At 40.9% G+C, this 144,179-nt stretch overlaps 1 protein-coding gene across 1 annotated transcript; it reads right to left on the bottom strand.

Moving 5' to 3' along the window:
- Positions 1-30,317: 30,317 nt before the first annotated feature.
- Marchf11 (membrane associated ring-CH-type finger 11) lies at positions 30,318-143,800 on the bottom strand. The gene is made up of 4 exons (XM_027936317.2): positions 143,264-143,800; positions 141,936-142,091; positions 53,395-53,587; positions 30,318-30,726 (listed from the first exon to the last, which is right to left on the bottom strand). Exons 1-4 carry the CDS (start codon positions 143,798-143,800, stop codon positions 30,404-30,406), a joined length of 1,209 nt encoding a protein of 402 aa, XP_027792118.2. The 3' UTR covers positions 30,318-30,403.
- Positions 143,801-144,179: the final 379 nt, after the last annotated feature.

Here is a 144,179-nt window from a genome sequence, read left to right as displayed (position 1 = left end):
GGACTATAGATGATCTGCGATGGCACAGCTTCCCTCTGTGCCAGCCTCCCCCATCTTACCTCGGGCAGCTCCATCTTTCCCACACCAGGGCAGTGCATTGGACTGTCTTCTTAAATCAGCCAGGACATTCTGGGAAGAATCACAGCTACTTGCAGATAGAGGGAAAGCAGAGCATTCTCATCTGTATCAATTTATAGATTCGGTTTGGAAGGATTCGGAGCTTCAAATCATCCAAAAGTAACACACAAACCTAAAAGAGCCCTCATTCCTCCCAAAGCTATTGTCCTTTTGCAGATATAAATCAATACTGTGTTTTCAAAATGGCTCATTTCTTTTATGAATGCCTTGGCTTCTCCTGGTTAAGAAATTTAGAGTCCAGAGTAAAATAAAACAACCCAGGACATTATGTATCAGCATCTATTCATAGAGACATAATCAGTGCAATCATTGAACACGTTGTTTCTTACACTGGGTAATGTATGCAAATATGCAACTCCTTCCTTCAGACCAAACTGCAAATGTATCCTTTTCCAGTAGGCCCAGGGGTTAAAGGAGATCGTGCTCAAAGCCCTATGTCTTTGCAGTGTCGTGTCAACCACAACAACACCAGAAATTCCACAGAGATCTAATAGTGTATTGCTGCCAATAGCTGGATCTTTTTATTGCTAAATGTTCTCTTTCTCCTTTGTTTGTGGCATAGTTTTAAAATCACGTAGTGCAGTTTATGTTTAGGGGGAAACAGATGATATCTCTATATCCTGAAGTCAGACCCCAACAGCCCATCAGTTAGCACTCAACTGCCATGGGCTATGTGTGTTATGGTTTTAAGGACTTCATTAGTCTGGGGTCGTGTTCCCTGGAGCTTCCAGTTAGCAAAGATCATTATGAGTGCCGTCCAAATGCTCAGTTGTTTTAAATCATTTTTATTAAATATAGGCTGCCTATATAAGGAAGAGAATCCTAGGATTTTAAATGGTACCTCTCAATCCTTCCAGTCAGTCCAGGGATGGCAAATAGGTCTCCCTCTGACTGTTAATTCTTATCAATTGGTGGTGGCTACCTAAACCATGATGTTGAAAAATATGCCAAGGTCAAGCATGGACTTAATAAGAAACAATACCAAGGTCAATGTTGACCTCTGATGAAAGCACAGATTGGAAAGGAGTAATAAGACATGCTGGGGACTTTCCAGCTCTAAATCCATCTCTTTCTACTTAAAAGTGAGGAAATTGAACTCCCAACACATTAAATGATATTCACAGGACACATGCATCAGGACTCTCCTTTCTACCACACCAGTGAAAATAATAGTTATACTGTGCACATGCACAAATATGTAACAACAAATCCCAGTACTGTGTGCAATTATAATGCACCAATAAAAATATGGGAAAAAAAGAGAAAAGATCCTCGCAGCATGAATCACATTTACTTCTGCCTTCAAAGTGTCCACACTGGTCTTCATTCTCAAATGAAATACAATCCAGAAAGTGGCCCTAAAAGCCTATTCTCCCTAAGACAAAAGTGCCCATCTTACTCTAGAGGATGGACTCACTTTCTATCTACTTAGACACATTTTCTGCTGAGACCCTTTTTATGTTAGAAATTCTAAGAAAAGTGTTGTTTCTGGTCACCATCTCATCTGTATATCAGGCAGAGAAATAACCAGCCCAAATTCTGCACATTGAATTTAAGTCTCTAGAGGTCTTTGAGTCCTTTGGAATAATAATTTAATGAAACATAAGTTTATTCATTCAGTAACATTCCAAATATAGATAAGAAAACATTACATGTAAACAAAGAATATTCTGCACTTACATTGGGCAAACTATAGGGGGAAATAAAGTAAAAGTGACACTGAATCCTTTTGAAGGGATAAGAGCAAGGAATTAAATTTTAATTCCTTGTAGCAATTATTTTCCCCCTTGGGGAAGGACATTAAGAATTTTGTGCCTCAATGCTGGGCATTTTTTATTGCACCCAAGAACAAGTACATCTTTCCAAACTGCCACTCTTCATCGCTTTTAAATAAGAATAGATGAGTTTGAAAAGATAAAAAGATTCATTAGTCATAGCTCTAAATATTGCAGGTGAGATTATTTTCACCTACTGCAATCTACTGTGGACTAGGGGAATAGTCAAATGATACCCTTGAAAAATACATTTCCAAAGAATTTGTCCTTGTTTTGATAAATGCAGAGGAAGCAACTCACAGGCTCTCTGTTCACTAACAAGTTGTCATGCATCCTATCAGACTACAAAGAACATTTGTTCTCCATGGGAAGGGTCATTTCTATGCATTGAGAATATCCCAAGAGCGTGGGAGGGGAGTTTACTGTAATATTTTAGATGAAGTTCCATAGTCAGTAGAAAAGTATTATTAAGATCCACTTTCTTCCAATCCCATTAACCTCCAAAGGAAAACTGAGGCAGTGTCTGCTCTTTGGGAAAAGCAGGCAAGAGGAGCCATGAATTCTACTAAAGAATTGATTGGCAATTGATGCTTATTACCATACAAATTGTCACAGCATTCCAAAAAGGTAGGTATTATGATCTATATTTTACAAATGGGAATATAGAGACACGCGGGCTTATGTGGATTTGTAGTTCTGAGCACTTGAAAGAGAAACAGGAGCTAAGCCATTCTTTGCCCTGCTTTCTACTGGGCCAGCCCAAAGGTTGCTCTGGGTGACCAAGTCATACCTCAGCATCCTAAATCCTCCCCAGAGTCTTCCTTCAAACAACCAGTCGCCACTCTAGCATTGCCGTCTGGTTTAACTCCTCATCCCACACCTAGCCCCCAGATGAAAATATTTAACTCTCCCAAACACAGAAAGGGCAAGTCCTATGTGCTTTCCTGATGTGGCTTTTGGAGTTTACTTTTAGGCAAACACAGAGATCAAGACATGAGGGGGAAGGATTTGCATGCCTCCTTTATGACATTCATTTCACCCTGCACTCTGCATTTCCCTAGACTTTGTTACTTCAATGACCAAGAGCAAAATCTATGCACCCTGAAAATTATGCACCCTGAAACCACCGCAGCATCTAGCCGGGTGCCTTGCCCGTAGTAGCTACCCAATCCATGTTAGCAGAGTGACTTACTGATGGATGAAGTGCCTCAGTTGTCAACCTGCTCCTCTCTTTTTATTCACCTTCTGCCACTTGAGTAACTTTGCAGACAGAAGTGCACCCTGATTCCCCTACAGCTCACCTGACATGCCCTCTGCTATGTCACCCTCTTCTGACTTACCCCAATGTAATGAGGCCCAAGGACAATGACTCAGCTCAGCATTATATCTAGATTTTCCATGATCTTTTCTCCTTCATCATTTGCCTCTTTGCCAGTCTGAGTGACTCAGCTCCTAGCTTAATGGAAGCAGTGTTTATAGAGTATATAATGCTCCTTATACAAAATAATTTTCCAAAACTCCCTCATGCCACTCTCTCATTTCATTGACATAGATCATTCTGGGACCAGCAAGATGCACCTCATGACTCTTACGTCAACGGTATGAAAAGGAGAGAAAAAGGTGACTTGACCAAGGTCGCATAGCAAGCACACTAGTTGGTGGCAGGTACGCATCCCATGCTCTTTCCATAGCACCATGATGTCCTCTTCAATTGTAGTTGACCCTGTCTCCTCAGGGCAGAGGCTTGACCCCAGGGACTCAGCTCCAGCTTAGTCCAACGGGTGTTGATTAGCTAAACCAAAGCTTCTAAAAGTGCACTGTGGTGATTTTAGTTCACAAGGTTAAAAATACTTGTGGAAGCATATTTTTTGTCATAAATATAAGAATTATCTGAAAAAATTCATATTTTAAAAATGGATTCTCAATGAACTCTCATCAAAAATTAACATTCCCCATTCATTCATTTGGCAGGATTTGAGGGGAATGGAGGTAGCCTACAAAGCAAGTAATGTAGGAACTTCTGGGGGTCTTCTGTCCCAGTGAGGGTCTGGGAAACAATCCCAGAAGTCAGTGTGGGTGGCGCACCCAGATGCATAAACAGCTCATGGACAAGGGGCTCTGACTTGTGAGAGGAGGAAGTCTGTCCAGGAGCAACTGATGGGCAAATGAATTCTTAGAGGGAAATAAAAAGGACAGGTGCTTCAGAGACACGGGCCAAGGGATATTGAATTTCTGGGTCCAGGGAACTAGATTAATATAAGCAACTGTGAAGACCATGTGGATCACAGAAATATGCATTCATGCCTGGTTTTTAAATTTAATTTATTTTATAGGTGTTTGAAAATTATTTTCTCCTGATCCATCTGTGTATCAGGGAGTTAAACTAGGCCAAACTTCCCACTTTATAGCCATGTGGTGCTGGGAACTTTTCTCTCTTCCTCATCTTTCTGATTTTGTGCACTAGAGGCCTATTCACCTGACATATGGGATTGTTGTGAGGATAAATGGGATGATTTCCGTAGGGCATCTAGGACATTGCCTGGCCCCAAGGAGTTGCTCAGGAATTCATTTTCTGAATAGATTTTCATGAGTTTGTGGCCCTTATACCAAATGTACACTTCGAACAATGCCTTGATCCCCAAAGTCCAGATCTCTTGGAGACAATTGTGCCGTCATTTCTTCAGTCTGAAGGCAATAATACATTAATTAGATAAACAGACAAAGAGCAGAGAGATACACGTGTACGTATACAGATGAAGGTAAGGTGGGTAGAAAGACAGATGCAGAGGAGAATTGAAGCATTTTTCCTGATCCACCCACACCTCTATGAGACATCACCACTAAATCTTGCTGAAACCGAAGCCTGAACAATTGCAAAGGATGCTTGGACTTAGGAGGTTCACTGCAGGTCCTAGTTATTTATATTTCTTTCTTGTTACTGAGTAATGAGACATCATAGGAAAATGGAAGCAATGGATAAGAAAAACAAATCCAAACCTACACAGATACTAAAAGTGGAATCAACAAAATTGGAGAGCAAAGAACATAGGTTTTCATTACCTTAACAGAACATTTTCAACCTCCCCCTAACTCTGTCATGACTTTAATAAAGGGCCCCTCTCCCCACACCTCCTCTCTCTTCTGCCCAAAGTACCTGTGATCACAGCTTTTACAGTAGCTCAGTTAAGTAAAATTATTATTTATGTGGAACCCAGGAACTCTAAGAGTTAAATTGAGTGTGCAGGCTCAGTGGGCAGGGTTCCTGGGAGACAGAGTACGAGAGGGAAGAAGCATCAAGACTGGAGGTCCAGCAGGGCGCCATGGTATACGCCCCTAATCCCAGGGCCTCAGGAGGCTGAGGCAGGAGGATCGTGAGTTCAAAGCCAGCCTCAGCAGTAAGCAAGGCTCTAAGCAATTCAGTGAGACCCTGTCTCTAAATAAAATACAAAATTGGCCTGGGGATGTGGATCAGTGGTCAAGTGACCCTGAGTTCAATCCTTGATACCCCCTCCCCAAATAAAAGACTGGAGATCCTGGAGTGACCTGCCTGCTCTCTGTACATTGGTAATGACCTTGACCTTCAGGGGTCATTACCAGTGTACAGAGAGCAGCCTGTAAGAAGTGAACATGACAAGTTTGAACAGAGTAGTCCCACGCGTTACTTGGGACCAGTGATGGCAGCTCATAGGATTCATGTCTGTTGATGGAACCAACAGTTCCCTCAGTTGGTTCTTCCCAGACAGGCCTCTACAAGAGGTTTTATTCCCTAAATTTTTCATGTTCTGAACTTATTTTTAATTACAAAATATTTGATACTTCCCCCACTTGATTATAATGGTTGCTAACATTTTCAGAAAACCTTTCATGTGCCTAGTCCCTGGTAGGTACTTTCTGGTGTGTTGATATCATTACTCGTGCCATCTGTGTACGTAAATGACATCAGGCCATTTCACAGATCAGAAACCAAAGGTACAGGGAAGTTAGAGTAACTTACCCAAAGTCACCTAGCCATGGGGAGAGTCTAGGTGTGGACCAGGCAGGCAAAGCCACAGCCCCCGCCCCTGCCCCCGCCCCCGCCCCCGCCCCCGCCCCTGGCCCTGAACAGGTATGCAGAGCTTCCTCCTGATCCTAGGTGAGCTTCCTCTAAAGAACAAATCACACAAGAACAACGGGATTCCATACATTCAGGAAGTCTTCTATGTTAGTTTCACACATATGAAAACATGCGGCCTGCTGGCTTAGTATCCCCCACAAACAGTGCTCAGCAGCCCAGGGTGTATCAACTCACAGTGGCCTCCCTTACCCTGGTAATGTATGACCAGACTCCACCTGTTCTGCAGCCACGGTTCACAGGGCTCAGAGGGCCTTCTCATATTCTCCTGGACATAGACTGCCTATGCTGTGTTCCCAGAGTCTTCATTATTATAATCCATGCCCCCATCAAGTCTTGCCCCTAAGTATTTGGTAAATATTTTTGGAATGAGTGAATTCATAGTTCTGTATCTAGAGATGCAGAACTACCAAGGGTATTCCCAAGGACAGGTGATGTAGGAACACTTGCTTAGACTTTGGAATAAGTGATAATACTAGGAATTTTGAGAGAGGGACACTGACAGACTAGGGCTGGGAGTGAGCTCCTGCTACAGAAAGACCAGTACAAAAACCAAAGCACAAGTTTAGTTCCAGAAGCCCTTCTTGCAATGCGAGGCTGGGGTCGGGGGGTGGGGGGGGTGGCGGGTAAGCATCAGCAGACACTTGCATTGAGGATGACAGGGTTTGGGTCTAGTCTAAGGCTGTCGCAGGTCATGACTTCCATGTGGAACCTGAGAAGAAGTAAGAAGCACATTCCTCCAGTCTGTGAGGACCACGTGGGCCACCGGTAAGATGAACTGGGGCTGGGGCAACTTGCCTGGGCTGCTGATCCCAAATGGCTGTTTTAGGGGTTTGCTCCTTCAGGTGGTATTCTGGACAAACCATGGGGAAACTTTCCCTTCCAGTGTTTTCCAAGGGCATGACCCTAAAAGGTACTCACTCAGTGCTGAATAGAGACACTGAGACATTTCAAGGTTGGCATTGTGCATATGAATCTGGGCATTCTTGAGTGACAGGAGCCCAGGGTATCAGTTACTTTGGGAGTCCTGTGTTGCCTACTGTCCATGGCTCTTGGGTCTATCCCAGGGAGAGTTTGGGTGGTTATAGGCAGTGCCCTCTCACTGTGAAGGAGCAGCTAGCAAATCCCAGAGGCCTATCCTGAGCCCAGAATAGACTCAATTAGAGTTCACACAAGGGTTCAGGGACTGTCTTACATCATTTGAAAGTGACCCATAGGAATTTCAGAGTAAATATTTTTAAAGAGCTTTTGGTCCTAAATTGTTTTACCTGTGGTTAGTTGTTTCTTCTTCTTCATAAAAGTCCTCATGGCTCAATTACAGGGTCAACCACTAAGGTGGGAACAGAGAAGAAGGAAACAGAATACTCCCAAGCAGCTTGCCATTAAGGTCAGCTTCTATGAGAGAGGACTGTGCTCAATTCCTTGCTCAGAAAGACCATTCTGAGGTGACAACTTGGAAAACTGACAACGGGCTTGTCCTACCACCAGTGACATTGTAGACTTTTCTTTACAGAATGAAATGATGCCCGCTCCATACACTGGGCACAGCAGCTAAACAAGAGCAAATCAACCACGGCAAATAAAACCTTAAGCACCTCAAAACTGAGAAATGTACAAAAAGAGTGAGGTAGGTATGGGTCAGAGATGCACACAGTCAATGTTTTGCTAGCTGGACTGAAGGAAATCAAAAGCACACCTCTTGACTATAGCCAGGAAGTGTCAGGGACAGTGAAATAATAGCAGATGGCTCAGTCTAAAGTGCACAGAAAACCCAATTGAAGGTTGGCTGCCCTCAAAATGGGACTGGATTCACTTATTGCTCATTAGGATGAATAAAAAGAGACACTGAGAGATGTGAAGCCTGGGATTAGGGAACCACTTGATGGGGTGGGGGTGATGCGCTTTCCTGGTGCTTTGGAAAATCACTTATGCAACCTCTGGTCCATTGTGTATGCCCTGAAATTCGCACCTAGTAAAAACTAAGGATATTAGTGGTAAAACCACACTGCAGGAAACAGTCCGAGGGAACCTCACTGTCCAAGCTGGGAAGACTGCTTGGCTCCTATAAAGAATGCCTCTTTTGGACTGGCCTGTATGGAAAGACTTTTTTTTTCCTTTAGCCTGAGAGATAAAGTGCACAGACCTGAGCAAAGCTCTGGACTGTTAGCTGAGGTTGTTGGGATACCCAGAGCACCCTCTTGATAATCCACCATTTGATTTGTACCTCCTTGTGCTAACTGCTCTTCCTTGGGGTGAACTTGCTATTCCTTTACTGAGTTTAGAGAATAAATGAACTACTAGGCTCATGCAAGACAGGAACAGCATCAGGGAGCTGGGAGATAGAAGGAAGAGAGAAAGATGTAATGCATAACAAATAGGATTCTTCTGTGGGGATTCTTAATGTTGGAACTTCCTTTTTTCTCAACTTTCTGGCCCAGAGTGAGATTGGAGAGTTATTTTAATCTTTACTCTATTTAGAGGACCAGAGTGTTCCAAAGAGAAGAGTTCTGCTGAGCATTTTAAACAATTGATTCCAGATGGAGTCTCTCTGTATCATTTTTGGAATTGTTTTCTCTCAATGTGTTCTAAAGATAGAATGTACATATTCACTGAAGATTGAAGGATGCTAAAATATTAAGCAACTAGGAAAGCAAATCCTGCCACATGCAGGTCTCACTTGGGAAAATGGCTTTAATATTCTCTCTCTCTCTCTCTCTCTCTCTCTCTCTCTCTCTCTCTCTCTCTCTCTCTCTCTCGTTTCCATGAAGCATCTGAGACATTAACCTTGCCAGGATAGGAACCACAAGATGAATGTGCAGGGTATATTGTTCACACCTATTCTCAGGCACAATTTTGAGATTATTTTGCAATAATATTAGATGACTCTTATTTTAAATTAATTTTAGGAGTGATTGGAAGAAGAAGTATAATGTGTGTGTGACTTCGTGTGAGTGTGAGTGTGTAAGGGGTGGAGGGAGAGCAAGGGAGAGAGCTCTATGGGAGAAGCCAAGATTAAAAACCAGAAGTGATCGGCATCAATACCCTACTGCACAAGGCTCCCTTCTTCTAAGTGGTTGACATCCAACATTTGGAGGTGATTGTCAAGACAATTGGAGGGGCCCCAGCATTCATCAGAGGAAATGAATGGTGGCAGGGACTGTGGCCATGTGTCAAGGTGTCAGCCCTACCACACCTGTGGCCAGGGTGGAAGTGATGTGCTATCTTGCTCTGTGTCATTAAACATGGATACTCTAGCCACAACTGATGAACCAGAGATGTGCTTCCCAACTGAGAGCGCATGATGTGTATGGCAGCCCAGGAGCTTACAAGGTGGCTGAGTGCCACATAGATGTGTTCCTTCTTAGTTTTCATTCATTCATTAATTTATCTATTTATTTTGTGGTACTGGGGATCAAACCCAGGGCCTCAAGCAAGTGCTCTACCACTGAGCTACATCCCCAGCAGCCCGCTTTTTTGAAACAGTGTATTGCTAAATTATCCAGACTGGCCTCAAGCTTGACATGCACCTGCCTCAGCCTCTTGAGCAGCTGAGATTATAGGCATGGGCCAAAGCACCTGGTTATTGTACCCCTTTTTCTGAATGAAGAACAACCAAACCAAGGAGCACCACTCCCTGCAGGAGTTGAATGAGCAATACAAGAAACAGAAGGAAGAGACAGAGGGGAAGCTGTGACAGAGAGAATCTAAGAACACAGAGAGAAACAGCTAAATTTATTGAGCATTGAGAATGGTACAGTAGGTCCCTATTGGTGCCACTGTCAAGGAGGACAAGATGGTGCTTGAGTTCCTAAGGGTCTTCAATGACAGTTCAGTTCTTTGTGACTCCTAACTGTGGGGGAGTTGATGGGCAGCCCTGACCCTCCTGACTTCCCCAAGTGTTTACTGTTAAATCCCCATCACCGGAGGCATCCCAAACCTGTCTCTCCTCTATACACAAAATAGTAACTACAAAAATAAAATGTTTAGTGTGTTCTAAGTGTATTAAGTAGATTTTTAGTTAGTTATTTCAGAAACCTTTGCTGTAGATGTTTCACTTTTGCTTTCCATCTTACAGAAACAGTAGAAAAGGGGACTTGAGTGCAATGGAAACTTCTAGAACACTGTCGGGATCCATCACCAGTCAACTGAAAGTGCCAGTTGAAAGAAAGAATTGTAAAACTGTTTCATGCATATGTTAAACATTTTATTTTCTTACAAACATGAACTTACACCAGTTTGGCAAGGTCTTTACTTTCAGTAGAGGGTCTGTAGTTGAAATTCAGCGCTCTTTTTCTGGCAGAAACCACACACATAACATGTGCTCCATGTTTGCCGGTTTCTGTTGCTTTGATGAGGTGAACCTGGAGACAAATGTGAAACACTGTGGTGCGGAATTGTCCTAGGTTTCTATTTTACTGTTCTCTAATATTTTATAGCTATTTTTCTAATATCCGGTTTTCACGGTTTGTTGATATTCTCTCCTTTCAAAGAATTCAGCCTCGTTTTTACAGGGTGACGCAAAATTTTATGCCATCAGATTTGGTTATTGTATTTAACTATCTGTGTGATGACAACTGCTATTGAGACATCTGAGATCTAATTCTTTTCACTTTTTCAGTCGTATATGGACACAATGTCTTTATTTGTTTTTAGGTGGTACTGAGGATCGACCCCAGAACCTCACACATGCTAGGCAAGTGCTCTACCACTGAGCTCCAACCCCAGCCCCTGAGATCTAATTCTTAAACACCTTTCCTAATAAGAGCAGAAATGTGTGGGTCTACCCCAGATTCTATGTCTAAGTGGCTGTAACTCTGTGTCATCTCACATGCTCGAAGCTTTGTGCACTCCCTTGAATCTGAAGGGGCCTTGGTGACTACTTTAACAGATTATGGTGAAATGATGCTACATGATTTTCAAGCTGAAGTCATAAAACTGCATTTCTGCCTTGTTCTTTTGCAAAACTGCCTCTTGGTAAGCAGCTGCAGGCTGGGAGGAACCCAACATAGAGGCTCCCACAGGGAGAGGGCTCAGGGCTCCTTGCCTAGAGTCTTGGCAGAGACCCCAGCTGGCAGGAGCACCAACTTACCAGCCAGGTAAATGAACTAACTTGAAAGTAGCACCTCCAGTCAAGCTGCCTTACCTTACATCTCACAGAGTGGAGAAGAACCAACCTTCCCAATTACAACTTGGAGGAAAAAAAAAATAAGTGGTTTTACTGATTGATTGATTGATTGATTGAGGTGCTGGGGATTGAACCCACGGTCTTGTGCATGTGAGGCAAGCACTCTACCAACTATGCTTTATCCTCAGCCCTTAAGTAGTTTTATTTTGAGCCACTAAGTTGGATGGTTTGTTATGTTGCAGGAGATAACAGGAATGAGTGCTTTGGGTATCACTGGATGTGTCTCATAGAGAGAATAAAGAGCAGATATCAATCGGTTATTCTATTGAGTAAACCTCTATCATAACTCCTCTAAGATTATGCAAATATTAAGAGAGAAAGCCAAGTTTTGAATCCAGAGATCTGGCAGAATTATATTATTATACGCCTGGAAAATTTTTGAAAGCCCTACTGAGACATACACAGAAGTAGATGAAATATAATCATTTGGTTTGATTTCTTAACTCCGTACTTATAAACAAGCTCCTGATATTTAAAAGGGCCAAGGCAAGAGTACAAATTTAAACAAGATGTCTAATAGTTAAGAGTTAAACACTGTTAAATAAAATAAGCTTTATGTTCTTTTTTTCAAATGCTTTCATGAAACTGGAATGGCCAGGTTTGAGTTGGAATTCTTGTACTCCATGTTTATATCCTTTGTCTTTCTACCCCAGGATCCTTTTCTCATTACTGAGGGTTTTGTGTCCAAAGCTCATGTGTCCAACCTTCATTTACACATTCAGTTTACCCCTGAAAAGCCTCCATACTAGGGATGGCCATACTAGGGGATAAGTGGCCCCAGGAGATTGAAACCAGAGAATAGGCCCATGCAGGCTCAGGAAGCAAACTTGAAGCCACTTGGGTAGAAAATTATGGGGTACATTGCCTGGGACATTATCTGGAAGATGAGATGGGCTCTCACAGGACTCTGGGTGGCCATGTATCCTTGGCCCCTGTCTGCTATCATGGAGAGACTGCAGCTGGAAGGACAAGAACAGCCCTCTCAAAGCAAGACACTCATGACAGGGAATCTTCTTCTCATCTCCAAGGACAGAACTTCCTTAGTCTCTAGTTAGTGCTTCCCTCCAAATCCTCTCCAAACATTTCTGCAGGGTCTGGTATGATTGAGAATCAATAAATATTTTCCCTGTAAAGTAGTCTAGTTCCCAAAATTATGAACATAAATTAATACTGCCAATATAGAAAATGGTGTAAAGAGTCCTTGAAAAACTAAAATTAGAACTTTGATATGATCCAGTAACCCCACTACTGGGTATATATTCAGATGGACTGAAATAAATTCATCAAAGAAAAGCTTGCATTCCCATGAGGATTGCAGGACTACTCACCATAGCCAAGAAATGGAATCAACAGAGGTGTCCTCAATGGATGAATGGATAAAGAAATATGGTATGTGCATACTGTAGAATATTACTGAGCCTTAAGAAAGAATGAAATACCGAAATTTGTGACAACATGGATAAGACTGGAGAACAACTTTTTAAGTGAAATAAGCCAAGCACAGAAAAACAAATACTGCACATTCTTACTTAGATGTAGAAGCTAAAAAAGTTGATTTCATTGAAGCCAATGGAAGAATAGGGGTCACTAGAAATTAGAAAAAGTAGTGGCATAGAAATTAGAAATAGTAGTGGCATATCAAGTTGAATGATGAGTACCAAAATACATTTAAACAGGAAAGATACATTCTTTATGGTCTGCAGCACAGTGGAGTGACTATAATTGACAACATTTTTTTATACATTTTATAAAGAATTAGAAGAGAGGAGTTTGAAATTTCCCAACAGAAAGAAATTATAAATGTTTAAGGAGTTAGAAATGCTAATTACCCTATTTGATCATTACCCATTACATACATGTATCAAATTATCACACCATATCCCATAAATGTGTACAATTATTATTATCTGTCAAATAAAACTGATGATGATGATGATGATGATGATGATGATGATGAAGTTTTCCATTTTCAGTCTTGGGTGCTGCTGGAGTTGAAGACTGTCAGCCCTGAGTGAGGTCATGAAGCTAGAATAGGAGCCAGACCTCCAGCTCACCTCAGACCACAGCTAGAATTGACTCTAAGTGGCTCTAAAGAGCAAGAATGGTGGATGACAATTAGATTTGGCTCAGTGACCAGAGGCAAAGTAAACACCAGACATTTGAGAATGAAACCTTGAGCACTGTCCCAACCTTTTAACCCGATGATGACATTTCTACTGGCATGCACAGCTGCAATCTCTCTCCTACCCATGCCACCTCCCTGCCCAAGTACCTATATTCTTCTTGCAATGACAGCCAAGTAAAGTGGAAATGATTGGAGCTAACAGTTGCTTTGCTGTTCTGCAGAATATTGCAAATATGTATTTAGGAAATGCATTAAAAAAGAACTACCCATCTTATGTATGCATTCAGTGCTGCCCCTGGGAAGCCACAGAAACTCCCATGCCCAATACTAGTTATGGTAGCAGTGTAGACCCTTCAAACATGTGCACATTGCAAACACAGTTTACTTAGTTTTAATGCTATATGTTCAAGAATATTCTCTGATATGTCAGGAAATTATTACCCTTGAAGCAGTTGATTATTACCCATGAAAGCAAGGTAACTGGAGCTGGGCATTTTAGTATTATTTTAGTCCAAATTTTACAGAATTGAGTCATAAAGTCCTATTAAAATATTTATCTGTCATTTTGATTAAACTTAGTTCTACCAGCAGCAGAAAAAGACTAATCTAGGTTATATTACAAAGTGTTTTGAGTAAAAGTGAAAAAAGTAATAGTCATATCATTCTTTTGTCAATAAATTTAACTTACTTTACTTAGAAGTGAGTTAATGTAAATCCTTCATAAACATGGATAGGTGCATGAACAAATTAATTCACATTATTAGGTACAATTATTATGCACCGATCGAAATATGGAAAATAAAACAAGCAAAAAAAAATGGCTATGTCAAGATCTCCAATGGAACAAAGGTGTTTGAGGCATAACTCTTCCAGTGTGTAAAACAAAACTACAGTGAGAATTCTTTTTACTGAAGGCTATCAGATCCAGGAGAGCAACAAAGATCAAACCTGTGAGAAATGATTGACACACATCATCCTGGACATTCTTCTTCCATTTAAAACTCCCTTGGCTCAGAATAAGTCCATTTGTGCCTAAGCTTGTAACAGAGCACAGATATTGATTGATAAAGAATTATACAAGTTAATCTTTTAAATGGTATTTTTATCTTGAGAGATGTTTGTTGTAGGGACAAATGAGGTAAGGCACCAAAGACAGCAGGAAACAGTTTTATTTGGCTGCAGCCAGGTTCAGAGGGCACAGCTTTTGCTGTAATCAATTAATCCCCTGAACCCCGAGTTCAGGGAGTTTCAGAGTTTTATACCCAGCGTGTAAGGGGAGGGGCTCAGAAGTTCACAATCTGCAGAAGTTCACATAAAAGCAGCTTTTTCTTTCACTGTTCTGGGCAAGTTAACTCTTCAAGGACAACACCTGAGAAGGGGAGAGCTTCTTCTCCCCTCTCTTTCCTCCCCCTGCCAGCTGTTACCGTGGAACCCAATTGGTAACTTATCTTAAAAATGTAGACATCTCTGTGAAGCCCAGCTCAAGGCCAGAGGCCTTGTTTGCACAGTTTTACAAAGTACTATACTGGATATGTTTGTGAAAAACTAGTAAGGGGTTTCCAGCACCTGGAGTGCTGGTGTCTTCCCGGCCAGTGGCCAAGTAAAACAGGGCGACCTGAAAATAGGAAGTTTATCTACATTAGACTCGTTTGCAGAGACTCTTTTGCTGACAGTCCTAAAATCAGCCATGATGAAGAGGGTTTTTCTGTGGAGAAAGGGGGTGCCACTTCAATGTTAAGGAAGTTTTATGAGTTTGGGGGAGAGGAAGTAAAATGAGGAAGGGTAATTTATGAAACTATCTACTAATGACTATTGTCCCTTCTATTTCCATGGGAGACTAAAAAGCTACAAAAAAAATTTTCTCATTCCCAAAGCTGTGTTTGCATTTTTCTGTTGTGGACATTTTATTTTGTTTTATTTATTATTTTTCTATTATCATTTTATTTTCCCTAAGGAATCCTGAAAGGGATGGGAAGTGAGACATATAGTTAAGAGATAATGTGGTATGTAAAGAGTGCCAAGGGGTCAGAGATGACCATGACAGCAACAACAACAAAACCTATGAGCATGATGAGTCAATTTAGCAAGGGCCCAGGGTACAAAGTTAACACGGAAAAATCAACTTTTTTTTCTATTTATTAAAAATAAACCTGAAGAATAAGATAAGCAGGAGAATTACTGCTCACATATGTTCAAATTCCAGTCCCTGGAACCAGTGAATATGTAATCTTTTATGGAAAAGAAAATGGAGTTAAAAGCAACACAATCAGAGTGAAAAAAAAATCGGGACTCAACTATATGCTGTTTATAAGAAATTTAAATATAAAACCACAAACTATTTGTAAAGCAAAGGAACCAACAGAATGCACACTGTTAAAAGATAAACTTAGGCACAGAAAAATCTTAAGAATTTATTTAGACACTCAGTGATTAATATGAGATGAGGCAACATTAAATCAGGATAGAAATAGTTCAGGGTTCCACAGAGTGGGCACAGGGGAGAATCTCTATTAGGTATTTGTGAAAAACAGAGACAAAGAAAACATTGGGTTAAAGTGAAAAGTCCTTAGTTAAAGGTTAGTTGGTGGTTTCTGGTTGGTAGAGTCTCTAATTAGAGGTTCATTAGTTGCTTCTCATAGGGTAAGCTCAAGTTTTGCTTTAGTGCTTACATTGAATTGGGTTTCCACTTGCTTCTGTACAAACTCAAGGCCTTGGAGCCTTCTCAGCTGAATGGCACACCAATTAGTTATTGTAACAGTACTAGGAAGCTGGAAATATAGCTCAGTGACAGAGCAATATCAAGCAAGTGCCAGGCCTTGAGTTTGATCTCCACAAACAAAAACACTACTATTCCAAAAATAACTATAAAAACAAATATGGCAAAATTAATATCAACAGACTAAGTTTCCATATGAGGCACTCAATTTTTTTCATAATGAAAAAAATCCTCAATTTATCAAGAAGACATAATGATCCTATATGTATATGTACATAAATCTGAAAACATATGAAACAAAAATTTACAAGATAAAAAGAGAAATAGGCAAATCTACAATCATAGTGGATTAATTGAAAAAAAATGTAGATTTTACAAATTCTGCCAGAATATAAATTTGAACAATATTGAATAATTAGTGTTATTCGAATTTATAGAACAGCATACCCCACAAATGCAAGATCTTCTTTTCTTTCCAAGAATCCATGGACTTTCATGGATTCTTCACTAAACATGGCCACAATTGTCTCTCCCCCTGTCAAAAAGAAGAATCTATTTCCCCAGCTCTTTAAGCTCATCCTATGACTTGCTTTGGCCAGTAGAATGTGGCAGAATTGTAGTATAGTACTTATGATAAGACTTCAAGAGAAATGCCACTTTCCCCCCACTCTTTCAAAAAACTGCTGCCCCTTTGCAAAACTGAAATATCACATGGTGGAAGCCAATCTGCTCATGTCGCATCCCCAGCCAACCCTCCAAATGAGTGTGACCTCATGAGTGAGAGCAAGGGAGATGAGCAGAAGTATCTTCCAGGCCACCATCAAAATTATGAAAAATAATGGACTGTTGCTTTTCAGCCACTAAGTTTTGATTGTTATAAAGCAAGATTGTTGATGTGCTGAAAACACTTGACCAAAAACATCTCAATAAATTTCAATGGATATAAGTCATACAAAGTATCTTCTTTGACCACAATGAATTAAGTTATAAATGCTATAAATCATCAATAAAGATAAATCTAGGAAATGCACAAATGCTTTAAAATTAAACTACATAGATCAAAAGTGTTTACAAATTTAAGGAGAAACAACAAGGGAATTTATAAACTTTTTTTGAACAGAGTAATAAGGAAAACAATATATACATCAACTGTTGGATTAAAACATTACTTAGAGTAAAATTTATAATTTTCAGTGCTCATAAATTAGAAAATAATTAAGGTTTAAAATCCATGATCTAAGCTATACAAGAGTAAAAAGAAATAATTGTCTTTATTACAGATACAGATCCCATTATATTGTACATAAAGAGGGCCTAGGGGCAGAGATGACCATGATAGCAACAGCAAAACCTATGAGAATGATGAATTTAGCAAGGGCCCAGGATGCAAAGTTAACACAGAAAAATCATTTTTTTCTATTTACTAACAATAAACCAGAAAAATAAGATAAATATCATCTATAAAAATATAAAATTCTTAAGATAATTTTAACAAACATGAAAAGGATTTACACTTAAAACTAAAAATAAATGTTTGTATATTGAGAGATTCTATATTGTAGCAGAGTCTATTTGACCCAACTTTATGTCTACCTTCAAAACTTGCTGATATTTTAAAACAAAATTGAAAACCTGATTCTAAAATGTATATGGAATAATTTCAGAATAACTAAATCCATTTTGACAGGGAAAAATAAAAAGATGAAGTTGGAGGACTTAATTATACTAAAAGGTCGCATAACTTTTGTTTAAACTCTGACCAGCAGTTCTACCCACAGGTGTGTTTACCCAAGGGAAATATCTTAAAACATATGTTCATAAAAATACTTGTGCAAGAAAGTTCATAGCCATTTTCTCTGTAACAGCCCTAAACCGAAAATGGCTTAAATGCTCATCAAAGGATAATGGATAAGCAAATTTTGATATATTCTTGCAATAGAATACTACTCTCTAATATAAAAAATAGCTGATATGCACAATGATATGGATGGATCTCAAAAGCATTTTGAGAAGCAAAAGTTGTCAGATATAAATGCATATACAGTAGTAATAGTATATTCACCTTTTACTTATATGAAGTTCAAGAACAGCCAAAACTAATCTATCTCAATAGAAATTATAACAGAGATTTTCTGTGGTTTAGAAACTGAGAAGGGATAATAAAGCAATGACCCAGGGTGATGAATACATTCCACATCTTGATTGATATGCTTCTTTCACAGGTGTATACATCTGTCTCATCAACTTTATGTTTGATGTATGCATTTTGCAGTGTATCCAATAAAGCCCAATAAAATTAATTTATAAGAAAAATGTATTAGCACATTTGCTAAATGTTTTTAAGATCTGGGACAGGTAAGCTACATAAGGACAGAGAGCCCAAATCCTGGAACAGATTGCAACACTTGGTGAGACCCAGATGGTGAGTGTCCTAGTGAGAACCCAAATGGGAAGACACAGTGAAGAGTGGTGGCTGAACCTCCTTGGAGCAATCTTCTTGCAAAACCAGGTGACAGAGGAACAGAACCATGACTGATGTCCAAAGACCAGAGCCAACATGTCTGAAGAGGCAATTATCTACACCCCAGATGAAGGTGTTAGTATCAGGTTGTGGTGCCATTTTTTGAGGAAAGGAACAAATGAGACTTAGATGTGAGGGAAGAAGATGACAAGATGACAAGTTTAGCTTTTAACATGTTACTTCAAGATGCTCATGGGACATATAGGAGGATAGATTCAACTTATTTTGGGGTTTTACACCTTAGAATTCAGTAGAGTTTTGATGTGAAAACAAAGAAAATAAAGACATTCAAGAAAGACTAAACTTTGTCTAAAAATTCCATAATGCAATCGTTAGGAAATTGAGGAATCTGATGTTCACTGGGCAATAGGAATGCCTTTTCCACCCCCTCTAAAAGCAAAACAAAACAAAGCCAAAAAAAAAAAAAAAGATCCAACCTCATAAACAGAATTTTATTTTTCTTATGCAACAAGATACAAAGAGGTAAGCAGCTGCTGGCATCAGTTTAAATGTTGAGTGACATAAGAGCCAACATGTCTGAACTTTACTTGGCCTCATGACTTCAAGATTGCTGCTTCGAAGTGGAAGGAAAGGGGAATGTCAGCAGTCTGCTTCTGTTTATCAAGGAATCAAAACACTTCCCAGAGGCGATCTAACTGGATTCTCATTGCCCAGAACTGTGGCACTAGGCACCTCTCACCAAAGGACAACTGGAGGAATGAGTCCACCTGTGAAACTAAATAATGTTTCTTTTGCAAGAGGCAAGGTATGAGGTAGTAGGGGTGGCTATGGGGTTGGCCAAGCAACATGAGTGTTCAGAGTTAAAAGAAATGCATGTAAGTGTTGGTCAGCTGAAAGGTGGGTTGGGGGTCCACTGTGGTAATCGTGCAAGGTGTTAGCCACTGGACCTGACAGATCTTTAAATTCCTTTATTTTGCTATGTAGGGAAAAGGGGGTGGGAGTGAGTTATATCCAAGTTTCACCTTTAGGTGACTCTAAAACAATCAAGTGGAAGTAAAGGGCACTTCAATCAGATCGAAAGAGTCTGTGCTCTGCTCTGCCACTCACCAATGGGGCACCTTCCACATTTCTACCTTTCACTTGTGCCAGTTTCTCCATCCATATCATAGAAACAGCAGTCGTCCCAAACAGTGCCTATCACACGGGGAGGACTTGTCAATGTAAGCTGCTGTCTTCTCTAAATCAAACACTGAGGACTTCAAATGAGTCATTTTAAGTAATTATTACAATGGAAAATCACATTGAAGGAGGTACTCACCTGATTGAATTATAAAGGTATTACTTCTAGAAAGAATTCACATCCATAATTTCCAAATTATAGGATTAAAATAATTCTAAAGCTAAATATCAATAATAAATAAAAATAAAAGCAAGTGTAATCTGGAGAACACAATATTGCTTAGAATTCCTTATGACCCTATTTTGTCACAGTGGTTTTTCACTGGTTTCCTAATTCACGAAGGGGGTCCTAGGAGCTCTCTGCCATAAACAGATTAGTAAGAAACGGAAGCAGATTGCTCTGCCATAGGTCCTCACAGAGTGTGAGCAGGTCAGCGATTTTCAACTCTAGGAGGACTGCTGAGATCAGCAGTCTCAACACATTTTTTAAAAAATAAATTTTGCTATGTATATTGAAGGCATACAGCATGATGTCATAGAACACATACGTATAGCAAAATGGTGATTATGTGGATCAAATGGATATATTCATCATCGCACATAGTTTCCCATTCCCCTCACCTCCCAGAGGCAAGGGCAACTGCAATCTGCTTATTTTACAGAAATCCTGACTACAATACATTGCCATTAACTGTGGCCCTAGTGTTGCACATTAGATCTTCCAACTTATTCACTCTACATATTTGCATTTCACTTCAGCCCTGGTGCTTTAACTCTCTATGTATTTGACTTTTGATTTGTTTTGTTTTAAAGATTCCATTTACAAATGATATCATGCCATATTTTTCTTTTTGGACCTGGCTTATTTTACTTGGCACAATGACCTCGGGGGTAATCCATGTGTGGTGGCAAACTACTTAGTCTTCTTAGTTGAAGTGTCTGTCGGCTCTGAGTCATGGAAGTGAGGTCAGAGAAGTGTCCCCCACCATCTCTGCCTCGTCCCTGTTGCTCTAGTTGGTGGCCTAGACTCTTCATACAGCTGGGATTTAACCGTAAATTGATACTCAAATGCAATGAAGACATCTCTCAAAACATCTTGTTTGGCCCGGTGAGGTGGTGCACACCTGTAATCCCAGCAGTTTAGGAGGCTGAGACAGGAGGATCATGGGTTCAAAGCCAGCCTCAATAAAAGTAAGGTGCTAAGCAACTCAGTGAGAACCTATCTCCAAATAAAATACAAAATAGGGCTGGAGATGTGGCTCAGTGGCTGAACGGCCCTGAGTTCAATCCCCTGGTATCCCCTACCCCCCCCAAATTGGGCTTGTAAAGAGAATTATACAGAGTGGCACCCATACCTACCTGGGGCCCAAGCTTAGAAATGGCATCCTTAGCCAAAGTTCAGACACTCAGAATAATGTGCTGGACAACTTGTCTGTGGAAGGCAGGATCAGGGCCCTGCAGAGAGGTTCATGTCACCATCCCCAAGTCTACAAGTGTGTGGTGGTAGGAATGATTGGCAGCTGTGATTAAGTTAAGGGTCTTGGGTTGACAAGATTAGCCTGATGTCATCACAAGGGTCCTTAAAGGATGGGGACAGAAGAGTTGAAGTCAGAGAGGAGACATGCCAGGGAAGCAGAGGTGAAATGGTGTGCTTTGGAGATGTGGGAGGGGCCTGTGGGAGCTAGAAGACCTGCAGACTCAGTGTCCCCTAGAGCCTCTGGGACAGCCAGCCCTGTGGACCCCTGGGTCGTAGCCCCTTAGGATCTGTTTTGGACCTCTGGTCTCTATGCCTATACGGCAATGACTTTGTATTATCTTAAGAGACTAAGCATGTGTTAATTTGTTATAACAGAAATAGAAAACCAGTCTGAGTCATTATCTTCTGTTTGTTTCATGATCTATGTGTTGGCACCTTCCTCCTGGGAAGAACTCGGTCTCATTTGGAGGGGAGGCTGGGGGAAAGTATTTAATGGTAGCATGGAGCCAGGAACAACTTCTGGTTCCTTACCCAGACCACAGCCCTCTGTCCACCCCCCTCTCCACACAGACATACATGCACATGAGAACAGACACAAACACACACACACACACACACACACACACACCACAGTTCTCTTCTTTAAGCTCTGGGTCAAAGTAGTGGAGCACCTCCAGATGCAACTGGGGTACCAGAAGTAGAATCTTAGGGTCCTTCCTCTCCATCATTCAATTGAGCCCCAGGAAGTGATAGCTATTTTAACTGTAGCAAAATCCGACAGAGAGTGCTGCTGTGGAAATCCACCCGTGTTAATGAGATTCATTTGAGGTTTGGACTTGATAAGCTACACTTGCCAAATCCAAACTTCTGACTCATATGCATTATGAAAATAGGGAAAGGGTGTTATAACACTGTCTCTCATGTGCTTCTGGGCTGATACAGCAGACAGTCAGCAATGACTCCACACTGAGTAACTCTTAGGCAAATACCTTCAGTATTGAGTGCTTCCAGGTAGACACTGAACCGCTTAACCTGGCTCTTTCTAGACTCGTTCTTTCCTTAACTGGGAAACCCTTCATGGAATTTGATGTGACTCTGTTGATCCCCAGTATGCTACTGAAGGCATTTATATGTTGATTAGATAGGCATTTTTGTGGCTCAAAGAGGAAGCTCTAGGAAACTCATAGGATGAGAAATTGATTATTCAATAACCTAGGACAAATTCAAGACATGCAAAGATAAGATTAAATGTAGCCCAGTGCATTGAACCAGGAGCTGGCAGGCAGCTCATCTGAAGGTGCTCCTGAAAGTCTTTCATTCAGGGGACTTTACTCTTGGCACAAATCCCCTTAAGATATCGCAAGGGATTTTCCAAGTATCTCAGCTGCTATATAATAACTATTGGAAAGAAGAACAATTCAGGAAATATGAAACACTTTCTAAACTCCATATAAATTAGATTCCTTTATTGTTTCTGAAATGGTGGCAGCCAGGAAGAGGTGGGTTGTGAAGAAGGAATTGAAGTTCATTGAGGATGCCAGTAATGGTGTCTGGGGTGATGAAAAAGAAGAAAGGGAAGAGGCGAGGAGGAGGGGGAACTAGATGACAATTAGGATGAAGAGGGAGAAAAAGAAGAGGAGGGAGGAGGAGAAGAAGGAGCAGGACTGGCATGTGTTAGAGGTTATCTAATCTGATCAGCAGATGTGCTGCAGACTCCTAGCAGGTGGAGATGGTGATTTATTTTTTGCTTTAAACATTGTCACATGATTTTTTAAATGAAAAATATGTTAATGACATGCCCATGATAAGCAGGTCCTTTTTCTATATAATGTAACCTGCTTTTTGTAAGCCTTTATGCTTAATCCCAAGTGCAGAGACGCTCACAGGAGTGATGCTGCAAATTCCCAGCTACTGACATTGAAGCCAGAATTAGACAGGCAGACGGGAAGGGTCAGATCCAGAGAATGGAGGAATTGAAATGTTAATGCCTTCAGAGCCCTTCCTCTACCCTATCAAGATAACCTGCCCTGGCTCCAACCTGTAGCTAAAGTAACTGTCCCAGGAATTGCCTGTCCCTATAAAGTTGTTAATTAATGTGTCCTGGGCTTCTCCATCTGGCCCTTCCCCATCCATCTGCTTCTTACCTTTTGGCCATCCCACGGAGCATCATCATAAACAGGAAGGAGAGAGATAAGGGGAAGAGAGCAGGAGAACAAAGGAAGCCTAGGACATATAAAAAGGTCGAACACCTCCCTTCTTGGATACCAGGACACCAGCGATGGCCCCCTTCTCCCTCCCGCAGAAGTCTATGTTACCCTCTCTTTAAATAAACCCTGCTTTATATGCTTGCCTCGACCTGCTTCTCTAATGTTCAACTTCAACACGTGAGGACGCAGAACTCATTTCCAATAACCAGTGGTGGAGCAGAACTGTCACAGGTAACTGGCAGTATCAAAGTCACCTGTCACTTTAGTGTCCCAGGTAGCACTTTTCTTTCTCAGTCTCTTTTCTTTCCCATTTTTCTGCCACATTTCTTTTTAAACTTTCAACGAGCAATTCTCAGCCTAATATTTTCTCTCTTATTATTATAAAATTCATTTATTGATTTTTTAAAAATTTTTTTTCAGAACCCCGTCTATACCAGGCCTTTCTCTAGGGACTAGAGAATTAGCAGCGAACAAAATATGGTCCCAGCTTTCATGGAGCTTATGCTCTGGTGGAGGAAAAGAGGAATCAATAAATGTGCAAATATTGTGTCGGTGGTCAAAGACTCTACAAGGAAAGTAAAGCAGAGAGTGAGAGGAAGGTGCCCTTTCCCTGTGGTCTGGGAGGACCTCATAACAGGAAGAAAGCAAGGTGGGTCATGAGGGCGTGTGGGCAAGAGTGTTCTGGGTGGAGGGAGAAGCCAGAGCTCTGCAGCAGGGATGTGCTTCAAGGGTTTGAAACCCAGCATGATCCAGGCCGAGCAAGTGGAGAGAGTGGTGGGGCTGCCAGCAGAGGGGCAGCCAGCGGCAGGTCCCTAGGACCTCGTGGGACTTTGCAAGGACATTGGCTTCATTCTGGGTGAGATGGGACCTCATCAGAGGGTGTCTGAGTGGAAGAGTGGCAAGACCTGAATTTCATTGTGCAAGGGCACTGCTGCTGCTCTGCTGGGCTGGGATTAGGAGGAGAAAGCTCATTTCCTGGAGCCCCCATAACACAGTGCCAAAAGCTACGTGGTGTAAAACAACCCAAATTTAGTCTGTCATTCTTCCGGAGGCCAAAAGTCCAAAACTGAGGTGCCAGCAAAGCCATGTTCCCTCTGAAGCCCATGAACAGTATCCCTTCCACCTCTTCTTCACTTCTGATAGTCCCCTGGTGGCTGCCAATTGTCCTGGTGCCCTCTGCTTGCTGCTGTGTCACCCCAACCTTCTGCCTTCATCGTTACCTGGTGCCCTTCCTTATGTGCCTGTGTCTGGTGTAGTTTCTTATAGTGGCCTTAGTCATAGGGTTGAGGACCCATCTGCCCCCTCTTAACTAATTACATATGCGAAGCCCTATTCCCAACCAAGTTCACATAACTAGGTTCCAGGTGGTCATTAATTTGGGGGGCAGGGCACACAATTCAACTCAGTACAACTAGATTTAGGCAGCAATTGTGATAGTTCCCATGAGAGATTTATACCAGCAAGAAAGGTCATGTCCAGTAATTAGATTTGGGGGAAAATATTAAGGGATAAATTGATGGAATTCACTAGTGGATTGAGTGTGGGTACAAAGGAACGGAGATTTAGGGATGACACAAAATTCTAGCCTAGGCAACCAACTGTATGATGAGAAGGAGAAACGAAGAGCTCTATTTTGGATAAATTGGATTGGAGGCGTCTTCTTTCCTATTTCAAAGAGAACACAGAAACCACCAGGCAGAGGCACTCCAACCTCTTACACCAAGCTACATACTTACCTGACACCCTCCCCACACTTTCCTTCTTCCCCTCTGATTGAAACTGAAGGTCAAACACTGTACATGGCTCCGGATCCCAGACTCTCTGCCCTCCTCGGGGAGCATCCTTGAGGATCACTTAGTTGTTCACATTCTCAGTTTCTCAATTGAACCCCCAACTCACCCAGCTCCTTTCCAACACCATTTATACACGCTTAAGGAGCTCGTGTCTTGAAAAGAAGAAGAGAAAAACAAAAGGAATAAAAAGGGAAAAGGAGGAGGAGAAGAAACCTGCAAAGCCAGCCTCCTTTGCACTGACACTCACTATTAGATCATTGCTTCTCCTCCACCTGAAGCGCCCCTGGAGCTGCTTCTGCCCAGAGCACCAAGGGGTCTGGCTGCTAAAACCCTGGCTGCTTCCTGGCCCAGAGCTACCTTTAAGCAACATCTTCCTGCCTTTTGAAGCAGTCTTTCCCCTTGGCTTCTAAACATTTAACCCCCCTCATTTTCCTCCCCATTTTGACACACACTCAGTTACCCTCCCCCTCCCCCCCCCCAGGCTCTCAATGACCTCTTGACATGTCCATTTCCAGCAGACTATGCTCCTGACTTTTGGACTCACATCTACTGCTCATAGCTGCCTTGTGGGCACAGGAGTTTGTGGTTATGTGTCATCTGCTACCTCCTCCTGCTCTGAGCCACCCTCTCTTTCTTTCTTCCTCCTCCTCATATGTAAGGGTGTCCTGCTCCTCCCCCAATACCTGCTTCTCCTGCACACTCTGCCTCTCCCTCTTCAGTCAGTTCCTGCTTTTCAGGTGCTTGGTTTAGAGGTTAAATACTACAGAAAACTGTCCCTGACCCTCGGTGTCAATTGTCCTCTCCATGTGTTCTTAAATTCTCATGTGGGCAACAGGATGAGATTGTAGATGCCTGCTACCTTTTCTTCATCCTCCATGAGGCCATAGAGTTTGAAAATGAGCGTGTCTCCTCTCCTGTGTCCAGGCAGCCTTCCCTTGTTCCCTCCCAGGAAAACTGGGGCTACTCCACTTGCCTTGTCCCCTCCACCCATGCCACCTCCCTGGGGCAGCTTCCCCAACTGCCTTTGGGAGCTAATCCTCATTAATGTGCCAAACAGGGATAAGCAAGGAGCTTTGTTATGTGCCTGGATAACAGTTTCCACAATGGCATGAAAGGGGGTAATGCCACCTTGTTTGTCTAAGCCAGAATCAATGGGGACAAAGAGAAGTAAGAGTCCTGAGAGGGGCACTAACAAGGTTTTGATCAGTGTGGTCAGTTAGCACACTGCAAAGAGCACAACTAAAGAATGCTTCTAAAGCACAACTTTGGTTATTTTGCTAATAATTTTTAAAAAGAGCATATCACCAAAACTTCATAGATAATCACATATTATTTTCGTTCTCTCATTGGCTCCTCGTATCCTGAGTTTTCTAGGGGAAAATGCCTTATGACAATTTTAAACTCCTTGGTTAATTAGCAAGATAAATTCACAATGTGGAAAATGGTACCTGATGATGGTAATGAATTAGTCCCAGGTACCACTGTGGTCCAGAGCTCAGTGCTTCACTGTAAATGACAGCATTTGCTGCAGCTCTGCATGAGACACACAGGATGGGAACATTTTTTTCTGAATTAGAAAACTGGAACTAAGCTAATTTAAGTATCTTTTTAAGATCTTTAAGCGATTATTATTTAGTGCATGAGACATTCAGTTGTTTTATGAAAATAAATAACATAAAATTATACAATATAAATTACCTAACATTATAAAACACACCTTTTATATGGCATAATGTTATTATAATATTTATTATATAGGGAGAACAACATCAAACTTTACCATAACTTAGTTTGAGACAGGATGAACTTGGAAAGAAAAGTTTAATGGGTCAGGCTGCCGCTGCCCGGCTGGCTGGGCAAAATAAGGCATTTGTAAATTGCTGTCATTAAAATGTGAGTAAAGAAAATAAACTATACAGGAAAATATGGACAAAACATGACCTATGTTTAGTAGCTGGATGACAGCTTTTATATAACTTGGAGCAGCAAAGCATATTTTGCTATTTTACTCCAAAGAAAAGGGAGGAAGGAGCATTCACATATCAGCAAAAACAATAGTCCTTTCTAACATCACTAACCTACAGGGGAAAAATAGAAAAGAGACTCAGTCCTACCTGGGCTGAAGCAAAAGCAAGAGACAGAACTTGGTTAACTGGGCATGTTTTCAGTGGGATGTAGAGAATAAAAAATAAAAAGATTATATTGAAGCTAAATCAGATTTAAAAAAATTATTTACTCTGGAAAGTGGTGGATTTTTTAATGAAGAAACTACCCTCTGCTTCATAGGATCTTTGATGTGCTTTCCTACTTGGAATTATGGGTTTTGCTATCTCCTCAGGAGAAAGAAGGAAGGAAGTGTGTCCCATCTGATGCCTGATTTTCTACTGCATTTTTGAGTCTACAGCTGTTGATGGAGACAGAACATCCATCCCCCAGGAATGACACTGCCAAACCTTACCACAAGCTGCAGCACACCATTTTTCCATGGTTCCCTGTGGGATTCAGTCCCAGATACCTACCGACCCTATAGACTGGGATCCTATTCCCTCCTGTACCCAGGGCTTTCCCACTAAAGATCCTTCCATTGCTGGAATATGCCTCTCTTTCCCCCAGAATGTCCGTCACTCCTTTGCTGATTTGCAAATGTTTACTGACATCAGCCCCCCCAGTGACACCTTCCCCAGATGCCCCACAGGGACAATTCATTACCTCTCTGATCTGCCCCTTAGCTCACCAACATGTAGGAGGCACTGCAGGATGTCCCCACACACCAAGGCTCCTCTGCTATCCATCTGGCACATAGAAGGTGCTCCATAAATTTCTTAGATTGGAAATGAATGATTCAAAACAGACAGGCTGAGTGCATTTTCTAAATTTTTATAATATTGGAAAAGATTTGAAAATAATAATTTCCAACTCATTTCCTTATCATAAATGTTCTTGGCATTGAAGGCAGCTTGAGTTTGAATTATGACATTAACAGTTGAAAAGATAATAGTTTATATCATCATAAATCATATAGCATGTTATTAACATTTTTAATTATTTTATAGCAATGAGCTCAATTTTCTAAATGCACGTGCCCACACTTGAATTTCTATGCAATCTTTTCAGGAATGGTCCTTTTTTTTTAAGTGGAAATTCTGCTAGATTCTTCTTCCAGTATTGATTTGAATTGTGTGCTGGTATGCATGTGTTTGTGTTCTAGGAGGTAGGAGCCATGGAGACAGTGAGTGGGTGTACAGGTTACAGACAGAAGGTAAACCCAAAGGGCAAGGTCCTTGGATGGAAGGAGGCTTCCATTCAGTTGCCCTTTCTATTAGGAGCTCTCATATCCAGAGGTCTCCACCTTACACCCCATTCAATGCAGCAGAGAGGGATTCTCATCCTCTGCCCCTTCTTGTTTTCAAGTAAGTTGATGTGGATACAAAGGTGCACACTAATTCAAAGGCAGGATAGTAACATGCTGTAGCACTTGTGTCTAAAGTCTTAGTCCAGTGTTTTAATATTGTTTAATATTTATTTTATTCATTTATTTATATGTGGTGCTAAGAATTGAAGCCAGTGCCTCACATATGCGTGGCAAGTGCTCTATCACTGAGCCATAACCCCAACCTCTTAGACCTGCGTTTTTAAAACAATGCTCTATATTGTACTGTCAGTAGTAGCTAGAATTATTCTCCATTAGATGATGAGCTGTTATGACTTGCCTTAATGATTAAACCATCCAGGAAGCCACCAGGACTGTACTCATTTAACATCAGCTTAAAATAAGCAAAACCCTCACAGTTTGGCAACAGAATGCTCAACATTCTCACCCTCTAGATCTAGACGTGCCTCTAACTAATGTTGGAATTTCATTCTTTCATGACTTTGTGATTCATTCTTCACTTTTCTGCAAATTTTCATACCTTCTCATCTGTGACAAAGATTTTCAACTGGAAAAATATATTTTTAAGAAGTGGGAGAATTTGCTATCTGGGAATCACAATTCTACCTATTCTATTGTCAACCTAAATGGGACATAAAGCATTATGGTACATCACCTATATTTCATATATTTTAAAATCTAATTAATTGCTTCAAACAGCCAGAATGTTCAACTCATGTTTCTGAGGGAAGTATGCCCATCTGCCCTCTCATCTCTTGTCACTACCAATTAAAATGTGCCAGTTACCTCCAATAGGAGATCCAAAGGTGGAAAGTCCCAGGTACCACTAGTTAGCAACCTGTTCCTGGGGAGTCAATAGCTGCATTTATCTTTTCCTCTTTTTCATTTTAAAAAATACTGATTGAGTCATCTAGAGAAAGACTTCTCACAGCTGGCAAACATACTTTTTAGGACCTCATTAGACCAAGTAATAGGAATATATTTAAATGATTAGGAAGATACATACGGTTTTTCAAAAGGAAAAATCTAATTAAGATGGTGCTCAGATAATTCAAGACACTAATTAATGGAACTAACTGTGATGGGTCTATTAAAGGTCTGTGCCAATGCGAGGCAGCATTATCTTTGAGTTAGTATTATTATAACACGTATATGGTGCAATGTTCTGGGGAGCTTTGAGAATTGGAATTAGTCAGCCTTGCCATTTAATATGAACTGGAATAAAACCATATTATTTCGCTCCTATTTATTTTTTGAGATGCTCTCTGTGCCGTTCCTAGAACTTGCATTGCTGGCGACCAGTTGTTTTTCATCACATTAAAAAGCCGCACTGAATCCTGCCAACAGCAAGAGGCACAAGGAGCCCCAGCCCTGAGTGCCACAGCAGCGCCTGTTCTGTACCCTCGATGGGCACTTGGGAGTCTTCCCACAGCACTCTAAACCGCTTCCCCATTCGTACTGTGTCAGAAAAATTACACGTGCAGCAGGAAATTTGGTAAAAATATATTTAAAAGAAGCAAGAAAAAATAGTTTTGACTTAAGGATAACTTTCATCATTCTTTTAACCCAATAGAGTTAAATTATATGTATAATGATTTCAAGTACTAACTTATAAAAGATGTGACAAATCAGAAAACAAAGAACAAGAAGACTCTCTTTTTTTTTCAGAAAAATGTATTTGCAATTCAAATGTTCATATAAAAAGCATAAATTTTAAAAAGTTCATAGATGTGTGTTTTTTAGAAGTGCTATGGTTTCTCCATTCATTGCAATTACATTCCGAAATGTGCAGGGTGGTCTGCACTGCATCATCAAATGTGTTTGTCACACTGAAGTCACTCTCATCACAACCTCTCCCGAGCTGTTATCTTCTGACAAATCCTCCTGGGGCCTCATCCGGTTGAAGAGATGCAAGAGCACGTAGCCACACTGGAACCTTGGCGAGGTGAGCTGCGTTGGGTGGACCAAGTTTCTGCTCCGCAGAGCCGTCAGTGGCAACCATAAAGTCCTACTCGTGGAAGACTCTCCCCGGCTGCTCTCTTCAATGTCTGTGGCTTTGTCATAATTTAACACATCCCAGTGCAAATTCACAGCTCTCCAGCGTTTAAACACTCTGTAAACTGCAGCTCCTTCATGGACAATGAGACCTGAAATCCAAGGGGGAAAAATAAGACGTCCTGATCAAAAGTTGGGAATCTTACTTTGTATTAAAAAGAGGGATTCAAGAAATAGTCCATTCTGTGTTATTCATCCCCATCAAAATACAGTATTCTGACTATGCCAATATTATGACTCCTGACAAGCTACAACCCATATCAGAAAGAAATAATCAATATTCGAAAAGTAACTACCATGTAGAGTTAAGCAGCCCTGGGTATAATTTACTTGCTCCATTGAGGCAAGAGAACACACCTTGGGCACTTAACATTTCTTTAGAAGAATCATTAAATTTGTTTATTGATTCAACATTGTGTCCATTGTGTGCCAAGCAATATGTTAGGGGGCTTGCACCCAACTGACAAATTAGGAAAGAGACAGTTACGAAGGTCACTACCATCTCCCCAATGTCTAAAACAATGCCTCACACACAGTAGACACAGTATACCCTTTTTGTTATTTGTCCTTTCCTCAACAATGCAACAAAAGTTTATTGAACAGCTAGTTGAGCTTTATGTATATTATCCTATTTAGTTCTCACACAGCCTTGTGAAGGAAACACTAGCATTTCCCTCGCTTCACAAGCAAGGGAACCAAAGCCCAGGGATGCAGGGGGCCTTGCCCAAGCACACACAACCAGAAGTGTTGGAGCAGGGAGGCAAACACAGGCAAGCTGACTCCACAGTCCTGGGTCTTGGCTGCTGGGAAGTGAGACTGATGGCTACATGTTCCTGAGGCAGACTTTCAGGATAACGAACAAGGTCATAAGAGAATCTCAGGGACCACAAACCAGTGACCCATGAGTTCAATACTGCTCACTGTGTGTGGAACCATCCTACTGCCCTCTCTACACCCAGCACACAGCCTGACTTTTGCACATTTACTGTTCAGCATGTAGCCCCAAAGTTGTCAAGCTTGTGACTCCTCTTGAAAAAAAGGAGTACCTGGAACAAACGTCCGTCCCTTCAGATAGAGAAGTGGGGAAGGTCTCTTCTCTTTGAGGAAACTGAAATTCCACTGAAAGTCAGTCGAGAGGTCAACTAAGAGTCTGTTTTTAGGGGGAGTGTGGCCTGTGAGAGGAGCACCATCTTCCACCTAATGAGCACTGCAACCTCCTAGCATTCAGAGCCCTGGGTACCTGCCCCAGAGAAACTTCCATAAACGTGAATAAGGGAGCATGTGAATAAGGTGCACGCCTGTAATCCCAAGGGCTTGGGAGGCTGAGGCAGGAGGATCCAAGTTCAAAGCCAGCCTGAGCAACTTAGGGAGGTCCTAAGCAACTCAGCAAGACCCAGTTTCAAACTAAAATATAAAAAAGGGCTGGGTATGTGGCTCAGAGGTAAAGAATCCATGGGTTCAATCTCCAGTACCAAAAAAAAAAAAATTACTGCATGATTATCTGTATTTGAAGAAAACAATGGCAAGCAATTGCAGAACATGAATCCAATGAATGACAGCAATGACATAAAGGGTTCAGAGTTATACCCCAAAACATGGATGAGTCTCAAAACCATAATAAAAGTCATGATGAGAAAATGAAAGTTTCTGAAAGAAACGATTCTACTTTTTTCTGGAGACACACACACACACACACATGGTGAATGTATAAATGTACACATGAGAAAAACAAGCACTAAATTCATGATAATGGGAAGGAAGAGAAAGAAACAAGATTGAGAGCCGGCTTCAAGGAAGGCTTTCAACTGTATCCCAAATGTTGCAAATTTTTAATAAAGTGATTAGATACAGATGTTGCAAGTATTATTCTGTATATTTTTGTGCCAGTAGGATTCAAAAATTACAATTATTTCAAAAATCACAAATAATTAGGAAAATTAATCTGAAATGGATTGAGGAATTTGGGGAAACAAAGGAGGCTGTTGTATTATACATGAAGACTGGAGTAGCGGTAAGCAGAGTACAGAGGGACGAAGGAATTAACTCAGAGGAAAAATGGGTAGCAACTGTAATGGAGGAAGGAGGAAAAACTCAGTCCCATATCTCCAAGGCTAGAGGAATGGCTAATTGAAAGAAGGGTAGTGATCTTCCCATATATACAAGGAGCGTCTGAATTGTGTTTTTGTTTGAGAGAGCAAGTTTTGGTCAGCTAAAATAATGTCAGGGAGGTGATGGAGATAGCCACACCTTGAAATATCAGGATTTTACCTACCCAATCTCAGAATTCAAGTTTTACATTGCTCCTTTACCAGAAGATAATCTGATATATGTGACTTCAAAGCTTCCAAACATATTAACATAGGACTAAAAACTGTACACGATCTAATAAGCAAAAATCCATTCAGCCCAATTATTGAACACTGCCAGATGTAAACTGCTGTCAATCATAACAATTTTGGAAAACTGTTTTGACCAAATTCTTTTTCCAAAGAAATAGTCAATGTTGACCTAATTGACCAGAGGTTTTCAGGAAACATGAGTTAGGACTACTAGATTTTAGTTGGTGATTTTACTATTAGCTTTCTAAATTCTCCATGGCCATAATTTAACCTTGCTAGATCTCTTTTTCCCCTTTGAAAGCAACTGGAAATACCTAATTTTTACATTCAGCAGGAGAGTGTTAAGATAAATTGGAATTCATCAACTATAAAGCCCCCAGATTTCCTCTGAGATGGTACTATATAACTACAAGACACTATTATCAATTAAAAATCAATAGTGAATCTATGCAGCGAGGGATATTCATTCACACCAATCATGAGACATTTACAGACTGAGACAGGTTGATTGTGACTAATTGCAGTGAGAAGCGGGGTGGGGGTGGCTTCACCAGTAGAAACTACTCTTTCTCAGGATCCTCTTCCTTTTTTATTGATTTCTTTTGAAAGGCCAGGAATCAGGTGGTTTACTAGAGTTTAAACTCACTTACTGGGACTATATTTATTCCTGGTATTTCTTTTCTATATGCATAAATCCACCCAATGTGCAGACACAAGCCCCACAGTTCTTTCTAGAACATTCTGAACAGAATTTAACCAAGGAAAACTACTTGAAGTTCTCCTGAGGACACACACAGTCCTCTTGAATTTCCAACTCCACAGGCAGCTTCTTAATCGCATTAAGTTATGAGTGATGTTTACATTTCATTTTGCTCTCATGGGCACAGAGAATCACTCCTTGCCCTCTGCAAGCTTAGATTTCCCAGAAATATAACGAACTCTATCCACCCTCTACAGTGCATTTCACCCCTTTCTTCTTTGTGCTCTGGAGTTGTGGCAAATGCCTTTCATACTAGCAGTTACGAGAGGACATGATTACGATAAATCTAGGGGTAAGGCTTCATTCAAGTCTATTTCCCATGTTGAAAATCCAGCCTTTAGTTTTTATTTTATTTTTGACACTGGGTATTCAATCCCAGAGTGCCTAGAAAACCCAGCCTTTAAAAAACATACGAGTATGCTTTCTTACTGATAATCAAATGAATTTGTCACCTGGACATTTCAGATCATCTGAGAATAGGATTGGATTTGCTTTGTCATCTGAGTCACTAAGTCTGCAGGGAAAAGAAATGACAATTTCTGTAAAATGTAAAGGCAAAATATTTTAGATACTAGCTACACTAAATGGCACAGATGTCCACAAAGTGTGATTTATAGGAATTTGGGGTCTGGAGAGTCCTGGAGTATTTCTGTATCGCAAGAGGGGAGGGATTGGTGTTTAACTGAAACATATCCTGTTTGGTGTGCAAAGGAACATTTTTCTTAGGGAATAATCTTGAAAAACAAAGCAGGCCTAAATAGTTTCTGGTTTTAATAAAATTTTAAAAAGGTATAAGTGATTCCTAGTGGAGTTGGGAAGGGGAACATGGGAGGATTAGACAAACTCTAGATAGGGCAAAGGAGTGGGAGGGGAAGGGAGGGGGCAGGAGGATAAAAAAGATGGTATGATGAGATGGACATCATTCCCTAAGTACATTTATGAAGACACGAGTGGGGTGTGAATATACTTTGTATACAATCAGAGATATGAAAAATTGTGCTGTATATGTGTAATATGAATTGTAATGCATTCCCACTGTCATATATAACAAATTTTTTAAAAAAGACATAAGTGAAACATATTCAAAATTTTAAATGGTGTGTTTGTTTTGAAATTCTATCAATAGGTAAGAATTAATTACCCAAAGAAATGAGGTGAAGATCAAGGTACATAAGGTCACCTGCTCACACACCTGTAGGTATACACATGCACACACACACACGCGTGCACACACACACACAGGCACACATACACACACACACACACACCTGATTTGTCTGTCTACTTCAACATCTGAACAAAGGTTGAAAAATTTATGGTCAAATAAGTTTTATCTTATATTAACAATCAAACCACTAGTCAAACATTGCCATTCCTTGTGTCACCAGTCTCAGCCTTGGTTGGGATAGCTGTAATTATTTTTCAAAAATTATAAGCTAAATTTTCATCAGGGGTAAATTTGTTCCAAGAACTGTCCTAAGAGTTTTACATGCTTGATTTTCATTTAATCTAGACAGCAACTCTACAAATAGCTGCTATAACTATCAGGGAACAATTTGAGGAAACTGAGACCTAAAGAGATTTAACCATTTTTAGATCACAAAGGTGCTAAAATCAGACTCAAATTCGTCTCAGTATAAACCCTGAGTACCTCAGTCTTATCCATGGTAAACTTCCAGTGTATGGCGGTCTCTTCTAGTTGTAGAATGACCAACTAAGAGATCAATGTGGACTAACTATCTCAGTGTTCCCCTGGTATTCCCATGATGAAACCTTAATCCCCAATGTGACAGTATTTGGAGGTGGCCTTTGGGAAGTAAGCAGAGTTACGTGAGGTCATGAGGATGGGGTCATCATGGTGAGATAAATACCCTTACAAAAAGAAGAGGAGACATAAAAGAGGCCTCTCCCCCTCCCTTTCTGTGTGTGCACACACCAAGGCAACATGAAGGCACAATGAGAAGACAGGAGCTGACAGCAGGCAAAGACAAAGGCCCTCATCAGACACCAACTGTGCCAACACGGTGTATTTCCCAGCTCCCAGAACCACAAGAAAGAGAAATTGTTGCTTAAGCCACTCAGGCTATAGATTTTGTTAAAGCCACCTACACTGACCATAAGAGACCTTATAGATAACCCCCGCCCCATTCTCATTTAAAACATAAGTAGATTAAGTCCCGGAGGCTGTAGTTTGAGCCGAATTATACAATTAGTGCCATCTTCAATATCCTTGTGTGTCATTGACACTGTTAGATGCAGAAGATGCCAATGAAACAGCCCTCCCCGCCCCCCCCCCCCAAGGAAAGAATGGGCAGGGCGCTTTACCTGAGGGTAGCGCTGTGATGCCTGCCCAGAGTTCTGTCTGTCTGCTGGGTGAGTTACCCCCACCCTCAGCTTTCCCAGGAAATGCAGGCCCTCAGGACAAGGCAGAGGAACACAAAGGAACCCAGGTAAAGCCCTGTGCATGGCTCCGTGCTTCGGAAGGCTAAAGAACTCACAGCCCGCTCACAGCAGGTATCTGGCAGAAAAGGCTCTTGGTTATAAAATTGTCCAAGATTTCCGGCTTAATTTTACCTTTTCTCCTTTGCCAACATTCTTATCTCTCTGTCATATTCGAAGCCTGTAAATAAACCTTGTGTCCTCCTGGGAAGTGAGTGTGACCAGAACCATACTGGACACTTGGGTCCTGTTTGATCCCGAGAGCTAGAACAGCTCAGGGCTTATCTCAGCAACAGGCCCTACTTTTTTTTTTTTTTTTTAATATTTTTAATACAGAGTTAGTTGAATCCAAGATATGGAACCCACAGTTAGGGAGGGCCAACTGCATAGCATAAAAACAATCTATCCCATATTTTGTAAATACAGTATGGCAGGTCCAACTTTTAACTCCTAAATTTCTGTTCTTTGGTGAAGGCCATAGAATGGTGGCTTCAAAGGATTAAACAAACTAGTCTGTGGTCCATGGTACCCTCTGCTGGAATTTTTGCTACAATGTAATAAAACACACTAGCTCTACTAACATTATTTCCCAACATGTCACAAGTTTAAATATCTTGTTAATATGAATCTTGGAGAAGTAACCAGAAATCATAGTTATTTCTATATATACAGAATGTTCATTTTTTTTTCCTGATGGACTGAATCTGTACATCAATACATAAGAACACCCAAGAAAAAACTTAGATGAAGATAGACAGGTAATATATGTCATCACAAAAGTCACCAGGTTCACAAAACAAAGTTTTCATGAATTTCTATGCCTCTGGGAAGCACAATGTGCTAAAAATATACAGGGATTTTAATGGATACTATGTCCAATGTTGTTCATATAGAAGCAAATAATGTGAAGAAATAGTCCATATAAAATGCACTTTCAAGAAGTATTGATTTTTCTATTGGTCAGATGTATGAAAGATGATATGTCATGAGCTTTGTAATGTTTTGAACAACCAATAAAAAAATATAAATGATAAGACCTTGATTCCTCTCAGAATGGTCTAGAACAAAGTAAAAGTCATAGGACCAGGTTGAGAATCGAATGCTGATCATGAAATCTAACAGCTCAGGGGCTCAAACAGATTTATCATTACCACTGGCAGTCCACTCATGTGTGTGAGAAACCTGGTAAAGACAAGGAATTATTCAGAAGCTTCCTACAACACACACACACACACACACACACACCACCCTGATGCTAGAGACTGGCTAATATCCAAATACTGATGGTGCAAGCCATCCCACATAAGGCAGATAGCAGCACATGTGAAGGGAAGCCCCTTCAAAATAAGTGAAGGCCCTGAGGGTCACAGAGATTCTCTTGAGAGTGCACAAAAGAAACTTGGTGTCCTTTCTGTGAACTGCCTCTCTGCTCCACGAGGCCCACAGTCACCAGGCTGGACAGGCAGGGCATGTTTGCACTGGATCTGCAGCACTGATGACACGCTGCTGGATTCAGAATGAGACTGCAGGGCCCACTTGCATATGGAGCGTAGTCTTTTGCTCAGTAATTGATGATGAACAAGCTGGTGACACAGGTTGAATTGGCTCTGTCCTGCACTCCCTATTTCAGCAAATGACTCTACTCCAAGTCATCTGGATCAGAAAGCTGTCTCTTGCTCTAAATTCTGCCCATTCTGTCTTCTTAGCAAACCTGAGCTAAAACCATAAAACAGAGAAGATCCTGGAACTTCCATCCGGACATTTGTAGGATGAGCTATTAATCATGCGTCAAGATCCAGATTCTCGCACATGTTCTTCTCTGATACAAATAAAACCAACCATCTGCTCCTTCTCCCATCTACCACTGTGCACAGGATGCACTGTCCCTGTTTTACTTGACACCTGTACTGAAATAGTTGTACGCCCAGGATCCCTAACCAGCAGTGTGCTCCCTACAATGGAAGCTCACCCTTCTTGCCTGTGGATATCCATTCCCACTTCAGGGCCTGGTACATGCCAAGAACTCAATCTTTGCTAAATGAGAGGGAGAGATTAAAGGAGAGGGTACCCATCCCAGGAATCTAAGGGATGACAAGAATTGACTTAATCTAGCTGCACTAGTGCCACTGAAACAGAACAATGTGTCGTGTTGTTCTTTGAAACATTAAACTAATATTTTATGACACCAAAGACAGACTGAGACATGCATTTCAAATCTAGATTTGAAAAGGGTTTAGGAGTCAGTGCCCATATTTCATGAATCATGGGTTTTAGCCTCAAGGGAAAAAATACACACACACACACACACACACACACACATACAAGGAATGGCAGAAAGAAAAGAGTTAAAATTTCTTTATAAACAAAGTAAAAGTCATAGGACTTTTACTATGAATTGAAAATTCATTATAAATTGAAAATTCTTTATAAACGTTTGTGTTCTTCCCCAGCAAACTGTAGTCCTCTCCCCCAACTGTCTTTTTGGCTTGCATCAAGCAATTAGGAACCCAAATATTTATAAAATGACTATGCCCTGGCCTAAGAGGTAGCTGTGGATTCTTCTCTGCTATTTCCAGGCAAAACAGAGAGAAGAAGCTGTCCATTTATTTCACTATTTTTTTTCTAAGGGCCAATCCATTAATAAATTATTTTATTATTATTTTTTTATTTCTTGATAGATAGATTGGAAGTTATCCTGAATTTCAACTGCTAACCCTTGGAGCATAAATACAGCATGGGCACATTCACATAATATTACACAAAACCTGCAAGCTCCACCATGGGTTATAAAATATATGGTATGGTGAAATTTTTAAAAGGGATCCAAATAATTCACTGGAAAAGAGAATCACTAATTCATCTAAGTTTCTAGCCCAATAATGCCTGCAAAAAAATGGTCTATGGTTGTGAGTTTTTTCCATAAAAGAAATAAGACCAATACTTTTATAGATTATAATAAAGATCTCTTAGAGGGCTCCTGTAACAAGAAGCACAGACTAGTATTAGTTTAATTTCAGTTGCAGGAAGTGTCATTGTGCCCCTCAGTTCAGGGACAGATAAAATATCTTGTGACAAAGGGGAAGCATCATAGATCACAAGGGTCAGAAGACCAAGAAGAGGCTGGCAGATATGGTCACAGAATTTAAAATAAAAATTTAAAAAAATTGGGTATGATGTAATCCAACTTTTTCACTTGGGAGAATGAGGACTCTGGGACCCAGATATGGGATGTTGTGTGACTGGCTCAAGGGTCCATAGTCAGTTTCTGAACCCAGGAACTGAACTAGACCCTGGATGCCTGGTCCATTCGGCTAGTTCTGCAGGAACTCTGGTCTCAGGAGCCATTTCTGGCCAAAGCTAAACATCACTAGAGTCTCTTCAGCCCACAAAATCATCAGCCATCAGAGGAATCAATGGACAAAATTTCCTTTTGGTGACACCAAAGGCTAAAATGGGTGAATTTTTCTCCAGTCTCTTAAAGCATACACAGTGTCATAGGAGACAGGGGATGACAACAACCTGCACAACTCATAAAAATAAATAACTCTGCAAGCTCTGATTTTGTGAAAACATTTTTTGGTTAAGAAAGCAATGTTGATATCTATCTTCTGTGTTAATTAAAGCTTTTAGGGCTTGAAATTATTTTGGTAGATTTCCATTTGTTTCCCACATTCTAGTCCATGAACTAAACCCAGTTCTTAGAGATTATGTGGACTTTTCCTAGTAGGAAGTGGAAGAAAATACAAATAATTTTGCATTTCTTCTGCAAGGGACAAACTTTCTACTACAAATTCACCACCTACCTGCAGGCTGGTCACTCTGAGAACAATATTTTTAAAAATTTATGTTAAAACATCTAATTAAAATTTATTTATCTTTGTGGCTTCGAATATGGTATTTTAATTCTGTTGGCTATGAATTTTTTGTCTTTCTCTAAGACTGTAAAGTCAATGTGTAAAAATTCTAAACAGAAGCTATCATCTAAGCATAATTAAAATTTATAACTCTTCTCTTTCATTTCATGATTCCAGCAAGAGATTTTCAATTGAAAATATTAATGGAAAATTTAACCTGAATGTAAAAATGCTCAGTTTCCTTAATATTCTGTCCATGATCGGGTGAGAAGATTCAAGGTTGAAATGTGATTCTCTACATAGATAATTCTCATTAAGAAATAGTTTCACTCAGAACAATGGAAAGAGAAATAGATTTTGTTAGAGTATATTTCATACATGCCTTTCTACTTTTTACCAATGTTTCCAAATGCCATTGGCTTCAATTATTTTGAATAAATTAATAAAGACTTCACAAAATAACTATATTACTTTGGGATTTTAGGGAAAAATTTCTCCTTTTCTGATCTTAAATTAGCTCCTGCATTCTTAGAAAAGTTATCTGTTCTCTCTGTCATGTCTTTCTGTTTAAGAGTAATTTGAGTAGCTTTACTTTACTGCATAGACCACAGCATTTTGCATATTAGTCATTCAAGCTCGGTTTCTAAGGAGAATTTTTTTTAACCAAATAATAAATACAATTAACTGAGTCGTGTAAATATTTGTGCTCATTGTACACTCTCTGGAGTAACAGGATTCCAATCTTGGGCCCTGCTTCCAGACTGTGTAACCCTGGGGAAATTACTCCCTCTTGCACTTCAGGTTTCCTGTTTCCAAGATGAAATGATAATAGGAGCCATGCAGTATGAGGTCCTTGTGAGGATTAAGTGTGAAAGATGAGGTGAAGAGCTTAGACTGATGCACAGATCATAGTAGCTCTGATCTTAGATAACCCTGAAGGCATGGTTTTTACAACCTTTTGTCTACTCATTTGGAAGCAGTTGAAAACCTACAGGGGCTTGGTTTCTATGCTCACTTCTGTGGTTCCTGATTACCTATGGGTTTGTCTCCCTCTCCCTTGTCAGCACCCACAGTGCACATCATTATTTAGATGTGACAAAGGGGAAGCATCATAGATGTAGAATAGATGACGAATGAATCATAGATGAAAAATGTTCGTGTTCACATTCCCTTCAGTGAGAAAGTTCTCTGTTGTCACGTGGTACAAGGCCAGGAAACCCCCAGGGGAGAGTTCAGCTGTGAAAGACAAAGCCAGGTTTGGGGGTTCGGGAAGCTGCTCTCTCCCATGGTCCTGCATGGGTGCAGATGGCTCTTCTTGCAATGGTTTGGCCCCCCTGCTGCACAATCTGCTTTCTGCTCTTTCTTCTCATGTTGATTCAGCCTCTTTAGGGACCTTGTTTTAATTTAGAATACTCAGGGATACCCTAGGTTGCTGTCCTTGTTCTCAAGCCTCACATTGCCAGCATTCCCACAATCACTCTCCTGGAAAGCTGTGACGTCACACAGTAGAGCCACACAGAGAGCACACATGGGCACATTCATGTACAGAGCAGCTCCACAGAAAGTGAGCCCTCCTGACCCTCAGTTACTACCATAACCACCCATCATTTGTCCTGTGGCTCCTAGACCAGAAAGGCTAATGTCCACGTGTCCATGGATGCAGGGACCACAGCCTGACGTGCATATTCCTGCTCCACCCCAGCCAGGCCTTGTCCTTCCGGAAACCAATGAAACTCCAAACTCTGAAACGTGCCCATCCCATTGCTGATGACAACCTCCAGTGCTTCCCACTCGCCCCCCCCCTTCTTAATCTCAATGAACCTCCCTCTACCTCCTGACCTCCTAACCCACTCCCCAGGTGCCAGCTCCTCTCTGGCTTTTGTTACTTCCCTAGCAGCCAGGACAGCTCAGCCCACCCTGTGGCCATGCTCTGTCCACTTGAGGAAAGAGGCAGAATGGAGTCTGCTGCTCTTTCTTCCAGTGACTCTGTGTAACCAGACCCCGTCTTGGCCTGGGTCTCCTACTCCCCTCCACACTTGCTCCTCATCCCTGCGGAGTGGAAACACGTGGCCACGTGACTGTGCCGAATGGGGCCCTCCTGCTGCAGCCTCCGGAGGGCCCTCAGCCATGCTCACAGCTCCTCATCCCCTTGGCTTCTCCTGTGTCCACAGCAGCCTCAGTGGCCGATTATCACATTTCTTCTCTCCTCAAACTTTTCTCCCCACATTGTGCCTTTTCTGAGCAACTGACCAGACAATCTTCTTGACTGAGAAACAGGGACCATCTCAGCAACAGCCCTCTCCAGCTGTGCCCACTCCTTCCCTCAGAGGATGGGCTCTCTCCTGGGCAAGGCAAACTCGCTCTCTGGGTGCTGGGCTCCAGGCCTCTGCATTCTCTGTGACACGAAGCTACCCCTTCGTACCCCTGGATCGTCCGTCTCCCTTCTGATCTCCTGGGTCTTCATTCTCGCTGTTTGTTCTTGCCTAACTCTACCCTTAAAACCAACGAACCCTCCTCAATCCCCCCACAGCCTCTGCCCTCATTTCACTGGATCCTTTATCAGCCAAGCTTGGTCAGTGTCCTCTGCCCTTCCCAGCCATCCTCAACCTACTGCACCCTCGCCTCTATCTATCCATCCCCAAATGCCAAAACATGAACAAATATTGGCTTCATTTCACTTGCCCTGGACGTGGTGTCTGGCGCTGTGGGCCACCTGCTCCTCCTCCCAGAAGTCCCCCCTCGAGGTGGCATGCTTCCTTTCTCTGGCTTGTTCTTCTGCCTGCCCATCCTGTCTCATGTGTCCCTCAATCTGCTGCATGTCTCGCCCTACAGATCCTGGCTTCACCTACCAGATACGAAACCTCTTCAAGCTCTGTTGTTTGCAAAGGTCTTTTTTCAACATCAAGCTCATCACCCCGCACACAGTCTTTTGGGGGCTCCTGAGATTTCAGTGTGGTCTCACTCCCAAGCTCCACCCACGGGGTCCTTCTTCATGACCAGGCCTTACTTCCTCAGGGCTACTCTCCCAACAAGCATCTTGTGCTCTTTCCACATTAAATTTCACATGAATCTTTTAAAATGACAAAATGATATCGTGCATGCACTGTTAGGTCCAGGCAGGTGCCTCTCTCTGGGACCCTTGCTAATTCCTGCTCTTTAAATTTTGATCAAATTCCTCACCAATCTAGGAATGAAACCATATTACCCAGCAATTCCACTCCTTGGTATTTATCCAAAATAACTAAAATCAGCATTCTACAGTGATATAGTCACATGAATGTTTATAGCAGCGCAATTTACAATAGTCAAGTTTTGGAACCAGCCCAGGTGCCAATCAACAGATGAAAGGATAAAGAAAATGTAATACACACACACACACACACACACACACACACACACACACACACTGGGGTTTTACTCAACCATAAGGAAGAATGAAATATGGAATTTTCTGTAAATAGAAGGAACCTGAGAATGTCATTAAGGAATAAGCCAGACTCAGAAACAGAGGTCAAAATTTTCTCTCGTATTCAGAAGCTAGAGCAAAATAAGGAATAAAAGGGCAGAGGGTCCCACGAAAACAGAAATGGAGTTGATGGAGTAGAGGAAGGGGACTGATGGGGAGGTAGGAGGGACGGGGAAAAGAAGAAACCGCAGAATGAAATTGACCAAATTATGCTATGCCCATGTATGAATATACCACAGCGAATTCCATTTTCATGTATATTCATAAGGCACCAATGTTTAAAAAATGAATAAATAGAAGGACGATCTGTAGAGTAGAGGAGGGGAACAGGAGACAAAGTGGACTAGAAACTGAAATGAAGCAAATTATACTCCGTGCATGTGTAAGTGTGTCAAAATGAACCCAAATACTGTGTATGAGTATAATGAACTAATAAAAAAAACATTTTTGACAAATTTTAGCTCAAGATTTTCTTTCCTCCCCAGAGACTTTGCTGACTCTAAGCATGGTGAACCTTCCCCCATCAGTTCTCACGTCTATTTTTCTCCCGGCACGTTTCAGGTTATGTATGAATCACTTTGTCTCCTCAGTATCTCCCTGCAGCAAGTGGAAAGCAGGTAGCACGCTATAATCCAGGTTTCAGCAAACAGTGAAGTGCCAGCAAGTGCATATTTTAGCTGTGCAAACCTTCAGGGCCTCTCGCAAATTCTCATACAGAGACCATTAATGACTTGGTATGGCCGCGTTCTGGCACAACTGTGTGGGCACTGAAGTTTAAAAGTGAGGTAATTTGCCTAAATCGTGGGCTCTACAAAAACAGGCAGTGGGCTGGCTCTGGGTCTTGGGCTTCTGTTTACCAGCCTTTGTTCTGTTTATATCTCTACATTGATTAGCACACAGGATGCACACCATGAAGGTTGGCTCAATAGGTGACTGACACCTACCTCCTTGGTTAGAGGGCCCTGAACTGAAAGACACAGCAGAAGTGTACTGATTCCCTACAGAGGAAATGGAAGTCAACCATACCAACATACTATTCTGTTGCGGTTCTGCTAATTATGGTAATGTTTCTTCAAAAGAACTTGAATTTTTCAAGGTCGCACAAGGGGAAGGCTGAATTAGGGTTTAGTTTGTTTTGTTTTGTTTTCTCATGGGAGTACTAAAGGGTTAATTAGCTTTAAGAGCCCATTCTAAGCACTGAAGGGCTAGTAGCAAAAAAAAGTTCCCCTCTTTTTATTTCCTGGGGTTTTAAAAGCAGCAATATCCATGATAATAATCTTTAGACAAATTAGTGAACATCAGTATGATTAAGGCATATAAAACCCTATTATTTGTACCTCCAGAGAAAAAAGATAATGACCTACTCCTCGAAGCAAATAAAGGATAAAGATTTGTTTTTCCTTAAACACTTTGTATTGCACAGGGCCACTCTGCCTTTGTCCTGAAGGTCCCGACTAGGATGTGCTCAAAGTGCAAAGCACCACATACTGGAGCTGGCCAGGATCCACTCCAGATAGGGCTGAAGGCTGACTAAATGCCTCAGACTTTCTAAAGAAGCTGTGGCATTTCCTGGGGTATGAAGCATGCTAACATATTCGGAAACCAAGGATAATGAGCTGTCCCTATGAAGGAATTCACTCTGTCTAAGAAATAATTCCAAATGAGCCAGCGGCACATGCAAACCCATAACAGCCTCGGCTGCATGTGTGATTCTGCCAGTACAGCCAACCTCACAGCCCTCCACCAGGGGTGGAGTTGGAAGGCAAACCCGGAAAGGCTCTGGGAAAGAGCAGAAGAATGCTTCTGTTCTCCTACGGATGCAGCTGGGTGAAGGTCTCCCAAGTAGCCAAATTGTGGTGCTGAGGGATATAGGTCCCCGATCAAATTATAGCTCAGGAAATGAAAGCATTTCCTGGAGCAGAAGTGGCTGACATGCTTCTGATGTCTAGAGGGGAAAATTACAGTGATGTGGAGATTCAAAAAGGAAATACTGGGCTCATGACCTTTCCTGGTTATTATGCTAAATAGTGTTTTAAGTTGAGCTTCTTTTTTTCACATGCCTTGTGATTCATGCAGACTTATCTACATCAGTTCTTTTTAAAAAACTCAGAATGAGACAAATACAGCAACAGTATTTCCTACCACCTGCGCCAGGTAGCAGCCTTCTGAGCTGACCTACTGACCTTGAGAACTCTGCAGATTCTGAGTGATCCTAGTTGCTTAGATTCCATGCTTGGCTGTGGTGGTGGTGATTGGAGTGGGGACGGGTGATGAAGGGTTGAATCTGGCCAATGAACCACATATTAATTTGTGCAATTAATATGTGTTAATAGAAAATTAAGATTTCTTTTAAATTAAAAAAAATACATGTACATGAAGTCTTTTTGATGGAAATTGCTGGCAATTTTTAATGGGCAGACCTGTCCAGCTTTGGTGGCCCTGACAAAGCAAAATGTGTAAGGCGATGCAGGCTGGCATCGATGGTACCAACTCCTCATGAAGGACCTGTGGACTGTGTCCAACCACATGGCCACTGGTGGTCCTGCCTCTCTTCTCAGGGAAGACCAGGAAGAGGCTCACTCTATTCAGTCATCCCCAACCCCCTCTGTGCAGAAATGCTGACTGGTAATTTTACATATTTCACTTGGAACTACTTGATAAATTTTATAATTTATCCATAAATATCTTACAGCTTAAAAAAATTGTACCTATTGACAATGACCCAAGGGCCACACATCTGACAAACCTCACTAGCAGCTGCTTCAAGCACTATGAACATGTATTAGTGAAATTGAAGCTCTCCTATGGTTAAAAAAAAAAAAAAAAAAAAAACTTTTGTTTTTTGCTCTAAATTATGTGATATCTCAACTTTCAATGATAACTTTTTTCTAACTCTTCTCAGTAGACACAGTTTTCATCTAAAATGTTCTAAGAAATATTCTCAACTTCTGAATCATGCTGAGAGGTGCCAGAAATCATGAACATTTCTTCTTTAGAAAGTTATAGTTTAAAAGTCATTTGCATTTTGCTTGAAATGTACTAGAATTTTATTTTTCCATAGCAGTAGAATTAGTTTCTTAATTATGCTTTGCTTATGCTGCCTGGTTTACCTTCATTTCAAGCAAGGAAGATGATCTACAGCACTGTTTTAGGAGAAAATTCTCCCGTCATTAATTAGACAGTGACCATTCCTGCTGCTGGGACATATCTATGGTTTGATTATCCTGATTATTTTTTTGTCAAAATTCATCATTTTTATCTGTATAATTATCACAGTTAGGAAGTGTATTCGTAGGTTTCATGTCAATAAAATGTTAAATCTTACATTACTTTTAACTTCTCTACCTGAAAAAAATTGGCAGAGTAAAGCAATATCCAAAGATCGAAATATCCTGGCTTTTTAAAATGTAAAGATATGTCTGATATCATCAATCAAAGGTTGTAGGAATGTGTTGTATTTATTATTCTGATGTCTATAATGGAATGTGAATGTATTACCAACAAGTTACTCTAGTTTTTTTGTGTGTGTGCCCAAGTAGCTTTAGCTAGATAAATGATCAACTATTGAAAAATGTGTTTTCAAAAGGACTACATGAGTCTAAATAACTATTTCAAATGAAAATATGGGAAAACAAAAGTTTATGTTGGAGAATGTGAAGCCCCTGCAAAAGGAACATATTTTTTTCAGTATTAAATATAATTGGTACAGTGAGAAGAAAACATTTTGACCTGAGTCTCATTCTATTATATCTCAGTTTATTTTCTAGAATTCCCTAATCTCTGTAGCTCTCAAAAACAAGACAGCATAAAAATCATATTATACTTATTTCATTATTTCAAAAGAGTTCTGATATTTTTTGTTCCTGGTGGCATATCACAGTGTGTGTATGTGTGCGCACACACGCATTCTGGATGCTTGTGCTTTGAGAAATAAAGTAATATGGAGAACAAAATATTTTAGTATTTTAGTCACAGAGCCAAGTGACAGAGGGTGGCCATTTTTTCTTAAGGCAATTTCTGGGAGCATGTTCTATGCCAAAAAGAAACAGAATGAAAGTAAAATCTCCTCAGTGTTAAGATATAATAGAAGAAACTGACTCGGGGTGTCTCAATGAGCTGGAGAACACAGGAATTTGGAGAGGCAGTGAGCTCTAATCTTGGGCCTTCCTGCTGGATTCTGTCTTCAGAAAGAACTAGTGAATGTGTTTACAGAGCAGGCCTGGTCCACCTCTGCATGTCACATCCCTGGTATCCCGAAAGACACCAGGACCACATGCCCGGTAGCATGACCAGTGTGGCTATTCTTATTTTCTTAAATAAAAGTTGTCACCACCAACTTAGTTAGAGAACCTGTTTTAAGAAAACCACTCTTGAGGTGTTTATTTTAAATATAGCTGAAACCACGAATTTTCAATGTCAAAAAGGGATGATATCCACGGTGGGCAAAGTGTGGAAAACAGGAACTCTAATATATTTGGAGGAAATAGAAATTGTAAAGTGTTTTCAGAGGGAGATTTAAAAGGACTTTTCAGAATTCAACATGTGCTTTTTACTTAACTCCGATTTTTCCACTAATCAGAATCTTGCCTACAGATATACTCATGTCAAAGTGATGTCCATTCAGGACTGTCCCTAATGGCAAAAATGGGTAACAACCTAAATATCCACCGGTAGATGAAAGATTTAATGAATCATGTTTTAACAGAAAAAGAGCTCATTTTGTTGAATGGAAAAGACTGATTGAACAACAAATTGTATAGTATGGTCCCATTTACATGAAAAATAAAATACCTAAGTATCTGTGTACCTATACATGTATAAGCTGAACAACAACAACAGCAAAAATCCAGAGGGTATATATTAAAGTGTGGACGGGAGATTTCTGCAAGGGAAGCGGCATAACAAAAAGGATTGTATTAGTGAAGGTCTCGCAACTTCAAAGATTTCATAATTACAAACTAAAATTTATGTGGGATGTGGGTGGGTGGATAAAGGTGTGTTATGTGGACAATTAAGAAAATTTTAGAAGAACAAAATCAGTGCATATTTTAAACAATTCCTTCACACAGTATTCCAGGGAAGACCAAAACCTCTTCCAGACATGAATTTGCCACTCACTTATTATGGTTATTAGATTAGGTTCATGATCTGCACCCTCTATTTGGGCATTCCCACTGGTGTAACAGGTTTTAGTTTGTTGCCTGGCCCGAGCTACGTGACACTAACATGTCGTGGTAACCACTCTCAGTGTCTGGATGCAAGCTCACCAAATGACTCTCTGTCCCCTGGGCCATCTCCTAGTCCCTCCAACTCTAGTAATTAATAAATGAGTTCAACTTGTGGCACAGGCTCCTCTGAGTCATATGACCAGTGGAAGTGACAGCCTCCTACATTCTCAATGTGCAAAGTGTGAAGAAGCAAATCCCCTGCCCAGGGTACTGTGCAAACCTCTGGGGGGGTCAACACGACCCTACAGTGGTTCTCACTCCTCTCTGAGTTAGCACCACTGGCTATAACATCTCAGAGATTTAAATCCTGTATATTAGTTTTCCTGTGAACAATCACAGTCTGAATGTCATCTACTCAAATATTTAAAAGAGCTTCCTAAATATAGTCTAAAACTACATCTCTTCCCACTTGACTTTCCTTAAATCAGATACGAACTGTATAATAAATGTGGGTTGAAAATCAATTCACATTTAACCCACAGAAGTCTTCTGGAAAAAGTTCAGTAACAGAAAAGTCATCTGCCAAGCATGTTTCCCCTTTAAGGCTCTCTGTCTGCCTCTAAGCAACTTTCCTCTCCCTCTGACAGTCTTTGCTGAAACGTTTGCTCTCATTGTCTTCTCCCTGGAACAGAGAGGTCTTTTCCACTTAAGAACTACAGACCATGTATGCAGACAAGGTGAAGATACTCATCAGATCCTTACACGTTTGCCATTCCATCATCCAATACAGCAGCCACTAGTAACCCATGGCTCTTTAAATTACAAACTAATTTAAAATGTAGTTTATCACTCTCCCTAGCCACATTTAAAGTACCCGACACCCAAATTATCTAATGTCGATGGATGGTATCAGACAGCACAGATGCAAAACATTTTTGTCTTTGCGGACATTCTATTGAACAGACTTGATCTTGAAAGACTAATAGCAAGGAAAAAAAATCTTGGGAAAGAAGAAAAGACATTAATTAATAATGAATGAAATCAACAAACAAATTCACTATATCTGGAAATAAGTAAACCAAATTCTCCAAGTAAATGAATGTTCTACAAATCTTGAAATTTCTATTTAACAATTCAATTTCTTGCTCTCTGTTATATACACTGGCTGGATTATAACATTTTTGGATGCTAGAATAATCGTCTTTGGATTTTCTGAATTTTTAAAAAGAACATTCAGAGTTGTCAATCTGTTCCTTCTCATTTAGGTATAATCAAGTCTGAAAAGGTTGTAGGACTGTTTCCAGCTATCCTGAAGTCCTCGGAATGAGGAGCTAATCTTGCATCCTCCAGCGGTGAGAAGGGGACCACCTCTTCACTTGTGGGGTTTCTATTCAGCTGTCACCCAGCTTGGCAGTCACTTCCCCAGAAAATCTGCTGAAACCTTCCCCTCCACACAACAACCCGGCATTAATCTCTCCCTGTATTATCCAGCTACCATTTTCCTGTGCATACTTCCATAGCGACACAGCCCAGTGAGAGATTCCCCCAAGATTAAGTTCATCTGGGGTGGCATTGCAATGGGAGCATACGTGTCACAACAAACTGAAGGCACTCAAGAGGCGGAAGCAATGGGAAGTCTTCAAAGGCAAAATGAGGAGCAATGCACCAAGTATTCTGAAACACTAATCCTTGGCCACAAAGATTAAAATCAAGGATGCTTAAGGATCAATAACACAGGTGATGCCAGACTGAGATTAAACAGGCGATTCATGGGCAGATGTCTTTGAGGAAGTATTCTCTGTGAGGTGGCAGTGGCCTTCCTGCAAGGTGTGGTCCTCACAGGGTTTCTTGTGGCACTTCTTGTTATCAGTCATAAGCATGGGACCCCAACTCTACAACTTCCCAATATTATTTTTTTTTTGTTGGACCTTGACAAAAGGCCTCCGTTTGGATCTTTAGAACTCTCCCAGTCCCCGGAGGCCAGGAGCTCCCTGGGGACAGGAGAGGGGCTGACGCACTTGCAATCCCAGCATCCAGCACTGAGTCTGGCACACAGAACACTCCTAGTAAACATTTATTAAACTGACCTAAGCAAATTGCACCCAAAGTTGTAAACCTGCTTCTCACTAAAAGTCTGCCTGTCAGTATTATTCAGGGTAGAACCAATGTAACTTTTGTTACTTTCTACATTTAATTAGCAGGCAGCTGAATTAATTTGAAACATTATCGGGAGCTATAATACTGGCTATAATCCTGTTGGCTACCACTTTCTTTACCATAGTCGTTTCTCAGTTTTTTGAGATTTGCTCAGAACAGACTAATTAGTGAGAAAGTCAAGTAAAATAAATAATGTTCCATCTGAATTCTTTAATAATTTTTTAAAACATTCAAATACATCAATGAATGATGGGATTTGGCTTTAATAAACCAAGACGATGAAAAGTATTGTTGGTATTTAAAATTCACTTTCAAAATATCTCCAAAAATAGCAACTGTTTTTATTTCTGAGAAACTACTTTATAAAATGGACAAATGCTCAAATTACAAAAGAGAAGCCCAAATATGTCATATACTACCCAAAGATCATCAGTTCATGTATCTGAGTCCTTAAAAGCAGAAATTTATAAATTTTGATTAAAATGCTGACAGTAATCATCAAAACTTAAGAGATAATAAATGCAAGTCATAAAATTTAAGAAAATGATTTTCCTTTTTAGTGTTCAATGATATCAAGAAGTCAACTGGAACTCCCCCCCACCCCAAGTTAAACTGAAAGCATAGTGATTCATTTATCTTTCATATTCTTTTTTTTTTTTTGAAAATTTACTTTTAACTGATACATAAAAACATAAAAATTGTCTATTAAAGGGCACTATGTAATATTTCCATACATGTATGCCTTGTGTAATGTTTAAATCAGATTAAACGTACCTATCTCTTCAAAGCATTTATCATTTATTTATGGTGAGAACTTTTGAAATCCTTTCTTCTGGTTTTTTGAAATGCTTCTCTTTATGGATGATCACAGTGTATAACATTCAAATCAAAAGAATAAACACTCTCTTTGAACTTGTCAAAGAACTGCATTTGTAGAACAGTTTTGTGACTCTACATAGAACATTGCACTAGAGATAAAATCTGAATTGAGATTTCAGATACTAAATGCTTGCATATGCATTGTTGCATTTAATACAGAATGTTCATATACATGATTAGCTCAATTATTTGGGCAACATCTGTTCGGTTTACCTATTATTCATGACATTTCCCTCCCTTCTGTGTTTCTTTCTGGCCTGAAATTTGATGAGTTTCTTTCCTATTGATCTTATATTAGTGACAAGGGAGGAAAGAAAAACAGGAAGGAAAAATCTGGCTAATTATATTTTAAACATTTATAGTTACAGTTCCTTTTTAAAAATTAACCGAAGATTTTGAAATTGCTAGTTAAATAAACTAAGGCTCTAATAAGTACAGACGTTAATTTAAGTGATCTAAAGTTATTTAAATGTTTTTGACTTATTCAAATGTGCTCAACCATTTCTAATTAATCACATAATTACTTTATAACTGTTATTTCCTTTATTTGACCCGAATGATAGGGATTACTATTCCAAATTTTACGGGTGACAAAACAGAACCATGGAAAGATGACCTGGCCAAGCCTCAGAGGCCAGGATTTGAAACCAATTCATTTGATCCCATTCCCTGGAACCTCCAGTCCTCAAGCTTTAGCGTCAGAACTTAAGAGACACAGGCAGCTGGGCTCCACCCCAGAAAGTTTCTGATTCGGCAGGTCTGGATTGCAACCTGAGGATATGTGCAGGTGCTGCTGCTACCAGCCATCTAGAGACCACACTTTCAGGACCCCTCTTTAAATCATGGCTACCTCCCTCCTTCAGCTCTTTCTACAGCCCTGAGGCTGTAAACCACATAAGAACAGAGAAATCCCCGTGATACCTCGGCGTCCCACTCTAACCACCCCCTGATACCAACTGACTGGTCATGACCCCAGTGTCTGCCTGTGGCACCTCACAGGAACCACATGAATTTGGAATGAATTGGCTTTCATTTTCTCATGGTATTAGGGAAAGGACAGATCTGTCAAGGGAAATGCAGATGTAATCTTTCTGTAGGGTCTATTTTATAAAATGTATGATAGGTTTTGTTTTCTGAGCCACTGAATTTATCATGTGAAACTATGAGACAGGAACCAACTAGGAACAGTGTCTGCAAATCCCTAACCTCTCAAGGAGTGCTTTCTGCCTCCAGGGAATCTGAGCCACAACCAGGTGCAGGTCTTTTAGGGGACTGTCCTCTTCCCCAACCACAATATTGCACAATATTGCCATCTGCATCAGCATGTGTTTCCCCCAAGTTTGTGAAAGGAAACTGGCTTGCTCCCCTTCCTTAGAAATAAATTATTGCCCTTATATTGCTCACTCCAATAATTTCTTCAACCCCTTCAACTTTCCTTTTAGTTGCAGAAGGTGCCATTTTAAATGGGCATTATCCTGCTAATTTTATCAAACTATACTGGAATACAAATGCTTTGCTTTGCTTAGAAAAGTGCCCAAATTATGAAACCCACCTCTACCCCAGATAAGCAATTATCTGGAAAACCAAGATAATGTGAACTGCAACATGCTATGAATATGAGATCCAAATGGTGAAAATATCATCGCTGAAAGAAACGTATTACTGATAGTTGGTGAAGGTTCAAGGTCATGGTCTTACCTATGCACACTAGATCCATAAAACCATACATTCCATAGCAGATCTGAAAAAGGATGTCCTTCCTCTGCCACACTGCATAGGGGCTGAAGGCTGACCAGAGGAGCCACGTCACACTCGCTATTAAGAACAGGGATCCTAGGATTACAGCAATCATCTGAACTTTCTCAACCAGTGTTATAGAAATGCTTTGCCACTAAAAGAAAAACAGAGGCATGTGAGAAAAAGATGCTGTATATAACTCAAAAAGGAAAAAAAAAAAAAGAACATTTTCAGCCCCATGTTTCTCTTCATAATGCCAGACCCCTTGCCAGACCCCAAATGAATTTTTCCATTTCATTCAGGCAATAAAAGAAAGTCAAGCAGATAAAGATTAATGAATTGCCTTAACTTCATTATTTTTAGTAATTCACCATTCTACAAGTTTAATCTACTTTACTTCAGATAACAGTACTGAGTGTGAATAGCTGAGGAATATTTAGTACCTGGGAATCACATTATTATCTCTCATGAATGCACGAAATTAAATTTATCTGACAATATATGGTAAGAACTCCTCTATTTGATATTTTTTTAATTCTTAATACATCTGGCTCCTTAAAAGGGGGGGGGGGGATACTGTTGTTTTTGCAGAAACATGTAAAAAGTTTTAAAAAGAAAAGTAAGTTATATAAGAACATCAGTGAAAAAGTCATTTAAGATAATACACAGTAAAAAAAAATCATAAGGAAACCATGAAATTTACATTATCTGGTAGTGGTGAATTTCATCTGCACAGATATTACTGATTTTATTATCCAATGGGTAATCCATGAAGTCTTTTTATCAAGATTTAGAATTTGTACGCAAATGGGAGTATCTTGGAAACTCATGCATTATATTGGCATACACTATTCACTGGGGAAAGTAATTTGTTCTCCTAAATATCAGTATTTGAGAGGATTCACAGTACAAATGATCAAAAATCCTTCAAGGGTGCTACCAACTTGAGAGGCTTAATTAGTCATGTTGTCACTTTCAAGTGTCTGGAACAGAAACAAACCTAGAATTATTATTAGGATTTGCCAGTCAGCAACAGAACCCGACAGGATCTTAGTCCCCTCTGTCTGGAGTCCATCTGTGACAACACATGGCTGATCAGAAAAATCCCAAGATGCATGAAGCAGCCTTATTTTAAAAGTGAGTTTAAGCAATCAGTGTCCACTGGATGAGTTTGATATTTCCTTAAAGTCTTAACTTACCTTAAGTCTGAATCCTGTTACTATCACCACCTCTAATTCCCTCCCTCCCTCATGGTCCACTCTCCTTTTTGCTCTCATACATACATAATCCAAAAATAAATAATCTACTTATAATATTTTAAGTCCATACTTGACCTTGCATATTCAAGTATATTATTATATTCTGCATTTGTTGCAGATTAAACTCCAACATACATTTTAAATATTTTATATTCCAAAGTCATTTTTCTTTTTAAAGACCGAACCAAACAATAAACAGTTATTTACTGGAAGAAAGATACTTCTGTTCATTTTAATGCAAAAATTCATTTATCAAAAAAATAGTTCTTGCTTTTATCAGCCTGATAAATAATTAAACTAGTTAACATAATTTTATCACTACAAATGAATCAATGTTGTATTCCAAACATAATTTTAGAGTTATTTTTTTGTCTTAGCTTCCTGATGCAAACATTAATTTCAAACTGCCAGTCATTTGAATTTTAAAGCATTTTAAATTTGGGGTCAGCAAACAAATACAAAGGATCAATGTATCTTGTTCTTATTTAGTTTGATTCTCATTAAAATCTTTCTTAAATACAAGAACACAGTAACAACATAAATGCCATCCTAGATGGACGGTACCTAATCGGTATGCCATCTTACCCTTTATCAATTTATTAATTGCATACTCAGATAGATGAGAATGCCATAGTAGATGACAGGCCACAGGACACCGTGCAGCAAGAGTGTCCTCTGTGTGTGTGTGTGTGTGTGTGTGTGTTTGTGTGTGCGCATGTGTGTGGTTTTCACAAGGTGTTCACATGCTCAAACACGTACACCTGAATCATAGTTGAGGGTAGCCAAGAGTGAGAGAGGAAGAGTCCTCTCTATCATCTATTTTTCTTTTGCCAATAATTCTTACGATGTTACAGGTTCATATGTAACTTTAGTGGAGTTAAATTCGGGCAGTTCCATGTCATAGAATTCACAATATATGGCTTCAATTAGAACTTCTCATAAATTGATCTAAGCTTGCTTTCATGATAGCTGAGTGACAACATGGTAGCCATGGGCACAGAGTGGTGTAGCCCTTTTAGATGCTCTGATTTGGGAGGACTGTGACGACAGCTGGATGTGGCTTTGGAGTTTCCTGGGACACAGGATTGGCGTGGCCACACGTGACCCTGAAGTGTCAGACCCCTCTGTCTCCTGTGTGGCATGCATCTAACTCACCAGGTAGAGCTGCTCCTTGGAAGGAAGGTGAGTGAGTAAAAGGAGAGTTATCAGAAGCATGGATGCTGCCCACTTGTTTGGTGACACCAAATTTAAAATGCTTTGAAATTCAAATCTCTGGCAGTTTAGAATCATTGTGCTTCAAACCACACCAGGAAGATGAGAGAAAATAACAACTCTCTCGTTACAAAGCACTGGGAAGCTTAATTATTTCTATTATCATAGAAATTGTCTTTTGTCATGGACACAAGTAGCGTTTTGAGATTGTAATGCTTATTTTTAAAGAAAAATAAATTGTGCAAATCTGTAATGAAGAGCCCCCACAAAGTTTCGTTATATATGGCTCCAATAGTAACACAAATTACATCACTAATGGTGCAAATGTGCAAATGTGTTCAAAGGTAAGTCGATGCTCTTCATATATGGGTGAACCTCAAAATTAACAACATTTCACTGAATAGTTAGTAAGGATAAACCATCATTTTGAAATCAAAATTATTAAATCCAGTACTGAAAGTAGGTTTCCCCTTGGACATAACATCATCTTGGTAATGCCCATGCCCACTATGTGCCACTCTTTTGTATATTTACCATTATGTACATGGAGAGGACTGCTCCTAGTCTCCTTCTAAGAAGAATAAATGACTTCTATGGTGGGAAACCAGCCAGAGACCTTGCTATCAGAAGGCAGAATCTTCTATGGGCTCAGCCTCATGGAGCTGTGTTCATGGATTATTAGTTTGGACAATAAAAGTGGCAGATTAGTCACTTGGGGCTTCTCTCTCTATCCCATGGTACCCAAGATCTGGATTTAAGTTCATAAGATAATTCGAAACTTGAACAAATGTTTCAGTGGCTAAACACACTTTTCTCCCCTAAAGAGACATATAGGAGTGTGAGTGTGTCTGTGTGTGTTTCTGTGTGCATTTTTGTTTGTTTGTTTTTTCATTTAACTTGATTCCCAGGTTTGGGTAAGAAGGTAATAAGACAATAACTGGATTGCTTCTAAATAATTACTATCATTTTGTTTCCTTCTATAATATTGGAATGTGATTCAAGTTCCTGAAAAACTCTTTACTTCTATACAACAAAGCTCTGCACCCACTGTTCCCAGCAAATGTGAAGTCAACGGGACTTCCTCCTTGGGAAGCTCACCTCATTTGGTGCACAAGAAGAGACAGTCTGACAGCACCAGCTACGATCATCTAGGACCACTACCTGCCAGGCATCTCTCCAAGTTGCATGAATTAACTCTGAATCCCCACAACTCCTCTATGAGGGAATTATTATCTCCACTTTAAAGATAAGTCAACTGAGGCAGAGAGAGGTTCAACAACTTGCCCAGGTTATACATCAAGTCAGGATTGGAGCTGAGAGACAGGCCAGGCCTCCTGGTTCCCAGGTCTTACTCTTAACCCTTAGGCTGTACAGCAATTCTGCTGAGCTTTGGTGACACCCATGGCACACATCCCATCTTGGCAGCATCACACCTTTTCCTGACTCCAAAAGCACCACATCCATCTGCTCTGGCCTACTGGACATGTCCCGATCCTGCCTGCAACCCTCAGGGCAACATCAAAGGAGGGCTGTCCCTCTAAGCTCCATCAAGGAGGACAGGACATTTGGATCAGCATATATCCTCAGTGCTTGACCCTTTACTGTTACAGAAGGGTAAAAAGAGAGTTATGGGAGGAGAATAAGAGGAAGAGAGGGAGGACGGGGAGAGGGAGGAAAGAGACAGTGGGGGCACCCTTCAATTCCGCTTCATCTCGTTTTTAATCTCCCCAGTGCATGCACTCATTGCTTTGGTCCCTCTGAACATGTTCCTTCCTTGACATGATGGGTCTTCCCCTTCTCCTACCTGATTCTGTCTTGTCCATTCACACCTGGTTCTAATGGCACCTCTTCTAAAAATCTAGCCCTTCATGTCCTTCTCTGCTGAGTACGATCTCTCTTTCCTGGCCTCCAAACCCAGTGTTGATACATCTGCTTAGTATTAAGTTCTTTCTCACTTCAATGCCAGAGAGCATTTATTATGGTTTAGATGTGAGGTGTCCCCCCAAAATCTCATGTGTGAGACAATAAAGAAAGTTTAGAGGTGAAATGATTGGGTAATGAGAGCCTTAACCTATTCAATGCATTAATCCCATTGAATGGATTAACTGGGCATAGTTAGAGGCAATGGGTGTGGCTGGAGGAGGTGGGTCACTGGGGGCAAGCCTTTGGAGTTTTTATTTCATTTCTGCTTTCTGGTTGCCCCATCCTGAGCATTCCTCTTCTACACCTTACCATCATGATGTTCTGCCTCACCTTGGGCCCAGATCAATGGAGTCAGCCATCTATGGACTGAGATGTCTGAAACTGTGAGCCCCAAATAAACTCCTCTAAAACTGTTCTTGTCAGGTCTTTGGTCACCGTGGTGAAAAATAGCATTTGCCTTTCTATTGTTCGTAGATTGCAAGTTTCACAGCGGCAGAGGTGAGTCTTACCCCCCAACACACACCCCCTGACACCCATGTGTGTTCATCAGGCAACTGAACATACCCAGCAAAATGCCTGACACGTGTAGGGTTTGATACTGTTCCCATCACCTATCTGAACACTAGACGAACACACACTCTACATCTAGTCCAGTGTTGCTAAAAGGTAAAGCCTCAGTTCTGGCAGAACCACTTCTCAGTGAGCTGAAAAGTGAGAATTCAAACCTAGAACTACTTCCAAAGCCTGAAGGCTTTCTAAAATACCTTCTTTGTCTTCTTTTCACCTGCTCTCACCCCTGCTCTGCCTACTTAAACAGAACCATTCGATATCCAAAAGGAAAAAACAAGATGAGCACAATTACACCTAGCTAAGACATGGTGGTGGGGATGGAAAACAGTCAACTGGTGCAAAAAGTGTCTCAGCAGATGCCAATCAAATCTGACCATGACCATGTTGTTGCTCTGATCAAAATATCTAGTTGGCACAGGGATATCTCACTGACCTCAGGGAAGAACGGAGGAGGTGGAAAAAAAGAAGGAGGGGAAAAAAAAGAAAAACAAAGCAAAGCAAAGCTAGGAAGTTTCTTTGAAGAAACGTCATGAACTCAAGCCAAAGCAAGGCCCAACATCTCACCTTGTATAAATCACTTCCGGCCAGTAAAATAAGCACTTGAGAAAGGCAGACACATCGTCACATCTCTAGGAAGCTATTTAGAAGATGCACCTGTCATTCCATTGACTGAAAGTGTCAATGCACCTTCTCAGTTTAGAACCCAATTTCCTCCCTGAAAATGACCATGAGCTCAGAGGGAACCAGGCTGCACTCAGAGCAGGTCAGTGTGCTCTGAGTTAAATCCTTCCGTCCGCAGTACTGCTTCATCTTGCTTTTACGAGGCAGGCCAGATATGAATCATTACTTAATAGATTTGTAGTACGATGATTTGTACTGTGCAGAATGACAGGGGGGATTACTCACCAGCGTCACAGGAGAGAACACCTGCTCTTAGGAGTGCCCTCTTCAGAAAAAAAATGAATTTACCCGAAACTTATTTTCAATCAACTTTAAACGGTGTTTAAATTGCACCACTAAAGCTGGGATGGGAAATGTTGGCAGAAAAACATCTCAATGTGCATTCGGGATGACGTGCAGAGACAACATGCTGTTAATTACACACTCGCTCTCTGTAGAGTTGTGTTTATAGGCTGCAGATTAAAAGTGATTTCAGGCTTTGGTATGGGCCTCCTCTGCTTAAAAAAAAAAAAAAGGATCTTCATAAACTTATCTGAGCTGGGATAAAATCAGACAAAAGGAATTTGCTTTGCCTGAGAAAAGATGAGATCTAAACAATCCAGAGAAAATTTAAAAAACACAGAACTGCTTCTCTGGAAAGGTTCATAGCAGTTGACTAAATGAAAGAGGGGATATAATGACTGGTCCTAAAGATAAGAAGACTAGTTAGAAGAAAGCATAAATAACGTTATGCCAAGTAATAATTCCACAGCATAGATGAAACACATAAGTTCTATGAAAAAATTACTTTACCAAAACTGACTCAAGAAGAAATGGAATATATGAATACTTCTACATAAAATAAACTGAATTTGTATTCAAAATCTTTCCACAAACAAACTGGCAAACACCTCCAGGACCAACCAGATGGTTCTACCAGATGTTATCAAACATTTAAAGAAAAAATTAGTATCAATCTTTCACATTCTCTGTCAGAAAATAAAAGAAGACAGAACATTCCCCAACTCATTTTATGAGACCAGCACAACACTGTTTTGCAAAACCCAACAAAAACAGTACAAGAAAAGACCCAGACCAATATTCCTATGAGCACAGGTGGAAATAAAAAACCTTTTTTGAGTGTTAATGACCCAAATTCAACAATATACACAGACAATAATGTGGTATGAGTGAGTGGGGGTCATCCCAGGAATGCAGGGTTGAAAGAACATTCAAATACCAATCAATGAGATTGACCACATGAACACACCGAAAAAGGGGAAAAAATCCTCCAAATAGATGTGAAAAAATAAAAAAACATTTGACACATCCCCATTCATGGTGAAAACCAGGGAGAGAAGGAAAACTCTTTAACCTGCTAAGAACATCTAGAAGACATGTAATGCAAGGCTCATGCTTAATTATGGGGGAGGGGGGAATGCTTTCTTTCCCCAAATCAGGAACTAAGCTAAGATATTCATCTTTATTACTTCTCCCCAGTTTTGAAGTGAACATCTTAAAAAAATGCAATGAGGTAAGAAAAAAAAAAAAAGAGTACATGGACTATAAAGAAAGAAATATGAGTCTAAGACTGTCTCTATTTGTAGATGGCCTGATTATCTGTATAGAAATCCTCGGGAATCTACAAGAAAACCCAGAAGAATTAGTAAATCAATTTAGCAAAGCCTCAAAATTCAAAATTAATAAATTAGTATCAAATATATTTAAATATCAGCAGCAAAAATGGGAAAATAAAATTTTAAATATATTGCTACACTAAAAGCTGTAAATTACTTAGGACTGAATTTTTAAAAGATAATCTATAAATTATTCTAAGAGAAATTAAAGAAGACCCAAACAAACCAGAGTTACAGATTAGAAGACTTACTATGTTTTAAATAATCATTCTTCCCAACTTTAATTTCTAAACCTAAAATGGAAGGAAAATGGTATTAGAAGAATAAAGAAGAAATAAAGCTTTTATTATCGTTATTCATATTTTTGAAAAAAGTGATGATTCAGTTAAAATGGTCATAAACCAGCTGATGTTAAGCAATTTAAGTTTAATTCACAGAGACCAAAAAAGAAAACAAGCCAAGCTCAGCAGCCCACGCCTGTAACCCCAGAGATTTGGGTGGCTGAGTCAGGAGGACCACAAGTTTGAGGCCAGATAAACTGTCTCTAAATAAATAAATAAATAAAAATTAAGGGGATTAGGAAGGAGCTCAGTGGTAGAGCACTTTTCTAGCATGTGTGAGGCCATGCGTTCAAGAGCCAGTTTCACAAAAAGAAAAAGGAAAAGCAAACTTCCAAATCTTTGCTTGTAATTTTTAGGACCAGACAGGAGAATATCCTTTCTATTCTCTTTCTTACATAAAACAATCTTTTCCTCCCACTGCCTGGGCTACTGGTAACACACATCCTTTGAGGGACAATGTTGCAACCATAGAATCTTCCCTTTAATCAAAATGCCGGGAACTAGATCACGTGACCACAGAGAGACAAAGAAGGGGCCTGGGTGTCCTGGGCATGTGGTGGTGGTGAGTGTTTCAAGTTGTTTGAGATTCAGTTGAAACCAGAATCTCAAAAACACACTTCTTCTTCCAGAAACCTAGAAATTCCCATAAGTTTGCCAGGCCATGTCCCAGGACTATGGCAGTGTCCTCCGTGGAGTTTACACCTCAGGGAAGGATACCTTGGGGTTCCTAAGACAGGTGTCTCAGGGACCACGGGCCTGGGACCCAGAATTACAAACAGGAAGGAAACAGGGCTGCCCTTCTGCTTCAGGGCCAGAAGCCAAAGGTCCTGTATGCAGCAGGACAAAGGCAAATCTGGCCCAGGGCCATGTGAAGCAGCAAAGGGACCAAGAGGCAGGGCCAGAGTGGCCTGATAAGCATGGAAAGTTCCGGGTTCAGTTCTACAAGAAGGGAAATCAATGCAAAGTGAAAGTTTGGCTATTAAATGAGAATCAGGGCAAGCAGAGCCCAAGGCCTTGGAGTAGGGAGGGATGCTAACAGGAGAGGCACCTGTGAATGGCCAGAGACCAGGACACTCATTACACGGGGTACATGAGTCCTTCAGAGAAATGTCTCTCCAGAAAAACCCTCCAATGAAAGCTCTTCTGTATCCAGATGCCAAGTCCTTGGAATCAGATGGAACCTCTGGACTCCCCCAAAAAGATGAGGATGGGCAGTTGGAAGGCTGTGTCTGGGACAAACCCTTGGAGTGATGACGAGGAGGAGGAACAAGCATTTGAACACAGAGATGAGCCTTAACTTATCAGCTATAGAACACGGATTCCACGTGAACCTACCACAGATTCTAGATGTCACTTGAGAAAGAGTATATCTGTTCCTCCGTTGCTTTTCCCTTATTTCTTCTGGAACCACCAGTATCTCAGCTCTCAGTGTGATCTCTTGTTCTTTCGTGCTTGTCAAAAGTTTGTTAGTCCAGATGTAATGGTTCAAATACTGAAATAAAAATACACACTATCCCTTCAGGTGTGTATGTAAGAGACTGAGCTACCTCTCCTCCCTGTTTTGTTTTCTTATAACAAAACAGATGCTATTCATGATTTTGAGGCAGGGAAAATTTCCCCAGATGTCCATGGTTTAATATAGTTAGTCTTAGTAACTTGATTTTTCCCCATCTGATTTAAAAGTGTGCATCTGTGTTTAATGCATTTTTATTTCATTACTCCTCTCAATATTCAGTATTAATTATGTTTAAATATAGGCTCCCCAGGTGACCCGGTATCTAAGTAATTAGTAGGTGATCATAACTGGATATACTTGTTCTCTCCACAAGGAATTGAAAGCTACTTTTGCTAAAGGAGCTTATTAAAACTCTCAATGGACTACTGCTGTTTCCAGCTTTGCTTTTGAGCAGGATTTTCATTGAAAGCATCTACCTTCCCATTTTAGTTCATGCAGGCCAAATACTGCAAATTCTCCTGGTGGTAAGAATAGCACCCTTGGTAATTAGGAACCACAGCATGAGGCAGATCACCTCTTCCTAGAAACTCATGCAGAGTCTTTTACAATGTGTTTATCTCTTGGCTACTGGGAGGCAGTATAGTGTGCTAGGACAGAGAGCTGTGAATTGGCTCTACCACGAAGCAGTTCTTCTCATAATGGCCTCAATGTTTTTGGTTTTTTTTCCTATGAAAAATATTTGACATTAGCAATTGCACGGTTTGGATATGGTTGGAGTGCATTCCAAAATTGCACGTATTGGATGCTTGGTTCTCTGTGCAGTGATATTGGGAAGTAGTGCATCCTTAAGGGATGGCGCCTAGTGGGAAGTAATGAGGTCATGGGGAGTGCTGTCCTCACAAAGGACTAAAGCTTGTCTTGTCACATTACTTCTGAGAGCAAGGTGTTATAAAAGAGCAAGTCTGGCCCCTGAATCTCTCTGGCGACCTGTCTTGCCATGTGATTCCCCTACATCTACACCACTGTGCTACCATCCATCATGAGGCCTTCATGGAGGCAAGACTGATGGGGCCACCTGATCTTGCACTTTAAACCTCCAAAACTATAAGCTCAATAAACTTCTTTGCATTATAAAGGACCCAGCCTCAGGTGTTTTTTGATAGCAACAGAAAATGAACTAAGGTACCTCTCAGAATAATTGTGCATCGAGGCCTCCACAACTTTCTCTCCTTCCTTAACTGATGTTGTGGGGATTTACTAATGACTCCTAGTCCGTGAAGTGACTAACTCAGGAAGAGGAAGGACACAGTCCATCTAGCTGAGTGTCAAATATGCATTGTCTATGACACAGGACAGGGCTTTGCTTCAGTTCTTGGCTAGAGTCACACTGAGGGATGACACCATCGATGTAAAAGTGCTCATGGAAGTCTACCCTCCTTAAGCATCTGGTACATATAAGTGGATTTGTCCCATGTGTACTTGTCAGATCCCTGGGACATGTCACATACTGTAGAAATCACTAGCCTGAGGAAAAGTTTTTATTCTCATGAGATTACTGGCCAAGCAGAACAAAACCACACAAATCTAAAAGTCACAATACAAATTGGTGTGGATTCATAGAGGGAAGTGTGCTTAGTGCATGTTCTGGAGGCTGAGTCTGCAGCATCTTCAGGGGACGCTTCCAGAACAAGGTGGTATGGGAGCCGAGTTTGACAGGATGGGTTGGCAAGGTGGAGAAAGGGCTCAAGACTTGGGGTGAAGGAAGGAAACATGTGCAAAGGAGGTAGTGAGATTCTGACTGTTGCTGGAGGGTAGAATCCATGTGGGCAAGTGGAGGGGGATTCCAGAATTGGCCATGGGATTTGAACATTAACCTACAAAGTACAAGAAAGCACAAAATCTGAACGGGACTGGCTGGCTGGCCTGCTTAGTCTGCTTGTAGCTTCCTGCCTTCTTCAAAGATGAACACACTGGTCCATCCTAACCCATGGATTCCTCTGTCAGGTGGTTCTTACCCACGAAGAGGCATCCATTTTACTATGGCATTGAGTAAGGAGACGTTTTGACCAATAAGACATGGGAGAAGGGACCGCACGTCAACTCTGAGCATAGACTGCTACTCTCTGGGAAGTTTCTGCTTCCTCCCTCTAGGAAGCCATGCCATGTAAGAACTGCAACCACCTCGAAGCCACCAAGTACCAACATGGAGAGGGCCCTGGGCCTGGGACACCCTGAGCTGAGGGAGACCCCCAAGCACTGGGGTACTGGCAACATGAGCCAAGAAGCTGACTTGGAAGTGGATCTTTCAGCCCCAGATCCCTCAGCAGATGTCACATGAATTGCAAGCAGATGGCCCCATGGAACCCTTGAAGACCACAAAATCATGAACAGAGTAAATCAGTTGTTTGGAACCACGAAGAATCAGGAATAGTTTTTTCTGTGCATTGCAGTGAGACATACGCTAAGGTTCAGAAAAGCAAGCTCTGGGTAGATCATCAGCGGTGGAGTCCTGGTTCCCCCACCCCTTTCCTTCCCAGTCTTCAAAGTGAAGATCTTCACTAAATCATTCCTAGGCCCCTTTCTCCAATTCCCTGGAACGCTACTTCTCTTCAAGATTCCGCCTTCTCTTTCCTCCCCACCTTTCCTCTCCTCCTCCCCCTTATCCCCTGTTCCCCACAGGCACCTTAGGAATTCTAGAACCAAAAGCCCTTAAAAGCACCAGATCCCTAGTGCTTTGAAGGTGATGGAAGTGTTCCACAACTAGGTCGTGGTGATGGCTGCATAAGCCTATAAATTACTAAAATTCACTGAAGAGTACACTTAAGATACGTGAATTTTATGATATGTAAATTATGCCTCAATAAAGCTAATTTTAAAGCCCTGGGTAGGGGGGCTTTAAAAAAGCAAAATGAGTGAAATCCTTTTGGCAATCATTTGCTTAGTTAGTGTGTGTTATCTTCTATTGTAAGAAATTTGAAATGCATTTAATGTTTTTAAGAGTTACATATAACTCCTGGTATAATCAAACAAGGAGAAGATTAAGAAGGCCACTGGCCTAAACACTGTCTGCTGGCCCCTCTCTCCTGGATGGCTCTGTTGCCTAATGAGTTTAGACTCTGGGGTCAGATTTGAATCCGAGGTCTGATACTCCAACTTTTTGCTGTTTGACTTGAAGAAGGACCTTATCTTCCTCAGCTTTAAAATAGGATGACAGCAATGATTCCATAAGGTTGTAGTGAGGACACACACACACACACACACACACACTCACACATACAAACAGTGTACACCTGGCCACACAGTGGATATCTCTGAGAGAAAAATCCCTGAGCCCTCTGCTTCTAGATGCTTCTGGAGGAAGTCTGATGAAGGGAGTTCGTGATGTAGGTAACCCAGGCGGCCCTTTCGCCCAGTTGTACCCAACCATGTCCTACCTCCTGATATCCCACTGTGGCTTCCATATCACTTTCCTTGAAGTGCAAAGAAATCTGTTCACTGACATCAAGACGTGGAAATCTCGCAGGCAATCTGCAGCTCCCTATTCCCCAGGAAAGGAGAAGGGCAGGTATGCCGTCTTCTTGTATTTTCCCTTTTACTTTGAGCAGTACTGCAATACAACCACCAAATTCCTCACTGTCCGTCGGTTTTCCCAGCAGTAAGTTTTATAGAGAGCAAGCTTTCCCTCACTCAAGAGAGCTTAAACGTTGCACTGGCTGTTCACACTTCAATCGAGAAATGTGGCAAGACATCCCAGCCTCAACCCAGAACGCCTGACCGTCCAGCGAGGGAGGAGACACACAACCAGCGATTGCTGGGGACTTCAGGGATCCAGCGACTGCAGGCTACAGAGAGCACAGAGGAAGTAGGCATGCTCTGGGGTTTTGACGCATCAGTAGAAGTACATTAGGCAGAAAAAAAGTGCCTATCAGAAGGCTAAACACATCTCACTCTTTGAGTTTGAGTACTGTTTTTTTTAACCTCATTTTATTTTTCACTTGTCTTTCCTAATACATCTGAGCTCTCCTCCCATACACAGTTTTCAAGTCAACAGCAAACAAACAGTGCCTTGCTTACGGCAGTCTTCCAGTACAACCTCTGGTTTCTACCTTTCAATTGTCCACAATCTATTTGCACAATAAGGTCGAGGCACGGGAAACAGGAGCGAAACAACACAGGGCTGTCCTTCAGCCATAACCTGTGCAGAAGAGACTGCACATTTCCTATGGGAGCTGAGCAGAGAGACATCAAATGAACTAAAGCAATCCAGAACGGCTTCCTGGGGGAGGCAGGCCTCTCTGTGTATGACAGGAAAAACGTGGAGAAGTCAGTCCGAGGCGAGGCTTCAAGGAGGGAGATAAGCGGAGGCGCCTCTGTGGTGCCCACTAAAAATAAGGCTGTGTCTGCAGACTCCAGAGGAGCCACTAGAAAAGTCAAAGTGTCGTCAATAATCTGGCAGATCTGTCTACGTCACCCAGCAGCACAACTTCTCTGCTCCCTGTAAGTGCAGCTGACCTAATATTCCATGCACACGTATGCTTCCCTAAACACATGGAGCTCCCCTGCACGCAGGGACGGTACCTTCTTGATGCTGAGTCCTTGTGACTTGGCACAGGGCAGAGGCAGGCTTCAGAACTCCAAAACTGCTGGGTCAGTGAATGATGTCACGATTTATTTTGTCCCTTTACAGGAGTGACTTGTTCCGACAGCGTGAAAGGATCCCAAAGTCACATTACCTTCTAGTTCTAGTCAAGTCATTCTCAACCAAGTCTGATTTTGCCTCACCCCTGACCCTCCTGCCCAGGGATGTTAGATGATACCTGAAGATACTGGAGATGATGCCACCAGCAGGCATCTGTGGGGCAGAGGCCAGTTAAATAGCCTACAAAGCACAGGACAGACTGCACCACAAGAAATGATCTGGCCCCAACCGCCAAGAGTGCCGAGGTTGAGAAGCCCCATTGCATTCCATCATGCACAGAAACGGGCGCTGTGTGTAGGCTGGGGGCGTCCTGGGTGTGACCACTCGTCTTTTGGAAGAAGTGAAGCGGGAAGAGTCTGAGTCTTCTCAAGATAACTGCACTTGGTTTCCTGGGAAGTTTGGCAGCAGTGTGTGCCTCAAGTGTGTCCCGGGTCATCTGACCCCAGAGTGACCGTGCCCAGGGAGCGTGAGAGTGTGGGGCAGATGGGGTGATGTCAGGACAGAGACTGACATGCTGGCAGGTTGGACAGACTAGCTGGAGATCTGCTCAAGTTCTGTGCCATTCCGCATACAATAAGCCACTTGTCTACACAGAGCACAGCAGGCTGATTTTAAAATAAATGATAGATAACTCCGTGAAGCATCAGTGAAGGGAGGAAATGCACATTTTAAGGATTTCCTTACAACTAAGAATAGAGATATGGATGATGGATGGATGGATGGATGAATGGATGGATGGATGGAGGGAGGGATGGAGGGAGGGAGGGAGGGAAGAAGGGGTCCATCGACAGCCTGACAGAACCCTCAGCCAAGGCTACAGCACGGCCTGGGTGCTGACCATCCAGGACACTATCCGACCATCCTGCACTGTATCTTTCTCTACTGTAATCACCCAGATTAGGAGAACAGTTGTCCTTTCCTGTCTTTAATTAGAAATTGGAGAAAAGCTACCCCTAAAGGCAAGGATGATGCTAATATGTTCTTCCTGAACTGCTTCGAGATCTGGCCACACTTTAGACAGGAATCTGCCCTCCTAAATGGTACAGCTGAGAGCTGGCTCTGGTGGGCATGGGCAAGAGTAAATGTGTCCACTGAGGACAGAATTCAGCCTACTCCACATTTCCATAAACACAATTTAGCACTTATCCTCATAAAAACTTGGTTGGAAGGAGCAAAAAAGGCCCCAGGGGCCCTTCATTTTAAGAAAGAGATAAGAGTGGCCCATGCAGGAAACCAGCCAGCTATGTGGGACCAACCCGGCCAGGGGACCTCAATGTGACCCCTGATCAGTCCAGGGTTCCTGCCCTCTGCAGTGGGGCCTCTGAACTCATCCTGACGCCTCTCGTATCCTCACGTGGTGACCCTTTTCTCATTTCCATTCCCTCTTCACTCTTCCTTGCCAACCCAGGGGAGCTGGCCCGTTACTCAGGAAGTGGCAGAAACCGCCTGCCTGGTGAAAAAGAGGTGGTGACAGGGGAGCCAGTGACCCTCCATGATGGCCGGCCCGGCCTGCAGGTTTAGTAAGCAGATGTGCTACTTATGGAAATTCCCATCACCCTGGCAAACATTCCAGGGTAATGAATATTATGAAGAAATGAATATGAAATTACCCACCCGACAGCTGAACCTTCCAAGCAACTGCACTGGTGCAGGGCATTTATCTGTCATAAGATGCAGAAGCGCATTTCCTGGAGCTTTCCCGCCCCAAGAGATGCTCGGAGGGAGAAAAAAAAAATGAAGTGAGTGGTTTGGAGAAGAGGGGAGAGCCTGAGAGAAGCACTATTGATTTCTGAAAATCAGATTACCGTATTATAGCTTTTTAGGCAGTGATGTCCCTGTGAAAGGGTAATTTGTTTTTCAGTAAGCATCTCTGACAAAGGTTTCATGACCGGAGGTGCCAGAGCTGGTCATGCTCTGCAAAGTAAAATAAGGCCACTGTGCCCTCCAAAGAATCAATAAATTATTAAACAGCTACAGCTGTACTAAATGCCCCTGCTTTTAAAAGCAAGCCTGCATCTGGGTATTTCAGAGCCAAGTGACAGGAGAAGGGAGAGCAGGCCAGGGGCTGCGGCCATTTTGACTCAGCCAGGAGGAGGAGAGGGACCTGCAGGAGGGCAGAAGTGTCCCCAGAACAGCCCAAGCTCCAGGTGTGGAGAGGGAGGATCCGTGCCTTCCTTCCTGCAGCTAGCGGGACAGGACGGCAATGGCGTGAAGAGGAGGCTGCAGAGCAGCAGGTCAGAGCCAGCACCGAGGAGGCGTAGGGCGCTGAGGCAGCCACCCTGGTCTCAGGAAGCCGCTTTCTCCTCACAGGCCACACAGCACACAAGGCAGCAGCCACTGAGAAGCACGTGCCCCAGGGCATTGTTCTCCACAGTTGCAGAAGCACAGCTCTCCTTGGAGTGCTTTGCTCAGTTGCACAAATGTGTGTGTGTGTGTGTGTGTGTGTGTGTGTGTGTGTGAGAGAGAGAGAGAGAGAGAGAGAGAGAGAGAGAGATCTGTTCCTGTGTTCTCCACCTGCTGTCATGATGGTCAACATCACAAGCCTTGAAAGGGTCAGGTGAGTGTCCTAAATCTGTCTTTTCCTACTTGAACTTGGAAATCTGCTAGACCTCCACAGATTCAGCTCCTCATCTTCAAAATAGGGATGATAATACCTACACCTCACAGATCTATGAGCATCAAGAAAGAAAGACATGCATTTGGTTTCTGCTCCATTTCTTGGCTCTTAATCTACAGTCATAGTGTCCTGTATGAAAATCAGATGGCTAGTGCCTTGGGCAGCCTCATGATAGGGAACCAGCTGAGTGATCAGAGGGTTGCAAATTTCAGCCCCACCCTGGTCTCCAGGGAGGGAAAAGGAAGTGAAGTTTCTGTTGGTAGCCAATGGCAGATGATTCAGTCATGTCTATCAAAAGGACAGCATTGAGAAAGTCCTGGGCTGGTGCTCAGTGGGGGACTTTGCACCCTCTCTCACACACCATTCCAAGTCATATGCTGTACACATCCGTGAAATTAAGGAAAGCATTTCTCTGGGTTCTATGAGCCAATCTAGCAAGTGATTGAACCCAAGAAAAGGTTGAGAGAACCTCCAATTTATAACAGCCAGAAGCACAAATGAGAGCTCAAGTTGGGATAGCTATCAGCATCTGGAGTGAGGATAGTGTTGTGTGATTGGGCCCTTACCCTGTGTGATTTGATGCTATCTCAATGTAGTTCAATTTATCAAGTTAGAATTGAGTCACATAGTGGGACACCCAGTTGGTGTCTATGGAGAATCAGACAGACACCACCATCTAGTACCAGAAGTAAACTGTTGGAGTATAAAGAAGAAATAGTATTTGTTGCATCTATGTTAGTCATCTTTACCTCACTGTAACAAACTACCTGAGATAATTAACTTATAAAGAGGAAAAGTTTATGCTGACTCAAGGTCAGGCCATGGTTGCTTTGTAGGCCTCCAGTGGGGATGCCAGAGGGCTGTGGCAAGAAGGTCATATCAGAGCAAGCTGGTCACGCCATAGCCAGGGTTTCACAATCCCCTTAAAGGGCACCACTCCCATGATCTATGGAGCTCTTACTAGGTTCAGCCTCCTAAAGATGCCACCACATCTGAACAGTGCCAACATTGGGACCAAGACTTTAGCACATGAATTTCTGAGGAACCTTTAATATTTAAATTACAGCACTCTGTCCCTGATCCCCAATGGTTCGTGTCCACCTCACAATGTGAAATGCAGTTAGCCTATCCCCAAAAGTCTCTAAAGTCTTAATTATGCCAGCACTGCTCAAAAGTCCCAGGTCCCAAGTTTCCACCTAGACTCAGGGCAAACTCAGCTGTGAGCCCTTGCAAAAAAAGTCAAAGAGAAATGTGCACAGTGATGGTACACGCACTAGGTAAATATTCCTATTCTGATAGGGAGAAATAAGAAAATAATAAGGAGGGATTTGGCCCAAAGCAAGACCAAAACCCAGCAGGGCAAATATTAAATCTTACATCTCCATACCTGGCATCCAGGGCACACTGTATCTGGATTTGGGTTCCCAAGGGCTTGAGCTTGGCTGGATGCAGCCTCCCTCTTGGGCTGAATCTGCACACCGCCCACAGCTCCCCTAGGCAGACATTCCATGTTCCTGGGGTCTCTGTGGCAGCATTGGCATCATTCCCCTGCCATCAAACCTTTCCCTGTCAGGGGCTGCCTGCAGAGACTCCAACATGCAGCACACTGTCTAGCCTCCCCTGGAAATCCTGGAAATCCTGGTACCAGCTTCCATGGCCCAGTAACTCTTGCGTTCTGCATTCCAGCAAAGCCAGCATCACATAGAAACACCAAGGTCTGCGGCCAGCACAAACTTCACCTAGGTCTGCCTCAATCTGCAGCAGTCTCTCAGTCCCTTGCTAGCTGAACACAGGGAAAGGAATCCTGGGGAGTTCTGAGCATGCAGGACACCCTAGGGCTCTTCACTGAAAAGTTTCTACTCTAGAAGGTTTGAAATGATTTTGCATTCCTCCATCACTGAGATTACAGTGGTGTTGACCTTCACAATTTCTGAGATGCCCTCGAGGCATCTTTCCTATTGTCCTAGTGTGAAGCCCTTGGCTTCTTTTTATTGGTGCTACCAACTATACCTTCCTTGGTGATACTAGTATACATGCTCCCTTTTCCAGCCAAGATGCATTTTTTTTCAAATCTCTACTCCTTTTTGAGCCCAATTCTTACTGTAAATGGACTAAAATCAGTCAGTAATATACATGCCATAGCCCAAATGTATTGTTACTTTGTTAACTTAAATTTCTTCCGCTAGATATAAACCAGTTCATCACCTTTAAGCTCAGTCTCCCACGGTATAAACAAAATAAATCCAAATGGTGTTACAAGGATGATCTCTATCTAGTCCAATTCCCGAGTGTCCTCATCTCCCTCTGAAACCTCGTCAATATAACCTTTACTATCCACATCCCTGTCAGCATTCTGATCTTCTGGGTCCCAGAAAGAATAAGCCCCACGTCCAGCATTCAAGGATTTCTCTAACCTGCTTCTCCAAAATTTTCCAAACTCCTTTGATGAACCAATTCCAAAGACTCTTCTACGTTGTCTCCTGTACAGCTAAGGTTAAAGACCCCCACTCCTGGTACCAATTTTCTGTATGAGCTTCCCATCACTATAACATACCACTTAAGATAATTAAAATAACTATGAAAAGGAGAGGGTTATTTTGGCTCACAGTTTTCTCTAAAACTGAGCCTCTCTCCATGGAACCGCATGATTGAGTGGACCCATTGCTTTTAAGCCCTGGTGGACAGTGCATGTCAGAGTGACCTGCTCACCTCAGGACCATAAAGCAAAGGGGAGAAAAGCAGGGTATTAAAATCTCCTTCAGGGACACACTCCTAATGGCCTAAGGACCTCACACTGGCTGGGCCCCACTCCTACAGGTTCCACCACCTCTTGATGGTGTGACCCTGAGGACCAACCCTTGTACATATGGGCTATGGAACATTCAACATTCAAACTATAGCAGTATCGGAGGAGATCATTTTCATAAGACACTTAACACCATCCCTGGAACAGAAATCCTGAATGAGTGGCATCTAACTATTAACTGTTAAGAGTGCAAAGTACCCAGGAATTCATCAGCCAGTTCTGGGGGAAGCTGGGTGATGTTTTCATCAATTGGGCACCTGCTGAATCTACTGCATAGTCTCCAGGACCATTAACATAACATACACGTGACATCCCTTTTGAGAACCTTATTTTCCCCTAGTTCTCTAGAAAAACTGGCCTCATTATATTCAGATTGCTTTCCAATTAATTAAAAAATATATAATGTATGCAATTTTAACTCCCCCTCCCCTTTAACAGACAAAAATGATAATGCTAAATAAAAAGAATTTTTAGTTAGGACACTGAGATTTATAAACTCACATAATTCAGTTTCTGCATCCATGACGTTGTTTTGCACAAATGAATTATTATATCATGTCACTGAACTCGAAAGAATCCAGATGAGATGCTCAAGACCATGCAGGCCATCTGCTTTTGTGTTTTTCTACTACTAAATCACAGGAGGCTAGTGGTGGGTGAAGAGCAGCTCCCTCGTATGTGAAGGGCACAATCACAATATGACAGTGTGATAGGACATAAAGTGGACATTTGCCTTCACTAGAGACTACTGGAGGTTGATGCTTTGAAATAATCTAGTCCAAACTCATTTTGGAGAAACCAAGAATAGAGATAACATGACTAACTCAAGGACACACAGCTAGTTAATGATGAACATAATAAAAGTCTCAGATCCTCACATGGCAATAGTAATAACAGACTCTGAAAATGGTGTGAATGTACAGTTCTCATCCCCAATCTAGAAAGTAATAAAGACCTATATCCCTGGGGATCATACAAGAGGATGATGTGTGGTCATCAAAGTTACCAAACTAAAGAATGCCACCATCAAAAAGCATGATTTTTATGGCATCCATGATGGGAAATCATTAATACCTGGCCAACAGCACTAGTCAGCTGAAGACAAGGTGATATGTGACATGCCTAAAACACAATTGGTTCCGGTAGGCACAATACTTTTCCTCAAAATCATTAATTGCCTAATGCAGTCTGTAGAAAGCCCCTTTTGCCCTGGACTGGTGAGAGTCTGCATGCCTGAGGATTTTTTCCTTTGGGCAATAGGGAGGGAGGGAGATCACCATTTCAAAATGAGGCCATCGATTTCTAACAACCAGTTTACTATTTCAATATAACCATCACAACTGATTTTTAAAAAAGTAAAATACTAGTGATCAAAAGAACAGTTATGACTAGTCTAAAATGATATTCCTGAGCACACTAGAAGAACTCAATGTTATTTTTGTTTGGCTTTAAAATTACAGAGTACTATAAAGTAGTCTTTCTATGTCAGAGGTTACTTTATTTGGTTAGATAAAACAGACATGTATTTGAATGAGGAAATAAGAGGACACAGTTGAAGAATGACACTTTTCAGATCTTAACACCATGCTATCTTAGAGAAATTATTAACAATAGAATTCATTCCCCTAATTCTGATCAAGAGAGTATTTTTAATGCAGGTTATACAACTAAAGAAAAAATACAGAAGGAATCCAAAATCTGAAACTCTTTTGCATTTTTTTTTTTTTTTTCAGTAAGTATGTTTGCAAGTTGACTGGCAATATGCCCTAAATGTTTCTTCTTGCCTCCTCCTTCTCCCAAGTGAGCATCATGACTCTTGGTATAGCATGATGACTCTTGGTGGTCTCTGTTGTTTACCCAGAATTGTTCCCTGCAGGGCCCAACCACTGAGCTCAGAGGACCGGGTGGCCTGGGTCCAAGGGTGGACTCTCTTAGGAGTTTTACTTTCCTTATCAAGAGGAAATGACTACCATAATTATTAGTTTAAAAAAGTAAAATACAGTGTGGCGGCTCATTTCCCCCCATCCATTAAATTTCCTTTGATTATTTAGATTATTGTTTTCATAATTAAAACCTATGGTGAGGAATCAAAGACCCTTCATCTAAGTTTCCTGCTGGATAGTGCCTACCAATGGCATTCAACTCTACTCCGTGCCTCACACTGTTGCAATTATTTCATCCTTTTGCACTGAAAAAAAAATGCCTGTCGTCAGTGAGGTTCATGAACAAAATGATGAGTCTGGGTTCTGCAGTAACGTTTTTAACAGAAGCTGCAGCGGGGCTTCGTAAATGGCATTTTGCACGAAGAATTCTTTAAAATGAAATATTTAGCCAATCTACTCATTCGGACAAAATTTGTGAGTCTAATTTAAACCATTATTTTGCAGTGAGTGCCCTCTGGTTCCTGAACTGGCTGATTTCCTTCTGGGCTCTGGGATGAGATGTGCACTCAGCTCCTCTTCCTGCTCCTCTTCTTTCATTCTTGCATCTAGTGCTGCTGACTTCCTCCTCAGCTGAGGAGCACGGTGAAGCACAGCTTGATGTCACAGCCTCATCAGTTTATGTGAAAGGAATGAACTCATCAATAAATGTGAGTCGAGAGCCCGGAAGACTGCAGAGAGGACAGAAGCAATAGCATTCAAGGAGACCTGTTTTTGTTTTTTTTCCCTTGAAGCATACTCATAGAATCTATTTCTTAGCAGACATCTAGCATTTAGAGTAAGCGGGGCAGGAAGAAACAAATAAAAAGATTGAAGTAAAAAGTTTATACCAACCGTAACTTGAAGATTGTTTGCTTTTTTGCATACTTGTCCTTTTCAATGGCAGTGACTATTGTTAGGATTGTCTTGGTATGCTCCTCTGCAGGGACTAAATGCTCTTGCAGGGCTAGAGGTGCAGCTCAGCACTGACCTCACCTCGCTTGCACAAAGCCCTGGGCTCAGTTCCCCCCAGAGAATCTTTTAATTAAAAATAAATAAATAAGCACTCTTGCAAGCACAGGTTAGTCCAGTTGTTATGAGGTTGAGGATTGTTAGAAGCATGTTGGCAAAAGTTTATCAGCATGATTCTAGCCTTTGGCACATGAATGTGCTTATTAATGACTTTCAGGAAAGAGACTGAAAGTGACAAATAATATGTTTCCCTAAGTCAATGAATGGTATTCTTGAAGTTAGTAACCTCAAATGAAGCCTTCATGCAAGGCTTTGTTTGCCTATCTAACTATAACTACAAAGTAGGATCTATCTGAGTGAAATCAAAGTGACCACACTTCAGAGTCCTGGGCCTGAGGGATCATCTCTCACCAAGAAATAGAGAACATCCACTATACCACCTCCACACACATGTTCATCTGACAAGGAACTGAAATTACCTGGTTTTCCATGCTTACAATTTCATCAAACTACTCTGGGTACTTCCAAGAGCTTAGTTCAGTATCACCTCCACCCCCAAATTGCTGAGAACAGTTATTACAGGTGATTTAGAAAATAGTCTCTGCTACCAGATGAACTTCTAAAAGAAAGAAACGCTGTGCTATTGGTTTCACTTTGTCTTCTTTGACAGAGTAAAAAGATTCAGAGTGATTTTTTAAAAAGCTAATTGGAGGCTACTGGGATTAGAAAAAAGTAGAAGCTGCTATATGCCTACCACGCAGGATGACATCACATTTTTGGAATATCTGGAAAGAATTCAAAGCTATAACCTCACGCGAAGATGAACAACTGCATAAAAATATCTAAACCTAGGGACAAATGTTTGAGAAACTGGATTTGGGGTAAAGGCGCAGGGCATCTTTATAACAGAAGTCACTTTCTTTGAAACAGCCCTCAGCCCCTGTAGGGTCAGACAGTAGGAGGTGTTAAGGCTTTTTTCCTGGAGGATTAGTCACAAGAGCAAAGGGTGGGGAGCTCTGTAGCTGCTCTGCATGAAAAGAGCCACCTCACTTAACACACGCAGGAGGCCCAGAGCTAAGCACCAGGGCTGCTCTGCGAGTTTCTCAAATTGATTTTCTTCAATACGGAGATAAATAAAATATGACTGGATCAGCTAAACCATAATATGTTTCATTTGGGATGCTGTGAATTATTTATTCCTGACTACCCCCACGGCATGTTTATTCACTAACCTTTTAAAGCTGTCTGATAAAATGGTGCAAACTTTTCTTAAATTGATTCATTTGTGTAGATATATTTGGCGTCTAGCTTCCTTATTTGCGTTCCGGAACCTACTTCATACATCTGGAAAAACAGTGCCCACCCAGGCAGGGCTTTCTCAAGCGGGTCTTGGACTTGGATCTGCCGGGACACTGCAAGCCCTGAGAGCCAGTGACTGCTTTCTTTATACTCCACTGTCTTCCAACAAAAACTAGGAAACAAAATTCACTAGTTCATCCCGTAGTAATCTAGTGGTCACTGTGAGCACGATGCTGATACTGGCCATGCAACAATGACGACAGGAACGCTCTGCTCAGGCGGTGCTTGGACTGGTGGAGGATGTGGATGTCAGGTGACAGATGGCACTAGGGCAGTCAGCATGTGACTTTAGGGGGTGATGATGGATGCCTTCAGCACAGGCCACTCTGCAGCAGGGAAGGAGGGAGAAAGGCATTCTATCCTGAAGTACACGTAAGAAATTATCAGGAGAAGAGCACAGGACCCAAGGACAGATGTCCCTGGCAGAGGGCAGAGCACTGAAGCATGCACAGGGGCAATTCTGAGGCACAGACTAAATGCTCTTGCAGGGCTGGAGGTGCAGCTCAGCACTGACCTCACCTCGCATGCACAAAGCCCTGGGATCAGTCTGTGACAGGAAAGAAAACCAGTGACATGAAAGGAGTTCAAAGAAGCAGGCATGGCCAGGGTCAGGAGGAGCCTGTTGTCCTTTCAGACCAAGCCCGTTGGACAAACAACCACTGAAGGGTTTTGAGGCAACAAGTGGTATTTCCTTCACTGCTGTGAGGGGCATGGATTTGAGCAGGAGAGAAGCAGAAAACCCACTTAGAAGGCCCAACGGGTCCAAATGTGGAGGGTGGCTGTGACCTGCTCTCAGAATCACTCCATGATGTACAGAGCAGCAGTTTTCAGGCTGTGCCTAGCCCTGAATTTCTCTTGTTTTGAAAAGCAGTAATTAGGTCACTCTAAATACAAGAGCCAGGGGAGAATGACTATACCATAAGGCACAAAGTGGTAAACAACTTACACATGCCAACTTACCAATTAAATCAAGGAGACTGAAAATGTGGACACCTCAAGTCCTACCAGGAACACTTGACATGGGAGCTTATCAACCTCACCAGGCACAATGTCCTCACCTAAGATCCATAAAAGCAGGAGCCCCCAAGGCTGGACCCTGTCACCTGGTCACTCATCAGGAGGATGCCCCAGGAAAATCACCACAGCAATATCCTGTCCCATTGCCTATGAATTTATCGTTAATTCAACAAATTGTGACATTGTGGAAAGGCACAAATATGTTTGGTCTATGATAATGACACAGCTCACTCACATAAAAGGAGGTGATGGCTTGGACCAAGTGTGACTTTAGATGACCAAGTGAACAGAGGTAGGATACATTGAGACAGGGAGACTGGAGAAGGAGGAGGTTTCAGAAGAAAGACCAAGAGCTGCTATAGACTCATTTAGTTTTGAATTCCCATTAGACAAGCGAGGGAAGATGTCAAGTATGTAGTTAGATTTATGAGCATGAAATAATTGCCACATTTAGTGGAGGAGGAGCTGGGATTTTAAAACACACACACATACAGAGAGAGAGAGAGAGAGAGAGAGAGAGAGAGAGAGAGAGAGAGCTGAGCAGACAGACAGATCAAGGGAGCCAGGAGAGAGGAACTGTGTCCCACTCAGGGATGTCTGAGACCCCTCTTCCTTCTTGCAGGTTGTGTTGGGCTTCAGCAAGAACTGTTTCAGGAAATCAGTGGAGGGAAAAGTGGGATTAGGGTGGGTGGAAGAATGACAGGGAGGTGAAGAGGTGCAAACAGTTCAGTGTGGACACCACTTCCAAGGAATCTGGCTGGGAACGAGAATTACAGGGCTGGGGGCAGAGCTTGGTGGTAGAGCACTTGCCTAGTGAGTGTAGAGTCCTGGGTTCCAGCCCCAGCACCACAGGAATTACGGCCATGGCTGGGTGGTGCAAGGCCGGAGGCTAGTTTGTTAGGGTTTTGCTTTTTCTGCTGTCTGTTGGAGATCAAGTGAGTGACAGCCATGTAAATCCACATAACCACTCCTGACACTCAAGAGTGTTGGAAGAGAGGAAACAAGAGAGGGCTGAGCTCAGGCACAGAGTGGAAGACTGGTGTGCCCTCTTTGGTACCAAATGGAGAGATGCTGTGAAGGGGGTACGGCTCTGACGTCCCAGCCAGGATTTGGGAGAAGATCTGGTTTTAATTTTTCTGAATCTCCAGAGCCATGAGAATTGAAAGCCTTGAGGTTGTAAAATGTTAAACAATGCCTATTTATGAGCACTATATGTTGGGATGCTGAGGTCCTATCAACCAGCAAAACAATTATGTTTACTGACTTGCTGACAAGACCATTTAAGGACCCTCAAATTCTGAGTTTATTCTACCAATTACTCCTCTAAAGTAAAACCCCCAAGGCTCTGTGGTTTATTACTTCTATTTATAGTAATAAAAACTCAACCCACAGATTCAAACAATACAGAATGTAATGAAGTAAAATGAACTAGCTTAAAACGCATTACTAAATAACCCTTCATGAGTGGGTTCCCCTAGGCTTTATTTCTGTACATATGCTGCTAAGTGCTTAACTCAAGGGCACTCCCATCCCAGCAGACGGCCCAAGGACAGCAAGCAGAAGCCTGCATCTGTGCAATACACCATGAGCCACCCAGAGCCACTGCGGTCTCCTGCAGAGTTTCTGAGGATGGGCTTCTATTTGGATTCTGCCAGTTCACCTTGCAACTCTGAAGTCCCACAGATTCATTTAATAAATAGGTACTGAACACCTTTCACATGAAAGCCATGGTCCCAAGTGCTGGGAACATCAAAGAAAATAAAACAACCTGCGAGGAGCTTTCACTCAAAGTGGCAGAGAGAGTGAATAAACAGGGGAGGGGAACGGATGCACATGTGGAACCTGGTCGCTGCTACTACCCAGGTTCAAGTCTCGCTTCGATCAATGCAATGGCCTCCTTCCTAGCCGTTCAGCATGCACACTACCCCTCTGGGGCCCTTCTCTACAGACCAACCAGAGAAATGCTGCTCGACTGTTAATCCATAACAGGCTAAAGCTCTGCTCCAAACCCTCAGGTGGATTTCCACCTTACATGTACAAATGTCATTGTGAACAAAATGCAAACTTGCATTTTCAGTAAAGAGGCTCTGCAACTGTATAACTAACGCATAATGTCCTCTGGCTCTCCCAACCGTGGATGGACTTAAAAAATGGCACCAGACCCTGCAGATTTTCCCATCAGGAGGCAGGGACTGGTTCTCTTCCCCTTGAAACTAGGCTTGGCCATGAGACTGGTGTGGATCAACAGACCATGGTAGAAGTGACTTGTCATGACGTGGGGGGGTAACTGTCTGGAGTGTGAGAGATCAGTGTGGACCAGAGAGAAGCCAACCCCTGAGATCCCCAACATGGACCAGCACTCAGCTTCCTGGAAGCTGCCACAGAGATGTTGGTGAGCCCAGTCCAGACCAGCAGATGGACTGCCTGGCTGAGCCCAGTTAACTTGTTCACAGATTCCTGAACTGAATAAAGGATGTCCTTTTAAACTATCAAGTTTGCTGTGTGTGTGTGTGTGTGTGTGTGTGTGTGTGTGTTACAAAAGCTAATTAATACATTCCACTGACTCATTTTGTTTCTGCCTCACTGACCTCCTTATTGCTACATGAATACAAGGATACTTCGCACTCTGGAGCCTCTTCACCTGCCATTCCTGATGCTTAAGAGCCCTTCTTACCCACACAGCTATCCATTATCTCCCTTCTGATTCTTGCCCAAGTGCCAAGCATAGTGCAGTGAGGCCTTCCCTTAATACATCATACCTCACTCCAGCCAAGCCATCGCTTGTCTTTTTCTGCAGAGTTTGTCACCATCTGAAATACTGTATATACTACATGGTTACTCGTTTAGTTTTAGACTGCCTTGCCCATTATACTCTATGTCCCTCCCATGAGGACGAGGACTTTCATTTTGTTCATCCCTCTGTCTCCAGTAACTAACACAGTGGCTGCTGTGAGGTAGGAAGTCAGTCTGTAATGGTTAAATGCATAAGAAATGAATGAATGAAACAAATCCAGAAAATATAACCGTAATAACCACCACAAAGAGATTTTAAAAGAATAATAGCTGGGTACAGTGGTGCATACCTATAATCCCAGAAGCTCAGGAGGCTGAGGCAGGAGGATTGCAAGTTCAAAACCAGCCTCAGCAACTTACAAGACCCCTGTCTCAAAATAAAAAGTAAAAAATGGCCTGAGGTTGTGGCTCAGTGGTTGAAAACCCCTGGGTTAAATTCCTGCTACTGAAACAAAAAAGGATGACAAGGTAGTAGGGTGTGGGTACCTCCTGTAAACTAAGCAGTGACATCTGAGTGACACTTGAATAAATTCAAGTTCTTCTAAATATAGAAATTCCAAGTTGCCTAATGGAGTGACTAGAATCGCTGCCATCCCCCACTGCACCTGATTGTGATACTACAGCCCAGAGAACAGTTTCTCCCCATAGATCCAAACAGAGGGTAAAGCTTTCACCCACCCTGAAGTTGGCAGCCTTCGGCCTGACTGTTCCATCAATCCTGCCTTCAGCATCATCAGAGCTATGCTAACTGCAGCTGTCAATGGGACAATACCAACTTTCCTGAGCACTCACTCTGCCACATACCATTCAAGGCACATTGTGGGCTTTGACTCACTGGTACATTATCCATATTCTAGTATTCCTTAGTATTATTGGAGCCAGATTCAAAGTTAGGTAGTCAGTGTAGTTAGGTAAATCGGGTCTACTATCGAGTGAAATCCAAAATGGAGGCCATGTTGAGAATGAATTCCCTGAAAAGTTGAGCAACTCTTGGAATGTTAATGAAGTCCAGGAAACAGCCCCCAGCAGATTTGAAGATAGCCCATCCCAAAGAAACGTTAATGAACAGCAAACTTGAAGATGCTGACTCGGAAGTGCCCAGATTACTTCTTTGGCCCACCTGTGTCCCACCCCTGGGGCCTTCCCACCTACATTCCATCACCAGAAACTATAAAATGGAGAGACAACCGCACTTCCACGGATTCCACCTCTTGGGTCCCCTTCTTCCTCCGGGAGAAGTCTTTTCTGCTGTCCTTTAATAAACTTCTAATTTCTACTCTGACCTTGCCTTGGTGTGCTTCTCTGGTGTTCCTCTTCAACATTGGGGAAGCAAGGACTCGTCACCGGTCAACAGCGGTAACATTATGATCATCCTCCAACAGACCAGGAGGCAGAGTCTTAGGTACTTTTCTAAAGACACATGGTGAAAAAGAAGTAGCTGGCTTTAAGCATGGGCAACACGGCTCTGATGCCCCTACCATTTCTTAGACACCTGTGTGCCCGATCACTCCCACTGCCTTATCAGAACTTTACAGGAGGAAACTTGTGGGCCCTGTTCCCTAAGCTCCCCCTGGGAAGCCTGGAGAAGGACCACTTCTCCTCCACACACAGGCATGTGCTTGAGCCTGGAGAGGAGCTCCAAGGAGAGCAGCTGGGAAATCTGCATGGAGCTTCTCCAAGCTCACTCGCTAGTGAGGAAAGCCCGTCGTCTTGCTGTGCCACCCGCTGTCCTCCAAGCTCCGGGATGTTCTCTTGGTCAGCAGTCCAACACCCAGTGCTCAGCACTAACATGGTCTTTATGCTTCTCATCTCTCAAAAACCCAACAGAAATAAGTGACATTAAGGGGATGAATTTTGGGACAAGGAGAATTACACAAATGTTATAATTTCACAGCATGACTTCTTGTTGCTGTGCCCAATGACGCTTTTGCTCTGCGCATCTGGATCCATCTCCCTCCTCCCACGACACCACGTGTGCTGGAGGTCCCGACTCCAGCTGCCTTAGCCACCGGCTCACTCCTTCCTTCCTCACCACAGATGAACTCTCCCTGGTAGCAAGGCTAGGGGCAGGTGCCGTGGAGGTGCATCCACCCCATCTCAGAACAGAGGGCACAGCATCCAAGGACAGAGCCCCAGCTGCATGAGACAAACCAGGCCGCACACTGAGGCTCAAGCTCCCTCCTCAGAGGCCACGCTTCACTGAGCCAGAAAGGCCTGTCTGTGCCCTTTGTCTCCCGGGATGCATCTTCCTCAGTGCTGATGCTGCAAAGTTGTCACAGCAGGGGGTTTCCTCATGAGCTTGGCCATGCCCTTCCTCCTCAAAGTCAGCGTCCACCCCCTGTGACACAAGCCTTTCCCTCTTCCAAACACATCCCTCCTCACTGGTCTGACTTATTCCCCACACACCATTTTACTGTCTTCCCCTGATACTCACAAGCCAAAGTTCTAACCCCAGGACCTCTGCACACAGAGGTGATTAGGTAAAATGAGGCTGTAGGAAGGGGCTAATCCAGTGTGCCTGGCCTCGTAAGAAGAGGACACTGAGGACACAGGTACAGAGGGAAGACTTTGTGAAGGCACAGCAGAAGACCGCCAAGGAGGGTAACAACCTTGCCCACACACCTGACCTTGGACTTCCAGCCCCTGGCACAGTGGAACAACAAGTTTCTATAGTTTAAGCCGCCCAGTGGGGGCCACTCTGTCATAGTAACCCAAGCCACCACATGTGGGCTTGAGGTGTGTGCTGTGCTGCCTGTCACTGAACCCTTCCTTGGGCTCTGTGCTGTAGTGAGATTAGGTCGCAGGGCTGTGTTGCACTCAGCTCTTATTATCCGAACTCTTACTACAACAAGCTATAAGGCCAGAAACTATGTAGTTTTATTGCACCCACAGTTACCTGTAGTGACATCTCCCATGTCATCCAAATATCATCATTTGGCAGAATTTGCCAAATGAAAGACAGATTTGCAAGGGATAATTTCTAGCATGTGTGGTCTTGCCATACTGAAAGAAAGTCACAGGCCTTCTTTAAGATATAGGTATAGAGGTCCAGTTTGTACAAGCCAACAGCTGGCCTGAGTTATGTGCAGGTATCTGTGAGTCAAAGGGATAGAACACTAAAATCTGGACTGCCTCAGGAAAGCCCAGCACCTTCCTCCAGACAAAACATAATTGCCAAGAACCTGGTTTTTATGTTTATAAGGTTACCCAGTGTAAATCTTTAAAACAGGGTGACACTGAACTCAGGAGACAGTGAGAATAAAATGTGGGCATGGTGGGCCCATCCTAAGCGTTTCTAAGCACAAAATGACCCAGGATGAGAAGATGAATGGGCTGGGAGCATGGAGATAATTAGTGAGACGTTCTAAGGAAAAAAGATGAGAGTAAGGAGCTGCTATCTGGAAAGTGGGGTCTGGGAATCCAGGGAAATGACCTGCAAGGTGACTCCCGGGAGAGACGGGCGAGCCGCCCAGGAAGGAGGCTGAGACAGGACTGCTGGGGTTGGAGGATTCGCTTTTGGGGTCTATCTCTACTCCAGAAACGGGAGAAGAGTTCACACAGAGCTCCGGACGATGGTTCCAGGTACCGCTGTTTGAATGGCTGTCAGGTACCAAGGGCTACCAGTGAGGCTCCACACAGATCTGAAGACTGGACTGCAGAGCAGACACGCCTGGAATGTGTGTGCTCAGTGGGTCAAAACCGTGGGTGTGGCCTGTGTTCCACTGGGAAGGGTGAAGGAGTGCAAGGCACCGGCGTCCATTCATGCTAGTGGCACCCGCAGGGAGGGCAGTGACCGGGCAGTGTCCTCAGCATGTTTCATCTCAGTTGCATAAAACATAACAGCATCCACAGCAGCCAAAACTCTTGGAAAATCAAGGCAGCAGATAGTTCAAGATCAAAACTGAGTTTGACCCAATGCAAATCAGTAGGTCTAGGAGGAGCACGTTTTATGAGACCTTCAAAAGGATGCAAAGCACACAAATAAAAAAAGGTCTTCCCTGTTAAAATGTCATATGAAACTATCTTGATAGAAACAACATGCAGGATTTTCCTATATTAGGTTCTGAAAACATCTGCTAATTAGCATGGGTTTAAAGCCGAGGATCTTTAAGTTTCTGGGTTGCCAGAGTCCTTGGTGTCACAATGAAGCTCCTCACAAAGCTTGGTAGGCCAAAAGAAGTCACTTACAGTCCCATTTATCAAAGAGTCGGACCCAGATAATGTCGTGTTTATCCCACAATGACAAACCTAAACTTCATTATTAAATGACCACAGACTTGTAATGGGTGGGTGAAGCTGCCCGGCAGGTTCAGGTGAGACTGCTACCTTCCTTCACCCCCCGTCTGCCCTGCTCGTCGAGGGGCACCCACTTCTCATCACAACATCCACATGCTCTAGCTTCACCAATGTGCGGCATCATCGAAAGCTGTGTGTGACAACTCATGAGCTGCCTCCAGGAAGTCACTCTGGCAGTGTCCAACAGATGACACGGGATTCTCCATGAAAATGTCGACCCTCCAGCGGTGCCCCCGGAAGCTCTCTGTGGTTCCCCCAGGCTGGCTCAGTGTTTACACTTCAGGCACTTAGAGGATCATTAGTTTAGATCTTGAACACACACGTTTAGGGGCAAGATTCATAATTAACAATAGAAGGTATAAACCCACATTTCTGATACTCTCGATCATTGATAAGGTTTTGCCTGATGATTGTCAGACCCATTTAGACTGTCATTGTTTTTTCTAGAAACATGGTTAAACTAGTACCAGGAATCCCGGCTTTGTTATGTTCTTCTACTTCTGGGGGGTGGAGGGGGAGTCCTGGGGACTAAATCCAGGGGCACTTAACCACTGAGCTACATCTCCAGCTCTGTCCCTTTGAGACAGGGCCTCGCTAAATTGTTGAGGCTGACCTCAAACTTGCCATCCTTCTGCCTCAGCCTCTGGAGTCATGGGATTACAGTCATGCACCCAAATACACTCTCACTGTTTTAAGGTTAGGTGTGCATTGTTACAATTGCCTTCAATAGGAACTTCCTTTGCAACCGTATTTTTCAGCCTCTTGTTAGTAATGTGATGGTGGAGTGGCATTTAAACCATATATTGTTATGGACAGTATCAACTCAACATGGCCCTGACAACTGTGACATGTCACATTAGGCTGAAATGCAGCACTTGGGTGAAGAAAACACTGCCGATAGCATATTCATGACCATCTGATGTTAGAACTGAGCACCAGGCTCCGTAGGCAATGCATGCATTAAACCCTGGTAAAGCTGCTGATGTGTGGACTGAGAATAATAGATGTCAACTACTCTGGGACAGGAAGGCACTGGGTTCACATTCAATAAATCCAGCTGGTATCCTTAGCCTAGACTCCTCAGTGCTTTCATGCATGCCCAAGGAGGCCCCTTGCCATGTGTCCTTTAAGGCATGGGCTTCAATTCTCAGCAATGCTTGGGTGGCCAGGAGGAATCCTGTCCCAAGCCTGGCCCTCAGGACATAAAAGCAGCACAGATCTTGGCGTTAGCTCCTCCAAGAACACATCTGAACTGGTGAACCCTGGCTGTACTTGAGTTCATACTGACAAGATCTTCCTTAAAATATCAACGGAAATTTCAGGGAACTTAGAGTAAGTGCCCGAATTAGGAGGAAATCTAACTACATTTGCACTGCATTGAAGAAAAAAGCTACCTAAACAGCAGAAATTGAACAGACATCCCTTACTAAAGGCTCGGTGCAACACCAGTCGGCCTGTGAGGTTTTGCTTTTCTCCATGATAAGAAAGCAAGAAGGCACGGGGCCCCTGAAGGCATGTGGCCCCTGAAGTCTGTAGATGCACCGTCAATGGGATGGCGATGTTCTTGTTCTGATTTACACACAGACCTTCTTGCTTGCAAGAGCAGGGAGATGAGATGTAGGCAAGGCCTCCGGTGGCTGTACTGTCTGAGTTTCTTAAGCCGCATCACTTTGGCCAACAGCTATGGTGCAAGTCAAATGTCATAACCCACTGCAGCCAAAGGAGAATTGTTCATGAGGAGCAAAGGACCCCATCCCTGTAATATAGACTCCAAAAGACTTTAAGTTGAGGTGGCGGGTGAAGGTACCAGGGCCACTTGACAAGTGCTATGGCTTGGATATGGTTTCAGTGTGTCCCCCCAAAGCTCATGTTCTGGAAACCCAGTCCTCAGTATGGCGAAGTGAGAGATGGCAAGACCTATAAGAGGAGGAGGAGTTAGAAGTGATTATGTTATTGGAGGCACTGCCCTCCAAAGAGATTATTACTGGCCTCTCAGATTTTGTTCTCCTAAGAGTGAGTTGTTTTAAAAAGGATAATACTGGCGGCTCCTTGGCTTCTGGATTCCTGTTTCTGTAGGTGGTCTTTCCCTCTCTCATGCACTTATTCTATAAAGTTATTGGTCATGTTGTGATGCAGTCAAGGGGGCCTTTACCAGGACACTGGTGACATGCTCCTGAACTTCCAGAACTGTGAACTCACTAACCTCTTTTCATTATAAAGTTTCCAGCCTCAGTTATTTTGTTATGGCAATAAGAAATGAATTGGTACAGCATATAAAGGAAAGAGAATCAAGAATTAAATAATTTTCTGATTTACACAGTGCTCACCAATTTCATGAAGCCACATGCCAAGAATGTATCACATAAGTGCCACTAATTAGCAATGAAATCATTTACTAGAAAATGTTGGCAGATAGACTAATTTTTAACACATGAATTATTTCGTGCCTTATTCTCAGTTATAATACTCTGCATATGGAATTAAGCTTGGGTTCTTAACTGCAAAGCCCCTGTTTGATACTGTTCTCATTGTTATAAGAGCTACCTTTTTATGCCTTGAATAGACATGTTATGAATAAGAATTAACTGCTTATAATAATGGAAAAAATTACCACTGTATGGTGGCCCTAAATTTCCTAGGGCAAGAAAAGCTAAATAGTGTTTCATTATTTCTCTGGTCTTCCCTCCTTTGTATGGGATTTTCATTGTTTCTAAGTCTCTCACACAATGAGACATGCAGAATGAGTGCTGACATTAAATCAATTCACCTCACGAACTGCTCACCATAACATAATTCATTGTTTGTTTTAACATTAAGAAACAGCACCTTCCAAAGCTCTGCTTTGTTTAACATCCACTTTTAATAGGCATGGATATTTTATAGAGTCAAATTAATAACTTGATTCAAGTATTAAAATTTGGGGAAATGTTTTTAAAGTCATGAATCTATAATAACAACAGAAGTCATCTGTTTGCATCACCTTTGTTCAATTGGGGAAAAAAAAAAAAAACATCTCCCCAAGGTGTTTTCAAATAATGAATTACGGAGGCAAAGTATCATATGTAGAGGACCTGGTTAAATAGTCAAGTTTCACAGGAGATGATGGAAATTCCTAGGACAACAGGACCTAACAGATATGAAGTGGCTATGGGCCAAGTATCAATTTGCATGTGTTAAGGATTCCCAGCTCACTCTCAGTCATACTCATTGGGATTCACATACAACACAGACTATTAGCCACCTTCATTGCCTTTCTCTGCAGTCAGGTGGGAGCAGTGTGACGGAGTGGTCAACAGATGCAAGTGCTCCGTGGCCAGCCACACCAGGGCCGACCACACCTGGAGCTCTGAATTCCAGAGGATATCTCTACAAGACCAAGGAGGGCACTGGATCCCAAGGTGGGCAAGCACTACTTTCTACTGGATTAAGCCACTCCAGGTTTCCCCCACATCACACCTAACCTCCCTTGACCAAAGCCAGGCACAAGTGAGCAGAGCTGGCTCACCTCTTGGGCCAACACGGCAGACAGTGCTTCCTGCATGAGTAAATTGGCCTTCTAGCCAAGGCCTTTATCCTCACAATTTCATACGCACTGTCCCACAGGAACCACCCTGAGTGCAGCAAGGCTCTGTGTCACAGATCTCAACTTCAACCCAGCTCCTGGACCCCGGCTTGGTGTGCTGCACGGATGACAGGGTGAGAGGAAGTCATGAGACACACACTCTTCCTTTGTCCTCCAGACCTACTCTGTCTCTCTCTCCCCTGTTCCCAGTCACATGAGCTCCTCTGCCCTCTTACTTCTGGCTAGGAAGTCAGAAACAGCAAGTGCAATGAAGTCGGGCTACCTGCCCCATGTGCTTCCTCCACTTCTCCATGAACACGGCAGTGCCCACCCTCCCACCACCCAGCCCTCAGCATCCCTCATTACTCTCCACCTGCCCCTTCGCACCCTGTTGCAGCCCCCGGGTGCCTCCCGCTGCTTACTGGTTCTTGCAGCCCTTCCCATTCCACTAGCAGGACCTGCTGCGCGATGCCTGTGTTTCACAGTAGGGCTGACACAAGCTGTATGCCCTTCAAAGGCTGAAACCACCTCTATGGCCACTTCTGTGAGACATCCCAATTACAGCCCACGCTATCTGGCGAAGACGGACAAACGCACCAAGCAAGGTGCTCCCGCACAATGTGGCCTGGCTATTTGAAAGCCACCAGAAAACCACTGGCACTTCAGGGCTTCATTGAGCAGCTCGGCAGCACTCACACCTGGAAGGGTAGGAGGACCCAGCAGAGCAGCACCTGTCCACAGGCAGTTCAAATGTGGGCAGAGGGGCTGTGGCTGGCCGCCTCTGCAGAGCTTTGCAAATGGCTGAATAGCTGTTAACTGCCACACCACACTCAGGCCCTTAGAGCTCATCCCTAGGGACACTCGAAATAGATAAATAGATGAGAAAAGGTTTGAAGTGTTCTGGCGTTCCCCACACAGGAAGGAGGGATAAGAGCCAGAGAAACGCAACTAACATTCTTTATGTTAGCACCCGTGTGATTCTAGGTTGGTGTGTTATAGGGAAATAAGAATTATTAGGAGAAGGTGTGGTGGGAAAGTCCCTGAACATAGAGTGTGCTCAAAAAAGAAAAGAAATATACTTATTGGAATGAATTGGATTTCCCTGGTCATGTACCAAACTCCGTGTGTGTGTGTGTGTGTGTATGCATGCACACGCATGTGTATGCATGTGTTAAACATCATCTTAAATCTGTCATTCAAAGTAAAGAAAATCATTCAATTTTCAAAAATTTAGAAGAAAAAAAAATGCAAGCCAGCTTGGCCATCTGTTTATGCCAGTAATTCACAAAACATCGATTCCAGATGGGAACTTAAATCTTAGGCACCCTTTTGTGCCTAGTTCTTATTTTTTCAAATTGTCTCTTTTATTTCGTGTGTAAGGTCACACCCTTCTCAACATTTATATTTTATGCAAACAAGACTCCTAAACCCTTGGTTGGCTGGGGGTTGCTTGGAAGATGAGCTTGCTGGTGGGCCATCACTCAGTCCTGCAGTGGCAGCCAGAGCTTATCAGCTGTTCAGCATGGCCCGTGCATTTGGCATGAACCTGGAATGAACTGGCATTCTGAGGCACCCCAGGTGCAGCACTTCCCTTCATTTCTTAGGAGAAAAGTATCTCAGAAATTTAAACAGAACAAGTCACATGGTGGAAGGGCTGGAAATGTTTCCTATCATCTCACAATTATCACTGTGTCTTTGGTTATATTTCCTTGACATTTGTCAGGAAAGCCTCATCTAGTTTGTGCCTTTTACTTTTTTCCAATAAAGCAATATATTAAACAATTCTTCAAGCCACAGTTTGTAATGGGGAAAAAAAACCCACTTTTTTAAAGTCAAGTGTTTTATGTTAAAATAGCTATTCCAAATTTAATTTAACTTAGCATATAGATGTTCAAATAAAAATATCTATTTTACAGTTATTTTTTGTTCCCATTGTGCCTTTATTAAGTAAAATATGTTTCAAACACCTTGCTGACCCAGCAATAATACTTCATTTCTACACTGAGGTTCTGCAATCCTAGAAAAGGCTTTATAAAATCGTTTTGGCTGGAGTGAGATGAAATGTTAGAATAGTTTTGATTTGCATTTTTCTAATTAGTAGAGATGTTGAACATTTTTTCATATATTTGTTGAATGATTGTATATCTTCCTTTGAGAAGATATGCATATAATTATAACCAGATTCAGCTCCTTAGCCCATGTATTTATTGGGTTGTTGGCAGTTATCAAGAATACAAATAATAATAAGTGTTGACAAGGATGTGGGGGAAAAGGAACACTCATACTTTCCTGTTTGGGAATGCAAATTGATGCAATGATTATGGAAAGCAGTATCGAGGTTCCTTAGAAAATTTGGAATGGAACCACCATTTGACCCAGCCATCCCACTCTTTGGTCTATACCCAAAGGAGTTAAAAACAGCATACTACAGGGACACAGCCACATCAATGTTCACAGTAGCACAATTCACAATAGCCAAACTGTGGAACCAACCTAGATGCCCTTCAGCAGATGAAAAAACTGTGGTGTACATACACAATAGAAAATTACTCAGCAATAAAAGAGAATAAAAGTATAACATTTGCAGGTAAATGGATGGAGTTAGAGAATATAATGCTAAGTGAAGTAAACCAATTCTAAAAAAAAAAAACAAAAAAAAAACCAAAGGCCAAATTTTTTCTCTGATAAAGTGGATGCTAATCCATAATGAGGGGGGATGGGATGAGCGGAGAAACTTTGCATGGGGCAAAGGGGAGGCAGGGAGGGGTAGGAAAGATTTGTAGTAAGTAGAATGAGATGAATATTATTTCCCTAGGTACATGTGCAATTGCACAAATGGTGTGACCCAACTTGGGTACAACCAGAAGTCAAAAATTGTGCTCCATTTGTATACAATGAATCTGCTATCACACATAACTGATTAGAACAAATAAATAAATTTTAAAAAAGAAAGGGCTTTATAAAATCAAACTATAGAGCTGAGTATTACAGTTTTAATACTCTTCTCATGTTTGTTCTCAGGTGTTAGTAGAGAAATAGTGACTTCCAGTGGACATGCATTCCACAGAGCTACTTATTCTATGGCTTGAAGTCATTTTATGATACCTGTTCCAATCAGTAAGACAAGAGTCCAAAGAGAAATGAATGAAAATTTTTTTTAAAAGTAGACAGTTAAATTTGTTCTCTGAGGTCCAAAATAGACACAGTTTCTATCTTTTTCTTTTTTAATATTTCAAGACATAGTCCCTAGAAAATCAATGGAGACAAACATCTCATCAGTTACAGATAAAATGAGAGATTGGTTATCTATTGCCCATTAAGGTTTTTGTCTAACTGCACTGGGTAAATACAGGTAAAATCTCATTTCAACAAGTCTAATAATTATAACCAGATTCAGCTTTGGAAATATAGTCCTCCTTTCAGCTAACAATTTAAATTCATTGCTTTGCTGATGTAAGAACCATAAATTACACACACACACACACACACACGTATTCCTATTTTTTTTGCAAACTGTTGATCCTTGGTACAAAACAGTGGAGACTGTGAGTGCTTCAACATGACTGAATATGCACAGTTCTTGGACTTGAACACTTTTGCCATGCTAAATGTGCTCACAAATAAGGATTTTCTGAATGTTGTGCTGGTGGTATTTGCGCTGTATAAATACAGTTAGTTTTATAGACTTCTGTAGAAGTTCTAGCTGGTTGGTTACAGAATTTAATCAACATGCTGTGCTCCTAAATAGGGAAGACTAATCAGTCATTGGAAAAGAAACATTTTTAATTCTGGCAAAAATGCTCCTGATGATGTTATTCATGAAAGACAGACAGTCAAAAGGCGACAGAGATTTCATCAATGAAAACAATATAGAAAGTGTTAAAGGAGTCAAGAAAAAATGCTCAGGGTGTGGTTGTAATTTTTTTGGGGGTGGTGGTGGTGGTGGTGGTGGTGGTGGTAGAAAACAATGTCCTTACCAAAAAATAAACCTTATTATTTTATAAGATCAGTCTAACCCCAAATTCGTGCATACTATTTTTACCAGGCACCACATTTTCCATCCTCACCGAAATTAGTTCCCTTTCTAATCTTTCCCATTGGACACAACTTTATTTTAATCCCTGTGCCTGAAGGCTTGTGTGAATTTCCTAGGCAAATGTGATCTTCTGGTTCCTTCATTTTAAATAGAATGTGCCTTTAAAGATACCTGTAAGCAGTACCTTGAATATTCCACTCAACAGAGGACCGCCCGAGGAAGCAGACAGAAGGGAGGGGCCAATTAAAACCCATCCCCGTGCAACATTAAGGAAAGGTAAAGTTCACCAATGTAGAAAGGACGAAAAGAAGAGCCAAGAGGAAGCCACGGAGAGCAAGTTGTGCCATCCAGAGACTGACCAAGAGATTCCTCCCATCCCTGATATGCAGCATTACGGCAAGAGCTCAAGACATTGGCTGACCGCTCTGGGAGACTTCCCAAGTGACACAGGAAGATGCACCCTCTGTAGTGAGCTTAGAAGGCGGGTTTGCTGCCCTGTTCAGAACCAAGCACAAAATCTGTTGTTCTTGAGGTGCTTTAAGTGGCTTAAGAGCAACGGTGATGAGCAGAAACGAAGGGAGAAGGGTCCAGTGTGATGAGTGGCCAGCTGTATACACTTGCTTGCCTTGACCCCTCAACGCAGCCCCTGTGTCCCACCTGCCCAACTTAGCTACGGTTTCAGGGTTCCATTCTTTTTGGCCCTCGAGCATCCACTCTGCATCTGTCTTCAGCTTCTTGCTGCTGGCCATGCCTCTGTAACCCTCTTACAGCGTCTGGATTGGCACTGTCAATGACGGGAGCAGTACACACGGACATCTAGTTGAATGGGGGCAGATTTTTACAAAGTGGGAGGATAAAGGGGCAGTTTGAGAAATAGTCAAAAGAAGGGCTGACAGCTGGGGTTGTGGCTCAGTGGCCGAGCACTTGCCTTACACATGTGAGGCACTGGGTTCGATCCTCAGCACCACATAAAAACAAACAAACAAAATAAAGATATTGCATCCATCTATAACTAAAAAATATTTTTAAAAAAGAAGGGTTAAATTCCCACGTGGAAGATTTACACCCAAAGTATAGGAGAGCAAGATATTGTGGAGTGTTAGCCTGGAGACCAGGAGTAGATGTTTCATTAAAAGAACCCAAAGAACGTTTCTGAAGACTTCTTGGAAACCCCACAAACAGGAAATACACTACTCTGTCCTATAAGAAATAGGGACAGAAAACAGCAAGAGAGAAAAAATACTCAGGTGAAAAGCCAATAGGAATAGACAGAAATGCAACTGACTGCAGAAGGGATAAAGATTATAAATCGCAAAGAAATAATAACACATAATAGGCCCACAAATACACATTGGAATAAGCAATGGATGTTAACCTGGCAAACAGGACTGGATATAAAATGAAAGACAGTAAATAAAACTTTCTTGCACTTTAATTATTAAAAAATTTAGTTGATATATCCTAGAAAAATACTGACACAAAAACATATATCCTAAAATGATCCAGTTTTTCAAAAAGTTATTAACTATGGAAGATTATCTTTTTTAAAAAAATGATTCCAATTATCTACTTTTCCCTAAATTTATGACTTTGCTATATATAAAATTTTCAGTTCCTTCTCATTAAGAAGTAGAGTCTACTTCCCAAACATTTTAATCTGGTCTGGTTCTGTGACTTGCTTTTGCCAGTAAAATGTGTGAGCACGAACTGTGTACTAGTTCCAAATGTTTCTTGGAATACTGCCACTTGAATCAGCCAAGCTGATGTGGTCAAGGAGAAACAGCCCAGTTGCCCTGGCCTAGGCTATCAGAGGTCAGCCAGCTTGCCATTGCCCCAAATGTAAGAGACCTCACTCTGATCAGCAGAATGTTCCTCTTCCTCCAGGTGACCAAAGGCGCATGAGTGAGTCTAGCCAAAACCAGAAAACTACACAGACAACCAGAGACCAACAAACAGTAAGAAATGATGACTGTTGGAAGCTATTAAGTCTTAGATTCTTTTGTTACATAGAAGTTGCTAACTAATGTATCTAATAGGAGCACAGAACTGTGACATACACATACACGAGCACACACATTTGCAAAACAATGAAAGAGGCAAAATATGTGAAATGTACTGAAAGGAAACAAGCAAAAACTCTAACACTCCAGCAAGAAACTCTTCAGATAATTCCCAGAAAAAATACAAATGACTAAAAAAATCACAAACTAGTCAACTCCATTTCTGAAAGGAACAAACATTAAAAAGCAACGAAATGCCATCTTTCCTACACTCAATTTAACACAAAAGTTTAAAACTCACCAGGCTAAAGGCTGAGTTTGGTAGGGACGGCAACACTCAGGCACACACACGCCTCGTGGAATGGGAAGGCACAGCCCTCCTCAGAAGCAGCCTTGTGGTAGGTATTGAGCCTTAAAAATGCTCCAGTGCATGTTACATTTGAGAATGTACTGTATTTCATAACAAAACACATTTTTAAAAATTGGCACCAAAAAACGCTCATGCACTTCCACCTATTAACTCTACTTTCCAACTCTACACTTAGAAGTTACACAGGCATTACAAAAAAAGTGTGGAACAAATGCTTACCAACATGAGAAAACATAATAATGCAAAACTTAAGATACAAAGCAAGCGTGCAACTTTACAGAATTATAGATGCATGTGTATATATTTAAGTAGAGAAGGAAACGCAAAAGCATGCTAAGGAGTCTCTGTACTCACAGGATTATGGGTTCTGTCTGTCTCTATTTCCATTTCTGTCTCTGTCTCTTTGCCTCTCTATGTCTCTCTCTCTCTGACTCTCTTTCTGGCTCTGTCTCTGTCTCTCTCTCTTTCTCTCTCTCAAACACACACACATACACACCCACACACATAGTTTTCAAATTCCCTCACTAAATGTACATTAATATTACAAATCCAAACAGATTTCCTTTTCAAATGATTCTTGTACCTCACAGGGACCTGAGGCCAGCTCTGGCCCAGTATGTCCACCATCTCTCCATCAGCGACTGCACTCAAGCTCAACAGCTTCGGCCTGTTACCAGCTCAGGAGGCTTCCTGAATTCACACTGACATTGTCAAATGCTGAAGTGATCATAAATAAACAGGATGCAAATGAAAAGGGGCCTCTGCCAGGTCATTTGCAGAGGATAAACTAATTACACAATGCAATGCACAGGATGAGCGCAGGTGTTTCTGAAACAGACCTAGGAGTCAGTGGGCCAGAAACTAAACACGAATTAAAAATCCAGGATAAAAAAAATGAAGTACATTATTGAAATCTAAGTCGAAGAATAAAATTTAAGATCAATTCCTCCCACCCTACTGGCTGTGTACTCTCTTAGGAATATCACCTACATTTATTGGATCCACAAATTAATAAAAGTTCAAAAGAAATACCCTAATAACATTTAATACCCTAGAAATACTATAATAGCATTTAAGGAATAACAGTACTCCTTAAAAAATGAGAAACTTATTATGCCTAAAGGGAAAATACTGTTGAAAAGATTTTAAAATCTTGAGATAGATGAAAATTACTTATTCTTGTAATGGCCGGGTAGACTTTAGTCTACTGAAAAATACTAAAAAAAAAAAAAAAAAAAAAAAACAAATTGGGTAAATCACACTAAATACTACCTGTATAGTTACAGTCACACTTTCACTGGGAAGATTTTCCTGAGCGTGATGATGAGAAAAGGTATCAAAAGACAGTGGGTGAGAAGAGAGGGAAGGGAGGGGGAAGGGAGAGAGAAAAGTGAAGGAACAGAAAGGACACAGAAGTAAAGAGGGAGAGACAACAGACAGACAGACAGACAGTAAAAGCAAAACTAGCTGGAAACGTCTTCAGCAGAAATAGAGGTGCTGTGCTGGAAACCCACAGGGAAGGCAGACCAGGGTTTGAATCCTCACCAGCACCATCTCTCTCTGTAGGTCTAGTACCAAGTCTATATAGTAAGGAGGGTTAAAAAAAAAAAAATGAGGGCGGTGGAATAGCACTTATAGGTCATAAGGGTCTAGCTGATGTCTCAGAATAAGAAAAGTGTGTGAAGAGGAAAAAATAAATAATGAATAAAGTTGTAATTCAAGAAAATGAGAAATGAAAGAAGCATTCAATAAAGTGCACACTGGGTCCCAGAGGAAGTTGATACGTAACGTAACAATGAACATGAAGTCAGTGGATCTCAGTGGTGAACAAAATCCCCCTCGCATTCAGGAGGGTTAGAAGGGATCAGTCTACTTCCAAGGGAAAGGCGCTGGCTAACCTGGGGCTTCTTCCCAAGGAGGTTCAGCATCAGGACCCACGGAAGCCTCTAGAGTCCTCAGGCAAAGACAGGCAGGAGACAGACTGCATAGCAAAATGCCTGGCTGTGATTACCAAATACTCAAGCTCAGCCGCGAGAACTATGCTTCTAGAGCAGAAAAGAAATGGTGTACACTATGACGGACGTAGAAACAGCCTCACTAGCAACAGTCGTGTGTCCACAGGAAGAGAAGAGAGAGGCGATGCTGCACACTGCCTCCTCCTATGGAGCAGAGGGAAAAACAACATTTAACCCTGGTAAAGGAAAAGGGAAAGAAATTTGAGTATATTAAAAATATAAAAGTAGCCAGGCGCAGTGCTGCATGCCCATACTCCCAGTGACTGGGGAGGCTGAGGCAAGAGGATCACAAGTTTGAGGCCAGCTTTAGCAACTTAGTGAGGCTCTCAGGAACTTGCTGAGATTCTGACTCAAAGTACAAAAAAAAAAAGGGGGGGGGGGGGGTTGGGGTTGTGGCTCAGTGGTAGAGCACTTGCCTTGCATGTGTGAGGCACTGGGTTCAATCTTCAGCACCACATAAAAAATAAAAAATAAATAAATAAAGGTATAGTGTCCATCTACAATTTAAAAAAAAATTAATTCTACAACTAAAAAAAATTAATTCTTCTTAACAGGTAAAAATAGATACTGTGTCAAAAAATTCAATTAAATGTCTATGAAGCCACAGATACATTCATACAGGTTATCACTCAAAGAGTTATAACCCATCATGATCTTTCAATACAACACAAAAAATTTTCAACAAAATTCAGAAGGTGTAAAAAAACTTAAATAATAAAACAAAAAATAACACAAAATATGATTATAAAATTAAGTCTAAATATTATCTATTATATAAATTGATGTTTCCTTTGTATTAAAAAAACAACACAGATCCCCAGACATGACCCCCAGTAGAAAAAAAATGGTATGATATATGGAAGAAACATTTAAAATAATGCAATGCAGGAATGCTGAAAATAAAAGCTTGGGCCAAAGTAAACCAGGTAACATTAGGAATGGTGATCTCAACATCAGACACATTGAATCCAAAGCAAAAAGCATCCGGTAAGAAAAAGCTACTTTAAAATTGTGCAGAGTCCAATCCACAATCAATATCTAAGGGTTATGAACAAAGCATCAGTATTTATATAGCAAAATCTATATGAAAAACAAAAGTATAAGAAATACAGAAGTGTTAAGATTAATACCTTTCTGCCAAAGAATTACCAAGAGAACAAGAAATAATAAATTACAAATGTAATTTATTATTTACATTTACATAATTTGCATTCAAATTAATATATAAAAGTAATTACACACCTTAAAACAAGAGATGCAACTTCTTTACAAATTTCCACAGAATGTTTAGACTATTAGGCAAAAAAATAAAGCCTCAGCAAATTTTAAAAGTACAAATTAAATAGACAATAATTTCTATTCAATGCTGTAAAATATCTATAACAAAACCAGAAAGCCAATAAAGTCTACCATTTGTAAAAAAATATAATAATAATAATAATTCTCCAAAACAAACTTTGTGTCAAAAATGAAATCAGAACCAAAGTATAGAATATGTAGAAAAGAGTAAAAATGGAATGATCTTTTTTCTCTCTGAATATCACAGTGATATGCTCAGAGGAAGATTTACAGCCTAAACTACTTGTATTAATTAATAAATAAGAAACGATGCGTCTTTTTTTAGGGCAACTGAGCAACCATGTCAAGAGATGTGAGGCCATGGGGGTAGGAAAGATGGTGGAATGAGACGAACATTACCGTAGGTACATGTAGGACTGCACTTATGGTGAGACTCTACACTGTGCACAATCAGAGAAATGAAAAGTTGTGCTCCATTTGTATACAATGAATCAAAATGCATTCTGCTGTTATTCTGCTAATTATAACACATTAAAAAAAAAAAGAACAAACAGATCAGGGGAAGGAGGAGGGGAAGGAAAGGGAAGGTACTGGAAAATGAGATAAAATAAGTTAAATGCATGTACAAATATAGCACAATGAATCCTACTGTTATTTATAATTAAAATATACCAATAAAATTTACCAATAAAATTTTTTTTAAAAAATTTTAATTGGCAAAAAAATATATATATATAAGGCCAAGAAATGAGATAAACTCCTAAATAATCAAAATGGGGAAAAAAAAAGTCAGAATATGGAAAAAACACAGATTATTCATGGACCATGTGCTTAATAAAGTACTTGGCTTAAAATATTACCATATTTTAATATCTAAATGTTATAATGACTGAGTCATAATCTTTAAAATTTTTGTAATATTTTAAAATTATAACCTTTTTTAAAACCTGGATGAATGGTGATTGTATACATAGAAAATTACCAGAAACAAAACTGCAATATATTTTCACAGAATAATCCTCACCAAACTACACCAGACATAATCAACTTCTCAAAGCCAAATTCCATGAATCCTTAAGGAACAGATAATTCCAAAGCCAACTGCAATACATATAGAAGGGAAAGAAAGCTTTTCACTCTTCCAATGAAACCAGATAACCCCATGCCCACACCTGCCACACACACATATACAACTACAAATGCCCCTTATGACCTCAAGAATTAAGAATCTTAAATGAAATGTACATAAGCCAAATGGTGCAGCACTGTTCAACATTTAAAAATATGTCAGTGTAACTATTCATGTTACTAAATAAAAAAAAAGAACACTTTATTTTCTTCATTAATACTGAGGAAGAATTTGGCAGAACTTAACAAAATTGAGAATTTTAATTTTTTAATTGTTTTAATCACTATTAAACTCAATACACTAGAAAATATGGAGACATTGCTGATATCATAATAATGAATAACATTTATGAAGTTCTTAACACGTTTCTGGCATCCTAAGTAGATGTGAACCAATTTAAAGATTAATTTTAATTTATTTTCCTAAAATAATGGTGAGATAGATAAATAAAAGCAGGGCACTGGGAATGAAAGGGCCTGAGGGAAGAACTGAGGCTGTGGGACACTCGATTTATCCTGAAAGTTGGAGGAATTATCTAGTCTCCAAGCCCCCAGGGGAAGAAACACCAAAGGCCACCCTCCCAGGTCCCCACCAACGCTCTCCACAGGACACACCACAGTCTTGATCTACGACACATGGTAGGCACACTCGTGCAGACTGTATATAGAGTCATCTCTCAGGGTCTTCTCTCAGGGTTCCAAGACATCCCCACCCGGTGAATACCAAACCCATGCGTGCCTGTGTCCCAGATGTAAAACCGTGCAGTACTTGCACGTAACCTACACATGCAGATAATCTTTAAATCTTCTCATACGCTCCAAATGACTTCTAGATTACTAATAATATCATAATACACTGTAACTGCTGTGTAAACTGTCAGCACACTGGATTGTTTAGGGAATAATCCATAGGAAAAAAGGCCTGTGCATGTTCAATACAGATACAATTTTGCTTTTTTCCCTCCAGCAGATTTCTAACATTTATTTTTATTTTTTAAATTTTTTTATAAATAGTTATATATGACAGTAGAACATACTTTGATACATCATATATAAATGGAGTATAATTTCCCATTCTTCTGGTTATACATGATGTAGAATCCCACAGGTCGTATACTTATATATGTACATAAGGTAATAAGATCTGATTCATTCTACTTACCTTCCTACCCCATACTCCCTCCCCTCCAGTGGGAATGCAAGTTAGTGCAACCGTTATGGAAAGTGGTATGGAGATTCCTCAGAAAACTTAGAATGAAACCATCAAATGATGGTTTCATTTGACCCAGCTATCCTGCTTCTCGGTTTATACCCAAAGGACTTAGGATCAGCACATTACATTGATGTTGCCATATCAATGTTTACAGCAGCTCAACTCACAATAGGTAAACTAGGGAACCAACCTAGGTGCCCTTCAACAGATACATTTTAAAAAATGTAATAAGGGAATAAGGTCTGATTCATTTTACTTACCTTCCTACCCTCAGACTCCCTCCCCTCTGGTGGGAATGAATGTTGGTGCAACCATTATGGAAAGTGGTATGGAAATTCCATACCCGCCGCCACACATACACTGGACTATTACTCAGCCTTAAAGAAGAATGAAATTATGGCATCTGCAGGTAAATGGGTGGAGCTGGAGAATATCATGCTAAGGAAATAAGCCAATCCCCCAAAACCAAAAGCTGAATGTTTTCTCTGATATGTGGATGCTAATTCACAATGGGGTGGGGGCAGTGGGGAATAATTTAGCTTTTTGAACATTTCTGTTTCATGATGGTTGAATCCACGGATGTGAAACCTGTGCATATGGAGGCCCATCTGAACTTACTAAGTGTCCACTGGGTGCTGGACAATATTCTAGGTGGTAGAAACACCCTGGCCCCATCTATCCTACTTTCTAGTCTGAAATCTAGTCTTAAATCTAAGTGCAAGAGGTATTTCACAGTGCAAATTCTCTTTATTAGTAGGAAACACTCCCAAAGTTTTGGGCACTGAGTAAAATGTAAACAAAAAAGTGGCCCCTTCCTAAGGAGCTCACAATGTCCACAAGGATGTAAAGTCCATTTGGAAACAAATGGCTGCAAAAACCTCAGCCATAGTCCAACAGCAAAATAAAAGAAGGTTGCCTTTGGAAAGTCATCTGTTAAAAATGCAGGAGAAAAACATCCATCCGAAGTGAAATGGCTTGGGACACCGTTGTCTGCACAGTGTGGTCACTACAATATTTTGAAGAGAAATTATATTTTTAAAAACCAACAAAATCTACTTTTCATTACCTTGAAAATGTGAATTGACACTTAAGAGCCAAGAAACACTTGAGGACACTGTATTCTAACCTTGAGAATGAAGAACGCACTGCCTCCAGAGCACCTGTCTGAAGAAAGCACCTCAATGTCCAAACACCTTGCAGCCATGATCCCCACAAGGCCTTTAGCAACCGGGGCGCTGCTTGATTCTTGGGGGATTTCCTTCCATTTCCCTGGAAAACCACTTTGCATACACAGACTTTAACAGGCAGAACATAGCCAACCCATGGTTTCATCATGAGTCACTGCCAAGAATTTATAAGACAGCCTCATGATGATTTTAAGAGAAAAACAGCAGACACTTGTCTTAGTCAACCCAGACCAAAATGACTAAAAACCCCACAAGGAGAGTTGGCATCACCGTTCCCAAAACCAAAATCGTCATCAACAAGTAGTTAAAACTGGGAGGATGTGATTGCATTTCATTTGTCTTGCAAAGGCAAGTCGGTCTCAGGTGAGGAGAAAGAATCCAAGAACTTAGGATCGGTAGGTGGTTTTCTGCCCATCCTAGGACCCACGTCCTCACCCCTCTGCCCAAACTAACCTCCTTGGTTAAAATAACAGCACTGGAAGATACTTTACTCTAGGACCTTTGGGACAGATTTCAAAACCCTTTCTCCCAAGTCCAGAGTCTTAAAACAAAGTAGACAGTTCATAAGGCAACCAGATAACAAAATATATTATACAGGACCACACTACAACCCTGCTTTTACCCTAAGGATTCAAACTGCCTACAAATTCTGGATGCCAGTGTTTCTGCGGGACTCAGCCCAATGAACCAGGGAAACTGCCCAGTTATGACTCCCGTAATCCCTGCCTCTTTCTCCTTTGTTAGCTCCACTTAAAGCCCTGTCAACAATTTTTACATTTGCCTTTTCATGCATAAAAGTAAACAGTATCAAACTTTAAATGGGTCTGAATACCCTATGTCTGCTTAACCTCCCGTCTCTTTTCTCCATTTTAGTTTCCTTTCCTGTCCTTGGCTCTTCGTTCTATTTGAAGCTGTTATAACTGACCCCTTTTTTCTACTTCTGATTCCTAAAATAGTATAGGTAGATGGAGAGTCTGAGACCACCACAGATGTGTGGCGGTCAGGGAAGTGGAGTGGGGTGAGACAACAGCTGATAGAGAGACAAGTCTTGACCTGACCTGGGCTCCTGCTTCCCAGTCATTTTCTGTTCCACTAACAAAGCCAGATCTGGCACACTGGACCAAGGGAATTTGCAGCCTGGTCCACTCTGCCTGGTCTCCTCCTCATCACATCCCAGGAGCAGATTGACGATGCCACTGAATACTGACATTCTCCCCATTCAGAAGGGACTTCCTTGCCTATTTCTTTAAGGCCCCAGTGATCCCTTAAACTGCTAATTTGATACAATGTTCAACAAGCATGTATCCTAAGAATGCCTTAGGCAAGAGCTAGGACTTGGCCGGCATTCCAACAGAGACCTTTTTCCTCAACTCTCACATTCTTTTTTGCCTAAACGAGAGAGACTGTTTGCAAAGTAGAGCAACATCAAACAGAGGAATGCAGATATTTGTGAAAATTTTGTCTAGGGAAGTGTGGCATGGTGGTTTGGGTGAGTCCCCTAGAAACAGACTCACGTGGCACACCCTGCTAGTAAAACCTCTTCAAAGTACTGGTGGGACCTCAGAAGCATGGGCCGAGTCCCTTAACTGAAATGCTTAGAGTCAGATGTGTTTCAGACTTGGAGTTTCTTTCAAATTTTGGAATATTTCTACTTACATAATGGCATCTTGGGAATGGGACCCTCATCTTAACATGAAATTCACTTGTTTCATGTATACCTTAAACACATAGACTGAAGGTAATTTCATATAATATTTTAAATAATTTTGTTTATCAAACAGTCTGTGTACATTGAACCATCCTTCTGGCATCACGTTGGCACTCAAAAAGTTGAGATTTTGGAGTCTTTCAGATTGGGGGTTAGGGATTAAGTACGCTCGACCTGAAGTTTGATTTATTTTATTTTTTATTTTTTTAAAGAGAGTGAGAGAAGGAGAGAGAGAGAGAGAGAGAATTTTTAGTATTTTATTTTTTATTTATCGGCAGACACAACATCTTTGTTTGTATGTGGTGCTGAGGATCGAACCCGGGCCGCACGCATGCCAGGCGAGCACGCTACCGCTTGAGCCACATCCCCAGCCCTGAAGTTTGATTTAAATGGATTCCAGTGTATTATAGTCCAAGAGCTGAAGTCTGTAGATCCCTTCTTATGTTATTCAGCTTTTACTTATCTCGAAGCAATAACAACTTTATAAAGAGAGAAGGTTTATTTGGCTCACAGAGATGCAAGTCCAAGATCAGGTGACCCCATGGTTTGGCTTCTGATTGAGGGCAGCAACCCACAACAACAGCTCACATGGGAACAAAGGGTAACTTCCGGAACCACAGCAGGGAGAGGACAGATGGGGTCCCATAATCCCCTTGGAGGGCCCACCCCCAGTGGCCTTACAGGACCTCCTATGGGGTCCCATTCTTAAAGTTCACAGCATCTTACAATATGCTACTTTACAGACCTTACCTTTAATATATGGGCCCTTTGGGAACAAATTATTAAACCACACCCAAACCAGAACACTCAACTCCAGCAGTCCCTGCAGTTACATGCTCACTCCTTCTGTGTTAACAAAAGCCTAATGAAATCAACTGAAATCCCTGGTTCTGCATCCCTGACCCTGTAACCAGAATAAATTGCTTAACCTCCCTGAGCCTCAAGGGACCCATCTGCAAAATAAGACTAATGATAAGACTAACAGCACAGTCTTTTTATAAAGAATTCCTGAGCTAATGCACGTGAAAGCACTTTATACATAGAAAAACAATTATAATTAATTATGAATTAATTTTATTTCTCAGAAAAACTCAGAATGAATGCCGTGAAATGCATTTAGGAAACACAAAAGTTGAGAATATGTTTGTGAATACTTCTAAATATTAATTAAGATGACCGCTGGTGCCCTTTACAGATGGAATTTAACAAATTGTTCCACGATGCCCAGATCAAGCATACTCTTCCAAGATGTTATTCATCTCAACACACAGCCACCTGCAGGGGCTCCCCACCCATCCCAGAACAGAACACCTTCTGAGAGTATCACTCTCCACTCTGATCTCAGGCACTAACTGTGAAACATGTATTCACCGGCCGTCTCTCTGTTTTATCCCCTAATCCTGCCTCTTGTTTTCAAGAGGCCTATTTGATTGATTTAGAGCTTTTAGTGTTTAGTTAAACCATGCATTTCGATTCTTTATCAAAGCAACATATTGCAATCTGTGCATAGAGCACACAGAGGAATGGACAGAGATGAATCACATGGCCTCACCTCCAGTGAAATTATACCGTAATTTCATCGTCAAGAGAGGAATTTGTGGTGCCAGAGTAAGTGTATAACTTCATGATGCCAAACACTAAAATTAAAAAATAATTTTGTTTGTTATGTGAAGTTTTAGGCTCTTAAATGTGTAAAGTGGAAACATAAGGATAGCTAACTAGATTTTTTTCTGGCTTAACCTGGATTTTAAACACCACAGAAAATCATCAGAAGCAAAAGTAACGTTTGAGAGAATGGGGAAAAGAGGTTGGGTGTGCAGCTTGTGGGAAAATCACTGGACAAAGCTTTCCCATTAAGGTGAGGCCAAGGCTGAGAACTCGGACCTACTCAGAGCATTGACACGTTTTAAAAAGTCAAAGATCCTCCACTCTTTGGGGGTGAACTGCACATACTAATATGTTTTCAAAGAGCAGACTGTAGAAATGAGGGACTTGGATAACCACAGGGAAGAAATCGGATAACACCACCTCAGCCGAGTTGCTATGGTTTGCATGTGTCCCCCAAAATTCTTACACTGGAAACTTGATCCCCAGTGCAACAGCACCGGGAGGTGGAGCCAACAGCAGGTGTGGAAGACATGAGAGCTCCATTCTCCCCAAGGAGACCTGGACTTCGGTGTCCTTCCTGGCCTCTATCCTCCACCTCCATCCCTTGTTCTTTGAGAGCAACTGTGTTCTTTCCCTCTCTCTCTAATTAAGGAATTGCTCTCACTGTGGGTGTTATCGCACCAACAGTTCTCAAGTAATCCATAGGTCATTTGGAGTAACATTTAAAGACAAATGAATTCAGTAGGGAAAAGTACATAATTCTGGAGGCAAAGTAAGATTTTCTGGACTTTTCCATCATTCACGGGGAATGTTGGAAGGCCTTCAATGAGACAGCTAGATGAAATCTGTAAACTAAATCTCAATGTCCTTCCTGGCTTTAAGTGAAATCAACACCTAAAATGCTCTAAGTAAATGTTTTAATTTTTTGTTTTGTTTGAGGTACCAGGGATTGAACTCAGGGGCACTAGACCACTGAGCCACATTCCCAGCCCTATTTTGTATTTTATTAAGAGACAAAGTCTCACTTAGTTGCTTAGCACCTCACTTTTGCTGGCCTTGAACTTGCAATCCTCCTACTTCAGCCTCCCAAACCTCTGGGATTATAAGCGTGCATCACCACTCCTGGCAAATGCTTTAGCTGTATAGGTACTTATTCAAGTGCTATGGCCAAAATTCATGCTGAAGCTCTAACTGTATCTGGAAAAAGGGTCTGTCCCACATAATTAAGGTTAAGTGAGGTCATAAGCAAGGGACCCTAATATGGTAGCACTGTGACCTCATAAAAGAGGATCTCCTTCTCTGTCCCTACCATGTAAGGACACAGTACAAAAGAAAACATCTACAAACTAAGCAGAGGGCCCTCTCCAGAAATCAAATCTGTTGGTACCTTGATCTTGGACTTCCAACTTCCAGAACTCTGAGAAGTACATTCCTGTTGTTTAAGCCTCCAGTCTATGGCATTCTGTTAAAGCAGCCCCAAGCTGAAGAATGCGGTTCTTTATGAAAGAAAAATGGTTATAGAATAAAAAGACCAAGCACACCAACTCTAAATAAATGACACACAATACTGAAAGAAGCAAATGTGTGTGGGGGGGGAATACAAATAATGTCACCTTTTCTCATTCTAGTATGTTTTCATCCAAATAAATGCATAAAGACTGTTACTTTTCACAGAATAACTCACTATATGTCAATGTCCACACAGCACATGATGCTCACATGGCTAACCTATAGTAAATTCCTTTCCATTTCTAGGCAAGTTTTGTCCAGGTTTGTCCAAAGCAAATACTCAGGTAAATTTCATCTTTTTATGAACTGGGTTTTCTGTGGAAGTGTTCCAAATCGCTTATATCTAACTTTGATATCTTCCAAATCGCTTATATCTAACTTTGATATCTTATTCACCTCCCGCCAAATTCCCTAAGGGGAGTATGGCATCCAATTCTGTTCATTTAGTGAACATTTTAAGAAGAGCAAAATAAAAATCCTTGAGATTATAAATAATGGAAAGAACTGGAACACAAGGCAAACTGCTCAATCTCAAGTAGGTTCTGATCATGCAGATCTCGTTGTCCAAACGGCAAGAACATTTTTGTGTCTATTAGGTTCAAATAAAGGCATAGGCAGTGTCCTAACCACCTGGGTGCAGAAGATTGACAGGGCTTCTTCATATTATTATCCTTCTAACTCATGAAAGTGAATCTGCTATTCATCAGTCAGCTCCCACTAAAATCACAAATAAACAAAACAAGGTACAGTTAAGCACAGCCTCCTGTTAAAGACATTTCTTCTTTCTAACTCTGATAGTTGCAAAGAGGACAACGTCCACATAAGACTGGAACTCTCTCTGGTTATTCGCCTCCTGGAGAAGAGGACACCACTCCTGGACTCAGGGACCAAGACTTCAGGGCTCACTCCACAAGCCCTACAATTCTGGAGGTTTGCATACATAATGTCTAAGATATTTTCCATTCTAAGGACTGCAAACCAGAAACTAATTCAAAGATCTGATTGGAAAGGCTGCAAGAAGCAGGATAAACTGTTTACAGTGGGCTGGTTCCAAGTTTTTAATTTATGGCACAACAGCTGAATGGTGAGGACCATCAATACTCTGAAGTTGGCTTTCAACTCTGAGACAGTTTGAGAGCATCCCAGCTTGTGCAGAAGTAGACCTCAGACTGAAGCAATCACAGTTCTGAAGAACTGTGGACGGCTCAGGCCTTCCATTATATACTGAGTAAGAGACCAGATTGAGGGGAATAGCTTGATCTGGAGACAGAGATACACATTGAACTAACAGCTTTATCAGAATGGAAAGAGTGCAAGTATCTTCATTGTTCTTGGGTAGGTTTGTCCAAAACAAAGCAATGTTTCAAAGGACTCTCCTTGCTCAGTCTCACACTAGATGCCATCTTTGAGGTGACTGCATTTATGGGTGGGGCACAACCATGGAAGGATGGGTTTTGATTGGTCAGTCTGCAAGAAGTTCCAAGAACACCTTGAAGAAGTACCTAGCCTCCCATTACGCTCAAACCATAGAGCCCTTTATTTTTAAATCAGTGCTAATGCCAGCCATCATTTATGTAGTCCTTTTTCCTTGTGTCACTCTGCTAAATGCATCGTGTGCCTCATTTTATTTAATCCTCTCCAAAACCCGATGACGCAGTTACAACTATTATTAACCTCAATTGACAGCCAAAAAAATCTGGGACACTGAGCTGTTAAAATTCTGGTCCAAATTGACAAAGTAAGTAAACACAGACAGACTCAAAACCTGATCCGTGGCCTTATTAAACTATAGCCTCACCCACAAAACCTCTTGTAAAAAAAAGTGGTGGAAAGTCCAGGTTCTAGATACATCTTCGCTACCAAGTCTTTTCGGAAGCTTGGCTACCTCACCTCTTTTTTTGAGTAAAGAGGCTTGACCTAAATGATCTTTAATGCATCCACAGAAATCTAAAACTGGGATCTCCCAGCAATGCTGAATGGCCATAAATTTGTCCCGTTATTTCAGAGTCATTCTTGGACTGCTCATGCAACTAAATATCGTAAGGCAAACAAAGCACTTTTAACATTTTGCACTTGGGTTTGCAGTTATTTGGCTCTGCTGACCCAGTCCCACTAGAAATCTTACAAAACAGAGACCATATTCATCAGCATACTCCCCCCAAGCTCACTGCCTAGCCAGTGTCTTACCCAAACTATGAGGTCATTAATATATCCCAGTGAACGGAATGAGCTACGGAACAAGGAGGGACTGCTGAGTCACGATTCCGGGAAATGCTCCTGCCACTGGCAAGGCTGTGTGGCACCAATGTGTCCTGAGAAAATTTCCATAAAGTGTTTTTTCCTTCATCTTCTGCTTCCTTTTTATATTGCACACTTTAGGAAAATTTAAGAAAAGATTCTGGGGAAGATGCATTTGGATTAACAACACTATCATTTAATAAATGCTTAGAGGGCTGGGGCTGTAGCTCAGTGGCAAAGCGCTTGCCTAGCATGCATGAGGCACTGAGTTCGATCCTCAGCTCCACATAAAAAATAAACAAATAAAATAAAGGCATTGTGTCCATCAACAACTACAAAAATAAAAAATAAAAATTAAATAGATTTTTAGAGTAGAAAGTACACAAAGTGCCAAGAAACACTGTAAGTTTATTTTTTGCTTTTAAAAAATCAACACAAATGATTAAATTTATGCAATAATACATATAATGGGTAAAAATACATTTCATAAATATCACAATGTTTCATTATCCCACTTTTAGATACCCTTAACAAAGGAGTGGCCACCCAGAAATTGCTCAAATTCAACGACTACCTGGGATTTTTCCTTTCCTCTTCTCAGTGGCCTACATCACCCACTCATACTAGGTCCTCTCCAGGGTACAAACTTCTAACTTTAATCAGTATGGATCCTTATCCAAAAGCAAATTTGCAAAAACAGGCTTTATGCTGAAGACAGGGGAAGTGTGAATCAATGTCCCATCCTCCTCTCGCCTGTCCTTGCCCACCTAGTTGTCCTTCTCCAGCCCCCTTATTAACAGTTCCCTCCCTCTCCTCACCCAGGGTCTCCCCTACCCTGTTCAACGCTGCTCCTCCCACAAAGCTGGGCCTCATCTTCGAAGGTCTTCTGTGGAAACAGAAGTGTTCTTCCCAGAAAGTCACTAATACATCTTTTTAACAAGACCTTGGACTTAAATAAGATGAGGAAAGAGGGTAATGAAAGTTGAGATGAGAAGGAAACCCTTTTATGTTCTGGAAGCTTTCTGGCTGCTGTGGTTCAAATGAAAACTTTGAAGAGTTCAGTATCAGGTAGAGCTGAGAATGTGGAGCACCTGGAGCTTATCTTAACACTGCTGAGGGAGAACAGATTTGCATGAGAATTTGGGAAACCCTTCAGTGGTGTCTTCCAAAGCAACCAGCATGTATACCCTTAGACCTGATGTCATTAACTACATTATGGCCCCAATTCTTGTAGCCCTGTGTCCATGCCTTACCTCCACAGAATAAACGCACATCCCCTCTCCCTGACTTTGGGCTCAGCCATGCATTTGCTTTGGCTAATGGGGTGTTAGTGGCTGTGTACATGCATGTCTTGCCACATTCTCTTGTGCTTCAACCATCTCCTGAAGAGATATCCTGGTAGCCCACTGGTCCCAGGAGGGAAAAGCATCAGAGCTGACCAATAAGCCTGCATCTGTGATCCATCCGTAAAATAGCAGACAGCAGTACAAACACTAAACCACTGCTACACTTGACCACACAGACGAAATTTCACAATGTGGAGTGACAGAAGCTCAAGACCAAACAGTAAATACCATAAGATTCTAATTATGTAACGTCTATAAATATATAAAACTAAACTATTTTGATAAAGATATGCATATGGGTCTAGTAACAGGTAGCTCAGAGAAGCCTGTTCAGAATTCAAACACTTGTATCCTGACCTGGATAATGGACAGAGGGAGGATTTATCGAGCTATGCACTCTAGATTTACGCACTTTAGTTTCTGTGAGTCACTCCTTAATGAAAGAGTACATTTCTGCAAATAAAATAATAATTCTTAGGATTGCAAGGGGACAGCAGGAAGCCATGAGAGCCAGTTCTGGCCGTAGTCACTGCTCAGAACCAGAATGCAATGGGAAAGTGTAGTGGTCTGAATGTCCCCTCCCAAACTCATGTTGAAACCTAACAGCCATTGTAGCAGTATTAAGAACTGGGACCTTCCCCCGCACCTCCCCCACAGGGAGATAAAATTGACTAAATATGTCATGTGCATGTATAAATATGTAACAAAGATAAATAGATATCCACTATTATGTACAATTATTATGCACCAAGTAAAAAAAATGATCTCAAAAGAATAAAAAAAAAAAAAAAAGGAGGCAGGACCTTAAGGGATGATTAGGTGGTGAGAAATTTACCCTCATGAATTGATTACGGTCCTTATTGCAGGAGAGGGTTCACTGTCACAGGAGTGAGCTTTCAATAAGTATAAATGATATAATAAGAGTAAATGGATGACTATGGCCCCAATTTTTCTGCTCACTTACCTTTCCACCATGTTAGCAGCCAGAGGCCCTCACCAGATGGGGCCCCTCAGTCTTAGACTCCCCTGCCTCCAGAAGCATGAGCCAAATAAATTTCTATTGACTTACAAATGATCCACTGAGGATGGAATGGCCTCTTTGGGCAAGCCTGAGCAGCCCACATGGTCTCTGTGAGTGGAAAAGGTACTGAGGTTTCTAAACAGGTTTGGCAACTGATCTGTTAGTAAACTGAAGGTGGTCTTTTGTATTAATGTAACCGTCAGTCTGCCATAAACATTCATGGTTTTTTTCCTGGATCATTTACTGTCCACGTAGCTAACTCAGCCTCTTAGTTTCACCTCGTGCTCCCCTCTCCCCACTCAGCCCCTTGCCCTCCATCCCTGTTTTCCACTCTCAAGGCTTAAGTAGGCACCCAGGTTCAATACTCATACAAACTATGGGCATATCTCTAAAGATGTGTGTTCCATACTACACTGGAACTTGTGTGCATTTATTCTCCGCTGGGCTACAAGCTCCTCGAGTCTGCAGCCATAATTCATATGTGACTCTTGTGCCAGGTTCACTACTTCACATGAACACTGTAGAGTAAATGCTGTTCCTCACATCTGGAATGCTGATCCTGCCTCTCCACTTATCCAAATCCCAATTCTGGAGAGTGAATCAACACCAGTGCTATCCACTGTGTGAGGCCCTTTTTGATCTCTCTTGCTGCAATGACCTTCCTCTTCTCAGAAACCCTGTGACCTGAAGAGCTAATTATCATTTTATGGGGGTTGCCATAATATAGGAAGGAAACTCAATGGAGACCTTATTTAGTCAAGCTGTATGTTTTAGGTATCCATAAAACAAAAAAAGAGTTAATTGTAAATATCTCATTAATGCTTGACAACTTCACACTTAAATGTATCTTCCCGGTTAACTTTTAATTACCAATGTCAATATATTGGCAATTTTTTTCTACCTATTTCTCTACATTTAGAGACACATAGGTAAATAAATATGCTTACATAAAGATGCTTATCTACCTATATCTACATCTAAGTCTACATTTACCAAGTGAGTTTGGAGTATACGTGCAAGTCCACACCCTAGCTTTGGTCACTCAACAGCACAGTGTGGAAATATCCCCAAGTCAATGCAACTCATAGGCCTCAGAAAAAGCCACTGCACTGAGGAGCTGCAGTTGACAAGACCACTCACCAGCCTTTATGGGTGCGTCCACCAGTCTTTCCCCATATTTATCACAAGCAAGACTGGAATCAATTGCTGGTTCATACATCATTCCAGACTTGTAGAATCATACCCTTAGAGTAAATCCCTTGAGGGATGATTGCCAGGACGAGGCTCACACATTTTATATTCAGGCAAACGTTCCTAGACCACCCTAACAACAGTAGGTGCACAGAGGCCCAGAGCCCTTTCCCAGAACCACTCCCTTTCCACATCCACTCTTCCAGGTTGATTTATTTGTCTCCCAGCAAGACAAAACCTGACAGCCTCCCTGAGTCAAAAATCTGTGTGTGTGTGTGTGTGTGTATGTATGTGTGTGTGTTGTGGATGTGCAAACACACTTAAGGCTACCAAAAGATGATATTAATCAGAATTTTTCCTTCCAGGTCTCCAGTTATTGCCACAAGCAAACATTTCATAGCTTCCCCTTAGCATTGCCAATAGACATGAAAAGAAAACAATTGCCCCATTAACCAAGAAAAATGCAAGTAAAATAATAAGATTTTTAGTTTTGTTTTATTGTTATTTGGGGTGAAGACCAAGAATGATAATTCCTGTTGTTGCAAATGTTGGGGAAAAGCACTTAGGCCCAACTCTTTTTGTTCTCTTTTTCAATTAGCTAGCACTTCCAGAACGATTTCAAACAACAGTGTGATGATAGGAGACACTTGTGTTTTGATCCTAACATTAGTAGCTGAATTTCCAGTATCTCATTCATTAAGCATGAAGTGGATTTTAGTTGAGCTTTATGTTTTTAGATCTATTTTACTTTCAGTTCTATTATGAATACATGGCTTTTACCAAATGCATTTTTGCATCTATCAAGATGAACATACAGCAATTTGGATACTTACAATCGATATAATAGAAACCAGACAGTGCCTACCTGCCCACCCATCTGTCTAACAAAGAACTTCTGTTTCAATCAAAAGATGAGATTCATTCCAAGCTTTAGGCCATGGCTCAAAAACAAAATTGAAACATGCAGCCTGACTATATCTGTGGTATACAAATCTTAGCAAGATCCATGTCACAAATATAGAACTCTGTTAACTAACTCATCTTAAGGAAACTAATAATTAACTCATCTTAAGGAAACTAAGCAGACTTTTGTCTGGACCCAGTTTGGTGCAAATTCTGACTGACACAGAAGAACAGGTGTGCAACAGCACACGTAGATGACCTACCAGTGGCTTTCAGAGTGGAGTCAAACATCTACTTCTTACCCCAATCAGAAACACAGGTGGAGCCCAAGATGTCTCATCCTCCCTCCCAATGTTTATGCAATCAAGTGGCCCCTGATGAATCCAATGGCAGGAACTAGCATCGTTTCTAAATTCTGCTTCCTCTGTTTGGCTAAGAATAATTATTAAATATTCAGATGTGCCAGTAAGTGGCGCCCTGTGTTTTCCCACCACTCAAAGCTAGTTATACCATCTTCAAACTAAATGTATCCTTTCTACATATTACTATGATTAAGCACCAGTAATATCCTTTGGACCACACACAGTCTAAGCTACATTAATGTAACCTGAGCATTCAGACTGCATAAAATACTATGGGATGGAATGCACACATTTTATGTGCAATAAACCACTCAGGTCAACTTCCTTTGCTGGAAGTGATATGTTTCTTTACTGTTGTCCAGATTTCTGCACCTGGCCAGGCCCCACAGAGGATGCAGACAAATCAGGCACTGATCCTGCTCTAGTGCCTTACAGTGTAGTACAACGACAAAAATGTGCACACGACTCCAGAAGCCCAGGAGAGGCACCGTGCAGTGAAGTTCTGCGAGGAAGGGGATCACATGCAGGTAGAGTGATGAGAATGGTCTGGATCAACAAATGGTGCTAGGAAAACTGGAAATCCATATAAAGCAAAATGAAATTAGACACCTATCTCTCACTCTGAACTAAAGTCCACTAAAAGTGGATCAAGGACCTGGGCATTAGACCAGAGACCCTGTGCCTACTAGAAGAAAAAGTAGGCCCAAACCTCCACCATACTGCCTTAGGAACCAAATTCCTCAACAAGACTCCTAAAGTGCAAAAAGTCAAGTCAAGAATCAATAAGTGAGATGGAATCAAACTAAAAAGCTTCTTTGCAGCAAACAATCAAGATCGTGAAGAGAGAACCTACCGAATGGGAGAAAATCTTTGCCACTTGTATTTCAGATAGAGCATTAATCTCTATGATATATAAAGAATTCAAAAAACGTGACACCAAATAGACAAGTAACTCAATCAGTAAATGAACAAAAGGAACTGAACAGACATTTCACAGAAGAAAAAAATGCAAATGGTCAACAAATATATGAAAAAAATGTTCAACATCACTAGCAATTAGAGAAATACAAATCAAAACTACACTGAGATTTCATCTCACTCCAGTTAGAACGGCAATTATCAAGAATATAAGTAACAATGTTGGAGAGCATGTAGGGGGAAAGGTACCCTCAAATTGCTGGTGGGACTCCAAATTGGTGCAACCACTCTGGAAAGCAGTATGGAGATTCTTCAGAAAACTGGAAACAGAACCATCATTTGACCCAGTTATCCCACTCCTTGGTTTATACCCAAAGGACTTAAAAATAGCATACCACAGTGATGCAGTCACATCAATGTTTACAGCAGCTCAATTCACAATATCTAAGCTATGGAACCAACCTAGATGCCCTTCAACAGATGAATGGATAAAGAAAATGTGGTGCATATACATAATGGAACATTACTTGGCCATAAAGAAGAACGACATTATGGCATTTGCCAGTAAATGGGTGGAACTGGATTCTATCATGCTAAGCCAATAAAACCAATATAAACCAATCCCAAAAAAACCAAAGGCTGAATGTTGTTTCTGATATTCGATTGCTGACTCACAATAGACAGGGTAGAGGGAGGAGTAGAGGTTCACCAGATTGAACAGGGAGGATTGGGGGAAAGGAAGGAGATGGGAATAGGAAAGGCAGAAGAATGAATTGCACATAACATCCTGTTTGTATATAAATATATGATCAGTGTAACTCCACATCATGCACAACCACAAAAATGGCAAGTTATACAACATGTATGTGTGATATGTCAAAATACATTCTACTGTCATGTGTAACTAAAAAGAACAACTTTTTTTTTAAAGTGGCTTGGAGGACAACTTGCTTTTGGATTCAATTCTGAAAGTAAGAGGGGATTCCTCCATGCAGAGAACAGAAAGGGAAGTCATAAGTGGGAGAAGAGTGCCCTCAGCCCAGCACTGAAGCCAGATTCTGCCTGTGCCAGGGAGATAAGGACAGCTCTGGAGGGATCTCGGGCAACAAGAAGCACAGGAAGTGGGCATGTGTCTGGCAACCTCGGGGGTGGCTCCATCAGTTAAGACCTGGCTGGCATGCTTTTTAAGAACATATGCCGCATCTACATAAGTTATCCATATATTCGGCCAAAATTCAAGTTTCAGCAAATGTAGAAAAGACTGAAATATACCAAAGGTGTCTTTTCTAATCTCAAGGCAATTAAGCTAGAATTGAGTGACACAAAAGTAATCCTTGTATGTTTAAAAATTGATTGTAAGATGCTTTGTTAATGTCTATCTCCCAATTAGATGGTGAATTATGTAACAGAAACTGACAGATCCAGCTGGCCGGGGGAGGGGGTTTGTAATGATGTTAATGTGAATTTAAAAATTAATAAGCTTGATTTCAATTGAAAAAAAAAAGAAAAGTACCTAAACATAATCCACACAGAGAAAGATATACCAATGGTTGGGAAACACACAGAGCAAAGTCCAACCTCATTAGTAATCGGGGCAATGAAAATTAAAATAACAAAGTGTCACTTCTATGCAGCATCAATAATTGAATTTATTAATGATTAATTATTTATAATTTCCCTAGTCAATAGGATATGGGAAATGAGCACTGTCCTACGATGCTGATGGAAATTCATAATGGTGCAGTGCGGACGGCAGGCAATCCGGAAGCATCTATAAAGGTTTAATGGCACATTCTCCAAAACCCAGCATGTCTACATCTGCCTCCATTCTGCAGCAATACCCCAAAGTGTGCGGGGAGTTCACGACACCAATTTTAAAACAGAAGGTAGAAGCCACGAATATCCCTCAACAGGAAAAACACTAAAGAAACTTGTAGATTCATTCTAAACAACATAATGCATTGATTAAATACAAACAGAGAGCCACGTGTGCTGGCAGCCAAGTGAACGGAGCTGCAGAACGTGGCAGGTAGAAGCTTCCCTTCTTGGGAAAGCAAACAGTATAAACCCACAGACACACACGTGACCACGCCTAGGTGCATTTTTCAAAGGTCTTAGAAGACTATAGACTATTCTCTTCCTTTGATTAACACCAGGAGGCAAATGGGTTGGATGGACCTGGGAGGTAAATAGAAGAAGGGGTTGTTCATTTTTTTTTTTTCTCACGTGGTTTCTGTATTATCTGAGTCATTTAAATTTTAAAATGTATTTTAACAATATGATGTTTTCCTGAATTACTTGTGGAGTTAGAACAACTTAATAAATTACCGGGTTTACTCCAAATCCCAGAGGAATGTGTGGTTCCTCATGAATTGAGATTCAGGCTCTCTGATTGGAGGAAAATGTTCTCAACATTTCCCCAAACCAATGTAAATTTCTCTGAATTTCAGAGTCTGTTCAATCCTGTAAATCATGGTTCAACTTAAACTGAAGCACCTCAATGCAAGATGCATTTCTCCAACTGTTCATTCTTATAGTATTTCAGGTGTGGCATTCCTACCAAGAACTTTGCAAGATGCCTGATACATAAGTTATTGTATATATCAATAAATAAATGGCAGTTATTATTACTGTAGTAGGTACCTCTAGAAGTTGTTGTTGGATCATAGCACCAACTTTATAATAAATATGCTTCTTTCCTGAGCTCACCAAAGGCACAAACATGGTCACCCGGAAAAGGTGTTCGTGGGGAGATGGCCAAGCATATTCCTAACCTCTTACTTCAAATCACTCTCGATCATGTTTTAAAATATTTTCAGTCCTAGAAATGGTGGGATTCCCTTAAAATAAACACTTGTCTAGTCTACATCAACCTCCAAAGCCATGTGCTATGCAATCAAATGAGTTCCAATCTGTGAATACCTGTAAGTTTATATATCAATATATTCTTTATACTGAGTTCTGGATATATTTACTATAAAAGATAGTGATTATATAATTTAATCACTGTATAGTCACTTTACTGACCCTGGTTTTGATCAAACATCTAGAAGAAATTCCATTATTAGACTTTCTGATAAGATATGAGAAATGATTGTTCTTATGTCTAAAGTGCTGGCCAAATTCTGACTCACAGTTGATAAGAAACACTGTATTACTTTTCATATCATAAAACTGTCAGCCATATGTAGTTAACACTTTATTTGAAGTTAGGGCCTTGTCTCCAAACTATAAACTAAACTGCCTTCACAGCACTCAATACTCTCCTAGTTCCTCATGATCCTACTAACCATACATCAGTACGCAATTGTTAGAAAATGGTTAAATGAACACGTTTTAAGACAGAGCATGCATTTCATATGCATATTAACATAAACATTTCTTCCCTCCCTCTCAATGAGATCTGATGCTATTTCATTGAAAACTGCCCTCATTTAGTACCAAAGCACTGTTGCAATATTCATAATATTATTGTCATACAAATGTATATGCTGTGTACTTTGCTAATGGTTTAACTACTGAAAATACGTTTTCAGGAGTTTTATTCAATTCTGTGTTTATTTTCATTTAGTACCCTATGGTTTGCTAGTGAAAGAGGTGCCTCATAAGAAACAGAAGTAATTTTTCTTATTTGAAGGATAGTTTTCTAACTGTTGAAACAAAAACATATACCTCCAGGATGTGGGACTATCAATTAACCATACTAATTTATCAACTTATTATCATGTTTAGCTTTTTAAATACTCTATGAAATCATTTTGGCCTAGAAATATATTTCCATTTTAAAAAAAAATATATTTTTAGTTGTAGATGGATACAATATCTTTATTTTATTTGTTTATTTTTATGTGGTGCTAAGGAATGAACCCAGTGCCTCATGAATGTGAGGCAAGTGCTCTACTACTGAGCTATAACCCCAGCCCTATATTACCACTTTTGATAAGGATTGTATGTTTGTATTGTATGGATACCTTTATGTCAAATGTCATGTATTTATATAATTTGTTTACTCACTTAAAAGCTTTTATAGCATATCCCTATTTAAAATAGGTTTAAAATAGACTCTAAGTCAAAACTACAAAAAGAGGCAAAAAAGGTCATTATATAGTAAAAAGGGATCAATTCATCAAGAGGATACCATTGTAATATATATATGCATCTGATATCAGAATACCTAAATACATAAAGTGAATATTAATATATGTGAAGGGAGAGAGAGGCAGTAGTAATAATAATGTAATATTAATAGGGGATTTCAGTACCCCACTTTCAGCAATGGACTGGATATTCAGGTAGAAATCAGTGGGAGACATCATACTTTGACTACACTTGAGAAAAATAGACCTAACACACACAGAACTCTCCCTCCAACAGTAGCAGAATATACCTTCTTCTCAAAAGCACATAAGACATTGTCCAGGAAAGACCAGAAGTGAAATCACAAGACATAGCATCAAAATGTCTTTTCCAGCCACAACAGTATGAAACTAGAAATCAGTAACAGGAGGAATTTCAGAAAATTAAAAGATACATGGAAGTTAACAAACATGTTCCTGAACAACGAATAGTTAAGGAAGAAATTTAAAAAGGAAATTATAAAGTACTGTGAGACAAAGAAAAAGGATGCGGCACACCAAACAGATGGGGTTCAACAAAAGCAGTTCTAAGAAGGAAGTTTATAGCACTAAATGCCTACCATAGGGGAAAAAAAACAACTTCTAACAACCTAACATTATACCTCAAGGAACGAGAAAAAGAGAAACAAACTAAGCCCAAAGTTAGTACAGCAGAAATATTAAAAATCAGAGAAAAGATAAATAAAATAAATAGAAGAAAAACAGTAGAAATGATAGTGAAGGAGCTGCAGATGGAGCTCAGTGGTAAAGCTTGTTTCACATGCACAAGGCCCTGGGCTCCATCCGCAGCACCACATAAAAAGAAAGAAATAAAATGAAGGTACTGGGTCCATATACAACTTAAAAAATATTTTTTACAAAAAAGAAATGATCAATGAAACTACTTGCTTTTGAAAAGACTAGGAGCAAAAAGAAAGATAATCATGAATGGAAGAGAAGACATTACAACTGATGCTACAAAAAATACAAAGGATCCTAAGAGACACTGTTAGGAAGAATGTGCCAACAAATGTGATAATCTAGAAGTAGACAAATTCCTAGATACCTACAACCTACCAAGACAGAATTAGAAAGAAATAGAAAACTTGAACAGACCAATAATGAGTAAGGAGAGAGAATCAGTAAGAAACATTCTTTCTCCAAAGCAAAGCTCAACACCTAGTGATTTTACTGCTGAATTCTACCAAACATTTAGAGAACACCGATCCCTTTCAAACTCCTCCCAAAAAACAGGAGAGGAAATCCTTTCAAACTCATTGCTGGCATTATCCAGATACCAAAGCAAGACAAAAGCACACTCTGAGGGAAGAAAGTTCTAGACCAACATCCGTGATGAGTACACATGTGAAAATCCCCAAGAAAATACTAGCAAACCAAATTCAATTGTGCATTGAAAGGATAATTCAACAAGATCAAGGGGAATTTATTCCAGGGAGGGGAGGAGACTTCAACTTATGCAAATCTATATGTAATACATCACATTAATAACATGAAGGAAAACAAAGTGATTATGTCAACAGATGAAGAAAAGGCACTTGAAAAAAATTCAGCATCACTTTATGATAAAAACTCAATGAACTAGGTATAAAAAAAAAGAAAGTAATGTACCTCAGCACAATAGAGGCCATATATGATAAACCCACAACTAACACCACACTCAACAGTGAAAAGTTCAAAGTTTTTTCCTTTAAAATCAGTTAACAGCGTAAGGCTGCCCATGATCACAACTTCTATTCAACCTATTACTGGAAGTCCTAGACAGAGAAGTTATGCAAGAAAAAGAAAGAAAAGCACCCAATCAGAAAGGAAAAAAAATACACAAGAAAACAGTCCCACTTATAATAACTACCAAAAAATGAAACACTTAGGAATAAATTTAGCCAGGAGATGAAGACCTCTACACTAAAAACTATAAAATATTGTTAAAGAATCTGAAGAAGACACAAATAAATGGGAAGATATTCTATTTTCATGGATTTAGACAAATCAATACTGTTAAAATCAATTTTAACAAATCAATACTGTTAAAATATTCAAAGTAATCTTGATAGTTAATGCAACCCATATCAAACTTCCAATGTCATTCTTCAATGAAACAGGAAAAAACTCTAAAAATCATATAGAACCACCAAAGATGCCAAATTATTAAAACAATTTGAGCACAAAGAATAAAGCTGAAAGTACCCTACCACATGAATTCAAAACATATTACAAAGCTATGGTAATCAAAGAGCATTGTACTGGCATAAAAATGAGCACATAAGCCAATGGAACAGAATAGGCAGAAATAAGTCCATGAATTTACAGTCAGATGATTTTTGATAAAGGTGCCAAGAATACACAGAGGAAAGGACAATCTCTTCAATATATGGTGCTAGGAAAACTCAACATCCACATGCAGAAAGATGAAATTAGACCCTTGTCTCGTGCTATCCATAAAAGTCAACAACAACAACAAAAAAAATCAGCCTTAAACATAGACTGGATGTAAGTACCGTATTAGAAGAAGACATGGGGGGAGGGGATCCAAAGTATTCTTCTAGGTAATGATTTTTTAGATATGATCCCTAAGGCACAGGCAAAGAAAGCAGAAGGAGAAATGGAATTAAATTAAATTTAAAAGCTTTTGTACAGCAAAGGAAACAATCAACAGGATAAGAAGACAACCTTCAGAATGAGAAAATATTTGCAATCCATACATCTAATCAGGAGTTAATATCCAACAGATAAGGCACACAAAAAAATTCAATAGTAAGCAAACAAGTAACCTGATTCCTTTCAATGGACACATCAGCAAAGCACTTACCGAATGTGTGCATGCGAGGCCCTGGGTTTGATCCCAAGCACCACAAAGAAGAAAAAAGGGGGGGGGGGGGATAAAGAAAGCTGGGTGTGCCCAGGACAAAAAATGCAAATGGACAACAGGTTTGTGAATCCTCCACATTATTAATCATTAGGGAAGTGTAAATAAGCCACAATAAGGTATTACATCTGTCAGAGTGGCTATTTTCAAAAGATGAAAAGTGTTGACAAGAATGGAGAAAAGTCCACTCTTGCCCATCGCTGTTGGGAATGTAAATTGGTACAGCTCTTATGGAAAACAGTATGGAAGTTCCTCAAAATATATTTTTTTACGTCTATGTAATCCAGCAACCCCACTGCTTGATGTGAACCCACAGGAAATAAGGTCAATAGCTTCAAGGGTTATCTGCTCACCAAGCTCAATGCAGCATTTTTCACAATAGCTAAATACACAATCATCCTGTGTCCATCAACAGATGAATGAATAAAGAAAATGTGGTCTGTGTACATAATGGATACTATTCAGTCTTACAAACAAATAAAAGACAAGGAAGTTTTTTTCATTTACGACAATGTGGATGAACCTGACATTATGACATTATGTTAGGTAAAATAAATTGGGCATAGAAAGTACAAACACCACATGATCTCACATCTAGGTGGAATCTAAAAATGTTGAGCTCACACATGCAGAGCAGAAGGGTGGCTCCCAGGTATGGAGGGGGAGGAGACACTAGTTGGAGGACACAATTTCAGTTCAGAAGAGTAAGTTCAATAAATCAATTATCAACAGAGAGACAATAGTTAGTTAATAATAGTATATTGTATTCTTGAAAAACTCTAAGTAGATTTTAAGCATTCTCACTACAAGTGGTAAGTATGTGAGATAATGCATGTATCAATTAGCTTGATTTAGCCATCCCACAATGAATATACATTTCCAAATATCAAGTCATGCTTGCTAAATATTATATGATCTTTATTTGTCCATGTAAAATAACCAATTTTAAAATGAATATTAAAGCTTGTCAATAAGTCAGTAACATTAAATCTAATGGTCTATCTTGAAAAAATTATATAAATTAATTTAAAAGGTTTTTGGTTTTGGTATCAGTGATTAAACCTAGGGACACTTAGCCATAGAGCCACATTCCCAGTACTTTTTATTTTTTTTTATTTGGAGAGAGGGTCTAGCTAAGTTACTTAGGACCTTACTAAGTTGCTGAGACTGGCCTCAAACTTGAAATCTTCCTGCCTAATCCTCCTGAGCAGCTGGGATTACAGGAGTGGATCACCATGCCCAGCCTAATTAAATGGGTTTAATGAATTTTACGGACACACTGTCTTCTAACAGAGGCTTCAGACTGCTCAAGTTGGTCCTCCACACCCCAGCTCCACCTGTACACCCTTGAAAACCAGAATTGATTTTCCCTGACAGATCATAACATTCCTTCCACCTCTGCCATACTTTCATATACTTCAAGATATGGGAGATGGTCAACCAGCAAGGCAGGTTTTTAGAGATACTGGCATCTTCCAATTTGAGTAAGTTAGAGGTCACATTTTCTAAGCATCAAACCGAGACCAATGTTGGCCTCATTGATCCGAAGAGGGGATACATGATTCCAGACAAATAACATTTACCTAATGCTAATTCCGAATGTTCTTGAAATGCCTCAGAGTGCTAAAAGTACATTCCCCATCTACAAAAAGGAAATAATTTATCTCTCTTCTCTTCCCCTCTGACTTCTTTCTTATTTTTGGTTATTTCCAGGGTACTGAGTCTTTCCTAGGGATTACCAAGCAGCCGGAGAGAGGCGTTCTCCTCTACACACCCTCTCACCAATGACGGGGCCTCAGGAGATGGTCAGTGCTTCAATAATTATTGCTTAATTAATGTGTCTCTGCTTGTTAACTAAGAACTTAAACTGCTTGGAAAAAATTTCTCCCTCAAGCAAGATGGCTTGCCATTAGTAAAACAATCAGTAGTAATTAAAAACCTCATTTTCAAATATAGTTCATAAGTTTCACATCATGAAAATGGCTTCTCATCTAATTCTCTTTAAAAATGTTGCCCTAAGCAAACTAAAATGCTGTCTTTGAAATTTTACAGCCAAAGGAGAGAAGCTAAAATATAACCACTATTTTCCTTTCAAATAAAAAAATTTCTCCAATAATTGGTCAATAGTCGCTTTTACATAGGTAAATTCAAATAAGTGATATTCTCTAAAGAAATTTGTCTTAGCTCAAAAATATGTAAGATATCGGTAATCAATATACTCCAAAATTTTGGCTGAGAATTCCAGATGTTATAACTATCTTCAATTTAAACTTATCACTCCCAGAAATACAATGGGCAATCAAAATTTGAATACATTCCCCCAAAAGTTTACATGAATTGAACACTCTTCTTGAGTTTAGATGCTTTATATTCTCAAGCTATTTAGGAAATAGCTATTCCAAAAATCTCTGAAAAGAGTAAAGATAAAATCCCCCAAATTGCAAGTGAATAAGAAAACAGAAAAGTTTAATAAAAATATTTTTTAAAAAACATGACACTTTAGTTCAAAAAAATTAGATAAGATGGTAAATGCCTTTAAATAAATGGAATCTGGGCCAAATTCATTTAAAGGTAAGATGAAGAGAGTACCGTAATAGGTTTAATAGTGGAATTCTGCACGGAGGGTCAACTTCCAAGAATGTAACTCTAGCTCCTGTGAACACTAGAGGGCGGGGTTACATAGTGAAGCTCTTCTGACATCTACTGGGGAAAAGATTCAGTCCGCAAACCCTCAAGACCCACTACGGACTTATTTTGAAAGGCTTTAAAACTTTTAATAGATGACCCAAACTAGTCCACCATGAAAGCAATCAACCAAAGAGGAAACCCAGACAAGGGCTCCATGGAGAAAACTTTTCTGAAGAATGATCTCCCTTCCTTCCTGCATGTATCCATAAAACATCCTATTCCCCAGGAAATGATTCTTAATAATCCGCTTATGGTTATGGCCTTTGAGAGTCAAGGTTTTAAGTTACAAGTGACATTTCTCATCAACTCTGGGAAAGTATTCCATTTTTGTTGACTAAGTGCCATGAGCTAAAAAAAAAAAAAAGAAAAAAAAAACTCTCCATATTATTAAAAGTTTTCTGAACAAGAGAAAGGTATCTTCACCCTTCACGACTCCTTTATATTCAGACTCCCTGTCAATGGCTAAGATCCAAAAAACATGAGCTGCCCAGCATCCTACCTACTTCACTGATAAATGGAAGCCATTTATTTCCAAATGGATTTTGGAAGACCAAATATCAATTTATGTAGCTCCTGGAGCAACATAAAAAGCTATTTCCCCTCTTTAAGCATTGCATGTCTTTCCCAGGGCCAAGTCATGTAAAAGCCACTTCAGTATCTCCCAATTACATTATCTTGAAAATTACAGGCTCAAACATTCATTCTACAAATAGCCCAATTTCTACATGACATTCAATGAGATGATGGAGCTTCTCTTCAAAACAATCCATCTCAGAAATTGTGTTTTTCAACAGAAAAACCGTACTTGTCCAAGAAGAAATAAGTTCAAAAATTAGTTTCTAGCTTGTTTTATTGTTACATTTATAAAATCACTAATAAAAATAATTATAATCCTACATAGACTTAATGTGTCATATATGAAGATTTAATTATTTAAGATTCTACCCCTTTGATAATTCTGTAGATTGAACTGTGGTAACATGACTGAATGTTTTAAATTACTCAGGAAGAGCAAATTGAGCACCTGTCCTTAAAATCCACCATTCTTTTTCCCTCAACATCTGTCTGACATATTCATTTTTTCTTGCTCCTAAAACTAATGTCTTGAGTTTTAACTATAATACACTCCATATAAAAACAGATCAGGGAAAAGGAGCCTCTAACAAGGATTTTAATGTATTGATACAATTACAAAACTGTAGACTACAAATATTGACCTTGCCAGTTCAGTTATGGAAAATTAAAACCTGGAATGAAATGTTCTTAAGTGGGAAAACTAATCATGACAAATATTCATTAGCATACCCTACTTCTGAAAGCCTAAATATTAAAATTTTTCTATCAACTAAGTAAAAAATTATGGATTAGTAACCTTCCCTAACCACCCCACCTAAAATTTTGACAGCACATCTCACCATTTCAAACCCACTTCATTGCCCAGTGTTTTCCCCTTAGCACTAATTAATTTACTGACTAGTTTACTTGGAATTTCTACTTATGTATTGTTAGTTTTTCCAGAACATATGACCCTGGAGGCCAGGATTGAGTCTTTTTGAACAAGTGTCAAAATAGTGCTTGACACTTAATAGGTCATTAATAAATATTTGTTGAATAATTAATTGGATGAATAAATAAAGTGAATAAAGGACAAATCCAAAAGCTGACCATTTTATTCTAACAAGGTGAGGAGTTGGGAATCAACACGCAACTACCAAACACCAACCACTTTGGAAATGTACTTGCTTTATTTAATCATCTCAATAACATCAAGGAATTAATACACATGGTATCACTGTTCATCACATCTTACACTAAGCATCATATAATCTAAATCCTTCCAGAAAATATACAGCACATTTTCAAAAGGTAGGGCTTATGTTGTGAAAGCAAATTGTGTCAAGATGATTTCACACTCCGGAGGCTCTGGAGATATGGAAAAAGCCACTGACTACTGATGAGTGGCAGTAAGACTCTCCTCCTTATCAGAAAAGCATAGGTTCTCACAATTCCTCCGTTTCCCACACAAGGTCAACTCAGATACACAGGCCTTTTTCTCTGCAGTTTTTTTTTTTTTTTTCAGTGTTGGCCATCAAACCCTGGGCCTTGCACATGCTAGCTAGGTGCTCTTTCACTGAACTTCATCCTCAACCCAATACATGGACGAATAGAATAATTACAGCATTGCAATAGATATTCAAAATACTTAATTCTCAGAGAGCACATATTCACAACAATTGTAGAATCTAAGACTGTCCTAAATTGATAGCTTCATAATCAGAAAGAAATCTGATTGTTTGCTGATTTTCATAAGACTCTCCTCCAGGAATAACTTTATACAGGTACAAACCTCTTTACTCAATAATCCAACTATATATATACTCCCTATGAAACACAACTGAGATTCAAAGACCAAACACATTGAAAGCAAAAAGATATATCATGCAAACAGGAACCAAAGGAGAGTTGGAGTGAATATACTAACACCAGGTAAAATAGACATTAAGACACAATTTGTTGCTAGAGTACCATGGTTTTAATGATGGTGTCCACTCCAAAATTTGTATATTGAAATTTAATCACCAATGTAATTGTATTAAGCAGTGAAGTGTTAAAGAGAGGATTAATTTGTGACAGTAGAGCCTTCAGGGTAGGGCTTTTCAGAAGAGCTGGAGAAAGTGGGCTCACTCTCTTCTGCTCTGCCTTAATTTGAGAACACAACCTTTATGCCCGCCAAAGAACAGCAACAAAGCACCTTCTTGGAAGAGGAGACAGAGCCCTCATCAGATACCAAACCTGCCAGGGCCTTGACCTTGGACTCCCACTCTCCACAGTTTTGAGAAATAAACTTATAAAATGCCAAGTCTGAGCTATTTTGTCACAGCAACACAAATGAACGAAGACATAGAGACAAAGGACATTGCATAACAATAAAATGGTCAACCCATCAGGAAAATATAGAACTTACAAATATATTTGCACCTAACAACAGAGCTCTAAAATACATGAAGAGATCAATGTACAGAACTTAAAGGATAAATAGACAATTCAACAATAATATCAGGAAACTTCAATAGCCCCCCTTCAACTACATAAGATCAACAAGGAAAGACATTGACAGCACAATCAAAACCATGCTTGACAGTATAAATCAACCATACCAAACAGAAATCTACAGAACACTTCACTCAACAAGAGCAGAATATATATTCTTCTGAGGTACACAGAAGATCCTTCGTGATAGACCATATGTTAGGCCAAAATTTCTCACCCAAAACACCATGGGCCATATATGATTTAGAATTTGAAATGTCTGGCTTTTTAAAAAATCATGCATTTTCAGTATACAAATTGAGGACACACACCATCAGCATGATCTAGGTCAGCACCCTTTAGCAAATCACACTATGAATGAAGCAAAGACTATTTATAGCTTCAGATCAATTCAGATATTTTGTCATCAAATAAAATTACAAAAGAAAATTTAAAACCTATTGCTTCTAGTGTCAAAGCATTTTGGGGTGGGTCTGTTTTTCATCTCTGCTGCCATAGTCCTATCATAAGTGTCCACTATGTCCCTTCTGTCCATCAAAAGTGCATTCTAGGGCTGGGGTTGTAGCTCAGCGGTTGAGCACTTGCCTGGCATGCATTTGATCCTCAGCACTGGGTTCGTTCCTCAGCACAAAATATAAATAAATAAATAAATAAATAAGACAAAGATATTGTGTTCATCTACAACTAAGAAAAAAAAAGTTAAAAAAATGACTATTCTGTGTTCTACATACAAATGCAAACACATTTATTCTGTGCTGCCTAAATAAAAATCTCTTTAAAAAAAGAAGTGCATTCTAACAGCATCCATGCTTTGAGCCCTGCCTCTCTGCAGTCCAGGGTCCACCAAGCAACCAAGGCATCTGTTGTCACTGTATTACTTCCCTGCCTGAGATCACCCAATACTTGCCAGAGCTCTTAAAATGAGACTCTAACTCCCCAAGGTGGCCTGCGTGGTTAGATGGAGCCCAGTTTCCCCAGGGAGGTCATCCACTCCCCCAAGACTCACAGTCTTCCAGCCACATGGCCTTTCCCTGATTCCCTCAAATATCTCAAGTCCTTTTCTGCTTAGGATCCTCAGTTTCACCATCCCCCTTCCAACAGCTCTTCATAGAGTTTCTCAAAGGCAGGATCACTGCTCACCTTTAGGTCTAACTCAGATGTCCCCTCCTCAGAGACACTTTCCCTACCTCCTCCAGCTACCTCTTCTAGCCTTGTGTGTGTGTGTGTGTGTGTGTGTGTGTGTGTGTGTGAACAAACTTAATTTCAGAGTAGTTTTTGACTTACAAAAACAAAATACAAAAAAAGTTGCAAAGATAGAACAAAAAGTTTCCATAAACCCTACACCCAGTTTCCTGTTGTTAATATCTAACTCTGACGGGGCTATGGTGTATTTATGACAAATAATAAACCAACACTAATATTTTACTATTGACAAAATTCCATATTTGACGAGGTTTTCACCAGCCCTTCTCAATGCCCTTTTTATTCTCTAGGGTCCTCACCAGGATCCCACATTACATTTGGTTATCATGGCTCTTTGGTCTCTTTTGGTCTCCGACACTTTTTGAGGCTTTTCTTGCTTTTCTTCAGCTTTGAGGAGTACTGGTGAGGCCCTCGATTTGGCTTTATCTGATTAGACTAGGGTGATGGGGTTTGAAGAGGAGGATCTAGCCAGGTGTACACCTGTAATCCCAGCAGCTCTGGAGGCTGAAGCAGGAAGATTGAAGCGAGTTCAAAAGCCAGCCTCAGCAAAAGCTAGGCACTAAGCAACTCAGTGAGACCCTGTCTCTAAATAAAATACAAAATAGGGCTGGGGATGTGGCTCAGTGGTCAAGTGCCCCTGAGTTCAATCCCCAGTACAAAAAAAAGAAAAAAAAAGTGTTAGAAGAGGAGAATCCCACCAGTAAAACAGTCTTATCACAGCATGTTAAAGGCATATGCCATCAACATGACACCCCAATAATGCTTGGTCATCACTAGCAATGTTAAACTTATCACCTGGATGAAGTCTGCATGTTAGCCTTCTTCATTATAGAGTTAGTCTTCATGCCCTTCCCACCCCAATGCTCCTTGGAAAAAAGTCACCAAGCACAGGGACAGGGACATGAGCGATATCTCTTGGAGGGGAGATTGCATCCATAAATTGTTTGGAAGTATTCTGCCCAGGAGATTCATCTCCTCTCTTCCATTTATTTGTTCAATCATTTCTTTATATCAATATTCACTCATGGATGTTTATAGCACAAGTTGAGTTATAATCCAATACCACATTATAATAGATATTGTTGCTCAAATTATTCAATCTTTTTTCATAGAGGGGTCTTTCACAGTGGGCGCCTGTGTTCCTTTAACATGCCCCCATTCTTTTGTTTTTTTTTTGAGCACGTCTATACTTTCCAGCACTACACAATGCTTCAGTCTCATCTTGTGTGTGACTCTATCCTTTTAGTGCAGAACAGTAATGAAACCTATTTAGATCTGGCCCTAGCTGAGATTATTACTGAGATGTCACTATTATTAGGCCCTCTCAACAGAGTGAGCTAGGAAATATATGTATATATACCAATCAATCATACATAAAAATCTATAAATATTTCTAGATGTAATATGAGTTTATGGGGATGTAGTAAATTTCAGTCAAGTACCAAATGGTCCACTTTACCACATCCTTTTTAATCACCCAGTACATTAGTCAGAGTTCTCCAGAGAAACAGACCAATGGGATCTGTGTGTGTGTGTGTGTGTGTGTGTGTGTGTATGCGTGCCTGTGCATGCATTTATTAAAATATTTATTATAAGAAATTAGCTTACACGACTATGGAGGCTGACAAGTCCCAGTATCTACAACTGTCAATCTGGAGACCAGGAGAGCCGATGGTGAAATTCCAGTTCAAGCGTGAGGCTAAGGACCAGGAGGACTGACAGTGTAGCTTTGAAAGCGTACTAACCTGAGGACAGAAAGCTCAAGACTCACAAAGAATAAGTGTTTCAGTTCAAGTCCAAAGGCAAGGAAAAAAAAAAAAAAAATGTCCCAGCCGGCAAGCAGACAGGGAATTGGGACTCCCTCTTATTAGGGAGGGTTTGCCTTTTTTTGTTCAATTCAGGCCTTCAACAGATTAGATGAGGCCCAACCTCATCCGAGGAACAATTTGCTTAATTCAATCTATGAATTTAATTGTTAATCTCTCCACAGAAATTTACTCACAGATACACCCAGAGTAATGTCTGAATAAATATTGGGGTACTCTCCAACATAAAATTAATCATCACACCCAGCACCCAGTTTATTTCCTTTAGAGTCATTAACACTACCTATAACTACTTAGTTCTTATATTTATTTGCTTACTTATTTTCTGTCCCTCACCATCGATAATCTTAAATTCTAGAACAAGGGTTTTACTTTATTTTAACCAAATCTGTTACTTCAAGACTTAGAACAGTGCTTATTATGTAGCAGTGGTTAATCTACTGAATAAATAAATTTTAATAAAAGTAGTATTGATATATAGCTGATAGTAAGAAATAGCAAAGATGAACTGTTCTGTGGTTATCCATGAATGTGAATAAAATCACCTTCCAGGTCAAAATTATCACATATATAATCCATTGCCATGCTTTGTTTTAATATTATTCTCCATATATTAATCATGACCTGGCAGTAAAATTTTCCCTTCAGGTAATTGAAGGGATAGCTGACATTTTTTGTCTGACGTTTGCTTTAGCAGAGCCTAATCATTTTCAAAATAAAGTGCATATTTCTTTTTCAAATTTCCTTTTCTGTAACAGATATTACCTTCAATCACAGTAGTGGCAGGTCAGAGGAGGAGGCAGTGAAGGATAGGGAGATTCATCCCTCACCCTAAGTGCATTCTCCAAGTCACTGAGAAACACTTCAACATCTAAGGGTTTTCTATGCATAGCTACTCAGCAAATTTTGGCAAAGTTAATTGGAGCTACAATATTTGTATTTCCTTTATTCTTAAAAATTAATAGAGAGGCCACCTGAATACATAGTTATGAAAAATATCTGCAAATGTTAACATAGAGAAGTTAATGCTAGCAAGGGAGATGGGGGAGAAAGCAGGACAAACATATTTCCTGTGGCTTATGAAATATTCTTCCATAAGAATATAAATAAAATCCCCTGATATTTGTGAGAGATTCTATCTTTCCCAGAATCTTTTTTTAACAGATTGAACAAACCAAGGCAAGCCTGTGTAAATTTCCTGAAATAGTTCCCTGTTCATCATAACTATTATGCAGTTCAATGTCGTGACACAAATTGAGCAGGGAAATGACATTTGGCACAACTGCAAGACCATATATAACAAAGGAGTGTCCAGAGGGTTCTTATTCCAAGAGCTAGAGGCTTATGGACAGGCATCCTGGGCCTGAATTAAGCTCTTGGCCACTTGCACATAATTAGCATACCAAAAAGAGAAGCAAGACTAAAATGCCCATTAAGACAACAGAATTCTATTACGCCAATAAGGACACATGGCCCAAGTGTCACCAATCCAAATGAAGTAACTTGAAGAGACGAAAACTGGAATCCCAAAAAGCCAAAGGGGGAATGTTTCCTCTGATAGGCTGAAGCAAAGCCAAAATAAGGGGTGGTGGGATTAAAAAAGGAAGAAGAAGAAAAATCAGTGGAGTAGACAAAGGGGAATGAAGGGAAAGGGGGAGGGATGGGACAAGAAAAGGCAGCGGAATGAACCGGACTTTTCCTGTGTACATATATAAATACACCAGAGTGAAACTCACCATCACACACAACCACAAGAGGCTAATTTTCAAAAAACAATAAGTAAATTGCATAAAGATCAGTAAACCAGAGAGAAGGAAAGAGGAGGAGGGGGAAGGAAAGAGAAAGGGGAAGTACTGGGGACTAATTGCAACAAATAAAGTCCATGCTCTTATAATTATGTCAAAACGAATCATATTGTTATGCGTAACTAAAAAGAACCAATTTTAAAAAACTAAAAAGAGAGAAGGTTATCAGATGGGAGTTTTCACAGCATATCATATACCTAAAGGAGGGATAGAGTAAGAAATGGCTCTTCAATAAGTACCCTTCGAACTTTGCCTACATGGAAATGCTTTTGTGCATGTGTGTGTGTGTGTGAGTGTGCACGTGTGCAACTGTCTCTAGTCCACCTCTGCTTAGATAAAACTTCATTTGGCAAAATCATGTGAAACAGCTGTTGAATTATGAGCTATGCTCATGAGGAAGACATTGTCCGATACCCAAGGATACAGCAAGTACAAGCCAAGATGCAATTTCTCTTGGCCACATCCTCTGAGCTGCCATCCATTTACTGGTAATCGTGGGCGATTATCTACTCATCAGCCCATTCCCTGCCTTCTGCAGGGTCAGAGGAGCTCTCATTTTGCCCTCCAAGTCATCCCATTCTACTCTTAGAAGGTCCAAAAATAGAAGGAAGCTGAGTTTCCTTTGTTCCAATCCCTTTAGCAAAACATCAGTCACATTCCAGCAAAGCTACATGCCAAGGGAAGGCAGGAAATGAGCAAGGAGGAAAGAGCCTGTTCTCTGCTCCGTCTCCCTGGGTTGGAGTATGTGTTCACCACATTCCTAAAGCGGTGCTGCAACTGTACAAACCACTCATCAAAAAACGTCACCTTGTTTTCAGCCAGGTGGCAGATTTCACACCAAAAAGAAATTATAACCAGTAGACATTCTCAGTAGCTCAGCCATACCCATGATCATACAGCAAAATTTCCAACAAATTATTCAAATTCCCTGCACAAATGCTACATGAAACCCTTCAACCAGTGACAATCTCAAGAAAGCAAATGTGTCACACAGGGATAATTCCACATTCACCAAGTCTTTTTTTCATGACATTTTATGTTCTGAAAAGAGCAGATATGTCTCACTGGAAGATTTTTTTTTTAATTTTAGGTTTTAAAAATAGATCCCTGAGGAGTTGGGGTTGTGGCTCAGTGGTAGAGTGCTTGCCTGGCATGTGTGAGACTATGGGTTCGTTTCTCAGCACCACATATAAATAAATAAACAAAATAAAAGTCCATTTTTTTTTTTTTAAAAAAAAGAGAGATCTCTGAATTACTTTTAAAGGATTTTTACTGTGGTCTAAAAAGCTGGATATATTTTCCCAGGCAAATTCTAAATAGCATTACTAAAAGATAAACTTAAAAAACAAGTTGAAAATTAACAGCTTGTGGATGGCTAATATATGAGTAATGAATGCATTACTTCTTAAGATGCATCTTCACTGCAGAAATAACATGACCTCCATGATTCTGGCCCCTTAGCTAAAACATTCACTTGTACATCCACTCATTCATTTATACCACACATATTCACTAGATACCCACCATGTGACCAAGAAAAAGAATTTCAAGCAATATTGAGCTGTTTTTTTTTTTTTTAATTTGGTCTAAAATTTGTCCCACTTATTGTTATACTTACCCATTTAGAAAGCAAGGTTAGAAACCCTAAGCAAACTGAAATAATATCATTTTAAGACATTCAGAAGAGGGTATGCCAATCACATCTGCTGGGCTGCGGATACCTAAGAGAATCTACACCAACATTCTCCACAATGCATTCCAGGCCTCATTGAAATGAGAGGTGGCCTGTTCCAAGGACACTGAGAGCTCATTCTGACATGCCCCTGCCTTTTGCTTCTCAGTTAACTGATGCTACTCCTGGGAATTGAGGATATGAGTCTGACACAACCAAGAAACCAAATGAAACAATGATTTAAATATTTAATATTAAAAAGAAATAGCATTTTGTCATGGAGCTCAAGTGCCACCATTTTTAAAATAATGCAAGCTCATCATGATTTCATTAGAAATTACAAACAACAACAACAACAAAAAAATTTAGAGACACTTTGCACATGTAGTTTTTTAAGAGGTCATGAAACACCTCAGTCAACATCAATGTTCCATTTGTTTAAACTACTGCCAAGTGCTGCCGGGCCAAGTCCAGCTCACCACCTGCTCTGGCGTAGCCCACATACTTTTACATTTTTAAGTGGCAGGGAAGAACTTTTTAAGGAATAGTATTCCTTGACACATTAAAATTTTGTAAAATTCAAATTTCAGTGTCTATTATTAAAGCTGTACTGGAACACAGCCACGCTCATTCATTTATATAGTGTCCGTGGCTGCCTCCTGGCCAGGAGAGTGGCTACAATGGCCCCAAGGCCTAAAGGGCTTTCTATCTGGCCCTTTAGAGAACAAGTCTGCTGACTTTAGATGTAAATAAGAAGTTAAATGTTATCAAATGAAAACACAGAGCCATGACAATGTTCCTCCATCCAACCACTGCCAAAGTGTCTTGCTACTCTTACTTGCTTTGACCAGTAGGTCTACCCATTTCAACTCAGGAGACTCAAGGGGAAATTCTTCCTTCCTGCAAGCAGGTAGATGCACAGGCCAAGAAAACAAAGAAGAGAAAAGTAGAAAAACAGATGTGTATGGATAAGAATGCTCTGGAGTAGAACCAATGGGGTCTACACTGTCCCCAGGTCTTGTTCTATAAAGTTTAGAAACAGCAGAGTCCAAGGCCTAAAATGTTCCCCACCTCCTTTTTCTCCTGTCTCAGAGCTATCTGGCTCTGAGACAAGTTATAAAATTACTGTACACACAGCCTGTACAGTAAATAAAGTGGTTACAGTAGTATACAAAATTAATTTACATATTTCATTCAGTAGAGAATCATTAATCTTTTCTAGTGAGTCAATTGCAGATTCATGTGTTTGGGAAATGAGTAAGCAAATGAAACAAAAACAATTTCTAAGGCAGGGAAATTGCCTCGTGATGTGTTCTTTATTTTGACATTTGTAGTTCACTATAAGACACGCCAGCGTATACACTGAAATATTGCATTTGAACACTGTTTTTCAGTTAACTCAGGCGTGGACATGAAAAGTCTCCCCTCAATTTCTCATCAGCTTTAAACCACAAAGAACATCAGTAAGAACCGCTAGAGAAAAAGTCAAATTGGCGGCTCACCATGTATTATGGTCTGGATCTGGAATGTCCCCTCAAGGCTCATGTGCAGCAACCTTCAAAGTGAGGCTTTGGGGAAGTGAATGGATCATGAGGGCTCTGAGCTCATGGGGTGGATGAATCCACTGATAGGTGGATGGACTACTGGGAGATGGTAGGAAGTGTAGCAGTGGGGGATGGTTGAAAGAAGTAGGTCACTAGGGCACAGTGGAAGGGCGTTTCTTGTCCCCAACCCCTTCCCTCCCTCACCTGTCTCTCTCTCTCTCTCTCTCTCTCTCTCTCTCTCTCTCTCTCTCTCTCTGCTCCTCAGCTGCCATGAGTTACACAGTTTCCTTCTCCACACCCTTCAATCATGATGCTCAGACACAAAGCAATATGGATTGAAACCATGAGTCAAAATAAACTTTTCCTCCTTTACTTTGTGTCTGTCAAGTATTTCAGTCACTAGTGATGAAAAGCTAACACACCATGTCACAAGGGCACATATGTGGACATTTTTGAGAATTTTTAAGCCAAAAAGTGCAAAGGCCTAGAACTACTTCAAAAGACAGCATGCAATACTGATGGAGTTCCAGTTCTCGTGTTTTACCCACACATTTTCAAAATCTCAGCCAATTTCAATAATCTTTCAGCTCCTCTTAGTGCATCAACTACATCATGCTATCAGTTCTGAAGATGAAGATACCTCTTTCATGTTGTCCAGGAAAATAATGACTACAGGAGTCCTCCAAAAGCTAATTAAGGTTCTATAAATGCCATACAGGTAAGCCCAGAAGTTCTACCTTAGAAAGATAACAAAGACAAACCCAGCTGGCACTATATTCCTCTCTAATTTATATCTATCATGATGAATCTCAGGGTTTAAGAATATGGATAAAAATGAAAACTCATCTCACGTCACCCTCCTTCTTAGGAGCCCTTCCAGTCACTCTTACTGCTATAAGACGACCTGCTGCTGAGAGCACATTATAAGTGTTTAAAGGACAAGCAGTAACGGAAGGCTAATAAAAATGTTACAGGCTAGTAAAAGTGGCCAAGGGCCTCATACCCACAAAGGTATATGTCCCACATGAAGTCTTGATCCCTCCCCAGACAGGAAAGGCAGGTAGATACTACTGACCTTTCCTGGGGTACTCTGAGCAATGAAGGAGGAAGAAGGAAAGTTGGGGACACTGTGAATGACACTCAGCTCCCCCTGGCCATGCTGCCCTCCAGGAATCTCTGAGGCTTCTCTGGCCTCCCCTACTGACAGGTCACAGGTATCCCACCCAATAGGGGCCCACTGCAAAGCACAAACGAGCAATGGCTGCCTGACTTTGAATAGTGCTGCCCTGAATCTCGCCACATTTAAAAGCACCTTATAACTCTAATTATGGGAAGACTCAGAAGGACGTAAGGAAGACCCATGGGAAATGACAACTAGAAAGGAAATAAGTTACATTACATCTCATTACACCTGCTGGTCCATTAATTATTTTATGATAATTAATTTGATCTGAAACTGAGATGGGTTTCCCCAAAAAAGCAAGAGATAATAATCTAAAGACAAAGAATGATACTGGATTCTTAACACGCATCACTTGGCAATGATCTAAGTAACCATCCACAGATGAATGGATGAGAAAACATGGTATTTAGACACAAGAGAATACGATTCAGCCTTCAAAAGAAAACAAAATTCTGTCATTTGCTATAACATGGATGAAACTAAAGGACGTTATGTGAATTGGAATAAACCTAGCACAGAGAAACAAATAACAATATAATATTACTTGAGATGTGGAATCTACAAAGAGTTGTTGAACTTACGGAAGTAGAAGGCAGAATGGTCAGTACCAGAGACTGGGACTGGAGTGGTTGGGAAAGGGGAGATGTTGGTCAATAGGTACAAAGTTATAATTAGAGAAAAGGAGTAAGTTCTGGGGCTCTATTGCCCAGCTCAAGGGCTGTAATTAATAGTAATGTACTGCGTATTTCAAAACAGAGAAGATTTTAGGCATTCTTACCACAAAGACATGATAACTATTCGAGGTGATGATTATGCTAATTAGTATGACTTAATTATTCCATAAAGTATATATGTGTTGACATACCTTGTATCCTATAAATATGTGCGATTATTATTTGTCAATTAAAAATAAAATAAAACTTTAAATGACATGGAAAGAGGGATCATTAATGTCACTTTGATGACAAGAGACTGAAGAAAACACGAAGGACCTGTGAACAGGGGCCAACTGAAGGTCCCCACCCCTTAGGTGAGGAGAAGTAATTATAATCACAGCCAAAAGTCAGATGGCACCTACCACATTCCAGGTGCCATTCTGAGCTCTTCACGTGTGTTTCTAATCCTCAAAATAATGTATGAGATTGGTATCATTATCCTGTATAAAGATGAGCTAACTGAAGCACTCAGAGTCTAGGAAGCTGATCTAAGGGAACAGCTATTACTTCACATTTACATGTTTTTATATTTGTAGGCAGTGCAGTCTGCTTTTATTGCAAGTTGAAAGTTTCCTATACAATGATTTATCTAGTAAATGTTACCTCTTCAAAGATCCATATCTCTTGATAAACTACTAAAAGCTTCATAAACTGGAATATGGTTTAATTGACTTATAATGTCACCAACATCTCAGAATAAATTTGATCTTATATGTTCTTGCATCTCACTAATTATAGACCATACTATGAGATTTGAAATAGAATTATCCTTTACTCTCGAAATATCATTAATGTATCATTTAGATATATTAATAAATAAAATAGATTCTGCAAGTAGGTAGGAAGGTAAATGCATTTTAATTACCTCAGATTTAATTAAATCCTACAGCTAATGATGTAACAATTAAGATTTAAATATGTTGTAGAAAATACATCTGTTAACTTTCTATCGGGTCTTATTAATGAGCATTACTAAAATCCAATGAAATGGAGAGGTTTACACCCCATTTCTAAAAGAACTCAAATGTCAATGAGAGAAAATAATTAAAACTAAGATTTCAGACTTACCGCAGCATGCTTCTCTCATACACACCTGCTTCCTGGCTCCTTGCCCTTCATTATCCCCACCTCCCAGTGAGCACCAGGGGATAAATCACAGTAATAATCACTTCTTAAAGTGCTTGAAGACATGCATCAAAAATCCTGATTGAGTCCATCTCCCATACATGCCCTCAGTAGGGCAGCTATGCTTATGCCTGCCAGTCCATGTGGACCAAACACAGAGACCAGGGCAAGCACAAGGAGACATTTTAAAAGCTATCTCCTATGATGGGTTAAGGATGGACATTCTCTTTAAAAAAAAAAAAAAAAAAAAAAAAAAACTGGACTCCCTTGAATCTGAGTTGGTCTTATGACTTGCTTTAAACAAAAAAAATGCAGAGATGTGAAACCATGTTACTGCAGAGGTTGAGCCTTAAAAAATCTATAACTTCTACTTGCACCTTTCTGAAACCCAGCTGTCACAGCCTGAGAAGCACAAATGGCATGGAAGGACAAATGAGGCACCAGTAGGCAGCTCCAAGGAGCTTCCAACCAACAATCAGCACCAAGAACAAGTCAACCAAGTGAGCTATCCTTGATGCTCCAGCCAATCAGACCTCTGGATTACAGCACCAAATGATGTCACATGTGGAACAGAACCTCCCAGCTGACCTCAGTCAATACAAACACACAGTTAATAAGTAATGGTTCTGTTTAAACTATTAAGAACTCAAGTGGTTGTTGTGCAGAAAAAGGCAGCCAAAAACTTTGTCAAACCCTCTTAGAGACACAGTTCCTACTCATGAGTCTTAAACAAGACAAGTTGATAGACCCAGAAACATCATGAAGGCTAGGAGTAGATTGAGAAGAACACTTGAACAGTAACAATGGCTATGGTCCCTGGAGCCAGACTGACCTTGAATCCTGGTTTTACCCTTTACTAGGTATGTACCTAGTAGAAGTTACTGACCTTTTCTGAGCCTCAGTTTCCACTTGGGTAAAATAGAGATAATAATAATCCTCACCTCTCTGATTTGCTACATGAACTAAACAGCAGTATCCATAAAGCACTTAGAACAGTGCCTGGCACAGATTAAATGTTCCTTAGATGTTATCTCTTATTATTTATTCTCTATTTTTCTCTACATTCAAGGAAATACCTGCTCACAGTTGTGGGACGGCTCTATACCTGGGACAGAGAGAGATGGAAAGTGAAGGGAAGGGCCATAGATACGCTTCTTGTGTGACTCTTCACCATGAGGAAGTGGATCCCTACCTACCTACCAAAGCAACACGAATGTGATAAATGCTAATTCTGAAACTCTGGGCTTACAATGGCAAGAGAAAAAGATAAGAAGCTCAGGCTTTTTATCATCCACAACAGAAAATGTCAGGCAAGTGGCCAAACTTGATCTGAGCAACTGAGTACAAACTACTCCTATGTATAAGAACCCACTCTGGGAACTTTATAATTCTTTTGTTTATTGAGAGCACCATGCTTTATTTACAATGGAGTCCTGAAAAGTTATCTCATCTCTGGTATGATAGAAGCTATTATCAAACTCATATCAACTTTGTTTCTGAATGTTATTTCACAATTCATGGCAACAATCAGATCAGGTTACCTACTGATCCCAGTATTATTTATATATGTCATAATAAAATGTGTTGCTAAATGTGTTAGTAAGAGTGGATTAGTTAGAGGGTTTTGTGGGGAGGAGGAGGTCCATATCAACATAGTTTGAAGATCTGCTTTTGTTAAAATAATCATTGAATATTTTTAATGATGTAAAAGACAGCAGTAGTCAATTCTTTTTTGCTATAGGAATACAATTTGTGTGTGTGTATGTGTGTGTGTCTCTATGTGTGTGTGTGTATGTATATATATACATACATAAATATATATATATATATATACATACATAAATATATATATATATATAAATATATATATATATATATATATATATATATACATACACACACACACACATACATACACACACACACACACACACACACACACACATATCCCCAGCCTTTTAGTTCCATTTTTAAATGTTCTTCAAGGACCTATTTCTATTTACTTCAAATTATCCCTAATGAATTAACATGTAATGTTCATAAGCTGAAGTTTTCAAATTACTGAGTAAGCATTCTGTATCAAACCTTGAGCTTCTGACCATAGTCCTTCTCATTAGACTTTTTGCCAAAGCAACAGCAACTCTCATTTCTTATCTTTCCATATATTTGTATTCATAAACTATTACAGATATAATTACATTAACCATGTCCTGACCTTTGGACATGGTTCCATCTGTTTTTCAACATAACTATGATAGACCTCTAAATTGATCTCCAAGTAGTTTGATCAATTAAAGGTTCTGGGGAAATGTGTCAGGCTTGCACCTATCTTCAGCATGATAACACCACTTATCCGAATTAGTCATGCTTCTTCTTTTCAAATAATTTATAAGCCTCAGGTCAGCTTGAGAAAATTCATATTTTTATTTCATGCTTGTTAGTCATGCCTTAAATGGCAACTACCAGAGACGCAAATTAATTGCAAACTATACGAAGGATGTGCAAATTAGAAACTATGAAATTTAAATTATTAATGCAGCAATATTTTAGCTCAAGTTTCTTTCTGGAAACACTACAATTTCCTATATGTTATACTACTCAATGCAAATCACATTTGGTGATTTAGATAGAAACAGGATTTTATTGCATTTTCCCCCTCTCAACTTTTCAATTCCCTCTTCCTGTTCCTCTCATTATCTCCTTTGTCTCTGTACTAACTGTTTTCATTTGTCTACTTAATTTCAGTCCCATCTCACTATCTGACCTCATCACTTACATGTTACCCTACTTTTCTTTAAAATGTCATTCTTAATATTCCATGTTTACATTCTACAAGCCTACTCAAAGAACCCAATCAGGTACACCAGGAAAAAAAAAAAAAAAAAGAAATAGTTTTCCCGCCCCCCCCAGGGCATTTGTGTACATCGTTGTTATATGATCTTATACAAAAGTTTAATAATATATGTGATACCAGTAGTATTATTGAAAGTAACTCTTGGAAATACTTCTGCATCCACTGTATAGTTGAATACAGCAAAAAATGAAATTGTGAAAAAAAATCTTCTATGAAAAAAGAAAGCCTGGTTAAATGAAAAGAGTAATTCAGATTAGAACTGATAGGTTCAACCAAAGTTTCCATAGTAGTAAAGTTCTGCTTTCCATAAATGGGGCTTATCAGTGTTTATACCCATTAACAAAATATTAATATACATTGTGTAACATTTCTAATTAGTAAAAATAGAATCAAATAGGGCATACGATATTTTACCAACTTGGTCTTTTAGAAACAAAAGTGGTTTCAATTTGGTCAGTAAATAACAAATCACTGAGGAAACCATTTGATTAAAATGTCTTTTTGAGTTTCTCAGATAAATGTAATTGCTTTCCCAAAGCACATCTCTACAAATTCTAAATCTTGGTTTTACTGCAATTTGCATAAAATGTTTTAAGTAGCATAAGTAAATATCCTAAGTCATAACTAAACTCAAGTGCACTCATGTTAACTAGATTATTTCTGGAAAAACAGAATGTCATGTTTACCTGGCAAGGCTGTTTCATCTTAATGGCTATCACGTGGTATCTATAGCAGCAGAGCTCGCAGGTCCAGGAGCCTCTCTCACTGATCCACTTTAGCAGGCACAGTTGGTGTGTGTACCGAACTGACCCATCACATCGGCAGGGATTTAACAGCTCTCCCTGGAACAGAAAAAGGTCAATAGGAGTATTTGTGTTTGTGTCTTTATTTAAAAATACAAAGCCTGCTTTCTTTTCTCTTTCAAAGTCATTTACCCAGAAGGATGCAAGCATCAAGCTCTATCCCAGAAAAGCAAATTAAAATTTTATACCTCTGATGGGAATGAAACTAAAGTCTTAAAACTATTTCAAATATATTGCTGAGAGTTATGACATAAATGTTTCTAGTAACATACACAGTGTCTGCAAGCTATAGCTCCCAATACCCTTGGGGGAAAGCTGTACTATTAAATCTCTTTAATAACTTTTAAGTGGATGGTCAGATGCATTTCCTCTGTAGTTATTCTTAATCATTGCTAAAGAAGAAATGCATGGCATCCCAGGAAGCAGCTTGCAATAGCATTATGCTTTTACTTTTTCTAAATGTAGCATCATAAATATTGACTTAGGGCACTATATCCCTGAAAGCCTGCATATTCTTATACAACTTCCTTACTTTTAAAAATATTAAGCCTAATGTTTTCTCAGCCCACACATTTTGTAAAAGAGATATATTATCCTCTATTGTGCATGATCACTCTCATATAAGTTTGCATGCACCTTGAATGGTGTTCTAGAATTCTGTTTCTAACAAAATACAAGGTACACTGTTGGCTAAGTTGCCTTTCTTTCAAAGCACTTTCCTATCTGTCTTGAAAGAACTGTAATGTGCTTTTCGCATCAGTAAGATGCAACCACCAAAATCTTCAATAAGAAAAGAACCTGCTCTTGTGACATGATTCAACTCCAGTCATGGTCTCAGGGTACATTAATGGACTTCACCTTACATTCTATAGTTTTGCTTCTACGTACAAACCAAAATCCTTTGAGTAGTTCACGAGAGATTCTTATGGCCTTACAATATCATTAAAGCACCCTACGAACGTGTAACTACAAAACCAGGTGGTGAGGGAAAAGTGTGGAGCAAATTAGTCCCGTATTCACCACCGGGACATTTTCATCTGCTTTCACAGAAAAGGAAGGGGAACCACAAGGCAGCCACTGCTCAGAAGGCAGGACCCCACAGGCCGAATGGGAGGGCGCGCTGTCCGTGGTGCTGAACCATCGAAAGCGGGAGCTGTCCCGGCACTGGCCGAGTCCACTGCCTGCTGCCCTGGAGTCCCACGGGGCCTTACCTGCTCCGCGCCCTGGAAGCAGATCTTGCAGATGGGCTGGTGATGCTGGTGCTGGTGCCCCGCGCGTTGGTCGCCGCCGCCGCTGCTGCTGCTGCGGCTGCTGCACACGGAGCGCGTCTCGGGTTGGTCGCCGGCGCCCCGCCGCTCGCCCTCCCCGCCCGCGCCGGCCTCAGGCTCCCCGGGGCCGCCCTTCCTCGCAGCCGCTTCGGGGACGGACACCTCGGGGAGGTGCCTCGGACCCTCCCCAGAGTCGCCAGCCGCCGACACCTCCTGGCCGGCGGGCGGCAGGGGCAGCGGCGGCGGCGGTAGCTCGTCGGTGCCCCTGCGCCGCGGGGACACCTCCACCGGCGGGTCATCCGGCCCCGCCGTGCGCTCGGGGAGCACCGGCGGCGTGGGCAGCGGCGGCAGGTAGCGCGGGACTGCGAGGACCTGGGCCGGCTCTCCCGGTGGTGGCGGGGGCGGCGGCGGGGGCGGCTCGGCGTCTCCGCTCTCCGCCCCGCGACACAGACTGAGGTTGTGGCCACCCTCAGAGCTCATGGTGCTGCCGCCGCCCTCCTGCCGGCCCGGCTGGAGGGCCGGGCACGGACTGCAGCCGGAGAAAGAGCCGAGGGGGAGGAAGGAAAGGGGAGGAGGGAAGAGGGTGGGGAAAGCGGACCAGGGCGCCGAGGGCAGGAGGGCGGGACGGGAGGGGACGCGGAGGGCCTGGCGCAGCGGCAGAGGCGGCTGCTCCGCGGAGCCGCCGGCTCGGCTCTGATGGAGGCGGCGCCGAATTCGGCTGCGCGTGAGAGCCGCGCTGCGGAGGGGGGCGTGGGGGAGCTGCGGGGCAGGAGGGAGGAGCAGCGCGGCGGGCGGGTGGGCCCGCGGAGCAGGCGCGCCGGGAGCTCGCGCCGGGTTCGGGGGCGGTTCGTGGGAGGGA

This window comes from Marmota flaviventris, chromosome 5, assembly GCF_047511675.1.
Source record: "Marmota flaviventris isolate mMarFla1 chromosome 5, mMarFla1.hap1, whole genome shotgun sequence".
Taxonomy (NCBI): Eukaryota; Metazoa; Chordata; class Mammalia; order Rodentia; family Sciuridae; genus Marmota; species Marmota flaviventris.
This window is presented reverse-complemented; position numbering and strand designations above follow the sequence as displayed.

Excerpts from the sequence above, each read along its gene's own strand:
- Marchf11 (XM_027936317.2), bottom strand. The coding sequence starts at position 143,800 with ATGAGCTCTGAGGGTGGCCACAACCTCAGTCTGTGTCGCGGGGCGGAG. Across the intron at positions 53,588-141,935 it reads AGATGAAACAGCCTTGCCAG|TGGCAAAGCATTTCTATAAC; the intron begins GTAAACATGACA and ends TTTTTCTTTTAG. Across the intron at positions 30,727-53,394 it reads TATGGATCTAGTGTGCATAG|GTCTCATTGTCCATGAAGGA; the intron begins GTAAGACCATGA and ends CTTGGATTTCAG.